General features: G+C 41.3%; 1 protein-coding gene across 1 annotated transcript; it reads right to left on the bottom strand.

Moving 5' to 3' along the window:
- Nucleotides 1-26,571: 26,571 nt before the first annotated feature.
- On the bottom strand, nucleotides 26,572-78,373 carry LOC124778484 (mite allergen Der f 3-like). The gene is made up of 6 exons (XM_047253647.1): nucleotides 78,233-78,373; nucleotides 74,781-74,869; nucleotides 56,017-56,152; nucleotides 47,906-48,022; nucleotides 36,183-36,338; nucleotides 26,572-26,733 (listed from the first exon to the last, which is right to left on the bottom strand). The coding sequence occupies exons 1-6, from the start codon at nucleotides 78,371-78,373 to the stop codon at nucleotides 26,572-26,574; spliced, it is 801 nt and encodes a 266-aa protein (XP_047109603.1).
- Between the last annotated feature and the right edge of the window lie 43,981 nt (nucleotides 78,374-122,354).

Raw genomic sequence — 122,354 nt, 5'->3', positions numbered from 1 at the left:
TGCAATAGCAAGACTGCAGCCATGCCTGACAGTGCGAGGTTCCGTGCATGGTGCAGCAAGTGAGTTGGCCTCCTATTATGGCATTCTTCTTGGTGCAGCAACTGATGCGTCTGCTGATCCTGTGACGTTGAAATTCTCCAGATGAACTCCTCCTGTCACTTATATCAAGACGGAATTGTTGGGGTGGTGATTATGTTCCATACTAACGCCGCATAATGTTGTTCTTGCTGGCTCATGAAAAGTTGGAATTTGGCGGGGTCGCAGGTGATGTTATTGCTCAGGAAAACCACCTTAACTTGACCGACCCACACGGTTGGGTCACAGGGCCAAAATGTTGGCAGCCTAACCAACTCCCATCCTGTGCCTCCCACCACTCCCGTACCCTTTCCCAACCTTTTAAACCACCTTGAAAGGTGGCTACACTGTGCCACTGCGCCAGAGAGTGCGCCAAAGAGTACTATTAAGCCGCCTCCACAGTGCGTGTTTAGCCGAAATGCACTCATTACAATAACATCTGCTATCTCTCCCATCAAATAACTGCATAAAACATGGAACACTCTTTACTACAACATCTTACTCTAACTTCACGACAACCACGAGCTCTTAACACACACTGTCCTCTACGAGCTCTCTGCTAGCACTGACTGCTATGAACTCTCGACAACCACTGACTGCCACGAACTCTAAACACGCACTGTGGAGGCGGCTTAATAGTACTCTTTGGCGCACTCTCTGGCGCAGTGGCACAGTGTAGCCACCTTTCATATGCCCCTCCTCCACAGGCCAGAATTTGATGGTATTTTTGCCAGCATTGGTGGTGAAAATACCACCAAATTCGTCCACAAAAATACAGACAAAAATAAAAGATAATATTAATACCTAAACATCACATAATTAGTTAAAAATTTTGGCTTTGCACTGACCTTTTACTAACCTAATATATAAAATACAGTAAGCAATACAACTTCTTTTCATACATGTGACCTTACATAATAGTTTATACAATATACAAAAAATCAGTTTATACAAATGTTCACATAAAATGCTCTCAATGATTAATTATACAAAAAAAAGATACTAACAGGTGACATCTTTTCAGTAGAAGCAGTCCATCAGTTGCACCCAGTAAAGTTTAGCAGGTACACCCAGCAACAAGTAACATTAGTTCAGTAGAAGCAATCCATCAGAGGTACCCAGCAATGTTAAGCAGGTGCAGACACCAATAAGTGATATCATTTCAGTAGAAGCAGTCCATTAGTTGCACCCAGCAATGTTGAGAGCAGGTGCAGACAGCAACAAGTGACTTCATTTCAGTAGGAGTAGTCCATCAGTTGCACCCAGTAAAGTTTAGTAGGTGCAGACAGCAAAAAGTAACATCATTTCAGTAGAAACAGTTCTAACAGTGGCACTCAGTAAAGTTCAAGAGGTACACACAGCAACAAGTCACATTAGTTCAGTAGAAGCAGTCCATCAGTGGCACCCAGTAAAGTTGAGTAGGTGCAGACACCAACAAGTGACATCATTTCAGTAGAAGCAGTCCATCAGAGGCACCCAGCAATGTTGAGTAGGTGCAGACAGCAACAAGTGACTTCATTTCAGTAAAAACAGTTCAGTTCATCAGTTGCACCCAGCAATGTTGAGCAGGTGCAAACAGCAACAAGTGACTTCATTTCAGTAGAAACAGTTCATCAGTTGCACCCAGCAATGTTGAGTGCAGGTGCAGACACCAACAAGTGACACCATTTCAGTAGGAGTAGTCCATCAGTTGCACCCAGCAATGTTGAGCAGGTGCAGACAGCAACAAGTGACACCATTTCAGTAGAAGCAGTCCATCAGAGGCACCCAGCAATGTTGAGTAGGTGCAGACAGCAACCAGTGACTTCATTTCAGTAAAAACAGTTCATCAGTTGCATCCAGCAATGTTGAGTAGGTGCAAACACCAACAAGTGACATCATTTCAGTAGAAGCAGTCCATCAGTTTCACCCAGTAATGTTGAGTTGGTGCAGACAGCAACCAGTGACTTTATTTCAGTAAAAACAGTTCATCAGTTGCACCCAGCAATGTTGAGAGCAGGTGCAGACACCAACAAGTAATACCATTTCAGTAAAAACAGTCCATCTGTGGCACCCAGTAAAGTTCAAGAGGTACACACAGCAACAAGTCACATTAGTTCAGTAGAAGCAGTCCATCAGAGGCACCCAGCAATGTTGAGTTGGTGCAGACAGCAACCAGTGACTTCATTTCAGTAAAAACAGTTCATCAGTTGCACCCAGCAATGTTGAGAGCAGGTGCAGACACCAAGTAGTAACATCATTTCAGTAGAGGCAGTCCATCAGTTGCACCCAGCAATGTTGAGTAGGTGCAGACAGCAAAAAGTCACATCTCTCAGCAGAAGCAGTTCCATCAAACTCACTAGCACTGTTCACACTGTTCGTCAGAGTTTATGAGCACCAATTAAACATGTCCTAGTGGCACCACTCATGTAGAAAAGGTACCAGTAACAGTTCAGAATATTTATCTTCACTAATCAGACAGTTCAGGCATGAACAATAGTTTGAATACACATACAAATGCTTTTACAGTAACATACAAGTCATAACAAACACACAAATGATATCAGATAATTGTCCTATTAACTATTACAATACACAAATACCAGTAAACCTATAATATTTATGGGTGTCAGTGCAAGCCACTACAAACAAATAAAATAATATTTAGGAGATAGGTGGTTAGGATTAGTAAAGGAAAACACACAGAACACACTCACTCATCCTTCATCCACATTAAGTACTACTGTGTAACTGAATAGTGTTAATTGTGTAAATGTAATTCTGTCAAAATCTGATGTTCATCATGTGTATCAAGTAGTACTGGCAGCAATGTATAACAGTCACTAATAGTTAAGTCAACGTCATAGTCATCATGTCAAGACCAATGTTTGCCAAGCCAGATCAAATGTACTGTTGCTGAACAACTGTCAGTGAGCCACGATATGCAATTACTTCCTCTCTCCAAAAAAAGTATATACTGCTTAGTGATTTAACAAAGTGTGTGTATAGACTGTCTTCCTTCTATTTTAGTGTTCTAGTCTGCTCTCTTCATCCTCTTTGTTCCATAAGACCAACAAAAAAAATATGCTCCTCACTTACTTTACCTCTTATCCACCAAAACTCCAATAATCATATCACCTTACCTCTTGTCCACAAACAACTTCATATACTCTCAATACCTATAATAATACATCGATAAATATAAACCTCAGCACCAATATCATTTCACTTCAATAACAACTCTTTCCTCTAGTCAGTCTCTTCAAACAAGAACAGATAAAATCCTAATGCAACTTCAATTCAGCATCCCATACAATCCGAAGACACAGTGTCCACACACAACCTCTGTGTAATCCATCTGACCCAAATTTTCTACTCATTATAAATTATAAACAAGAAATGCATACCTGACCTCTAACAGACTTAGTTCGAATAACTCTCAGTAATTAAGTACGATTACGGAGTGTGAATGATCATAATATTTCACAGTGTGTACACCACTTCAAGAATCATAGCAGAAGCAAACATGTGGAGTATTTTTTGTGTCAAGTGTCACTTCCTATTTCAATTGCTCACGAAAATGCAGTGTAATAACTGTTAATGGTCTAAACCTAGTTTTGGTCTGTCATGTCGTTAGCCTCCTTCCTATTAGCATAAATTTATACAGCTTCCATAAAACCTCCAGCTCATGTGACTTCTATGACTTTCTTGTACTAATGTCGTTCGTCGAATTATAGCAGTTAATTTTCTTATCTTAAAAATATATGGCACTGAGCGTAAGCTAAACTTGCTATAGCGAGTAAATATACCAGTAGAGAACAAAATGTCAACAAGTGGATGCAGCACAATTCCTACAACGAGGCTCTGCCAACCGAACAATCTATAATTAATACCACAGTGTAACCTAAACTCTATGTTTATACACAGTATATCAGCATTTCTATACACCAAATTAAAGAGCAGTTATGGCAACAAAACAGAAATGTGTAAATATGTAATCCATACGCATAGCAGTAAACATATATCTTACGTAATAAACAGGTCATTAGCATCATATCAGCATAAGCAAATAAATATTCATATGTCATCTTAATAAGCAAACATGAAGGCACAAGCAGATAAATCACAAAGTATAACTTACATAACTAAACTCATCAGCACAATAAATCAGGTTACAATTATAATTCAAATAAATAAGCACAGCAGGCACATAATAAAAAAAATATGACATCAGTGAAAAAGCATAGCACCCAAGCGATGCATAATCTATACAAGTCACAACCCAGTTCATTAATCAATAATTGTCAAAATCAGTCAGTGAAAAAGCATAGCAGCCAAGCGATGCATAATATACACAAGTTACAACCCAGTTCATTAATCAATAATTGTCAAAATCAGTAAATGTACACAAGCACGTCGCTTCACAAGTAAATCCATAGAACATAAAATTAGCACAAAGTATGAATCACGTAATCGCGAGCAGCAAATTACGTCTAAAGTACGTACCTATGTGGAAATATGTTACCTGAAAAATAAACTCAATTAATAGTTACCCTTTTTTAGTTAATTAGTTTCTTCTTGGAAATTACATTCTTCCTGAAAATTTCTCGATAGCAGGTCGTCGTAACGTCGGAGACACACAGAGTTTACCTGAAGTTCTTAAATATTTTATAGAACCGTATCCTGCAAAATACTGAATGTTAATAACAGAATTCATCAAGTCACTATAGCTTTATACTGAATTTAGTCGGAGAAATTAAACTGTGTGTTTGTTTACGGCTGTCAGTGCATTCGCACTGAGCGCTCGATCAGCTGTGGGCGCGTGACGTATTTTATACAACCGTATCCTGCAAAATACTGAATGATAATAACACAATTCAACAAATCCTTATAGCTTTATACAGAATTTAGTCGGAGAAATTAGACTGTGTATTTGTTTACGTCTGTCAGTGCATTCGCACTGAGCGCTCGATCAGCTGTAGGCGCGTGACGTAGGAAGTCATTGTTCGCGGTCAACGACTGCCTGGTGCGGCGCGCAGACTTGACTGTTGCTTTGAGTATGTGCCGCCGCCAAAACACAGCGCGGTATCCTTGTACTCTCTGCGTGTTTACATGTAGCTGTTGGTTCCTCAGAAGTATGTCATTCCACAAAACTTTTTACGTTAGATATGTGATGTATTCCCTTAGAGCGTCGAGATTTAAGAGTTTCTACTTCGATAGTGTTATCATGAATAATTTTGCGAACCCTATATGGACCGTTATAAAGCAGAAAAAATTTGCGACACAAGCCTTTTCCTTTATGAGACAAACGGTGGGACCTAATTAATACCTTTTGACCAACTGAAAAAGTTTTTAAACGACCAGGACGTTTCGCTGATTTCTCTCTTCTCGCAGCCGCAGATGCAATATTTTGTAGAGCCAGGTTAACAACTTCAGAATGCCGCAGTTTCCGTGAAGGCGGAAAAGGAACGATTTCAGAAATGCGATTTGTCGGTGCTTTATTTTTTAATATCAATAGAGGCGGTAAAGAAGTTGAGTCATTAGGAAGTTCATTCAGAATGTTTTGAAAAATATGAAGATACTGATCCCAAGTTCTGTGATTCTGATGACAATAAAGACGACACAATTTATTGATTTCCTTCATCCATCTCTCTGAAGCGTTAGATTGAGGGTGAAAAAGTGAGATGAAGATTGGTTTAATTTTACGACGCTGTAGAGTACGAAGCCAAATTTTAGAACGAAACTGTGATCCATTATCTGATATAACCTTATCAACATGACCAACTTCTTTAAGAAAATGTTTGATGAAAGCATTAGATACTGAACGAGCTGTTGCTTTGCGTAAAGGTGTAAAACACACATATTTTGATGTCAGTTCCACTGCTACGAAAATGTACGCAAAACCATTAGTAGAACGAACCACTGGACCAAACAAATCGACTGCAGCCATCTCCTTTAATTTCGCTGGAATGATGGGAAACAACGGTGCTCTGTGAGAAATCGTTGGAGGCTTAGCCATTTGACATAATTTGCATTTGGCAAGAACAGATCGAATACGTTTTTCCATATTACTGAAGTAACAATTTTCTCGTAATTTATGAAAGCATTTTCGGGGACCAAAGTGTGCATAACTGAGATGCGTATACCAAATCAATTTATTGACCCACTCATCAGGAATACAAACTAGCCAAACAGAGCTGTCGACCGATTTTCGTTTAAAAAGAATGTCATTGCGAACTAAATAATGCTGTCTAATCGCTACGCTTTCCTTTCTCCTCCACTTCTCCTTAATGTCCTTCCAGATTGGATCCTTATTTTGCTCCTTAGCGATGTCATGGAGCGAAGACGAAATAAAGTTCTCAAAAGCAACACCTTGAATATACATCAAACAAAAATTGTTTTCCTTGCAGTCCTCTTCAGCACTTTGTTTCAAACCCATAGGTGCACGTGATAAAGCATCGGCAACAATATTAGAAGAACCCTGTATGTAAACAATACTAAAGTCAAATTCCTGTAGGTACAGCGCCCATCGTGACAATCTGCCATGAGTTAATTTTGTTGACATAAGAAATTCCAAAGCTCGATGATCGGTGTAAACCTTAGTATGTCTGCCAAACAAAAATGTGCGAAATTTTGTAAAAGCCCAAACAACAGCCAAAGCTTCAAGTTCCGTAATCGAATAATTCTTTTCTGATTTAGAAAGAACACGACTTCCAAATGCAATAGTCTTCTGTACTACAACGCCGTTTTCTTCTATCTCTTGAAATAAATGTGCACCTAGGCCTTTGTATGATGAGTCCGTCGCCAAACAAAATTCTTTAGATAAATCCGGATGTGAAAGAAGTGGAGCAGCAACTAAAGCATCACGAAGCTGTTCAAATTCTGACTGAGCTTCCTCATCCCAACACCAATTAGATTTCTTTCCGGATAGTTCACATAAACGAGGTGTGGCCAAATCGTCCAATCTAACAAAGCGTCTAAGAAAATTACAGACACCAAGGAAACTACGAACATCACGTTTTGTAGTAGGAACAGCATAATTACGAATAGCATCTAGTTTCTCTGGATCAGGGAGAATACCTTCTGTAGAAATAATGTGGCCGAGAAATTTCACCTGAGAACGACCAAATTCAGATTTTTCCAAGTTCACTGTCATGCCAACTTCTGCAAAGATACGTAATAATGAGTCCAAAATTTTGTTGTGCTCACTCCAAGAACGTTTAGCGATAAGAATGTCGTCAACATAAGAAGTAATATTGTCACGAAGATAAACAGGTAAAATTTCATTTAAGCTACGAATGAATGCTGCTGAAGATACAGTAAGTCCAAACGGTAATTTCCGAAATTGGTAACAGTTACCAAAAGCTAAAAAGGCAGTATATTTTCTACAATCAGGGTGGAGTTCTATTTGCCAAAAACTTGCGCGCATGTCAATCGTGGACAAAACTTTAATTCCATGAAAATGTTGAAGAAGTTCATCTAAATTTTGTGGGCGGTCAGTTTCAGGAATAATGATATTGTTTATCTGTCTGGAATCCAGAACCAGACGAATTGATCCATCCTTTTTAAGAACAACGTGTAATGGGCTAGTATAAGGACTGACTGCAGGCTCAATAATGCCCTGATCTAACATGTACTGAAGTTCATTCTTAACCTTGTCTCTGTAAGCCAAAGGAATAGCGTACGTTTTCCCGCGAAATGGTGTGTGTTCTTTCACTTTAAATAAATATTGTAGGCCTTGTATAGTTCCTGTGTGATGACTAAACACTGTGGCATGTGAAGTCAAAATGTGGTGCAGCTCTTCTCTTGCAACGTCATCTGGCACTTCAGCTTTCTTAACCTTCTCTTTAATTAACTCTTCGCTATTAATTATCTCATCCATCGCGTCTCTGTATCTATTGTCATTATCATGAATAAACACATTGTCGTCATAATGCTCAACGAAAACATCAGAAGTAAGAAACCTTAAACATTTTGTATCTGACTCAGATCTTGTTAAACACTCGAAGAATTTTAGACATTTCGGCATTCCAGCAACAGTCAAATTTACACTTCCTTCTTTAAAGTTCAAAATTGCCTTATGTGCGTTAAGAAACTCCATACCTAAAATAATTTGTGTACTGAGTAATGGAACAATAATAAAATTAGCAGAAAATTCGTATCCTTGACAAATGAAATTTAAATTGGTCTGTTGTCTGACCTCCACACTTTTTCCAGAAATCGCACCTCGAATTGTAGTTTTAGAAATAGGTAACACAGGACAGGCAACAGTTCTTTCACATATACGAAAAACTGATTCACTAATGACATTCAGTGGGCTCCCAGAATCTAATACTGCAGTGAACTTATTCTTACCCACACATACTTCAATAACAGGGTGTAAAAATGCGTCTACATTATTTTCCTTTTCGTCTAATAAAATGTCTCTCATGTCTTCCAGGCGTACGTAGTGTAAAGTCGTAGTGTCATTACTTTCTGAACCGTCTATATTGCTGCCAGAAGCCGAAGCTGCAAGTCATTGTCGATTGTTTGCGTCACGTCTTTGATTATTCGCGTCATTTCGCGGATCAATTTCAACGATTTGTACTTGTCTCTCAGACGTTCTGTCACGTGGAGGATGCCAATTAGGTCCCTCCTGTCTGCTAGATGCAAATTCTGGGTTGTGTCTGTTATTAAAATTTCTATTTTCCTGTCTGTCTGCATAACTACTTCTTGTATAATTTCGACTGTCACTTCTGAAATTATTATTGTACCTACTACCCTGGTTATTTCTGTAGTAAGAATTTCTATTACTGTATGAATGATTTCTGTCCTGATGATACCGATTACTGTTTCCGTATGATTGATCATTCCGATACGAATTACCGTTGTTATAGTTGTCTGTGTAATTTCTGTTAGAACGTCTGTTATTGTCATAGGGCTGGTATCTATTGTCGTGTCTGTTACGTCTGTCATTCTCAAAATTACCCATATAACGCCCGTTCCGACCACTATCACTTTTCTCTGAAAGTCTATTGTAATTACTGTTACTGAAAAAGTTACAAGAGGTCCCGTCGTCGTTGTCATACTCCAGTTCTTGCAACAAAGTCTTAAAAGTCTCAATGTCATCTTTACATCTTCCGGCCAAAGCAATTTGTCTTATGGATTGTGGCAACTTAGTTAAACAAATGCGAATTAATTCAGTCGGGCTATAAGGGCTGGACAGGAACTGATTCTTTCGAATCATGTCTTCAAAGTACTCTGCCGGCGTGCGGAACTCAGACTGTTTGAAATTACGCTGCATAATAAGACTGTGTTTGACTCTGTCTTGCGTGTTTTCGGACCAATATGCCGATAGAAATGCATGATAAAAATCATTTAGATTATTACAATCTCTAATGAGTGCGCGCATCCGCGTCGCTGGTTCGTTTTCTAAATATCCACACATAAATTCCAGTTTGTGACTTAGTGGCCAATTTGGTGGAAGTGCGTACATAAATTGATCTAACCATGCACATGGATGTATGTCATTCTTAGAATTGCGGAAGATCTTAAATTTCCGGACAGTCAAAAAGTGTTTATAATCAAAGTTTTCGCCTCGTGGCGACAAAGACCCACCGCGTCTGTCCCGGTCCGAATGTCGATTATTGTTAAATTCACGCGCCTCGCGCTCTCTTACTGCATCCCGTAAATGAAATAAATTACTTTCTTCATACCCCTCTGCTACCTGTGATTCCAAATTTCTTCTGCTATCTTTTCCTACAATTTCCCCTTCGATCTGCTTGACTTGCTTTCGTAATGCCTCAAATTCCCTTTTCACGCGTTCATTAAATTTTCCCTGATTCTCAACATGCTTATTTATGTTCTGATACTCTTCGGTTTCTGCAAATGGTAATGGGACTGTATCATCCGAATCTCTGTCCCCATGTAAACTAAGATTTGTCAGTTTATCTGAAATTTCCTCAACTCTTTCCGATAAGTCACCTAATTGTTCTTTCTGTTTATTTACGTCTTCCGTAAGTGTCGCGACTCGGGTTTCAGTATTGTCACATTTGGTAGCTAGCTGTTCATATTGTTGTGTTAGGTTATTTAATCTGTCATTTGGTACGGATTCCTCGATTCTTTCAAATATTTCTTTCTTATCGTTTGCACGTTGTAAATTTAACTCTGAAAATTTTTGTACTATCACGCGATCTCTTTCTTCCTGTTCTCTATCCTGTTCCCTTTGTCTGATTTCTACTGCAATTAATCTATTATTGTGAGAATTCAGAATCGGTTGTACTTCTTCCCTGATTTCTTTCTTTAATTCATCTTTCATATTTTTGAAACATGTCCCTATTCGTGAATCTATCCGTGTTTCCAAAGTTCCCATCTCTGTTTTAAATTCAGATCCTAACCGAGTTTCCATTGTTCCTATCTCTGTTTTAAATTCAGATCGAAACTGCTCCATTGTTCCCCTATCTGTTTTTATTTCAGATCCCAAAGTTTCCATTCGTGTTTCCATTGTCCCTATTCTTGATCCCACTGTTTTCAATTCAGATCCAAACCGTGTTTCCATTTTTAATATAGCACTCATCAACTGCCCCATGGTAACTGATTCGAAACTCCTTTCGCCCCTAACATTTTCCGCAAAACCAGTTTCCCTCGTCATAGCTGTAAAGCTATCTGTGTTCGATACTATTTCAGAATCTTCAATTGTTAATCTCGTATCCTGTGAATTTTCTGATTGAGAAAAATTTTGAAATGGTTCCGGACTATTTTCCCGACTTATTACATTGTTTTCAACTCCATTATTCATCATACTGTTTTCCTGTGTTGGCGAGTTCGCCATGTCAACAATTTCGTTATTCTCACTATTCATCATTTTTGCCTTTTTCATTGATCGCGTAATCATTTACAAAATACACAAAAAATTCGTCACTGTTCGAAAATCACACACAATGACTCCTTATCTCCAACAGTACTATTCACACGAGATGTTTCCCTCAAACACGATTAACGAACAATTGAAATAATTGCACAAAATTGTCAAACGCGTATACAAGGCAATAAAAATTAAATTTTGAAAAATACCATTAGAAGAATGCCAATTACCAAATCTACACACTCAATACAGACTACAATCACTAAACTCAAAATTACTACAACAATACTACAGTCTACAATTTTCACAATCAGAAAAATTCCAAGGGACGATCCGAAGCAGCGGTCGCCACGTGCATGGGGGCTTAATTAAATAAATTTGAAAATATTTTTTAGTTTTAGTATGTCTGTCCGATTACGCAGTGTCTCGTAATCGGTTGGCCCTGACTAGTATATTTACGCTATCTGACTGCAAAGAACAATGTAAGAAAATTTCCGTAAACACAGTTAATTAATTAAGACCCCAGCAACTATAAAAATCTACGAAACCAATGAGCACAAGAGTAACTGTTCTGTATGTGGGAGTGTGACTCAACGCCCACATCTGGCACGGTTCTTTTCCAACAAGACAAGAATTTTGATACCAATTATACTGACGTGACAAAAGAAATTTAGAAAAACTATAATTACGCAAGAAAACCAAAATTCACTCTAATACAAGAACACGAGCCAGATGCTTTGTTGACTGAACCTGTAGTGACACATTATTTCAGATACACAACTAATAAAGGAACATTATAAATTTTACCTTCATATATATTGACGAAATGCACTCATTACAATAACATCTGCTATCTCTCCCATCAAATAACTGCATAAAACATGGAACACTCTTTGCTACAACATCTTACTCTAACTTCACGACAACCACGAGCTCTTAACACACACTGTCCTCTACGAGCTCTCTGCTAGCACTGACTGCTATGAACTCTCGACAACCACTGACTGTCACGAACTCTAAACACGCACTGTGGAGGCGGCTTAATAGTACTCTTTGGCGCACTCTCTGGCGCAGTGGCACAGTGTAGCCACCTTTCAACCTACATCGAAACTTCGCTTATCGTGTAGTTTTCAAATAATTCCAGCTACGGGAAAGCGCTCTATACATCAGAAATGATGCTGGCTTCTGCTAATTAACAAAAACAAACTAAAAATCCTAAATACCTACATTTACAACCTTACTCGTATGTTAAATAAAACATTAAGGGAAGTTATTATTTCACCAAATAGTTACAAAATTAAGATCTTCGTTAATATAATTTCTTTTCTGGTTTCTGTTTCTACTTCATGATTCCACTCTACAGAGATGAGCATAATTTACTTTCTGCGACTACAAAAATCAGATTCGGTGCCACATTTTTACTATACTACTTCCTGTGTTAACACTCATATAGCGGCAACACAGTTATTTGTGGTCATACGAATTCATGTTATAAGACAAAGTATTTAGTAATGCTCATTATATCTATCTTCACACCTTACATTTTCTTGTATAAGGACGTCACTTCTACATTAAAATGAAGTTACCATATGATCCATAAGGCTATAGTTCGCCAGTCACATTACTTCTACTAGACGTAGTTAATTATTTTGTGATCACGAGTTGAGAAGATGGGAAGATTACTTTGCATCACATCATACTACAGGAATTTTGAGGCTGTATAGGACGAGATTTGTAGTTCATGTTGAAGTTCAGTACTCCGTTGTGTTACTTTTGAGTAACTCCCCCAGGCCTCCTTACCCCCAACCCCAAATTTGTGCTTTGTTTAAGCTTTGTCATCTCCTATTCTTATTCCAAAGTCAGATAGTATTACTGATTCATTGTCAATGTCTGGGTGCATATTTCAGAGCAGAATTGTTTTCATAACATTGAATGAACACTCCTGCATAGATTTTGAAAGGAGACTGGCTTACCCTGTCAGGATTTCTTTTTGGTAATTTTCTTATTATTAATTTGTGGTTATGAATTCAGTCTAGCTGCAATTTTTGATTTTTTATGTATAACACTGTCAGAATTTCACTTACAAATGATTGACACCCAACAGGGTTCTTTTCTGGTAGTCTTTTTGTTTGCTTGTTTTTTCAGGTGATTTTTCAGGTGTAATATTGATTTTTTGTGTAAATTCCGTTACATGCAACTTTCCAATGTGTTATGACAACTTTTTTTGTATTTTCTGATCATTTTGCAATTATAAAAGCTTTATTTTTCCAGTTTAATGTTAAGGAACATAGAAATCTTTTATTAAGCCTCATGCCGTATCAGTGATATAAAAAGAGCGAGTAGAAGCAAAGACTGAAAGGACGTTACAACACTGTGTCACTGAGCACACTGTTGGCTTATATAAAAGTCCATTAATTATTAGTGCTTAAGAAAAGTTCATGGTGGTTCATGGTGTGGGTTCCTGTAGTCATGTCCTAGTTCATGAACCACGGGCAACGTATGAGTGGCCAAGTAGGTGGTCCCGACAGTCGGGATACCAGTTACTTTGGAGTAAGGCTGGGCATCTCGGACATATTCTGAGTCGTGGTCACCGTTGTGCTCATACGGCAAAGACTACCAAATCCACCGGTTAGTCCTTCAACCGTTAGGGGTAAAACTCAATGGGACTCAGGGCAAGTAAGGCTAGCAACCTGCTTCCCTGGTACTTTAAATATGATGCTGGCAACAATCAGAGCAAAATGCCTCGGACCTTTGCAGGTGACGGAGTCCCACCTCTAACTGACAAACCAGGGACTCCTAAGATACGACTTGGCAAACAAATGGTAATGAGATGGGGACCTATTAATATCAATGGGGGCTACTCTGGGAAGAAAGTAGAGCTGGCAGAGGCTGCAAGTAAGATGGGGCTGGACGTTTTAGCTGTTAGTGACATTCGGGTAAGGGGTGAGAAAGAAGAGGAAGTGGGAGAATACAAGGTCTACCTGTCAGGAGTCAAAGCAGGAATAGCACAATGGGGTGTAGGGCTTTACATCAGGAAAGAAATGGAACCCAGCTTAGTTGCAGTAAGGTATGTAAACGAACGACTGATGTGGATAGATTTGACAGTCTCTAGCAAGAAAATTAGGATTGTGTCAGTATATTCGCATTGTGAAGGGACAGATCAAGATAAGATGGATAGTTTTTATGAGGCACTCAGTGATGTAGTTGTTAGAGTAAAGGACAAGGACAGTGTTCTGCTCATGGGTGATTTTAATACCAGGATTGGAAATCGAACAGAAGGGTATGAAAAGGTTATGGGTAAATTTGGAGAGGATATTGAGGCCAACAGGAACGGGAAACAACTCTTGGATTTCCGTGCCAGTATGGGCTTAGTAATCACAAACTCCTTTTTTAAACATAAGAATATTCACCGGTATACTTGGGAAGGCAGGGGAACCAGATCTCTCATTGACTATATAATAACAGATCAGGAATTCAGGAAGGCTGTGAGGGACACACGTGTATTCAGGGGATTCTTTGATGACACTGATCATTATTTAATCTGCAGTGAAATTGGGATTGTGAGGCCGAAAGTGCAGGTCCATATGTAGGAGGATAAGAGTGGAGAAACTTCAGGATAAGGAAATCAGGCACAAGTACATAACAGCGATCTCAGAAAGGTACTAGTTAGTTGAATGTAGTCAATTACAGTCATTGGAGAAGGAATGGACAAGGTACAGGGACACAGTACTAGAAGTGGCTAAAGAATGTCTTGGAACAGTATTGTGTAAAAGTAGGATGAAGCAAACAGCTTGGTGGAATGACACAGTCAAGGCAGCCTGTAAAAGGAAAAAGAAGGCGTATCAAAAATGGCTACATACTAGAACGCAGGTAGACAGAGAAAGTTATGTTGAAGAAAGAAACAATGCCAAACAGATAATTGCAGCATCCAAGAAGAAATCTTGGGAAGACTTTGGAAACAGGTTGGAGACTATGGGTCAAGCTGCTGGAAAACCATTCTGGAGTGTAATTAGCAGTCTTCGAAAGGGAGGTAAGAAGGAAATGACAAGTATTTTGGACAGGTCAGGAAAACTGCTGGTGAATCCTGTGGATGCCTTGGGCAGATGGAGGGAATATTTTGAAGAGTTGCTCAATGTAGGTGAAAATACGATCAGCAATGTTTCAGATTTCGAGGTAGAATGGGAAAGGAATGATGATGGAAATAGGATCACATTTGAGGAAGTGGAGAAAATGGTCAATAGATTGCAGTGCAATAAAGCAGCTGGGGTGGATGAAATTAAGTCGGAACTCATCAAATACGGTGGAATGTCAGGTCTTAAATGGCTACACAGGATAATTGAAATGGCCTGGGAGTCGGGACAGGTTCCATCAGACTGGACAAAAGCAGTAATCACACCAATCTTTAAACATGGAAACAGAAAAGATTGTAACAACTACAGAGATATCTCTTTAATCAGCGTTGTGGGTAAAATCTTCTCAGGTATTGTTGAAAGGAAAGTGCGAGTATTAGTTGAGGACCAATTGGATGAAAATCAGTGTGGGTTTAGGCCTCTTAGAGGTTGTCAGGACCAGATCTTTAGCTTACGGTAAATAATGGAGAAGTGTTATGAGTGGAACAGGGAATTGTATCTATGCTTTATAGATCTAGAAAAGGCATATGACCGGGTTCCAAGGAGGAAGTTATTGTCTGTTCTACGAGATTATGGAATAGGAGGCAAACTTTTGCAAGCAATTAAAGGTCTTTACATGGATAGTCAGGCAGCAGTTAGTGTTGACGGTAAATTGAGTTCATGGTTCAGAGTAGTTTCAGGGGTAAGACAAGGCTGCAACCTGTCTCCATTGTTGTTCATATTATTTATGGATCATATGTTGAAAACAATAGGCTGGCTGGGTGAGATTAAGATATGTGAACACAAAATAAGCAGGCTTGCATATGCGGATGACTTAGTTGTAATGGCAGATTCGATTGAAAATTTGCAAAGTAATATTTCAGAGCTAGGTCAGAAATGTAAGGACTATGGTATGAAGATTAGCATCTCCAAAACGAAAGTAATGTCAGTGGGAAAGAAATATAAACGGATTGAGTGCCAAATGGGAGGAACAAAGTTAGAACAGGTGGACGGTTTCAAGTACTTAGGATGCATATTCTCACAGGATGGCAACATAGTGAAAGAACTGGAAGCGAGGTGTAGCAAAGCTAATGCAGTGAGCGCTCAGCTACGATTTACTCTCTTCTGCAAGAAGGAAGTCAGTACCAAGACTAAGTTATCTGTGCACCGTTCAATCTTTCGACCAACTTTGTTGTATGGGAGCGAAAGCTGGGTGGATTCAGGTTACCTTATCAACAAGGTTGAGGTTACGGATATGAAAGTAGCTAGGATGATTGCAGGTACTAGTAGATGGGAACAATGGCAGGAGGGTGTCCACAATGAGGAAATCAAAGAAAAACTGGGAATGAACTCTATAGATGTAGCAGTCAGGGCGAACAGGCTTAGATGGTGGGGTCATGTTACACGCATGGGAGAAGCAAGGTTACCCAAGAGACTCATGGGTGCAGCAGTAGAGGGTAGGAGGAGTCGGTGAAGACCAAGGAGAAGGCACCTGGATTCGGTTAAGAATGATTTTGAAGTAATAGGTTTAACATCAGAAGAGGCACCAGTGTTAGCACTGAACAGGGGATCATGGAGGAATTTTATAAGGGGGCTATGCTCCAGACTGAACGCTGAAAGGCATAATCAGTCTTAAATGATGATGATGATGATGATGATGATGAGAAAAGTGACTCAAGAAGACTTGTATTGGATTCTCGATAAATAAACGTTATTATCCTACTATTATGTTACCATAAACTAATAGACCCTTAACGTTAGATGAGTTATTACAGAAATTTCATGGATTCAATGTTCTGTCGTTCACAGATTTGAAGGAGGTTACTAGCAGATTGAACTGTGGATCTCATGTCGAAAGTACACTGCACTTATGTGTTATTGCACTTGCTACAATTTTGTAAGTTGCTCTTCAGACTATGGCTTCAGTTACCATTGCTAGAGAATTAAATACTGTTATGATTGAGAATAATAATTAATGCTTATGTTGATAAGTATTGATTCTAGGAAGTAATTGGGAAAGTCATAACGAAGTGAAGAATAGATTACTGAATAATTCAGAAAAATCAGAATTCAGAGGAATACAAGCCAAGTTCCTCGGGAATTTTGTTATTGCATTAAGTATCCACCCAGACCCAGATAAAATAGAAACAGTTCGACATTTTTCTGTTCATTGGTCAAAATGGTTCATTCATTCTTAGGTCTTCTCAAATTTCTGTAAACGTTCTATTAATCTCAACATGTTGGCTTCTCGACATCCCTCTGGACTGACGGGTAAAAACGTCCAGAGGAACTTGAACACCAAGCACAAATTGAATCTCAAGGTGTAAAACAGCATTTTCTTACTGCTCGTATCCAGTCACATCCTAATCTAAGCAAGGAATTTTGTCTTGGGAGTGGCGGCTCTAAGACAGGGCTCATAGCAGAAGTCTTCCAGGAATTAGAAGAAGATCGTTTTTCATGTCGCAGCTTTTGGCACCCAGGTGCTCACAAAATGTGAAATTAAGGATTCCGTTATTTAGTTGTAAGCTTTGATTGTTGTGTGGAGAGCCACAAAATTTCGTTAACTGTTGATAAAATACCAATTCAACTTTTGTGGGTATCAGGTGCGTAAAGCCATTTTAGTCATTCGTTTAGAGATTAAATTTCATTAGCAAGACATTACAGATAGAAAATGGTAAAAAAAAATATTTTTCTGATATATATGAATTGAAATTCATGTATTGATTGTTGTCATGTCTCTGTATCACTTGAGGCTCTCTACGTAAATATTATGTACAAAATTCGTATACTTTTCTGATGAAAGTAGATTACTTCAGAGAAATTATATAATAATTGAATGTTAGTAGGCTTTTATGGCATGAGTCAAGTTTCATCAAATGCTTGCCGGTCGCAGTCCTTATCAAGTTGTAAAATGATGTACCCTCATGCAACTGCCCTACATGTGCTATGTAATATTACTGGAGCAATGCAGCTTTGTGTTTGTAGTATCACGCAGATCACTTCCAGCAATAGCTGAAACACTGGTACACCATTTTACAACTTCAGAGAGTACACAAAAACAAAACAGAAGTATTTAATGGAAAGTATATAAATATTTTTGTACCCACATTACAAACTCTTCAGTGTGTGCTACAGATAGCAAATCTCCTAGTAACACGTTTGCATGTTATTAAAAATCTCAGGAGCATCTGTTCTTGTGAGCAGTAAGTTTCAACACTCAGTAAATACAAAACATTTTCATGCAAAGCTGATAATCTCAGTTAAGTAGCCCAGACCAATACTCCTAGTACTAAAGCAGATGGACTGTGGAAGACAATGTAACAGTCAAGATTTCCAACAAAACTTTGTCTTGAAACCTGGCAGGAAATCCAAAGAGATTCTCGTCGTATGTAAAGTATGCTAGCAGCAAGGCGCAGTCAATGTCTTCAGTGAGCGATAGCAATTGAAATACTATCGATGACTCTGCTGCGAAAGCAGAGTTATTAAACACAGTCTTTCTAAATTCCTTCACCAAAGGAGATGAAGTAAACATTCCAGAATTCGACACAAGAAGAGCTGCCAACAAGAGTAGCTTGGAAGTAGATATCTTCGGAGTACTGAAGCAACTTAAATCGCGTAATAAAAGCTTCTGGTCCAGACTCTAGACCAATTAGGTTCCTTTCAAAGTATGCTGCACCATTTCTCCATACTTAACAATCATATACAATCGCTCGCTCGAAAGATTCGTACCCAAAGATGGGAAAGTTGCGCAGGTCACACCAATTTTCAAGAAAGGTAATAGGAGTAACCCACTAAATTACAGGCCCATATCTTTAACGTCGACAAGAAGCAGGAATTTGAAACATATACTGTGTTCGAACATTATAAATTACCTCGAAGAAAACGGTCTATTGACATACAGTCAACATGGTTTTAGAAAACATCGTTCCTGTGAAACACAACTAGCTCTTTATGCACATGAAGTGTTGAGTGCTATTGATAAGGGGTTTCAGATCGATTCCATATTTCTGGATTTCCGGAAGGCTTTTGTCACTGTACCACATAAGCGGTTCGTAGTAAAATTGCGTGCTTATGGAATATCGTCTCAGTTATGTGACTGGATTTGTGATTTCCTGTCAGAAAGATCACAGTTCGTAGTAATTGACGGAAAGTCATCGAGTAAAACAGAAGTGATTTCTGGCGTTCCCCAAGGTAGTGTTATACACCCTTTGCTGTTCCTTACCTATATAGACGATTTGGGAGACAATCTGAGCAGCCGTCTTCGCTTGTTTGCAGATGACGCTGTCGTTTATCGACTAATAAAGTCATCAGAAGATCAAAACAAACTGCAAAACCATTTATAAAAAATGTCTGAATGGTGCGAAAAGTGGCAGTTGACCCTAAGGTGAGGTCATCCGCATGAGTGCTAAAAGGAACTCGTTAAACTTCGGTTACACGATAAATCAGTCGATTATGAAAGCCGTAAATTCAACTAAATACCTAGGTATTACAATTACGAACAACTTAAATTGGAAGTAATACACAGAAAAGGTTTGGGGGGAAGGCTAACCAAAGACTGCGTTTTATTGGCAGGACACCTAGAAAAATGTAACAGACCTACTAAGGAGACTGCCTACACTATACTTGTCCCTCCTCTTTTAGAATATTGTTGCGCGCTGTGGGATCCTTACCAGATAGGACTAACGGAGGACGTCGAAAAATTTCAAAGAAAGACAGCACGTTTTGTATTATCGCGAAATATGCGAGAGAGTGTCACAGAAATGATACAGGATTTGTGCTGGACATTATTAAAAGAAAGGCGCATTTCGTTGCAGTGGAATCTTCTCTCGAAATTCCAATCACCAACTTTCTCCTCCGAATGCGAAAATATTTTGTTGACACCGACCTACATAGGGAGGGACGATCACCACGATAAAATAAGGGAAATCAGAACGGAAAGATATAGGTGGTCGTTCTTTCCGCGCACTATACGAGATTGGAATAATAGTGAATTGTGAAGATGGTTCGATGAACCCTTTGCCAGACACTTAAATGTGATTTGTAGAGTATCCATGTAGATGCAGATGTAGAAATGTTCCATCGGACATGCATGCGTTTACGAAGGAACATTGCATTCTTCTTAAAAACTCAGGCGCTTTATAGGTATATAAGATGGAATCATCGCATAGGTTCAGTCATGAGTAAAGCAGGTGGAAGACTTTGGATTATTAGTAGACTACTGGGCAAGTACAATCGATCTAAAAAGGAAATTGATTATAAATCACTCGGCCGACCGATTCTAGAATACTTCTCAAGTGTGCGGGACCAGTACCTTATAGGATAACGGGGGATATCGAATGTATACACAGAACGGCAGCAAGAATGGTGACAGGTTTTTTTTTTAATCCGTGGGAGAGTGTCACAGAGACATTGTAAGGAATAGAACTGCAAGACTCTTGAAGATAGACGTGAACTACCCAGATAAAATCTGTTAACAAAGTTTCGAGAACTGACTTTAAATGACTACTCTAGGAATATCCTACAACCCCCTACGCACCGCTCACATAGGGATCGTGAAGATAAGATTAGAACAATTACTGCACGCACAGAGGCATTCAAACAACCATTCTTCGTGCACTCTCTACCTGAAAAGAATGGGAAAACATGCTAATAACTGGTAGAATGGGACGTACCCTTTGCCATGCACCTCACAGTCGTTTGCAGAGTATAGATGTAGATGTAGGTGATACGATGGGTTTCTCCGCAACAGAGGCGTAAAAGATCTGTGTACCCCGTCCCTGCTCCAAACGTGAATGGAATGGGAAGAAACCCTAGTAAGTCGCACAATGGGAGGTAGCCTCTGCCATGCACCTCACGGTGGTTTGCAGAGCACACATGTAGATGTATCATCGTATTTATTCGCCGATACGAAGAAGCGACTATCAATTAAAATGTCCTCCCTTGTACGGGAGTTGCATAATATGCATACGATGTGGCGGAGGAACGACGACATATGGAAGTTTGGCTCTGGGCGCGAGTCGTGCATGGATAGCCAAAGCGGAAGCAGGAAATGCGGTTTCGAGTCACTGTTGTCATTACCTTGTACAGCTGATAGTTGCTCTTATTCGCAGCTATGAACACATTTCATGCAACTGGATCAGATTAAATAAATAAAAAAATAACATAAGCAAATCAGAGCAGAGTTGGTCACATCTTGTGTCCTGTGCACAGTTACCATATTGCTCTGCTGACTCGGCTGGCACCAATCAGCTGCGGGCGCCAACTGGAGTCTGAAACACAATTGTCGGAATTTCCTCTTATGCGCTTTATTTATCTGTGAGATATGTTTCTTGTACGCAATGTGTGAAGCTGGATGTGAAATTGATTGAGGAAGTGATAAGACTATTATACTCCTGGAAACAGAACACAATGCTGCATGATGACGGCGCACGTATAAACGCACGTGACAACATTCCCACATTCCATATCCTGTAATGTTAATCATTGTGTTATTCCGATATGGGTAACTGAACCATTACTGAGTTCAGAAATCTGAATCCGTCGTATAAAAAGATCCAAGTACTTTGCCCAAATGTTGACTCATTTTATTCCATTCCATTCTTTTTGCTGCTTAAAGAGTCCTAGTACCGCAATTACTTTTCCGTTCCACTGGATAAATGCACTGTCTTCTTCCAATAAATTGTGGTTCCAGATCGACATTTCTGGGTCTGATATATCCTTGTAATAAACATTGCGTTAATATAGAATATCATTATCATATTAAATGGCTGTAGGAAAGTGCAAAGCCCCAGAGACTAAGTAGTTACGAAAGAAAAGCAGCAATCTGACTGTGAGTGAATAGTGTAATTTTTCAGTTCCTTCAGAATCTTTTGATTTTGTTTATTCATCAAATTCTTCGAGTTTGTAGCAGTATAATGTACGGTTTGTAGATAACTGGTAGTTATGCTACGTATCATATATTATAAGAATGTCTTTCATATAATGGGAATTAAATTGAAAAATCCTTTTCCATTTATTCATTTTTTTCAGAAGGTTAGTTGTAACATTGTTACAGAGATTAAAAGAAATTGTTCATAAGAAAGCGTGAAATTAGTTTTGTCAGTGCGTATGTTGTCAGCACCATTGTGCTACTGATGAACAACGCTGTTGTTCGTTGTAAGTGCCCTTCAGTTTCTGTGAAGTTTGTACCTGCCATGGCATTTGGCAGTTCAGAATCAAGATATGAAACTGTACAAAAACGTGGTTAAATACAACGAAGGCAGCTACATATTTTGGTAATATACAGGGTGCGTCAAAAAAATGTATACACACTTTGAACTGTCATAGACAATTTATTTCCCGTTCTACAAGGTTAAATATCTGTGAGAAAGTAATGTTATGTTTCTTCAACAGGTGGCAGCAGTGGCAAGGAAGTAACTGCAACATGGCGGACGTGCGTTTGAGCTTTGAAGCGCAAAAGCAGATAATTAAATGGTACTGGAACTTTGATTATGTAGCTCCAGTTAGAAGACAGTGGAGAAGTGAGTATGGTACAGAACCACCTTCAAGGTTAACAATTACACGTCTACGAGACAAATTTGAAATTCGTGGAACAGTGTGTGATGTGCATAAAGGTCTATCAGGGCGACCTCGAACAGCTACAAGTGATGATTCCACAACTGCGGTCTTGGAACTGTTTCAGCGTTCGCCTCAAAAATCTTGAAGGCAAGTGGCATGTGAGAGTAATGTAAGTGCTAGTAGTGTGCTACACATTCTTAAGAAAGGCAAGTTTCGTGTGTACATTCCAAGGCTGGTGCTACAGCTAAGCGACGACGATCCAGTTCGAAGGTTAGAATTTTGTGAATGGGTTCAGGAGATGGTGAGACGTGAACCGGGATTTATGGGTAGCGTAATTTGGTCGGATGAAGCCCAATTCAAACTCAATGGAACTGTCAATAGGCACAATTGTGTGTACTGTGCTGAAGATAATCCTCACATTACAGTTGAAAAGGCTGTGAATTTGCCTAGTATATATGCGTGGTGTGGCTTGTCTGTAAGGGGACTCATTCGGCCTTTCCGCCTTGAAGGTACTGTTACTGGAGAAACGTACCTAACAATGCTTGCTGACTGCATATACCCTGCCATTCGTGCATTATTAGGTAATGATGAGTTTTATTTCCAACAAGATGGCGCCCCGCTGCACTATCATAGGGACGTACGAGCATACTTGGATCACAATGTGCCAGGCCAGTGGATAGGATGCAGGGGACCAATCGAGTTTCCTGCACGCTCTCCAGACCTCACGCCGCTGGATTTCTTCTTATGGAGCACAGTAAAAGATGAGGTGTACAAACGTAAACCACGTAACCTGGACACACTTTGGAATGAGATTCAGGTGGTGTGCGCAGAAATCTCATTGGACAATTTGGTACGATGTATGGAATCAGTGGTGACTCGTAGTCAGAAATGTATTCATGCTGAAAGCCACCAGTTTGAACGTTAATCACATTTGCAAAGTACATTTATTTTTCCAATTGGACATTAGGCTTTCCATTTTCAGAAATTTAACATTGTAGAACGGGAAATAAATTTTCTATGACGCTTCAAAGTGTGTATACACATTTTTTTGACGCCCCATATATATATATATATATATATATATATATATATATATATATATATATATAAAGAACAGCAAGTATTTGGAGGACCTAGTAGATAGTGTCGGAAGTTCCATGCGGCTTTTCGCGGATGATGCTGTAGTATACAGAGAAGTTGCAGCATTAGAAAATTGTAGCGAAATGCAGGAAGATCTGCAGCGGATAGGCACTTGGTGCAGGGAGTGGCAACTAAACCTTAACATAGACAAATGTAATGTATTGCGAATACATAGAAAGAAGGATCCTTTATTGTATGATTATATGATAGCGGAACAAACACTGGTAGCAGTTACTTCTGTAAAATATCTGGGAGTATGCGTGCGGAACGATTTGAAGTGGAATGATCATATAAAATTAATTGTTTGTAAGGCGGGTACCAGGTTGAGATTCATTGGGAGAGTCCTTAGAAAATGTAGTCCATCAACAATGGAGGTGGCTTTCAAAACACTCGTTCGACCTATACTCGAGTATTGCTCATCAGTGTGGGATCCGTACCAGATCGGGTTGACGGAGGAGATAGAGAAGATACAAAGAAGAGCGGCGCGTTTCGTCACAGGGTTATTTGGTAAGCGTGATAGCGTTACGGAGATGTTTAACAAACTCAAGTGGCAGACTCTTCAAGAGAGGCGCTCTACATCGCGGTGTAGCTTGCTCGCCAGGTTTCGAGAGGGTGCGTTTCTGGATGAGGTATCGAATATATTGCTTCCCCCTACTTATACCTCCCGAGGAGATCACGAATGTAAAATCAGAGAGATTAGAGCGCGCACGGAGGCTTTCAGACAGTCGTTCTTCCCGCGAACCATACGTGACTGGAATAGGAAAGGGAGGTAATGACAGTGGCACGTAAAGTGCCCTCCGCCACACACCGTTGGGTGGCTTGCGGAGTATAAATGCAGATGTAGATGCTACTTCTTATATGGGGGATGGTCATAAAGTGTAAATTATCATCGTGAAAAAAACGGCACATAATTAAATTTTTCTTTATTTACAGGTACATGCCTGGAGTCCTACTAGACGCTAAAATCACAGCGACGAAGTAGAAGCATTGTGGTGCGTCTCATTGATCTCATTTGATGAAGTAAAGTTTGGTGCAGGAATTAGTGTTTTTAAATTTGAAGGGGAGTAACGCTGATAAAATCGGTGCTGATTTGGTGAAGTGTACGGCAACTGTGCATCATCAAAGACATAGTATTTACGTATTTCACGTTATTACCAGACGAAACTACAATCATCTGGCCATAACTGTGGTTTCTTTGATTGTTCTAGGACATGGCTTATTGAACTACAAATTATGAAATATTAGTTCAATTTATTACATGAATGATAAAAAAATTTACTTACCTTCACACGGTCGTTTGCCACAGAAATGCTAGAATATTTACAACTGTCTTTGAGCATTAAAGCATCCCTTGATGCGTACTAACACAAACTCTTCTTCTGAAGTGCAACGCTGAACTACATTGCCATTTGTTACTTGAATAGCTTTTTAGTCCTATTCGACGAGTTGACTGTTTCAGTGGAAGTCACGAAGTTGGGCAGAGCGCTTCCACGCCTGGCTCTGTGTTGACCTCCGTGTGAGGGTGCCACATTTCAGAGAGAGAGAGAGAGAGAGGCATTGTCTGTAGCCTCTCCCATTTCTCATTGCGAATTGCAGTGACACCTCGCTGATGTTTGTGGCATCGATGAGCGTTGCCGACTTTGGTGTGGCACTGCGATCTCTGGTCGACAACGCGGTGCAGAGGCTTTCGGCGTGTTCAAGCAAGTCTGAATTACCAAGAAGAAATTGACAGGCAATCTCTCTCTGAAGAACCAGCAATTGCATCAGAAATTGACGCCCATGCTACTCGAAGACCGGCTTATCTTAAGTGAGGAACTAGTTAAGTCAGTGAAGGATCAGGTTTCAACACCTTGCAAGATGTTTTTAACATGAAAAAAATTATGGCCACCTGGATCGTTCCGTGACTGCCCGCACTGATTCTAAAATTCTGCCGAACCGAGGCAGCGGCGGAAATTTTGCAGCTGTGTCAGGCCAATCAAGATATTTTGTTCAGTCGCGTAATCACAATGAAAGAGTGCTGCGAGTACCACATGACACCGATCCAAAGCAGCAAAACAAGCAGTGAAACACGTGGATTCATATCTGTCGAGGAAAGAGGAGACCCAACCAACACCAGGCAGGGTTTTTGGACTATCATGGTTCGGAGCTATAACATTATGGTCAAAAACCATCACAGGGCCATTCTATGGAAATCACCCAAACACATCATGGGAGGCTGTCAAGACGAAGCATCAAGGAATGTTGTCTAAGAGCATTGTTTGCTCGTCGACATCTTCGCAGCTCATTGTGCACAGGACACAGAAACACATGCTGATTCTTTGGGCTATCAAACATCGTCTAAGCCTCTGTATTTTGTTGAAGTGGCACCCTGTGAGATCTTCCTGACTCCTCAGATGAAGAAATAGTAGTGTGGCAGGTGTAGCCACAGTGACAGGAGTTGGTTTTCGAGGCGGAATAATTTCCTGTAGAGCCCAAATGCAGACATCTACGCTCAAGGTCTCCGCCACGTCATCCATCGTTACGAAAAACGTGTCGTAGTGAGCGGTGATTATGTTCTGGGTGACTGACCCCTTCACCACTTTTCATGCTAACAGCTTGTTTTTTTTTTCCAGGTCATGCCTGAAATTTGCTGACTGACCCTCAGAACTGCATGTATTCACCTTGCTGTATAAGATTATCATTGAATGACAAGCATTAAAATGTAAAGAATGTCAGACTAATCCATTGCTACTTACGAAGTACAAGATAGCCGATAAACAAATTTTATTGTCACTTGTACATAGTTGTTAACATTCATAAGATATTGTAATAACATTAATTTTGATCAATATTTTTTAAAAAAATGTAGCAAATACAAATCCAACGGCGCTAGTGCGGCACCAGTGTTCCGTTGGTGTTCTCGATGATCCAGTCCACGTAGCTGGAGACACGGGTGCCGACTGAGGGGTACGGAGGGGCAGCGCATTCGTAGCCCCACGACACCATCCCCACAATCTTTCCCTCGTAGAGCAGAGGACCACCTGAATCACCCTGCAAAGATCACTGTATAAAGTCATTTGTGGTATGTGCAGAAAAACAGATCATTGAAAGCTATATTCTGACCATTCGTAACATAATACACGTTTCTTCTAGTGAAAACTATCAGTGATGCGGGTCTACTGCAGTTTGTAACGCCGGAAATGCACTCCTCCTATTTCCATCTATTGTACTATAAATTTTTTCTTATTTTGTTACCTGAAGAAATGACATTTCTGTGTCTTTATATATTGTAATTGTTTTACTATTTGTATATATATATATATATATATATATATATATATATATATATATATATATGTGTGTGTGTGTGTGTGTGTGTGTGTGTGTGTGTGCGTGTGTCTGTGTGTGTGTGTGCATTTATGTCGATGTATAACTGGTTTGTTTTGTAAATATTATTTGTATTTTTACCCTGGGTCTTGCCTTGGGAAAACTATGCTATCGAACGATTACATCGATAGGTCGTGTGGACAACCAAAGTGTTTAGGATCTTTGGTAGTGTTAACTCTGCCGCGTGGAGCGCGGGCAGAGCGGAGTCTGGCTGGAGTAGGGCGGTGGAGCAGGTGTGTTGAGTGACGCTCCCGCGAGTTGCCGCACTTTCGGGGTTTGGCAGCATGTAATTGCGCTCGACTCGCTATGATAGTTTCTGGCACGGCGTCGCGGACGGGAAACATTACCAGGCACACATCAAGAGCCCGTTTCCCCTGGTGACCATGTCGAGAAGAAGGTGCGCCAACATCCAGCTTCTGCAACAGCGACGGCCGACAATGAGTGACTGTCGCCACCTCCACGATCGACGACTTCAAACCTTCAATCAACCAACAAGGAAGACTGAAAGCACGTAAAGTTTTAGAACTGTATGGTAAACCTCAGCTTTTCAAACTATTCCATTAGCATCACTAAAATACAGCAACTTAGCATGAACCTTTGTTGCTCATTGTTCCAATTGCATTACCAAGCAGGGCCCCTTCCGTTTCCGAAATGAACTCGAGTGTCGTTGAAATTCAAACGGCAGCATTAAAGTAATATCATTTGATTTTACTGGTGTAATTTCGAAGTTCAGTTAAGGTTTTCATAGCTGGCTACAATATTTAGATTACACAAGCACAAAGTAAGAGTGCGAGTTTTGTTACCATATTTTAGCTTACCTGCGATTGCAGTTCAGTTTGGTACGCACTAAATTTTACTATTGTTAATTGTTCAGAATCATTTAATTCAAGTTCAAAGTTAAATCTCTCATTTCTAAATTGTGCAGATTCAAGTAGCTTTTGAAATGATTGTTGAGGTAGCCCAAGACTAACCTTATTTTATTGAATTTCGTAGCGCTTCAGAAACAAAGTTCAGTTTTAATTTCAGTCACTAAACTAACTTTCAATTTTCCGAATTTATTAATGCTTTTGCTAAATTAAGTCAGAGTGTAGCGAAATTTATTACTTCTGAGAAACATTCAGTTTTCACACAATGCGTGTCAACCTTCAGTTGCCACGCTTTTAGTGCAAATTATATGTGCAATAATCTTTCTTTTTCAGTTATCATAGTAGTTGTCCATAGGACTGGCGACCGTATTAATTTCCACCAGTTTCACTTGCATTTTTCCTTTGATTTAGATGTAACCATTTCCTCCCTCTTTACCGACAGATTAACTTCGGTGACGATTGCTTTTTCCAAATTTCCATTAGGTACACGCAGTTTAATTTTTACTGTCATTAAGGTCGATAAGTAAGGGAGTGGTTACAAGTCCACATCCTTAAATATGTAATATAAATACGTTAATCAACAGACGGAGTACAATCGTCATTTTAGACTACGGGTCTATGAAAAAAATTGTATAGCATGCGTTCTAGAATGTAGTTTGAGCTTACTTCTGTTAAAATACAATTTTGAAATAAAGTTCATGATATTGTCTCCAACTCATTCTGATACTATTTTATATGCTACGAAATCTTTGTCTGCCATGCAGGAAAGAAAAGTTACAAATCTAACTCTCAAGTAGTTAGCCTTTTAATTACTTTAGTATAAATCAATAATGTTTACTGATATACATTCCTCTGATGAATGAAAATATATAACAAGCAAAAACCTAGTTATGGTTAATGAGCGTTAAGACATTTTAATATAACTTCAGGTCTTTAACATTTTCATACACATCACATGTGTCATTTAAGCTCGATTTCTGTCCAGAGAGACGAAGAAATGCTGAAGACACGGAATGAAATTCACTATCATTATGTATTTTCTGGACCGTACTGCAACCTCATACAGATATTAGTAGAAATATTGGTTTAAGTGTGTAATAGTGTACTGTTACTGAAGAATTTCCTTTTTTTTAACTGAGTTAATCTTTTTATGTTTGACATAATTCGATGATAGATTCTTATCAATTTTCTAATGATTCCATTCACAGTGATATTACAGAAACTTATACAGAAGGAAAGAATGTATTGTGAGGCAAAAATTCAGAGAATTGTAGAAAAATCTCTAATTTATTACTCAGATGTCATCAGTACCAGAAAACAACTTAGAGCTGTGCACCGGTATACAGCATGTTTCAAAAGATTGCCACAAAAGTGAACTATCTAACAGAGGAGTCGAAGTACAACCAGTTTGTAACAGGAACTACACTACCGGTCATTAAAATTCCTACACCACGAGATGACGTGCTACAGACGCGAAATTTAACCGACAGGAAAAATATGCTGTGATATGCAAATGATTAGCTTTTCAGAGCATTCACACAAGGATGGCACTGGTGGCGACACCTACAACGTGCTGACATGAGGAAAGTTTCCAACCGATTTCTCATACACAAACAGCAGTTGACCGGCGTTGCCTGGTGAAACGTTGTTGTGATGCCTCGTGTAAGGAGGAGAAATGCGTACCATCACGTTTCCGACTTTGATAAAGGTCGGATTGTAGCCTATCGCGATTGCGGTTTATCGTATAGCGACATTGCTGCTCGCGTTGGTCGAGATCCAATGACTGTTAGCAGAATATGGAATCAGTGGGTTCAGGAGGGTAACAAGGAACGCCGTGCTGGATCCCAATGGCCTCGTATCATTAGCAGTCGAGATGACAGGCATCTTACCCGCATGGCTGTAACGCATCGTGCAGCCACGTCTCGATCCCTGAGTCAACAGATGGGGACGTTTGTAAGACAACAACCATCTGTACGAACAGTTCGACGACGTTTGTAGCAGCAGGGACTATCAGCTCGGAGACCACGGCTGCGGTTACCCTTGACGCTGCATCACAGACAGGAGCGCCTGCGATGGTGTACTGCCGGTCGGAGTGGCCGTGCGGTTCTAGGCACTACTGTCTGGAACCGAGCGACCGCTACGGTCGCAGGTTCGAATCCTGCCTCGGGCATGGATGTGTGTGATGTCCTTAGGTTAGTTAGGTTTAATTAGTTCTAAGTTCTAAACGACTGATGACCTCAGAAGTTAAGTCGCATAGTGCTCAGAGCCAATTGAACCGATGGTGTACTCAACGACGAACCTGGGAGCACGAATGGCAAAACGTCATTTTTTTCGGATGAATCCAGGTTCTGTTTACAGCATCATGATGGTCGCATCCGTGTTTGGCGACATCGCGGTAAACGCACATTGGAAGCGTGTATTCGTCATCGCCATACTGGCGTATCACCCGGCATAATTTTATGGGGTGCCATTGGTTTAAGTCTCGGTCACCTCTCGTTCGCATTGACGGCACTTTGAACAGTGGACGTTACATTTCAGATGTGTTACGACCCGTAGCTCTACTCTTCATTCGATCCCAGTGAATCCCTACATTTCAGCAGGATAATGCACGACCGCATGTTGCAGGTCCTGTACGGACCTTTCTGGATACGGAAAATATTCGACTACTGCCCTGGCCAGCACATTCTCCAAATCTCTCACCAATTGGAAACGTCTGGTCAATGGTGGCCAAGCAACTGGCTCGTCACAATACGCCAGTCACTACTCTTGATGAACTGTGGTATCGTGTTGAAGCTGCATCGGCAACTGTAGCTGTACACGCCATCCAAGCTCTGTTTGACTCAATGCCCAGGCGTATCAAGGCGGTTATTACGGCCAGAGGTGGTTGTTCTGGGTACTGATTTCTCAGGATCTATGCACCCAAATTGCGTGAAAATGTAATCATATGTCAGTTCTAGTATAATATACTTGGCCAACGAATACCCGTTTATCATCTGCATTTCTTCTTGGTGTAGCAATTTTAATGGCCAGTAGTGTAATCGTACTGAAAGTAATTCGGAACCAGATAAAGCTTTTTAATGCCAAAAACAAAATAACAAGGATAATTGATACACAAGCGCCATGAGTTCATCGAAGTACTGTACTGTTTGTTTAACAGTGTTTTACATTACAGAACGTGTTTAATATGGCTACCACCATATGCAGTACGTCGTAGAAAATTCTGACGGACTGCACAAAGTGCATCAGGCAGCGCACAAAATTTATCATCAGAGGTTGCAAGTGCACTGGAGAGGCGTGTTTGAGTGAGGAACTGGTGTCACGTACAAGAGGCATTGGATTTTCCCCACCAAAAATAAAAAAAAAAGATTAGAACTACTGTTTCAGTCCAACACGAGCAGAGTCAAAAATGCGCATCACATATTACACTATCCAGTCACACAAATGTTATGTCCGACGTCGACGTGCACTAACCACTACAGACGGCATGTGGCAGCACTAGCAGTGGAAGCTGTACAAAGTGTGCCGTTGGGACACGGAAAACAAGGCAGTCGTTGTCTTAATGTGGAAACGGATAAATTTCCCTGAGGTCCAACGAAAGGGTATGATCAAAGGCTTTCGAGCCAAGGTTGGAAGTATTACCGAAACGGCTAAGTGTGTAAACTGCCGGCGCGCCGCCGTGGTTAAAGTGTACAGGGCACGGCAAAATAGCGACATACAAGACCGGCGCCGAATAAACTGTGGCGCACCACGTGCCGTAGATGACAGGGGTGAACGGAGGCTGCGGTGGCGTGTACGGGAAAATAGAAGTGCAGCTGTTGAGCAGCTGACAGCGCATACGAACCAACAGGTACCAACTGTGTCCGCTCAATGACCCACCTGGAGGTCCACTGAGCGGCGATAGGTGGCCTTTCCAGGTGAATCACTTTTCGTGCTCCGTCGGTCAAATAAACCTTGGCGTTTACGGCCTGAAACGTCTGGAACCAAACACATTGCAACAATTATCAGAAGCGTCCATGTCGGAGGAGGGAGACGTTATAGTCTGAGGAACGGTTTCGTTGCATTCCCTGAGCGAGACCGTCGTTCTTGAAGGAACAGTGGATCAAGGCAAGTATGCATCTGTCCTTGGGGCCATGCTCGCCCCTGCATGCAGTTCGTTTTCTCTCGACACGATAGCAACTACCAGCAGGAGAATACAACGTGTCACACAGCTCGCAGTACATGTGCTTGGTTCTAAGAGCACCACAATAAGTTTACCGTACTCCCGTGGCCACCAAACTTCCCGGATTAAAAACCCAGTCCAGAATCTGAGGGCACCTCCATCGGGCTGTTCATGCCATGAACCCTAAACCCAAAAACGTAGCGCAGCTGGCCACGGCGTTGGAATTGGTATGGCTCCACATCCCTGTCGATACTTTCTGCAACCTCATTGACTCTCTTCCTGTACGTAAGCAGTCCCTGCTGCAAAGGTTGGTGGTACAGGCTTTCGACTGGTGGACACATTAATATTACTAGACAGTATATAACGAAATGTATCTATTTAACTGATGAAGATGAGAAATGACCAACTCGTCATTTTATGTTTAATTGTCTGTCTCTACACGCGCCATTCTGCACTTTGTTTTCTGGAAGCAAGAGAATAATCATATAGTATGCAAAGTGTATTTGTTCCTTAAAGCTGGTGGACGTCGTTTCGCAAGAAGAAAGTCGTCTTTCTTCCAAAGGCGACCGTGTAGCACTCTCGTACTGTCTGCATCGATTCGCTACAGAGGCTGTAGCATGCTTCTCGGTCGCTTCTGTTTCCTCATCCAATCCTGCCTGGTGAAGATTTCAAATACTCTAGTAGTCATGTACAACAAGTGATGTGATATTCCACCACAGAATCTTCCTGTCACAACCTCAACTTTTTCCCATACGACGATCAATAAAATCGAATACGAAATGCAGAAGCAAAACCTTCAAAAGTCAGGATCGAAATTTTATGTATGATGACCGTCATCGGATCTGTACGCACATAGACCGAAAATACAAAGGCAATCAGTTCAGATCAATAGGGTAAGGTACGTATTTACACAACATGGATATGTAAAACATACCTCATGCAAGTACACCTCAATAAATCTCCATCATATGTGCAATATATTGTGTCAAACCGAAACACATCATTACAGGTACAGGAAGAAAGTGATACATCGATATGTCACCAATACAACATCATTTACATAAAATATCTTGCATGTTGCACCGACTGCACAAGCTTATATTCACATAGCAGATGAAAGACGAATGAGAGTCACTAGTCAAAAACAAAAATGTTACGAACTACCAGAATGTGGCAATGCAGTAGTAAACATACAGAAAAACAGCCGTACTGTATAAAGCATAAGGAAAAAGTTACAGCCTAGGGGTGCACAAAACAATGCAACATACACAATCTTGTATGTAAGTATATATGCCACTGAATCCAAAACGAGTATAACAAAATTCCACTTATAACTTTTTAATTTTTTAAGAATTTTAGAACTGCAATTCTTATAGAAATGTAAAAGAAATTACTGTATGTCAAATGTACTAACTTACTGCATATAAAGTCAAAATAGTTGTAATGCAAGTACAATGTGAAAAGCATATCGCCACTGAATAACGTTACAAAATATCACCCGAGCTTCATGTGCTAAGAATACAGGAACAATCAATATAGTACATGTCATGATGTACGTAGGTAACCAAAGGGAACAACGAAAATACTGAATTCACAAAACACTGTATAGACTACAAATTACAGTACTGTAGACTAACAACAGGACAACACAAGGTTAAGGCGCTGCAGTAACATTGTGCTCGAAGTCTACGTCTGATGCAATAAGCTACTTGTATAATGCCAGAAACTGAGAATTGAAGAAGTGTATACAAATAATTGGTAATATAGCGCTATGAGTGGAATATGGATGTAACTGTCATTAAATTATTTACATATATGAGCGTATAAGAACATGGTAGCTAAAAGTATAGTTACAGAGTATATATATATATATATATATATATATATATATATATATATAGAGAGAGAGAGAGAGAGAGAGAGAGAGAGAGAGAGAGAGAGTCACTACCACAAAGAACGGTATCAGAAACGTAAAATAGACCAATAACATGAACGACGTTAAAGTGATCAATTGACGTAATATGAAAAGAAATAAACAGGTAACACTGTAATAAGAGATGCATAGTACAACACTACGTCTAGGTGCTAACATGACGATGTGCTTGTGGTCTACGTTAGGCGTATTAAATATGCAATGTGAGACCACGGAATAAGTAATGAATAACTGCAAATAAATAATTTACAGTGGAGTTATATATAAGTACGATGTCACAAAGAATAAAACGTAATTAGATGTGCAATTATGTAATAATGTCGTGTAACCCAGTGTGTACATGACTCCTGGCTGTAACCCTATTTTTACGTGGCTAGTGGTCATACCACAATGTCTAAGTGATAGTAGTGAACATCGCACAAAGAAATATAATTTTAGAAGTAGTTAATTACAGTACTTAAATTAAGAAGTAGTGCAATATTATGTTTATGAAATCACTCTAAACCATCTCCATTCCTTGTCTGTTACGACCATTTTACGGCCACTGTTCACACGCCATGTAACACTGGCTGCAATCGTACACTATTCCTTGTACACACGTTGTACAGTTCCAGTAATATGCCAACAAATCGAGATACTTTATTCACCGTATGGTCGTGGGCATGTCCAAATATGAGGGTTCGATTCTGTCATTCTGTCACATCTCCACTTCATTGACATGAGTAGAGAGCCACACGACCACATAGTACCAGTTGTGGACAGTCCATAACGCAGCATAACAACCAGTGAGCTCTTTTAAGGATGATTTTGTGGCCTCCAGTCCGAAGACTGGTTCAATGCAGCTCTCCATCTTACTCTAAGCCGTGCAAGTCTCTTCATCTCCGAGTAACTAATGAAACCTACATCCTTCTGAATTTGCTTATGAATTCATCTCTTGTTCTCCCTCTACGATTTTACTCCCCACGCTTCTCACCAGTACTAAATTGGTGATTCCTTGGTGTCTCAGAACGTGTCCTATCAACCTATCCCTTCTTTAGACAGGTTGTGCCACAAATTTATCTTCTCTCCAATTCTATTCAGCATCTCCTCATTAGTTACGTGACCTCCTCATCTAATCTTCATCATTCATTTGCATTTCAAAAGCGATATTGCAGTGCCCATGTTATTCTGATTACGATACAAAGTTCCTTTGGACATGTATGCATGCATACATGCACTGCGGCTACCACAGCCGTTACGAAACACATCAAATGAATTCGCAATTGCGAATAAGGGGTACCATCAGCTGTAAAATGGAATGACGACAGTGAAAATTTGTGCCTGAACGGGACTCGAACCCGGATCTCCCACTTATCGCGAGCGATCGCCTTGCCATTTGGCTATCCGAGCACGACTAACAGTGAGACCAGTAGCGCTTGGTTAAAGTCATATGAAGGTTTGGGTCTGGCCGTGAGCCCTACACGGATAGCCATATGGTAAGGCTACCGCTCGGGATACGCAGAACATCGGGGTTCGAGTCCCGTGCGGCACAAATTTTCGTCGTCGTCATTCCATTCTACAGCTGTTGGTAAACCTTATTCACAATTGCGAATTCATTTGATGTGATACTTGTCAAAAGCTGCTGTCCTCTTTTTGTCTAAACTATTAATCGTCCATGTTTCACTTCCACAAATAACTACACACCGTGTAAATACTTCCACGAAATAATTCCTGACACTTAAATCCATACTCCATGTGAACAAACTTCTCTTCTTCAGAAACGCCTTTCTTACCATTGCCAGTCTATATTTTACATCCTCTCTGCTTCGACTATCATCAGTTGTTTTGCTGCCCAAACACAGGACTCACCTACTACTTTAAGTGTCTCATTTTCTAATCTAATTCCCACAGAATCACCTGATTTAGTTCGACTGTATTTCATTATCCTCGTTTTGCTTTTAGTGATGTTCATCTTATATCCTCCTTTCAGGACACTGTCCATTCCTTGTTTGTCTACTGAGTTTATTTAAATGCTATGACTGAATTTAACTGCATAGTAAGAAGTCAATTGTCAGAGCCAAAGTCACGTATTTCTACATCGACCCACGAGCTGCAGTACTTCATGTGTGTTCCTCGCCCGCATATACTTTTCCCTACCGGTCTGCTCTTTACTTACGTTACAGGAGCCGTAGTTTAGATCCTCGAAACGAGCAGCGCAGATCTGCGTAGGGTGGACAGGGTAGCCATAGTCATTCCACACTGCCTCGCATTCCTCTTGGTTTACTATTTGAAGGTCCACTTTGCGCAGCTCAACTGAACTCAGCCCTTGGTACTGTGGAAAAGGAAGAGTCTTTGCTTATACTAGTGCTATGGTAATAAGTTCCAGTTTTCAAAACTTGTGATTTAGCATATGGCAATATATAACGTAAGTCACATTTAATACCTTCGATTATAGAAATGCCCTAAATTTTAAAACAATATAGAATTAAATAATAAAGAACGCTATGACATACTTTCTAACTTAGTTATCATCTGACATGTAAAGTCTGGAGTTGCAGTATTTTTTGACAAGCACAGTCTGCAAACAGCTACCATAGAGCTCCACTCTCCAGTAGTGATAGAGAATAGCTTTAAGGTCTCTGTCATCTAAAGAAAGGATGCACAGACCACAGTCCGCCATTCGCCGATCTTTCTCGCAATGTATTTTTTTTTTTATTTTTTTATTTTTTTACTTATCTTTCAGCCACTCCTGGAGAAAATTCAGCTGTTCAGATAGTAAATCGTTTGTTTCTTTTTCTTTCTTAGCTTTTGCTACGTAAATAAAATTATTTGAAGTCAACTATTAACTTTAAGTGTAGCTTTGTTGATTCACAATTAATTATATGGTTTTTTCTTTTACTTAAACTGTCTCTTTCTTTTAAATTTATGCTGCTGCAGTTTTATGTGTTTTGTGTGCGTTTTGAGGGGATGTATTACAAGAGTGTGTGAAACGTCATCTTCAAAGAGAGTTGGCATATCTTAACGTTTGAAACATGTGCGCGCGCAAATCGCGGCATCCGCCATTAGTTCCTGGGTACCGACCAATAGAATTCCAGCTGTTTGTCCGTTAGTGGTCTAAGCTTTGCGGCGAGGTCAAACTGAATGTGACAGCTGTTATAGCAAGATCGTTGTGTTTACATCGCACTTAGTTACGTTACCACTCTTTCATAAGTAATAACTTGGTTGTTGGTGATCACACGGATACGTGAACAGACGTAAGTGTAATCCTACAGCATTTACTAGGTTATTAGCAGAATTGCGTGTGATTTACATGATTTAGTGACCAGACTGAATCACATTTTCCTCATCCACACAATTCGGAAGTAAAACTAGTTGTTCTGTGGCGAAATTATCAGACAGCAAGTTAGTTAGGTTATTTCTAAGAAACCCTCGTATAAACACACGGTCTATAATCTCACGAAGTATACTCCTGAGAACCGTTTTGTGCACAAGCCACGCCAGTCTAGCTGGCACTGAGGCAACGGCGCGCCATTCCATCTTCCAAGTGATCCTCGGACAGAAAAAGTCGAGCAATGCACGTTCATGCTGTGGCGCGATTGGAAGACGTGCTAGAGGCGTGCATGCCCATGGTTCCACTGCTAATAATCGGTTCGCAACAGTTCGTGTTGACACGTCTAGCCTCACAAGCCCACTTATCTGTGCTGTTGTAGCTGTACGATCTGTCACAGCTGCCCTTACTACATGACGATCATGGTAGGCGTCTGTGCCACGTGGGCGCCAGAGCCTCGTCTGCGGATGTGAGTACGTTCATGTGACCACTGACACCGGTGTCGTCCAATTTGTGAGGCAATTCTTCGAAAGCAGCATCACGCCATTCGGAAGGCCACAATTTGACCACTTTCAAATTCGCTCAGTTTGACGTAGGAAGCACGGGTGCATCTCCGTGGGATGGTCGTCTGAGTGCCTCACACGTCTGCACCACACTAAGCCTTCTGGCTGCCAACATTCCCTATTAAAGGGTAGACACATATGGCGCTCTGCTAGCTAAGCCAATACGCTGTCTGTTGCCTGACGATGTAGAAACCATTATCAGAACAGTCGTGGACAAAACGAGCGAGACCCCTCGCCTTTTCGTTATGCTGATCCGCACAGCTTTAAAGTCTGCTACACAGCATAACAGCCAAGACGACGAAGTGCTACCAATATGCTATGCACAGGCGTGAAATTGAAAAACTATCCGAAATCTGTTAGACTGTTTTCAATCATTTGTAAGACTATATCAATGCTGATTAGTGTCTTAACCACAACACCTAAATATAAGATATAAATGAAAGAAGAAACGCTAATTAGTATAATCTGTACTAATAAAAATTTATTTCAGCTTATCGAGATAACATAACTATTTTAGTGAGACAAAGTATCTTAGATCGTTACGAATTAGCAAAATATTATGCGCATGCGGCCGCGAAATGGTCTGTGTCAACGTTCAGACCAGTCATACTGGATCACCGTTGCTGACCTACCATGAAAGTGTGCAATTTTAGCAGTGCGTGAAGATGCATAACGAAATTCAGTTAAAAATCATTCAGCGCCACACTTAAGTCAATTCAATTATTGACAGAAGCGGAAAAAGTAGGCAGTAACAAGTATGAAATTCTACAAGAGTTTCATATCGACATCCACGGGAGCCGGTACAGAATAAAGGTAGCAATAAAACGTATTGGGGGTGCGAGAATTTCTTAAAATTCCTTTACTGTTAGTCTATCTGCCTCCATCGAGATTAGAACCGAAAACAAACCAGACCTCCCTTGCAGTAGCTAATACCTTTCACTACGCTAGCAGACAACCCAGGCAAACAGCCCTCTATTGTTATCCCAGACATGAATAAACCGGCAATTTCGCAGTGAAAATGGCAAAATTATCTGCAGTTTCTGTTGCACAGAGCCTTCTGGACTCAAAAACATGAATTGTCTACCTTTATATCACCGCTTATGTGACAATCATTCGGGATGTTTATCGAAATAACACTTGTTATTAGCGAGTAAATTTAGTAGGATAATTCTGCACCACCCCAGGAAATAAAACGGCGACGTAGCTGCCAAACGTATTCTACAATGTTTCGAATTCTCCATTAGACGTGCCACAGCCAGAAAACGTTCATTAGCCGAAGTGTTCCATAAGGTAGCTAGCAATGGGAATGCTCGCACATCTAAAACGCGGTGGCATTAATAGTGGGATCTGAATTACCACGTGTATAGGCAAATGGATTTTATTTGCTTTCCTGTAAGCGTGATTTGGATCGAAGGCGTAGCTACGATTAATATTCTGATGTATAGACTGCAACTGGAACATTTCGAATAAAGAGTAAGGGAAACTATTATGCGGCCCTCATCTTCAGTAACTGTGGTAGCTATTTTCGTTGTTAGGATTTCGTCACGTAAATCGGTAAAAATGGAACCCTGCTAGTCTCACTTTCTTGACAGCCTATCTCTGTACCCGACCCCTAAAAACCCGTTTACCTCGAATACGGGTGGACATAATATGCGGAAATGTATCGCACTTCCTGCGGTATACTGTCCCTTGGTGGTGTAAAAAAGTTAGCTGTGTCAACACAATCTAAAGATACGGCCGTTTATGTAAAGAAAATTTACGCGAAAGGTCAAAAAATGACTCTAAGAACTATGCGACCAAACTGCTTAGGTCATCAGTCCCCTAGACCTAGAACTACTTCAACCTACCTAACCCAACACACATCCATGCCCGGGGAAGGATTCGAACTGACGGCGCAAGGAGCCGAGCGGTCCGCGATATGACGCCGTTGAACGCACGGCCAACCCGCGCCGGCAAGCTGTTGATATCATCTGGTTTTACTAAAATGTTATTCACTTCTGGTGAATGATTTTCTGCGCAGTTCATTTAAGAAAGAATAACTAAAATATATTTGATGTTACGGAAGAGGAAGGACGCCTAATTCATTTCCCCTTGTCTTTATTCATGATGTTAGATTCGCAATCTGAGCATACATACTATCCATAGCCACGCTTTAGATCCAAGTCGTAGTCAAATATATGCGAATACAACACATTGGCTTATACTTGAGGTATTTCGTTTTTCACGGAGTGGTGCAGACGATGCTGTGGCGTCTTCGAAGCGCGAGTTTTTCCAGTGCTAGCTATCTCAGCACATCAGCTGAGCGAACTTGCATAGTATGTTGGTAGCACTTCGTCGCCTTGCCTGTTATGCCGTGTAGCAGACTTTAAAGCTGTGCGGATCAGCATAACGAAAAGGCGAGGGGTCTCGCTCGTTTTGTCCACGACTGTACATCTACTATCTGCCAGGTGGCATATGTCGTCGTCGGATCAAAATCGACATTGTCTTCCAGGTGTACTAACTTTCTTTTCCTGCTGTAATGGAAAAAAATCGCAGCACCATAAAATAATTTCGGGAATACTTTTGTCTAGGTAAAATACTTAAGTGATTAACGTTGCAAGATCACAGGTTAATGTAAGCGCGAGATAAGCCGTTGCAAATGTTGCCAGGATGCATTGTTTTGTACGGGTGGCGGATGTCAGTCTGTGGGAGGGAGTTGTTGCACTTGGTTGTTCAATACAGGGACGATTATCACTGTTGGTAAATGACGCTGGTGTTGTTGTCCGTTGATGTCCCACATGTGCTCGATTGCAGACAGATCTGGTGATCGAGCAGGCCAAGACAACATGCTGACACACTGTAGCGCATTTTAGATTATAACAGCAGTGTCAGGGAGAGCGTTATCCTGTTGGAAAACACCCCATGAAATGCTGGTCATGTATGGCAGCACAATAAGTCGATTCGCCAGACTGACGAACAAATTTGCAACAAAGACGCGTTGGCAGGCCACGAGAGTGCTCCTGTTGTAATATGAAATGAAACACCAGACCATAACTGCAGGTGTAGGTGCAGACAGATTGGTTCTATGCCCTCAAGTGGCCTCCTTTTAACTACCAAACGGCCATCACTGGTACCGAGTCAGAACGGGCCTTCATCAGAAGACACTGTTCTCGCTTGATAACGCTAAAGTCGCTAATGGTGGTGACTTGAGATCATTCCTTAATTAATTGTATGAGAATCTAATCTGCAACGACCTCAAACGAGGTTTAAAATGAAATCTATTTCTTTATACACTGACGGAAAAAATTCTCAACACTAAGAAGGAGTTGTGCGACATAAACGAAAGTTGGTAGCGTGCTTCTACATCTGAAAGATGATCTCTATTCAAATTCCGCACCAGTTGCGTATGAGGACACAAGTCAGGTTTCCTTCGAATACATGCTGTAACGGTCGTTAGCGTTAGTTACCTGTGAGATTGGACGTGGTGAGTTGATGCTAGCCAAGAATGGCTTTAAGGCGACAAATACACCATTATCAACACCTCACTGAGTCTGAACGAGGTCTTTTAACAGGGCTACGAGGCTGGATATTCCTTCTGCGATATTGCAGAAAGACGTAGCAGGAGTGTAGCCACTGTGAATGGCGGCTGGCAGTGACGGTCACGGGAATGTACGGTCGCAAAAAGACCGCGCTCTGGACACTGACATGGCGCTACGGAGAGGGAAGACAGTCGTGTTCGGCCTATGGCTCTGGCGCAACATACCGCATCTGCAATAGCAGTTTGAGCAGCAGTTGGCACCAAAGTGACACGAGGAACTGTTAGACATAGGTTACTTTAAGGATAGCTCCGAGCGAAATGCCCTGTAGTGTGCATTCCACTGACACTAGACCAACGCCATTTTTGACTTCAGTGGTGTCAAGTGCTAGCTCAATGTGCGGCGGCGCGGTTCCTTCCGACCCCTTTACGACGGACCTGCACCTACCTGTGAACATTGTCTCAGCAGATCATCAGTAGGAAAGCCGAGTGAAACCTACTGTACTTCGACGTGAACCAGGCTGCAATTTAAGTCACTAATCTACGTTTTTTTTATAAAAGAAATTATTCAGATAGTGAAGGGTGACGAAAATTTAATAGTCATGGGTGACTGGAATTCGGTAGTAGGAAAAGGGAGAGAAGGAAACGTAGTAGGTGAATATGGATTGGGGCTAAGAAATGAAAGAGGAAGCCGCCTGGTAGAATTTTGCACAGAGCATAACTTAATCATAGCTAACGCTTGGTTCAAGAATCATAAAAGAAGGCTGTATACATGGAAGAAGCCTGAAGATACTGACAGGTTTCAGATAGATTATATAATGGTAAGACAGAGATTTAGGAATCAGGTTTTAAATTGTAAGACATTTCCAGGGGCAGATGTGGACTCTGACCACAATCTATTGGTTATGAACTGTAGATTAAAACTGAAGAAACTGCAAAAAGGTGGGAATTTAAGGAGATGGGACCTCGATAAACTGAAAGAACCAGAGGTTGTACAGAGTTTCAGGGAGAGCATAAGGGAACAATTGACAGGAATGGGGGAAAGAAATACGGTAGAAGAAGAATGGGTATCTTTGAGGGATGAAGTAGTGAAGGCAGCAGAGGATCAAGTACGTAAAAAGACGAGGGCTAGTAGAAATCCTTGGGTAACAGAAGAAAAATTGAATTTAATTGATGAAAGGAGAAAATATAAAAATGCAGTAAATGAAGCAGGCAATAAGGAATACAAATGAGATCGACAGGAAGTGCAAAATGGCTAAGCAGGGATGGCTAGAGGACAAATGTAAGGATGTAGAGGCTTACCTCACTAGGGGAAAGATCGATACTGCCTACAGGAAAATTAAAGAGATCTTTGGAGATAAGAGAACTACTTGTATGAACATCAAGAGCTCAGATGGAAACCCAGTTCTAAGCAAAGAAGGGAAAGCAGATAGGTGGAAGGAGTATATAGAGGATTTATACAAGGGCGATGTACTTGACGACAATATTATGGAAATGGAAGAGGATGTGGATGAAGATGAAATGGGAGATACGATACTGCGTGAAGAGTTTGACAGAGCACTGAAAGACCTGAGTCGAAACAAGACACCCGGAGTATACAACATTCCATTGGAACTACTGACGGCCTTGGGAGAGCCAGTCCTGACAAAACTCTACCATCTGGTGAGCAAGATGTATGAAACAGGCGAAATACCCTCAGGCTTCAAGAAGAATATGATAATTCCAATCCCAAAGAAAGCAGGTGTTGACAAATGTGAAAATTACCGATCTATCAGTTTAATAAGTCACAGCTGCAAAATACTAACGCGAATTCTTTACAGACGAATGGAAAAACTAGTAGAAGCCGACCTCGGGGAAGATCAGTTTGGATTCCGTAGAAATGTTGGAACACGTGAGGCAATACTGACCCTACGACTTATCTTAGAAGCTAGATTAAGGAAGGGCAAACTTATGTTTCTAGCATTTGTAGACTTAGAGAAAGCTTTTGACAATGTTGACTGGAATACTCTCTTTCAAATTCTGAATGTGGCAGGGGTAAAATACAGGGAGAGAAAGGCTATTTACAATTTGTACAGAAACCAGATGGCAGTTATAAGAGTCGAGGGACATGAAAGGGAAGCAGTGATTGGGAAGGGAGTGAGACAGGGTTGTAGTCTCTCCCCGATGTTATTCAATCTGTATATTGAGCAAGCAGTGAAGGAAACAAAAGAAAAATTCGGAGCAGGTATTAAAATCCATCGAGAAGAAATGAAAACTTTGAGGTTCGCCGATGACATCGTAATTCTGTCAGAGACAGCAAAGGACTTGGAAGAGCAGTTGAACGGAATGGATAGTGTCTTGAAACAACATCAACAAAAGCAAAACGAGGATAATGGAATGTTGTCGAATTAAGTCAGGTGATGCTGAGGGATTTAGATTAGGAAATGAGACACTTGAAGTAGTAAAGGAGTTTTGCTATTTGGGGAGCAAAATAACTGATGACGGTCGAAGTAGAGAGGATATAAAATGTAGATTGGCAATGGCAAGGAAAGCGTTTCTGAAGAAGTATAGATTTAAGTGTCAGGAAGTCATTTCTGAAAGTATTTGTATGGAGTGTAGCCATGTATGGAAGTGAAACATGGACGATAAATAGTTTGGACAAGAAGAGAATAGAAGCTTTCGAAATGTGGTGCTACAGAAGAATGCTGAAGATTAGATGGGTAGATCACATAACTAATGAGGAAGTATTGAATAGGAGTGGGGAAAAGAGAAGTTTGTGGCACAACTTGACCAGAAGAAGGGATCGGTTGGTAGGACATGTTCCGAGGAATCAAGGGATCACCAATTTAGTATTGGAGGGCAGCGTGGAGGGTAAAATCGTAGAGGGAGACCAAGAGATGAATACACTAAGCAGATTCAGAAGGATGTAGGTTGCAGTGAGTACTGGGAGATGAAGAAGCTTGCACAGGATAGAGTAGCATTGAGAGCTGCATCAAACCAGTGTCAGGACTGAAGACCACAACAACAACAACAATCTACGTTCCGGGAGAAAGTTTTCACACAAATGAAAGTTTGGAAATTTTGTCCTCAATTAATATATTCTGAAACTTAGGTGAACAAGTATCACTGCCAAGCCCGTGATAGTCGTAACACAATCACTCACAATCCGTTTCAATCACGTTAGCAAGTTTATGGTGTAGCATTTCCCGAAAACGTAATAGCTACAAAAATACTGATTGTTTTTGATTGAGAATGCTCGCCAAATATTAAGTTTGTCGGTACCAAATGCAGTCACAGTTTTGAGCCACTGACCTGCTCAATACGCCACGCGGAATATATGTCTTATCTCATCACAAAATTCACTTAAAAATTCCGAAATTTCTACACACACATCGGAATAATTATGCCGTTACTTTACAACACTTTTGATGTATGAAACACTGCTAGATCCGGCAACTTATCGTTTACATCGGAACTACTACTGCACACGTCCGATCTGTTTCATGGCTAGGCTTCGACTCCTTCTCTAGAAGGAGTCTTCTCTAACAGCAGAGAAAGGCGCGCGAAGAGTACTGCCTTACCATTGCTCAGTTTACTCAACAGCCAATAGGAAAACAACACTCTCCCGCGTCAGTCCGCGCTATTCATCAATAACCAATCGCAAAATAGTAAATCTCACGACTGCACTTTTTACCGAGGTAATTATCTAATATGCTGAAGTTTTGCTTATGCATAAAGTTATTTACTATTGTTATTTATGCCTGAATTAACTTTCCCTTTACCATAAACTTACTTTACAAATCTGTTCTATAAAAATCCCCTTTGTCCATGTCCATACTTCTTCGAAATGTTCCCACACTAAATCCCGCTACATAACTCGTTAAACAATTATCTTCATATTAACCTTAAACCACACTCACGTATCATTCATACTGCTAAAACACATTTATAACATTTTACATACACAAAAAGACATAATAACACTTTATGAAAATACTAGAACAGTTTATGAAAAACATTCTATTACTATAGTGCACTCTAGTGGGCACAATCGAAACTAAATCAGTCCCCTATCCAATACTGTCCTCTGTCGGCTGACACATAAACTACGTGCCAGTCCAGTCTCGCGTCACCGTCTGTCACTCTCCAGCTCTGAGACATCTCCCACTTAACCGCCTCCAAGGCAGGATCGGTATACGGCGCCACGCCTCAAATGGAAGGCTGCGTGGAGGTCTGCTGTATGTTCTGACGAACGCCAGTTCTGCCTCGGTGCCAATGATGGCCCTGTGTTTCTTACGAGGAGGGCAGTTGAGGAATTGCAGCCAACCTGTGTGTGTACTAGACACACTGGACTTGCATCTTGAGTTATACTCTGGGGTATGATTTCGTATGACAGCAGGATTCTCTTGATTATCCCACGCACCCTAACAGCAAATTTGTACGTCAATCTGGTGATTAGAGGTGTTGTGCTGCCATTTATTACTAGCATTCGAGGAGGCGTTTTCCAACAGGATAACTCTCGCCCATATACCGCTTTTGTAGCCAAACATGCTCTACAGAACGTCAACATGTTGCCTTGTCCTGCTCGATCAGCGAATCGGTCTCCAAACGAGCATATATGGGATATCATCGGACGAAAACTTCGGCGTCATACACAAACAGCATAAAACGTTCTTGTATTGACGAACCAAGTACAACAGGCATAGAGCTTCATCCCGCAAATTGACATCCGGCACCTGTACGGCACAATGCATGCATCTTTGCATGCTTGCAATTAAAATTCTGGCGGTTACACCGGTTATTAATGTGCCATATTTTCACACTTGCATTTGGGTATCTCGTGCTTACATTAATATGTGATCCTTTAAAGTTAATCGTTTGAATATGTCCCCTAGACAAATGGATCTGGTGCGTGCGGTTCTAGGCGCTACAGTTTGGAACCGCGAGACCGCTACGGTCGCAGGTTCGAATGTCCTTAGGTTAGTTAGGTTTAAGTAGTTCTAAGTTCTAGGGGACTGATGACCTCAGATGTTAAATCCCATAGTGCTCAGAGCCAACAAATGGATCTGCAAAACTTCATTCCTCTACATTAATTACAATTTGGAATTGCGAGCTCTTTCCCTCAGTGTACGTACTTCTCGAACCACAGTATCATGAGTTCCTGACAGTACTTTTTGCTAATATGAGTGTTTTTCTATCCTATTTCATTCGCTCATTGAGGGTGGGGAAAATGACTCTCTCATTCCCAGGTCTCTGCGCGAGAAGTAGGAAAGTGACAGCAAAATGACTGGACAGTCTTCCTCGAATACTGGTTGTTCAAAGTCATGCAGCAGCAGTTTTCGGATGTCGTTGCTTCACTTCTGAAATATTCTCATTAAGTTCCCCAGGCAACTCTGCTACACTTTCGCATGGTCTATACCAAGCTCAAATGTTCAAATTAGTGTGAAATCTTATGGGACTTAACTGCTAAGGTCATAAGTCCCTAAGCTTACACACTACTTAACCTAAATTATCCTAAGGACACACACATCCATGCCCGAGGGAGGACTCGAATCTCCACCGGGACCAGTCGCACAGTCCATGACTGCAGCGGCCTAGACTGCTCGGCTAATCCCGCGCGGCTATACCAAGCTGATTCAGTTGTAGCCACACGCCTCCGACTTCAACCGAAGCCTGCTGGATAAGGACTGCAGACACTCCAGCAGTAGTCTACTTTGGATCCATCTCCAAGGCATCTGCCTCCCAGTCGCCTTTCCTGCTATTGGTTTCTCCTGATCCTCCCAGTTCATACTGCCTCTTACTCTTAGCCATAAATATGTAAATGATGTGATGAACTCCAGAAGTCCATCACTAATCTTGTAATCGAATACCACTAAGTTGCTTTCCTTTCTTACGATCAGTACCTTACGTTCATCTGCATTTAATTAGATCTGTGATTTGTTACACCGTATGGACATCCTGTTCCAGCCTCTCTGCAGTTTCCTACTATTGATGGCTCAAATGGCTCTGAGCACTATGGGACTCAACTGCTGAGGTCATTAGTCCCCTAGAACTTAGAACTAGTTAAACCTAACTAACCTAAGGACATCACAAACATCCATGCCCGAGGCAGGATTCGAACCTGTTGCGGTTCCAGACTGCAGCGCCTTTAACCGCACGGCAACTTCGGCCGGCTACTATTGATGAATTACAATATTATCATCAGTAGAAAATCTGGTATCACTGCTGGCCCTGACTTCTCTCAGTCAAACATATCTCGAACCAAACCGTATCTAAGAAGAACTCAGAGTGATGGTATCTTAATTATTAGCCGAGAATGTGGCACAACGTCGAACAACCTTTATAGATCTAGGAAGGCAGTTACTACCTGATCACCTGCATCTAATGTTTGCAAGAAGAATACCACTGTCTAAGCTGCAGAGCCACACCCAATTAGTGGGAATCCAGGCGTTGAAAGTGGTGTCTTTTAGGAGAAATTCACTGCAGATATTAGAAATTACGCAGACGTTTCTTACCCAGAGATCTCCCCAGCCGATGACTGTGATATTGGCGCCATCTGGAACCTGCTCCCCCTGTTCCGGCAGCTGTATTGGCGCCACTGTGGTGCCATCAATTGGAAAAGCTGGCGACACCTGCAGGAGAATGAACATACCATGTTCTTTATAAACTTATTTTGTAAACATAGATAATGGTATACAATCTAATTAAAGCAGACGATGATGACGGAATTAGTTTAGGAAATGAGACGCTAAAAGTAATAGATGAGTTCTGCTATTTTGGCAGGAAAATAACTAATGGTGGCGGGAATAGGGAGACTAGCAATGACCGAGTTCCTGGAAAATAAAAGTGTTCTGAGACGACTTTTCTCAAAGTACTTGTCTAGGGTGTAGCCCTACATGAAATCGAAACTTGGCCAGTAGCAGTACAGTCAAGAGGAGATCAGGAGTTTTTGACATGTGGTGCTACAGAAGAATGTCGAAAATTAGACGGGTAGAGCGCGTAACTAATGAGGAGATATGGAATCGAGTTGAGAAAAAAATGAATGGCTTAATTTGACTAAAAGGAAGGCTCGGTTGGCACAGTGCATCGTGAAGTATCAAGGAATAATCAGTTTGGCAAATGGAAACAAGTGTGGAGGACAGGTAAAAATTGTAGATGGAGAACCTAGCAGTTTTCCTGTTGTACTGTAGATTGCAGGCAGCCTAAGTAATCGCTTGTGGTCGATTACCGAGATACCACTCGTACGGACAGAGACTGCAGAAAACCTAGATAAATAACAACTCTGAATCACTAACATATCAGCGACAGGCGTTTGAGTAGCGGGATTACTTTTCCAATTCGGCAGAAATAAGCTCACCACCCATGTTACTCACCATAAGGGGACATAATGATAATGCCTTGAAACATTGTCCAATCGAGCCCGATAGAGTCCAACGACCGCCGTGTCATCCTCTGTCAATGGCGTCTTCGGATGCGGTATGAAGGGGAATGTGGTCAGAACATAGCTCCCCCGGTCGCTGTTGGCTTCCTTGACTTTGGAAGCGCTACTAGGTGGTCGATTACCTCCCCTATTAGCCTCACGAAACTGTGTATAACTCGTACTACCACCAAGAAAAAATCCCTACCGGCAATCGAACCCTGGTGCACTGCATGGCAATTAATCGCACTGACAACACAGCTACGGAGGTGGACGATTGCGAGAATACCCACTGGAATAAAAACCTGTGACATTTAGCAATACACCATCTAGTAAGGCTAAAATGATACCAAAGCCAGCTAACAGAGTTGAGACGAGTCTATCACACCTTAGAACGTTTTTGTACGCAGAAAACTACTCAAGTTACAGCCATGTTAATAACTTTCACTAATGCCAATTCCTTAACAAATTAATATTATGAGGACCTAGTCCACTACGAACTCAAAGGAGGTGTCAAATGAAATATACGTGTTTATACACTGAAGAGCCAGAGAAACTGGTACACCTGCATAACATCAGTAGGGCCCCGCGAGCACGCCGAAGTGCCGCAACACGACATGACATGGACTCGAGTAATGTCTGAAGTAGTGCTGGAGGGAACTTACACCATGAATCCTGCAGGGCTGTCCATAAATCCGTAAGAGTACAAGGGATTTGAGATATCTTCTGAACGGCATGTTACAAGCCATCCCAGACATTATCAATAATGTTCATGTCTGGGGAGTTTGGTGGTCAGCGGAAGTGTTTAAACTTAGAAGACTGTTCCTGGAGCTATTCTGCAGCAATTCTGAACGTGTGAGTAGTCACATTGTCCTGTTACAGTTAATCATGTCCGTCGGAATGCACAATCGACATGAATGGATGCAGGTTATCAGACAGGATGCTTAGATAAGTGTCACCTGTCAGAGTCGTATCTAGACGTATCAGGGGTCCCATATCACTCCAACTGCACACGCCCCACACCAATACAGAACCTCCACCAGCTAGAACAGTCGCCTGTCGACATGCAGTGTCCATGGATTCATGAGGTTGTCTCCTTACCCGTACATGTCCACCCGCTAGATACAATTTGAAACGAGAATCGTCCGAACAGGCAACATTTTTCCAGTCATCAACAGTCCAATGTCGGTGTCGACGGGCCCAGGCGAGGCGTAAAATGTTGTGTCGTGCAGTCACCAAGGGTAGATGACTGGACCTTCGAGTCTGAAAGCCCATATCGATGATGTTTCGTTGAATGACTCGCGCGCTGACACTTGTTGATGGCCCAGCATTGAAATCTGCCACAATTTGCAGAAGGGTTGCACTTCTATCAGTTTTAACGATTCTCTTCAGCCGTCATTGGTCCCGTTCTTGCAGGATCTTTTCCCGGCAACAGCGATGTCAGAGATTTGCAGTTTTAGTGGATTTCTGATATTCACGGTACACCCGTGAGATTGTCGTACGGGGAAATACCCATTTCATCGCTAGCTTGGAGGTGCTGTGTCCCATCGCTGTTGCGCCGGTTAGATCACCACGTTGAAACTCACTTAAATCTTGATAACGTGCCACTGTAGCAGCAGTAACCGTTTTAACAACTGCGCCACACACTTGTTGTCTTATATAGGCGTTGCCGACCGCAACGCCGTATTTTTCCTGTTTACATATCTCTGTATTTGATATGCATGCCTATACCAGTTTCTTTGGCGCTTGAGTGTATTATAACCTATGAATGTCCCGATTTGATAGAGTAAATAGTTTTAACGTTGCTAGCAGCGAACAATTCTGCAGTTAAAAATATTAAACCTGAATACGCAACTCCCCACGATACCACGTATGACGAAGTCTGCACAGTGTTGGCGCATCCATAACCTGTTTTCTGGCTCAGATATTTTACAATAGTCAGTGTTTTTGATAGTCATATTAAATTAATTTCTGGCGAACTAGGAGCACTAAAATGAAACTAGATAGATATCATTAGACAGTTTTATTACCGCTTTTCAGTGACTACCGAATTAAATAACGATCTACAATTTCCGATTTTTCCTGAATTTAAGGAACTTCTGGACTTTGAACCTAAACACCCTTGTGTGATGTTCGCTTGGTATGGGGTTCGTCTTTGTCCATATCAGAACTACTGCTAACTTTGCTGTGTACATATATAAACTTTGTTGATGAACTGTTGTTAAAACCGTTTGAATTTATCTTAATTATTGTGAGGCTACCACTCACTACTGACTTCAGTTTAACTCAACAAAATTAGCTTTATTCAGTTTCAGTCACAAATACGTGTTTTCAATTTCTTGAATTTCGTATTGTATTGTTTTAGTTGCAAATGTTTCCGTATTTTGCAATTCTGCACAACTGCTAGGAAACTCAGTTAAATTTAATGATTCTACAACCAAGTGGGTCAAAGGATGATAAATGGAGCGATGTGTAACTACCCATGAGACATCTTAGCGAGAAAAATTCTACTAGGTTGTACATTTATCTGACCCTCTGCTAACTGACCACAATTTTTACCCCTAGTTTTATTAGCCGAAAGAAAGGGGGCAGTTTTCAGTCGGCTCTTGATAATGGCCTCAGTTTTAGCTCATACATTCCTATGAATGAATGTGGATAAGATTTCGAAATTGTATTTCAAAATTGAGAGAAGAGCGATATCTCATTTCATTCTCGAGTTATTGGTTTTTTATCGGGCGGACGGTCATGCATGGGGAGAACCAATTCCAGTAATGTATCAAATTATGAGCCATCAGCAAACAAAAATTGCATCTACCTGTTTTTCTGCAGGCAACAAAGTAGAGTAATTGTCACATCATTAGCGTCTTTATTGCCCAACATTCCCAACCACAGTATTATTGCACAATATTATTTAGAATATAACTGAGACTGTTATTGAGCGGTCTAGAGTGAACTTCAATAATAATGCACAATATTTTTTACCATCTCGGGCCCGATTTAAAGTTCAGAGAGTTACCTATTGACTAACGTCTAGAGAAAACGTATTTTCAGTGAATAGTCTCACAAGCGAAGAATTTTATGATATCGTACGACAAACTAAAACGCTTCATCGGTCCCAAGTTCTCAGAAAATTATTTTGAACAATTAGTTCATGAGCCCACTCGAAGCGTAAATGGTTGCGAAAGCATACTTGACCTCTTATCAACAAATAATCCTGGACAAATAGGGAGTATCGTGACGAATACAGGGATTAGCGACCACAATGCAGTTGCTGCTAGGCGGAATACCGTAACACCTACAACCATCAAGAAGAAACGCAGAGTATATCTATTAAAAAAAGCTGATGAAAATGCTGATAAAAGAGACAGTCTTCACTCTTTCCTATCTGGTCATGGAAGCGTAGAAAAGTTGTGGAATGATTTCAAAGAGATAGTATCGACAGCAGTTGAGAGATACACACAACGTAAGTTAATAAGTGATGGTACTGGCTTCCCATGGTACACAAAACGGGTCGCTTCGCTGTTTCAGACGTAGCGAAAAAAGCATGCCAAATTTAAGAGAACGCAAAATCTCTAAGACTGGCAAAGTTTTGCAGAAATTCGAAGTATAGCGCGTACTTCAGTGCGAGATGCTTTTAATAATTTCCACAACTAAATTCTGTCTTGAAATCTGTCAGAAAACCCAAAGAGATTCTGGTCGTACATAAAGCACACCAGTGGCAAGAGGCAATCAATACCTTCAATGAGCGATAACAGCCGGCCGGAGTGGCCGAGCGGTTCTAGGCTACAACCTGGAACCGCGCTACCGCTACGGTCGCAGATTCGAATCATGCCTCGGCCATTGGTGTGCGTGATGTCCTTAGGTTAGTTAGGTTTAAGTAGTTCTAAGTTCTATGGTACTGATGACCTCAGACGTTAAGTCCCGTAGTGCTCAGAGCCATTTGAACCATTCGATAACAACGGTGAAGTCACTGATGACAGTGCCATTAAAGCAGAGTTATTAATCACAGTTTTCCGAAATCCTTCAGCAAAGAAGACGAAGTAAATATTCCTGAATTTCAATCAAGAACAACTGCCAAGATGAGAAATATACAAGTAGATATCCTCGGTGTCACAAAGCAGCTTAAATATCTTAATTTAGCCAAGGCCTCCGGTCCAGATTCTATACCAGTCAGGTTTCTCTTAGAGTATGCCCCATATTTAGCAATTATATACAGCCGCTCGCTCACAGAAAGATCAGTACGTAAAGACTGAAAAAGTCACACCAATACCCTAAACTGGAAGTAGGAGTAATCCGTTGAATGACAGGCCTATATCACTAATGTCGATTTGCAGTAGGGTTTTGGAACATATACTGTATTCGAACATTATGAAGTACCTCGAAGAAAACGATTTATTGACATAGTCAACATTGATTCAGAAAACACCGTTCTTGTGAAACACAACAAGCTCTTTATACTCATGAAGTAATGAGTGCTATCGGCAGGGGATGTGAAATTGATTTCAAATTTTTAGATTTCCAGAAGGCTTTCGACACCGTTCCTCACAAGTGTCGTCTATCCAAACGGCGTGCCTATAGAATATCGCCTCAGTTCTGCAACTGGATTCGTGATTTCGTGTCAGAAAGGTCACAGTTCGTAATAATAGTCGGAAAGTCATCGTGCAAAACAGAAGCAATATCCGGCGTTCCCCAAGGAAGTGTTATTTGTCCTCTATTGTTCCTGATTCATATTAACGACATAGGAGAAAATGTCAGTAGCTGTCCTAGATTGTTTACAGATGAAGCTGTCATTTACCGTCTTGTAAAGTCATCAGATGACCAATACGAATTGCAAAATGATTTAGATAAGATATCTGTATGGTGCGAAAAGTGGCAATTGACCCTGAATAAAGAAAAGTGCGAAGTTTTTCACACGAGTACTAAAAGAAATCCGCTAAATTTCGATTACGCGATAAGTCACACAAATCTGAAGGCTGTAAATAATACTAAATACTTAGGGGTTACAATTACAAACACCTTAAATTGGAACGATCACATATATAATGTTTTGGGCAGAGCAAACCAAAGACTGCGATTCATTGGCAGAACTCTTAGAAGGTGCAACAGATCTACTATTTAGAGACTGCTTACACTACACTTGTCCGCCCAATTTTGGAGTATTGCTGAGCGGTGCGGGATCAACATCAGATGGGACTGACGATGACATCGAAAGGTACAAAGGAAGGAGGCTCGTTTTGTATTATCGCGAAGTAGGGGATATAGTGTCATAGACATGATACGTGAATTGGAGTGGCAATCATTAAAACCAAGGCGTTTTTCTTTGCGACGGACTCTTTTCATGAAATTTCAATCACCAGTTTTCTGCTCCGTTTGCGAAAACATTCTGTTGGCACCCACCTACATAGGGAGAAATGATCATCACGATAAAATAAGAGGAACCAGGGCTCACACAGAAAAATTAAGTACTCGTTTTCCCCGCGCGCCGTTCAAGAGTGGAACGGTAGAGAGACAGCTCGAAGATGGTTCATTGAACCCTCTGCCAGGCACTTTATTGTGAATAGCAGAGTTAGTCACCTAGATGTAGATGTAGATGAGTGTGTATCTTCTTAACTGATCAACTCATGCAGTATAGTTTTGGCGTGAGATTTCAGTAGAAGATCGTTCCTGCACTGGAAAAGTATATTTGTTTTGATAGGGCAAAAGTTACACCTTCGATTAGAGGTCATTTTTGTTATATTATTTTGTAGGACATCTACATAGGAAAGTTAGTAGGTAGAAGCGGAAATAGAAGTATTTTATCCAACAGTGAGCTAGATCACAAATGTAAATGAAACAAGTAATAAACGTGTTTTTTATTCAAAGTAGCGAAGTTGAATTTATAATAAGTAGCTAGCAACAATGAACATTTTTATCACCTACTTCCTTAGCAACGTGAGTCGGTAGTTAGGACATTTCAATATTAAACAAAAGGAATTTACATTACCGGCCTATGGAGGATTACATATTTAAGAGCTAAATTAAATTTTCCCTTTGTAAAGTGGTTTAATTTAAAAGAAAATAAAAACCTTAAAAACAAAAGTTTGATATCCAAGAACGTGACTTCACACTTAAGATATATTTATTAATGAAATGCAGGCTAACGACTAATAAAAAAAATTAATCGCTGGTATGGAATCCCCCAATGTAGTCAACGTGTTTTACAGTTCTAACAGCAAAATCATTTTGATTGAAACATCGATATCAACCTCTACAGAAAATGAATTATATGTGTTTTTGCCCAGCTGGGTTTAGTTTCAATAAAACTGCTCGTGCGGAAAGGTAAAGAAAGGGTGCGATTGTTGGTGTGGTATTTTAATGACAATTCGGCGCAGTAATATCGCAGGCGTATGTGATGGGAATAAAATTACGTGATGCATCTACACCGATGGCGAAGGAGAAAACTAGCCAGCAGTCTTTAACAATAACCAGAATTTAGCTCGCTTGACTCGTTCCTGTAACATATCAAAGCAAATATGTACAGTGGTAGTGATATGTACCTTTTCTTTAATGTCCAATTGCCGAAAATCGACAAGTTTAGTCTCCGCGGTGTGTTCGGTTAACATTCCGCACTAAAAAAATAAAAATAGTAAGGAGAGAACCCAACTGGATGAATCATCGTTAACAAACCATAGTCAAATCAGCGCACGGAATACTCACTGCTAGTCAGTTGAAAATCCGCGCTGTCTCAGACAAATGGATAAACAATATTCTTGGTCAAAGTGTGGAGTGGGGTGTAGGTCCCCTTGAGTTTCTGTATGCGTGTTATTTTCTCCCTTTAAGGATCTCGGCTTAGTGCTTGACATTCGTGAGTCTCTCGATTTGATCATACTTTGTGGACAGTTTTTCGATGTCGAGTCCTGAACACATGAACTGAGATTTTTGGAAGGAAAATTATAGTAATGGGGATGTCATTACTATTAGCATCAATATTTTGGTACGCTTTCAGCCTTTTTCGTGACAGTCTTCTACGCCTTTCCTGACTTGTGGAACCCTGTCACTGTCCTATTGTCGGTTGTCTCCAGAGGAGGGCCGCAATCGCCTACTTAGGCTCGATTCTTCTCCATCTCATTTGTGTACTGAGTCTTTGAGGCTGTGCAGTTTAAATGTTGTCGAATATTATTGAGTTCTTTCCATTATAAATCCACATTTCAGTATAGTTGGAATACTAACCTTGAGCACGGCGATGTCGTTGATCCAGGAATCACTGGGGTCGTAATCCTGATGAGAAATGATGTCTGTCACATTGTGTTTTGTGCCCCCCTCGGTCACGATGTTGGTACCAGCTAGCACGTCGTATGTGTTGGAACTACAGCGGAAAAAAAAAAAGAGTGCGTCACATCTTTGCAAAAGAGAAGTAGCTGTAACTTTACACGGATCTGTTTGGGGGTGGACAGCGCTAAGGGAGATGCGTTGTCGGATTATACAGGGCGGTGAACCAGAACTCCGCCGACGAGCTTCCATAGGTGATAGTACCGACCAAACCAAGAAAATGTCTATAAAACGGTCACTTTTTTGTTTATCTTGGACACGGTGAAACATATCACTTTTACTGCATGCTCTGTACTTGCTGTGTTTTGGGAGGAGATGGTATGGAGCAAAACAAGAAAGAATATCCGGCAAACATGGGCTCTAAACTACTTATCTTAAGAGCTGTGAGCACTAGTATAGTAGAAGAGATACGTTTCATAGTTGTGAAGACGAACAGTTGCTCATAATTCTTAAGCTATGAGATTTAGGGCCCACGTTTACAGGACATTTTTACTTGATTTGGTCCATACTATCACCACTGACAGTCCTTCGGTGGATTTTTGGTTCGCCCTGTACAATGCGAAATATTTCATGCAAATGTTTTATGCATACAGTAACTGAAACTGTACTTAACTCAGAGGTTCGTTTGGATTCCACAGACGTTTACTACGTATGGCCACACTGACTATGCTACGCTGCTACCTTAATGCGATTACTGCCACTTACCTTGCCATTTGTAAGGGTGACTAACAGTTCAACTTGGACCCCGAACGAAGCTGTAAGATAGCAGTTTTCATTACTGGAGTTGGGGCTATATTATGCTCAGTCAGAAAGGCATCCCTGCGCTCTTGGAAGGAGCGATTTTTATTTAAAACTTCCATGGTGCACATACGAGAAAATGGATAAGACATCAGTAGAACAATATTTTGCACGGTTAAACACTAGTACGACAACATTCTTGTCTCTGATGTTCCTTGAGAACTCTACATCTGCAGCAACATCACATGGATCTGCGAAAATCCAGTTCTTATACCTACCAGACCATTCTCGTCTCAGACAAGCTTAGACACAAATATATACTCTATAATTTTTTAAAACCATTCTAGGTGCTCCTAATTTATTTTAATTCCAAGTTCAGAAGAGAAAGGGGCTTCTCCCTAACGAGAAAAGGTTTCTCTACAAAGTGAGGATGAAGATCCAGGAAATTCATACAAAATGCATACATCCAAAAAATGTTTTCCTAAAGACGTGGTAAAAGAAGGCATTCGTTCGATGCGCGCGCCACAAATTCCTCTCCTGTGCCAACTTCTTCATCTCAGAGTTGCACTTGCAACCTACATCCTAAATTATATGCTGGATGTATTCCAATCTCTGTCTTCCTCTACAGTCTCTACCCTTTACAGTTTCCGCTAGTGCCACCGAAATTATTCTGTTATTTTTACAGGTGACGTATCATACTTTCCTTCTTCTTGTTAGTGTTTTCCATACGTTCCGTTCCTCATTCCTCACCTTTTATCAGCGCACGCAATTTTCAACATTCTTCTGTAGCAACACATATCAAAGGCTTCGACTCTGTATGTTCCGGTTTTTCCACAATCCGTTTCTCACTACCATACAATGCTGTCCCGAAAACGCGTATTCTCAGAAATTTACTCCTCAAATGAAGGCTTATGTTTGAAATTAGCAAACTTCTCTTGGCCAGTGCTCTTCTGCTTTTCGTGTCCTCCTTGGTCCATCCGTCATGAGTTATTTTTTTGGCTAGGTAGGAGAATTCCTTAACTTTGTCTACTTCATGATCCATAATTCTGATGTTAAGTTTTGTTAAGTTTCTCGCTGTTCTTATTTGGATGAAAGTAAATACAAGGACTTGTAAGTGAAATGTGAGTCCAATTGTATATTTAAATTTTAGTTCCGTTATGTATGAAAGTATGGCGAATGTTATGCGGTGGATGATAGAGAGAATGTCGAAATACTAAACTCCTTTTTCCAAAACTGTTCACTGAACAACATCATACTGAAATAGTCTTGCGAACTTCGAAATGATAGATTTCGAATTAGTCTCTACGTCAATCTTTGTACAACGTGGTTGAGGGACTTCGGGTGCTCAATATAAAATGTAACGTTAAAAACACCTTCTACGGTCTGTATTTTGAATGTAATTTATTTATGTGATCAGTTCCGCGGTTTCACTGCGCTGCCTTCAGGCCCAATGACCAACGTGTAGGAGGAATCCAAGCTCATGTGCAGAAGAAATAGGAGCGAGCATTAAGTAACTGATATCTGTAGACTACTATTTTCAACAAAGTGATCCCTTCGTTCATCAATTGAAGACTCTTGAGTAACTGGTACCTGTAGACTTCTAGTTTCAACAACACGTTCACTTCGTTCATCAACTGAAGACTGTTGAATTTTCTTCAGTTGGCAACGAAGTGATAGTGCTGTGGAAACTAGACGTGTACAAGTACCAGTTGCTTAAATTTGGCCCCTGTTCCGACTGCACATGAGGTTAGATTCCTTATACATGTTGGTCAGGAGGCCTGAAGATGGCGTAGTGAAACGGCGAAACTACTCGCATAAATATATGACATTCAGAATAGAGAGCAGCTGAAGGTGTTTTTAATTTTACATTTGATGTCGGAATAAGGTGAGTATGCGATGGAAAAGCCACTGAAATCGTTCAATAGGAGGGAAGCCACTGGAATGATGGGATACCACTACGATTCTACTTACATTATGGGAAAGGCCCTACTCCCCCTCTAGCAGCAGTCTACAGCAGCCCACTGCAGGAGTGAAACGATCCTAGTGAATGGAATAAAGCTTAGGTCATTCCTGTTTTTGAGAACACACACCCAAAACTATAGTTCTCTATCGCTGACGTCGATCCGTTTTTGGTTTGGAATACGTTTTATGCTCACGTATTATGACAGTTCTGGAAACTGAAAACCTCCTGTGTAGGAATCAATGCGCATCGCACAAGCAACGATCATGTTAAATACAGCCAGGTCGTTCTATTCGTCCACGACTACCAGAAATCACTAGACCGGTGTCCATGTTGATGCTGTGTCCGTTGACTTCCAGAACACCTTCTATACAGTTCTGCCCTGACACCTAATGGATAAAATTGTAGCGCACGAAATATGAGACCTGCTGTGCGACTGAAGAGCTCCTAGCAAACAGAACACAGCATGACATTTTTAACGGAGAGAAAGCTTCAGACAAGGACGTAGTTTTGGGCGTACGTAAGAGTTACACGATTATTACATTTGACAGAAAGTATGTAAATGACCTGCTCGATAATGTCGGAACATCCACGAGGTTTTTAGCGGATGATGCTGATGTAGTATTCATAGAAGTCGTAAAGCTAGGAAATTGTAGCGATATGCCGCAAAGGACCGACAGCTCATGAATGGATTGGTATTTGGTCGTCATTGTTGTATTCACCAAATAAGTTTGGCTTAGAACATAACGGTGGCAGGAAGAGTAGCCCCTACAGCAGAACATAATTTCTGTTTTGAGGTGGCTTGCTAAGTATGCAGCAACTAAACAGCTTCGTCACAGCGCCCAACAGGTTTACCTGTTCCATAGCGCATTTGGATGATATCTTTCAGGTAAATGGTGTGGAACGAGCCAGTTAACAGGATGGGTATATGTGATTGCTGTTTACGTTAATGAATATATTTTTAATCCTATTCACAAATTACATTTCAAAATAAATTTTTTTTAAATACGAGTACTACCAAATTTTAAAAATAATCTCGTCCCTGAACGGAATGGGTTGCCTATGAGAAATGGTTTTACGTTAGATTTAATACTTGTTTTGCTAGATGTCATATATTTTATGTTATTGAGCAACTGATCAAAAAATTTAGTTTCTGAACCAGTGACAGCTTCGGTTCCTGGTAATAAAGGTCGTTTTTATCTAGTGTTGTAAATATGGACTTCACTATTCTTCTCAAATTGTGATGGATTATTTATGACGCCGGCCGGTGTGGCCGTGCGGTTCTAGGCGCTTCAGTCTGGAGCCGCGTGACCACTACGGTCGCAGGTTCGAACCCTGCCTCGGGCATGAATGTGTGTGTTGTCCTTAGGTTAGTTAGGTTTAAGTAGTTCTAAGTTCTAGGGGACTGACGACCACAGATGTTAAGTCCCATAGTGCTCAGAGACATTTCAACTATTTGATTATTTGTGACGTATTTGATTAGTGAATATATACAGGGTGATTTTTTCCACCGTGTACGAACTATAGAGATTTATCGATGAGAGGTTACGGGAAAAAAAGTCTGATTAACTTATGCCCGGAAATGCACGGTCTCCATGCTAGAGGCCATTTATTCAATCACACTTTATTACAGAGAATGCAGTCTAAGATACTCTGTACCATGCAGCGACAGTTACATTATGCATGGTTTCCTCCTAAAGGGTGGTAACGTTCCTCATACGACATGCCCTAGCACCCTCTCCTGCCGTAGTAGTTGGTAATGTATTGACCGATTCACTTCCCTTGCTGACTCACCTTGTAGTGGATGTGATACATCGTTGTACACAATGTTTCCTTATTCGAATCGAGAGCTTGCCTACATGGTGTTTACTTATGGAAAGGCAAATGGCAACGGGCAGCGGGCAGCAAGGTTGTATCAGGAGACCTATATCCGCCGACAACAACCTCAGCATTCAATGTTTGCAGCAGTCTGAGACAGGGTCGTTTCAGGAAGCAGGAAATCCTGAAGGGCGTACCCAAAATGTTCGGACACGACTTAGTGCATAATGTGATTAACACTGTGGAAGGCGACCGCCGTGTCAGTACCAGGCAGTTGGCCCGCAGTAGGGGATAAGCCAACCGCGTGAAACATTCTCCATGATAATTGTTACTACTCTTATCAGTTAAAGCGTGTGCAGGGCTCACTAGCGACAGACTTTCCACATTGGGACCAGTTTTGTTACTGGTTTCTTCACCAGGCAACTACGATTCCGGGATTTGTGCATCCATCCTATTCACAGATGAGGCCACCTTTACACAGAGTGGTATCTTCAAAACAGTCATCTGTGGGATAGTGTGCAGAACCCCCATGGTATGGAGACAGCGAATCATCAGCATCGGTGCAGCCGGAACGTCAGGGTCGAGATAAGTGGCGGCCGTATTTTGGGACCAGCCTTCCTTCCGCGTCGCCTAACAGGCCGAACTACCGGTGTTTCATGCTGGTGAGTTTGTAACAACAACGACTCTGTACTACTGTACATATAAGTAATTCTTTTCATTTGATTTTACGATAAACTTATGCAGTTGATGTTCTGATTTAATTTCTTTTTGTTTCGTGCCATTATGCTAAGAAAACTGTAAATAAGTTTCATTGTGAATAGTAATGTTTATGTCAAATGTCAAGTAATATTGTAATAGAATTGAAATGTAACAAACGTTGAAACTGGTGTAAGATGTTTAAAATTGTAACTTTGCGTCTGGTCCGTACGTAGGCAATGTGTTAGGATATGTAGAATGCAAAACCTCGGGTGTATACCCTGTCTGTCAAGGAGTAGTAAAAGGTGGATGGCAGGCGAGCGCGGGAAAATGCACGCGGGCACTGCACGGCACAACGGCCTCAGGAGTAGTTGGAGTTTGGCACTGGTTTGAGCAACACCTTCTGGAGCTAGGAGGCTCTCCTGGAAGACATAGCTTCCATGAGCCTCGGGTATGCCGTTCCAACGCCCACACAGCATGGAAAAATTCCATAGGCACTAAATGGAAAAGTATTGCGACGCTAAGAAGAATTAAAGCGCCGAACGTCAAGAGCCATACCTGTGGTTGTATGTGTGCTCTGTGCCTCGCCATCTTGCCGCCCACCAACACTTCAGCTGAATCACCCTGTATAATAATCTTATCGCCGGCCGCTGTGGCCGAGCTGTTCTAGGCGCTTCAGTCCGGAAGCACGCGGTTGCTACGGTCTCAGGTTCGAATCCTGCCTCGGGTATGGATGTTTGTGATGTCCTTAGGTTAGTTAGGTTTACGTAGTTCTAAGTATAGGGAACTGATGACCTCAGATGTTAAGTTCCATAGTGGTTAGAGCCATTTGAACCATTTGAATAATCTTATACCACTTGCTAGGGGTGGCGGTTTTGCCAGTAAACAAGGTTTCCCTTGCGGGATTTATATATGAACTACTTCAACAGCCTCGCAGGGGCGGTAGCGAGACAAAACAATCAGGTTAGTACTACCTGTGACAACAGATATTTCTGGTTGTATAAAGTTTGATGTAATTGTGTAAGTAGGCTGTTTAGGTTTTTTTATTGGTAACGCCACCTCTGTATAAAAATCACTGGCTGTGCTGTGTGCAGTCTGTGTCTAGTTTGCATTGTTGTCTGCCATTGTAGTGTTGGGCAGCGGCAGCTGGATGTGAACAGCGCGTAGCGTTGCGCAGTTGGAGGTGAGCCGCCAGCAGTGGTGGATGTGGGGAGAGAGATGGCGGGGTTTTGTAATTTGTCGTGAACTGCTATATATATTATGACTATTATGGTAAATACATTGTTTCTTCTCTATCAAAATATTTCATTTGATAACTATGCCTATCAGTAGTTAGTGCCTTCCGTAGTTTGAATCTTTTATTTAGCTGGCAGTAGTGGTGCTCGCTGTATTGCAGTAGTTCGAGTAACCAAGATTTTTGTGAGGTAAGCGATTTGTGAAATGCATAGGTTAATGTTAGTCAGGGCCATTCTTTTGTAGGGATTTCTGAAAGTCAGATTGCGTTGCGCTAAAAATATTGTATGTCAGTTTAAGCACAGTCATGTATAAATTGTTCAAAGGGGACGTTTCATATGGCGACCCTGCCAGGATACCTCACTGGAATCTTCTGATTTTTTCTTGTAGTTTGTGTAATTAGTGTAGCTATTGTTTATTGCTAGCGCATAATCATACAGAGAATTTCCTTTGTAGTTGTAGTTTTTCATTGTTGTACAGTAAAACAGTTGTGGCATGCATGTAGATTTGCACCAAGTATTTCGCAGCTGCAATTAACTAGATATTATTTTCAGTGCTATGTTAATGTGTTCTCTTATTTTTGCTCTTCAAATTGTGCTTTTCTGTGTTATCGTGTGAAATATTGTGACAATAATGGCGTGTGAAAAACGTAACACTAGGCTCCAAAGTAAACTGAGAAATAATAGTGACGACGAGTGTAGCTTACCAGCACCGCTGTGTAATGAATTAACAGGCATTCAAAGTAGTAATTTGGTAACTGTGCATAGGGAAATGGAGCGGGCGTCAAATAATGGTGTAGACAGTGAAACAGGTAGTGAACAGGGAAGCATTATCGATCGATCGGTCGGCAACAGCTCGCCTCAGGAATCAGGAATGACAGAACACAATATTGCAAATACTGTAGACTCAGGTTTTGGGTTCTCACCGTTTTCTCAAATGAGTCAAGAAACATTTTCTGCTTGTCAAAATGTGAATGTTGCCGGTGCAACTTCACTGCCGAAAAGCACTGAGGAACATGTTTCAGACACCAGTGCATTGTTATTACAGTTAATGCAACAAATGGGACAAAGGCTACAAAAATTAGACACAATGGAACAAAATCTTCAAAAGTTAGACACAATGGAACAAAATCAGAGACAAACACAGCAAAAGGTAGACACAATGGAACAAAATCTTTAAAAGTTAGACACGATGGAACAGAATCAGAAACAAACACAGCATAAGCTACAAAAGTTAAACACAGTGGAACAAAATCTTAAAAAGTTAGACACAGTGGAACAAAATCTTAAAAAATTAGACGCAATGGAACAAAATCTTCACACCACGCTTGAACAAACACGTGAAGATTTGACTACTGAGTTACATAAAATCGAATCGAAATGTCAAAAAGTCTGTAACGACCTAAAAACACAAATTTGTGAGCATTTACAACCTATTTCTTCGCAGCATGAAAATGCATTACAGTATCATGAAGCAGCCATAAAAGAACTGCAAATTATTGTTCATGAAAATCATGAGACCTTGCAAGCTAAATTGACTCAGTTGCATCTACAGATTCGGTTACACAACTTGCAAAAACTCAGGAAAACTTAAAGGACACAGTAGAAAGACACATGGAGGAAATTAGTACATTATCAGAGAAAGTAGTTGAACTTTCGGATCAGGTCACTAACTTATCTACAAAGGTAGATGATGATCTGAATGACACAAGATGTGTAGCCTTCACTGACACAGAAGAGTATGAACAAATTAGGAAATTCAAACAAAATCAGAATCAAATTAATACGCAACACCAAAGAGAAATCCGGGAAGTACAAGATCAGCTGACACAGGTAATACAAGAATTACGTATTTCAGGGGACACTCGCGCCCCAATACAGGAAGAGGGACATAGAAATACGGAACAGCCACAAAATAATAGCACAGCGCATTTCGGAAATTATGAAAGAAATTGGCAAGGTGCACCGAATTTTGAAATGGAACCGCCGAAACGACGTAACAATTACCGATATGCGACTCGCCGACATGATGACTTTGACTATAAGCTGTTCATTACTACACGTAAATTCTGGCAACGACATTCATCCACAAACGTGGCTCCATCAATTCTCTCATTGTTTTCCTCCCAACTGGTCATTAGAGCACAGATTAGAATTTATGTGTGGCTACTTAGAGAATGAACCAGCTGTAAGAATGCGATCGGTCATTCACGATTGCCACAGTGAAGGAGAATTTTACCATGCCTTCCTCTCAGCATATTGGTCTCAAGCCACACAAGACCGAGTAAAACATGGCATCATAACGATGAAACATTTCGAACAATCTGAATTTTCCAGTCTTGTGAAATATTTTGAAGACATGTTGCACAAGAATCAGTACCTGTCAAACCCATACAGCCCCTCAGAACTCATCCGCATTTGCTTAATCAAATTACCTGAACATTTACAGCATATTATTTTAGCAGGACGTTGCAAAGAAGACATTGAGGCTTTTCAGGGACTGTTACAAGAACTGGAAATTGACACTGACAATCGGGGAACGCGGAAACGGTAGCACAACAATTACAGGTCACATCTGTCACAATTCCGCAATGAAAGAAATAATAACTGGACACGACAAGGCTATTCTCACAACACATATCGTGACCAAAACACACACCACCCGTATGACAACCGTTGGCAGAGTAGTAATAATTACAGGGAAAGATCACCTCTCCGCAGTAGTGACTATCACAGAGACAATCAGAGAAACAGACAATTTGGGAACCAAAATAATTATTATCAAGGGAGACAGAATAACTTTAGACGCAACGGTCCAGCGCGCAGTTACGATTCAGGGAGAAATTCTCCACCACTTAACCGACAAGAAAGAAACTACAGGAACTACCGACATGACGACAGACGATGTGATCGTAACGACAGACCTGAATTGCATCAGAACTGGCGGGATTTAAACAGGGCAGGGCCCTCTCGTCACGGTGAATTTGTAGAAGTTAGGTCTCCAAATCCCAATAACGACGTGCGCCAACAAAGGAACAGACAATGACTCGCACCACAGACAGCCGCGTGCGCCGGCTGGCTCAGAGAAAAATAACATAGACGCTAACCTTGAGAAAAATTTTAGCATTCCTTACCGACGTATAAAACATGACAATTGCTTTTCAGTTGAAAGTCTGCGTACTAGGAAGAGTAAAGGGTTACACCACATTTCACATGTAAAACCGTTTATTGAAAGATAATCTGCTTTTTAACTTAGTCTTTGCCATAAAATTTTTCGCTTCACATTTCTAGTATGCTTTGTCAGACTTAGAATCTGTTACCATGCAACAATGTTTGAAGTTAAATATCCAGTCAAGAACCAAGAGAACTTATTTAAACAGAAATTACGAATGCATTGTTATTGCGAACAGACGACACAGTGTTATTGTGTGTGTACATTCTTGCTTGTTAGTTGCACGATTACGTAACGACTATAAGGCTCACATACTTAGAACATTTACCAGTACTGCTAATGAGATTTTAATGCAACGTTTTGGTTTACCTGAAAATACATTCTGGATTTAAAGTACTTTCTGTGAGATACCAGGTGACACAGTGGTTAGTTTATGTGACAGCTACACGATTTTATCACGACGCTACTAATGAGTGACAATTTACAATGTTGCTTTTGCGGTGTTTCTGTTTTATATCTGCACAGTTTTTCTGAATTATTCTGGAAAGTAAAACATGTTTTAGTAGTAACTTTTGTGGTATAGCTACAATGAGACAGCCTTTTCCGTAGCACAACAATACGTTACAGCACAGTACTTTCTTCATCACGGCAATAAGCGTAATAACTAAGATATCTATACGCAAAGCATTTCACTTTTGTTTATCATGAGGTAAGTACATTGGCTTCTGCAGAACTTGGCTTTCGGAGGACAATAACTACGACACTTCCACATAGATTATCATACAGCAAGACGCACATTTAGCGCTACAGGACATGTATTTGAGTGATTAATTTTGTACTTAAATCATTTATTTTTAAAGATATTTGAAGTACAATAATACAAAGGTGTTCCGTAATACATTTCATTCCATTGTTGTAATCTGTAACACCTGAGGGTATAATTACATTAATCCTCAGTGGGGTACACGCCTACTTTGTGTACCATGTGTTTGGCAAGCACAAGGAGCCCTAGCTAATATGATATTTGCTTATACAACTTTACACATTGGTACCACATTTTTCTAACACTCAAATTACACAGCTATCTGATCATTTAACTGAGAGATAAACATTTTTTTACTACATCAGTGACAGATGTTTACGTAATTACACAGTTGGATAACTTCACACTTATGAAATTGTATTTTGTCTGTACTTTGTGAACTGTTCATATTTTTTCGGACCCATTGTAATATTATGAGAGCTTTGAATGATGTATTTGGTATGGGATAATGATTTTTAAAGTACGTTTGAAGTAGATGACACTTTTGACATGAGCAGAGAATTTTTTTTAGGTTTTGAAATTACTGAAGGAAGCTACGACGATTTTGAGATTTGGCTAAGGTTTCATGATGTTATGATGACGATGTGTATTACGCTGTTGCGGTTTGTTTATGATCAATAAGCTGATGCTATATGAGGAATTTGATTATGCTACGTATTTATTATGACGAAATATTGAAGAAGTGTCGACGAATATGTATATGTGTAATAAGGTAAGGAATAATGAGTAGTGGTTAGGGACTCTGGTTTGTGAAAAAGGTTGTTGGAAACCAAGAATCGCACTTTAAGAGTTATGAAATGTATGTAAATGCGTGAATGTATTACAATGCCGCCGAAAATTTTTTGGACACTGTTATATCAATAGGATTTTGTTTCTACAGATTTGTAACGCAAATTCTTGACCTGTGAAATATTTTTATATGAGACTATCACTGTGGCAGAAACTGCCATCGTAAATATTTCAGCAAGAAAGGTAAGTGACCTTGGTGTAATGCGTTTTGGGCGCCCAGCTGAGAGGTAGACGTCTGACAAAAGAAAGCCATTAGGTGCAAAAAAAAAGAGGCCATTATCCTCGCTATTGACATTCCATTGTAGAAAGCATCGCAAATACGACACCCTCGAACTTGAAAACATATGATTACACTGTGGAGTTCTTAATTTATGATATTTACTGAAATGAAATGATGAGAAACATTTTATGTCTATTGTCTTGTTAGTTGAAAGATTGTTTACTGCATTATGAAATGCCATATGGCTAGTGAATGACGTTTGATGCCTTGCTTTGCCTATTTTTTTTTAATATCTAGTTTCTAGCTGCACTGCAGCATTGGTTAAAATAAAATTTAATATATGTACTAATATAGTTATTTTATGCCTACAGATCCAGTCAATAAGAAATTAATGATCTACTTCCAAGAAAACGAGGGCACATAAATAGACATTTCCCTTCACAGGAATTGCATAAATAATTTCTTTACGATTTGGTAACTTATCTGCTAGTGTAAGTTCTCGTGATGCATCACTCTAGTGTTAAGATGTGACATAGGTATTAGACATGGCCATTTTAGTGTACTATTTTTTCTGCTTGAGCTTTGTCATGTTTAGGTATAAGTTATTTCATTTTCTGCTATTGCCTGCCAGGCATAGTGCTACTAAATATCACTATACATTACTCTGTTAAGCCAGTTTTACTACTGATTTATTTTTCTTGTTTGCTGCTCATTGCCTTATATTAGTTCTAATATTGCTGCTTGCTTTGACAATTTCCATTTTTTTTTTCATTGCTATTTGTATTAATTGTTTTGTGCTGCTGCATTGCCTCGTCCCTTAGTTTAGCATCTGAGCTCAGTAGATTTAAGTTAGCTTAAGAGGGGGTAGACTATATAAGAAACTAACTATGATGAATTGGAAGAAATGCATTTAGAAGCTATAAGAAAATGGTTTGGCAAAAAAAAGTATTTTGAAAGAGGTTATGAACCAAAAAAGTAGGGTTTAGGGACAACAGGTTTAGGTAGGATTTTCTTGGAAATAAATGATGAGGTAAGATAATGGAAAATAAATAATGAGGTAAGAAATGTGTGAACATATAAATACAGAAAGCATGCTTGGGTAGAATTTTTTTGGTGGAAACAAATATTGAAATAAGATGAAAGATATGTGGAATGAAGTTCTGGGTTGGACTGCAGTACCAAATGTTACACTGAAAACAAACCCTGTCCTTTCCGTTTGTGTTATCCCACTATATGTTTGTGTACCCTTGTGTATTTGTTTTTTCCCTGTCTCTGTGTACTGTTTCATAGAAATTTTTTTTCTTCTAATACTAAGCTACATTCACTATGATGAGGAATATTGTTATCCTCAAACATAATTTGCATTAATAATATGTTACTTAGTTCGTAAAGATGTTTAGACATTATTTATTCCATTTTGTCTTAATGTTCATGTGTGAAGTTGATGTTTCAAAAATTATTCTGATCTTTTATGTATATAGTATGTACTCATGTCATAATTCCTGTAACACTGAGGTATATATTATTTCGATTCTTTTGTAAAGCCTGTGTTACTACAAATGTTATCTGTATTGTTATGTTCTTTAATGATGTATTTTGTACCTTTGTTATTGTATTCTCATGTTATAAAATTGTAATTGACACCAGTTCATCATATTATTACCTTGTAAGTTACATTTCACTGCACACGTTTCTGTTGGTCATAGTATATGGACAATATGTGAGAAGTAGGGACTGTTAGTGTTTACACGTGTGTTAATAATTCAGCAAGGGACTGGATAACAGCATTGCTGGTTCTAAGGACAATTCCAAAAACTTTGTGAATGCACAAGTGGTGGTTATGGACTTGCTATATTATCCGCAAGACTCTTCAATAGTGATTGTGCACCTCCACAGTCACAACAGATGGCTGCTGGCCATCTCTACAAGGACTACAGTGGGTCTGCACCTCTGATGGCCCACCAATACTGTAATCTCTACCAAGACTATAGTGGGTCTGCTCTGTGATGACCTACCTACCAATATTCTTCAAAACTTCGAATGACTCTGCTGTAGGTTTGCTCTGTTGTGACCCATTACTTGTCTGGATGTCGAGAGTCAGCACTGTCTTTCCGTTGGAAGGACAACGCTACTTCTTCAAGACTGCATGGAAATCCACTACTTCTGTGTGCATTCTCTTTTACTGTTCAGACTTTGAAAAAAAAGAAAAACACTGTAATTTTACTGTGATGAATCAGGACTGTCTTTATAGACTGTGAGAAAATTTTAGCTTTTGACCAACATTGTATCAATAAGTGTGTGCATTTGATATCTTTGTTATTGCAGTTATGAAAAATTTTATCAAATCATTATTGGCCACTGCCCAAAACAATTTGTAAAATTTTTTGTGGGGAGCTTGGGGGCTATGTAAGTAAGCTGTTTAGGTTTTTTTATTTAGCTGGCAGTAGCGGCGCTCGCTGTATTGCAGTAGTTCGAGTAACCAAGATTTTTGTGAGGTAAGCGATTTGTGAAACGCATAGGTTAATGTTAGTCAGGGCCATTCTTTTGTAGGGATTTCTGAAAGTCAGATTGCGTTGCGCTAAAAATATTGTATGTCAGTTTAAGCACAGTCATTTATAAATTGTTCAAAGGGGACGTTTCAATTGTAGTACACATTTCTAACAAATAATACAAAAAAAAGTGACTACAGTACTACTCTTACTTGATCTCTGAACAAATTCTCCAATCTACTTCCGAACACTGTGTCTTACGCTTTGCCGGCCGGTGTGGCCGAGCGGTTCTAGGCGCTTCAGTGTGGAACCGCGCGACCGCTACGGTCGCAGGTTCGAATCCTGCCTCGGGCATGGATGTGTGTGATGTTCTTAGGTTAGTTTGGTTTAATTAGTTCTAAGTTCTAGGGGACTGATGACTTCAGATGTTAAGTCCCATAGTGCTCAGAGCCATTTGAACCATTCTTACGTTTTGATCTTAATACTCATCACTGGCTACGTCAAAAGTACACGGAAACGCGAATACAATTTCCACTAGTTTTTCGTCTTCTCTAACTATAAACGACACTCTTGCGGCAGTCATTGTCAGTGAGTAGCTCGGTATTGACGGTATGTACTGTGAGCTGCCGCGCGGGGTAGCCGCGCTGTCAGAGGCGCCTTGTCATGGTCCGCGCGGCTACCCCCGTCGGGGATTCGAGTTCTCCCTCCGGGGCATGGGTGTGTTTGTCGTCCTTAGCGTAAGTTAGTTTAAGTTAGTAGTGTGTAAGCTTAGGGGTCGATGAGCTCAGCAGTTTGGTCCCATACGACCTTACCACAAATTTCCAAATTTTAATGTGAGCTGAGGCTGCGGCTCGATTTCTCCCCGAGCGGTGTAGCCTCACAGCTCATGCGGTCCATCTGTCGCCCCAGACACTCCTAAAGCCGTCGGCACACGGACCGCGCTTTTGAACGTCAACGTTGAGCGTGTCGAGTTCAACGAGCTGCTGAACGCTCAGGTACGGTGCGACTTGTGCATACGGTACGTGGGCCCCAACGTGGTATACGCGATCACAACGCCCTCCAGCGGCAGTTGTCGGTGGTGTCTGGTTTGTAAATCACACTGTTTACGAAATGGAAGGACATGAAATTCCTATATTAGCTCCATTAAAACGTACATTTCCTCCCTTGTCCATATCAGGTTGTTCTGTATGTAGTACACACAGATAAAAACTTCAATATATGTGCACATGTAATAAGGCAAAAATGAAAGTACCATGCCCAGTCAATAAGGAGATCGGCTTACAGAAGTTCCATTATTTGCTGATGGGCCGCCTTCAGCTGATTTACAATACCTCTTAAATTAATGTTGTTGTCTTGTCCTTTTGCATGAAATGTTTTAAGATAGGGCCTTCTGCCTTTTGATTGTAACTCTCCCTGTTGCTTAATATGCGACCTCCAGCCAAGTTCCATTTAAATTAAATTGCTAAGGCCTTCAGCCTGTTTAGACTGAAGATTTAGAAAATATTTTTGGTTGAAACCTCCAGAAGAACCTTGTAATTCAATTTCATGCTTAAGCCTTGTGTCTTGGATTTTGAGTGTGGCCTACAGCCAATATAAAGTTGATAAATGGAGGTCGATTAAAGTATTAAGTGTTTTGCATTCTTGTTGTAATACTGTGTGTTGATAAATAAAGTTTGTATGTTGAATTCCCCCCCCCCCTTCCCAATGAACCATGGACCTTGCCGTTGGTGGGGAGGCTTTCGTGCCTCAGCGATACAGATAGCCGTACCGTAGGTGCAACCACAACGGAGGGGTATCTGTTGAGAGGCCAGACAAACTTGTGGTTCCTGAAGAGGGGAAGCAGCCTTTTCAGTAGTTGCAGGGGCAACAGTCTGGATGATTGACTGATCTGGCCTTCTAGCACTAACCAAAACGGCCTTGCTGTGCTGGGACTGCGAACGACTGAAAGCAAGAGGAAACTACAGCCATGATTTTTCCCGAGGACATGTAGCTTTACTTTATGGTTAAATGATGATGGCCTCCTCTTGGGTAAAATATTCCGGAGGTAAAATAGTCCCCCATTCGGATCTCCAGCGCGGACTACTCAAGAAGGCATCGTTATCAGGAGAAAGAAAACTGGCGTTCTACGGATCGGAACGTGGAATGTCAGATCCTTTAATCGGGCAGGTAGGTTAGAAAACTTAAAAAAGGAAATGCATAGGTTAAAGTTAGATGTAGTGGGAATTAGTGAAGTCGGTGGCAGGAGGAACAATACTTCTGGTCAGGTGAATACAGGGTTATACCTTGGGTAACAGAAGAAATATTAAATTTAATTGATGAAAGGAGAAAATATAAAAATGCAGTAAATGAAGCAGGCAAAAAGGAATACAAACAACAAATGTAAGGATGGAGAGGCATATATCACTAGGGGTAAGATAGATACTGCCTACAGGAAAATTAAAGAGACCTTCGGAGAAAAGAGAACCACTTGTATGAATATCAAGAGCTCAGATGGAAACCCAGTTGTAAGCAAAGAAGGGAAATCAGAAAGGTGGAAGGATTATATAGAGGGTCTATACAAGGGCGATGTACTTGAGGACAATATTATGGAAATGGAAGAGAATGTAGATGAAGATGAAATGGGAGATATGATACTGCGTGAAGAGTTTGACAGAGCACTGAAATACCTAAGTCGGAACAAGGCCCCGGGAATAGACAACATTTCACTAGAAATACTGATAGCCTTGGAAGAGCCAGTACTGACAAAACTCTACCATCTGGTGAGCAAGTTGTATGAGACAGGCGAAATACCCTCAGACTTCAAGAAGAATATAATACTTCCAATGCCAAAGAAAGCAGGTGTTGACAGACGTGAAAATTACAGAACTATCAGATTAATAAGTCACGGCTGCAAAATACTAACGCGAATTCTTTGCAGACGAATGGAAAAACTGGTAGAAGCCGACCTCAGGGAAGATCAGTTTGGAATCCGTAGAAATGTTGGAATACGTGAGGCAATACTGACCCTACGACTTATCTTAGAAGATAGATTTAGGAAACGCAAACCTACGATTCTAGCGTTTGTAGACTTAAAGAAAACTTTTGACTATGTTGACTAGAATACTCTCTTTCAAATTCTGAAGGTGGCAGGGGTAAAATGCATGGAGCGAAAGGCTATTTACAGTTTGTACAGAAACCAGAAGGCTGTTATAAGAGTCGAGGGGCATGAAAGGGAAGCAGTGGTTGGGAAGGGAGTGAGACAGGGTTGTAGCCCATCCCCGATGTTGTTCAATCTGTATATTGAGCAAGCAGTAAAGGAAACAAAAGAAAAATTTGGATTAGGAATTAAAATCCATGGAGAAGAAATAAGAACTTTGAGGTTCACCGATGACATTGTAATTCTGTCAGAGACAGCAAAGGACCTGGAAGAGCAATTGAACGGAATGGGCAGTATCTTGAGAGGAGGATATAAGATGAACATCAACAAAAGCAAAACAAGGATAATGGAATGTAGTCGAATTAAGTCGGGCGATGCTGAGGGAATTAGATTAGGAAATGAGACATATAAGTAGTAAAGTAGGTTTGCTATTTAGGGAGCAAAATAACTGATGATGGTCGAAGTAGAGAAGATATAAAATGTAGACTGACAAATTTAAAGCAAGCGTTTCTGAAGAAGAGAAATTGGTTAACATATAGTATAGATTTTAGTGTCAGGAAGTCGTTTCTGAAAGTATTTGTATGGAGTGTAGCCATGTATAGAAGTGAAGCATGGACGATAGTTTGGACAAGAAGAGAATAGAAGCTTTCGAAATGTGGCGCTACAGAAGAATGCTGAAGATTAGATGGGTAGATCACATAACTAATGTATTTCTTAAATTAATGTTTTTGTCTGGCCCTTTTGCATGAAATGTTTAAGATAAGGCCTTCTGCCTTTTAAATTGAAACTCTTTACTAGGCCTTAAGCCGTTGAACGTATTTGATTGATATGTGGCTTTCAGCAGAGTATTAATATCTCTTAAATTATGTTCTTGCCTTACCCTTAAGGCATAGGATTGTTATTTTTTTATAGGGGCCTTCAGCCGAATTTTGTATGGAAATTTTTAAGATATGGCCTTCTGCCTTTTAAAATTCAAACTCTTCTTTCCAGGGCTTAAGCCATTAAATTATTTGCTGATGTGCGGCCTTCAGCTGAGTTTTAATATCTCTTAAATTAATGTTGTTGTCTTGCCCTTTTGCATGAAATGTTGTAAGATAGGGCCTCCTGCTTTTTGATTGTAACTCTCCCTATTGCTTAATATGCAGCCTCCAGCCAAGTTCCATTTAAATTAAATTCCTAAGGCTTTCAGCCTGTTTAGACAGAAGATTTAGAAAATATTTTTGGGCGAAACCTCCAGAAGAACCTTATAATTCAATTTCTTGCTTAGGTCTTGTGTCCTGGATTTTGAGTGTGGTCTACAGCTGATCTAAAGTTAATCAAGGGTGGTCGATTAAAGTTTTAAGTGTTTTATATCCTTGTTGTAATACTGTGTGTTGATGAGTAAAGTTTGTATGTTGAGTGCAACTGACAGGAACTCATTTTGGCCCCTTTCCACAACCTAATCCGCTCTGTCCTGCTAGTGCAGGCGTTTCAAATAATAATGTTGAAAAAACAGAGAATGTGGTGCGAACAACGTCCTGCGTTTAATGGACGATACTCTCTGGGAATATGCCACTAATCGGTGTATTTTACATACTTGAGTAGCTACTCACACTTCGACGCAGTGGGCTGCTGTGACCACCCAGTTCTCGTTCAGGATGGAGGCGCCACACTGGTGATATCCTTTGGCCCGCAGCGACACCTGAAACACAAAGTATTACATCCTCCCAGCTGCTACAAACAGCAAAAAAGACATCGAACAAATAAAAAAGTCCCATAATCCAAATTTTCACTTCTTTCTCGCACTGAGCATGTTTCATGCGCAGGTAGTTTTGAAGGCTCAACATCTACAGTAAGCCACGTTACGGTATGTGGCGGAGGGTAATTCATGTGTAACCATCAGTTGGGCTCTTCCCGGTTCACTATCGAATGTCGCGTGGGAGGAACGACTGCCAATGAACTTCCGCGTGAGGACTTAACTGCCGAATTTACCTTTGCGTCCGTCGATTTCGTCTCGTTAACAACAATGTGTTGGGTTAAAGCTGGCAGGGAATTCTGAATTGAATCACAATATTATCTGATACTCGGTAAGCTCTTCTTTTGTTCACTATAGAACAGCACTGAACTGCAAAGAATGCTTTCCGGAAGCCAACAAACAAGGCGTCAACTTGGCTGCATATGACTACTGTACCATTGATTTCGTGGACGAACAACGGTGTGTTTCGCAGCATCTCTTCTTATGGAACACGTGTTGATTTTTGTATAGGAGATCTTTATTCTCCAAAAATGTCATAATACGGAAGTATAGCACATGTTTCATAATTCTGCTACAAAGTGGCATCAGCGATTTAGGACTATAATTATGTGCATCTGCCTGACAACGCTTCTCGCAAGTGGGAATGATTTTTTCAGATCTAGAATGAAATTTTCATTCTGCAACGGAGTGTGCGCTGATATGAAACTTCCTGGCAGATTAAAACTGTGTGTTGCACTGAGACTCGAGCTCAGGACCTTTGCCTTTCAGGGGCAAGTGCTCTACCGTCTGAGCTACCCAAGCACGACTCACGATCCGTCCTCAAAGCTTCAATTATGCAAGTACCTCGTCTCCCACCTTCCAAACTTCACAGAAGCTCTTCTGCGAACCTTGCAGAACTAGCACTCCTGGAAGATAGGATACTGCGGAGACATAGCTTAGCCACAGCCAGGGGGATGTTTCCAGACTGAGATTTTCACTCTGCAGCGGAGTGTGCGCTGATATGAAACTTCCTGGCACATTAAAACTGTATGCCGGAACGAGACTCGAACTTGGGATCTTTGCCCTTCGCGGGCAAGTGCTCTACCGTCTGAGGCAAAGGTCCCGAGTTCTAGTCTCGGTCTGGCACACAGTTTTAATGTGCCAGAAAGTTTTTGCAGATCTGTTGGCAAAATTTTATCTTATATTTCATTGAATGCTTCTTGCATTGCTCTCCTTGTGCTCATTTTGGCTTCGTTCAGCTTCTGTTTGTCAACTGAAACTATGGCAAATGAGCCTTTACGGGTCTTTCCTATGCATCACACGCTTGCTCAGCACATACTGGGAGAAGGCGGATTGTACAATTCTGTCGAATTTAATCTAGTTTTGCTCCACATCATCGTTCTCGCAGCTGAATATCTCGAAATGGTTCAAATGGCTCTAAGCACTATGGGACTTAACATCTGAGGTCATCTGTCCCCTAGACTTAGAACTATTTACACCTAAATAACCTAAGGATATCACACATATCCATATCCGAGGCAAAATTCGAACCTGTGACCGTAGCCGCAGCGCAGTTCGGGACTGAAGTGCCTAGAACCGCTCGGCTACAGCGGCCGGCTGAATATCTCATGTATGACGCCCAAATACTGTGCAATTATGCCGGCCGGTGTGGCCGAGCAGTTCTAGGCGCTTCAGTCTGAAACCGCGTGACCGCTACGGTCGCAGGTTCGAATCCTGCCTCGGGCATGGATGTGTGTGATGTCCTTAGGTTAGTTAGGTTTAAGTAGTTCTAAGGTCTAGGGGACTGATGACCTAAGATGTTAAGTCCCATAGTGGTCAGAGCCATTTTTTTGGTGCAATTATTGCTCTTGCTAAGTTACGTTTTTCCAACTTTCTTATCTTTATAACGCCTGTAGTCATTGATACAATCACTGCCTTCCAATCTCTAATGCCCTCCCCCACGTTAACCGATTCGAAAACTTGTATTCGCGAACTAGTTCTCTAGCTGCTCGAAGCAATTTTCGATGAAGTACTCAGAACACTCTCACAAAAATCCCTGTCTCTGGTATTATATATAATCGCAGAACACTCCATTCTATACCTGCCAAATTGTCTCCCAAGCGCTCTGCCACTGTAGCTCCTGAGATAGGTCTTCCACCAACCTGTTATGCAGAATAAGGCGTGTTTCTGTGTGGTTTGTGTCACTGTGGTGCGCCCCTGTTACTTGTTGCTTAAATGTGTGCTAATTATGGAAAGGAAATACGGGGGAGACTTAAACCCGGTGCCAGTTTATAACCTACACCTCTCGAATAATACTAACGGCGTTCCTGTGCTTAACATATCCATCCGATGGACGGTTCGTCGTCAATACTTCCACATGTCCTAGTTCCATCAGATTCTGACATACGCTGGACAGCGTAAGAGTGCATTATTTGACACAGTTTCTTAATTCGTTCCACTTCCTTTCCGTGCTTCTTCTCTTCTTAACTGTTCCCATGAGATACACAGCTACTAGACCTACGTTAAGAAAAAACCTCTGAAGATAACAGAAGCTCTCTCTATGTTGCTTTATGTGAGGAAGCTCTAAAGCAGGGAAAAATATCTGCTCACTTGAATTCTCGCTCACCAGCGTTCTACTGTTTTGGACATCAGACTTTACTAGTGGTTTCTGGTTATTTTACTACAAACATTCGGTTGCAATCTACAGAGCGTACCAACATTGCCACCAATATTGAAGTTCCAAAGAGTTTTGCTGTACGGGATGTATACCTACAGGTAGCTGAGAAATTTTCTTTCTCCTTTCTGAGTAACAGAGAGATTCCCCCCAAAAAAATGGCTCTGAGCACTATGGGACTCAACATCTATGGTCATAAGTCCCCTAGAACTTAGAACTACTTAAACCTAACTAACCTAAGGACAGCACACAACACCCAGCCATCACGAGGCAGAGAAAATCCCTGACCCCGCCGGGAATCGAACCCGGGAACCCGGGCGTGGGGAGCGAGAACGCTACTGCACGACCACGAGCTGCGAGATTCCCCAATGGGTGGGAGTGCTACTGGCGATGTTTATGAATAACTTTTCTGTTACCAGTCACGATTTTCGTGATAACAGAAAAGTTATTTATAGACAAACCAAGTGTTTTCGCAGTCGCAGGCTTTCAAAGAAATCATTTATGATGGACAAAAACAGATTGTTACTGGGAAGTTGAACTGTAGAAAAGTAACTAGCAAGAAGCAACCCAATCTGCGCCCTATGAATTTCCTCTTTTTAGCGGTTATAAGTTACACAGTCAGGCATTTGGCCAGCTTCTTTGGTATCAATACTCACCTGATGAGGGAACTCCCCAGGTGCGGCTTCGACGCCGTTGACTATGCGACCATGTAGTACCGACACACTCCGCTGCACTGAGCCACCTGCAACGGAACTTACATTTGCCATGTGTTCTTCATGCAATGAAGGTACGGACATTGTTGACAATAACAGGTCCACGAATGCGTATTTACTCTGTATTACATGAATTTCCATTTGTGCTCTGTTAATATGTCATGTTAGTGTAACTGCTTTTTAAAAACCGTATCCGAAAAACTTTTGTCAGTGCTGCACTCTGTACGATATCTAATATAACTTCGACCATGTATTCCTCCAAATCACTGAAGTGGTATGTCTGAATGTCTTTGGCATAAAAGATATATACGAACCTTACTCATTCTTTAACTGCATCACTGGAACCTGTCTCTCACAAGCCCGATGACACTAGCATTTTATTGTATCTGGTAACACTCGCTGTTATTTATGACATTATAAACGTTATTCTTATTTTATTGCTTTGACTATAGTGGTTTATAAACAGTACTGCAATCGATTATTTTTATGACTGTTATGTGCTATGCCGCCCATCGCTACTTTTACAGTCCGGCCGTACTTCGTCTTGTATTTCTTTTAACCCGTCACAGTGTGTGGTTTTTTTGTGTACAGTTATTAGCTTTTTATCCCAATTTTACAGTTTTTGCAATCAACACGATCAAACGCCTTAGTTAAAACAGAAAGTTGCACTGTAGAAAAACCTTTCGAGAGTGGAACGGTGAAGACACAGCTTGAAGGTGGTTCATTGAACAGTCTCCCAGGCACTTTATTGTGAATAGCAGAGTAATCACGTAGACGTAGATGTTTAATTTTACCAGTACCTCACAGAGAAAAGAGACTATAGCGTTTTAATTGTTAAACTACTTCTAAAGCCGAACTGTACATTTGATAGCAAATTATGTGGTATAAAATGATCAATTACCCTTACATACACAGCCTTTTCAATAACTTTAGCAAACACTGATGGCACAGAAATAGCTCTAAAACTGTCTGCATTATCTCTTTCTTCCTTTTTATAAAGCGACTTTACTATAGAGTACTTTAATCGTTGAGGAAACTGACTGTTCTTAAAGGAAAAATTACAAATACGGTTAAATACAGGGCTAACATGTGCAGCACGGTACTATAATATTCTGCTAGGCACTCCATCATATCCGTGAGAGCCGTCAGTCTTCAATGATTTAATTACTGACTCAATCTCCCCATTCTCAGTATCACAGAAGAGTATTTCAGACATCAACCTCAAAAGGCATTTTCTAAGAGAGTTATACGATTCCCCGTAGAAACTAAGTTTTTATATCATTCACCGGCAATGCTCAGAAAATGATTGTTAAATACTGTACATATATCTGACTTACCAATAACAGATATATTTCTGTTACAAACTGACTTCATATCGTCGACCTCGTGCTGCTGACCAGACGCTTCCTTCACAGCGGATCACATGGTTTTAATTTTATCCTGTGAATTAGCTATTCTATTTGCGTACCACATACTCTTTGCCTTCCTAATAACATTTTTTTTCACTTTAAAATACTGTTCGTAATGGGCTACTGAAGCTTGATTGTGACTTTCTACCAAATTTGATATAATTCCTGCATTGTTCTACATGATATCCTTGTCCTACTAGTCAGACACCCACACTGGTTTTCATTACAAGTACCCCGTTTAGAATTTTCTAATGGAAAGCAACTCTCAAAGAGCATGAGAAATGTGTTAAGGAAAGCATTATATTTGTCATGTATGTTATCGGGACTATAAACATCCTGTCACTCTTGTTCCTTAACGAGGTTTAAAAAACTCTCTATTGCCGTTGGATTAGCTTTTCTACATAGTTTGTAATTATAAGTAACATTTGTTTGAGTAAAAAAGCCCTTTGATGTCAAAATTTGTGCGTCATGATCTGAAAGGCCATTCACCCTTTTACTAATAGAATGCCCGTCTAGTAATGCAGAATGATTAAAAATATTGTCGATGGCTGCGCCTCTGTTCCCCTGCACCCTAGTTGGAAAAAACACAACCTGCATCAGAATATATTAGTTTAGGAGATCTAGCAACATCCTTTTTCTTGCACAATCGTATACAAAATTAATATTGATCACCATATATAACTAATTTTTAGAACTTCCTATAAAATGAATCAAAAACCCTCTCTAGCTTGATGTAGGGGACCGACAAACAACAACAATTAGAAGATTAGTGAAACTAAACTCGGTTTCCCTTGCACAACATTCAAATACCTGTTCAGTGCAGTGCCGTGATGCGTCTATGGACACAAATGGATTACAGTTTTTTTTTTTTTTTACGTACATGGCCACTCCCCAAAGCCACAAAGAACTCCTTGAAAAACAGCGAGCTAATCTGTATACTGGTATAGGAAGCCTCTGAATTGTCAGATTATTCAACTGGTGCTCCGATACACCAATAATGTCAGAGTCAACGTTTCACTAACTTCATCTCTAATACCTCTTATATTTTGATGAAATATGGAAATTCCTTCTCTACTTGGATACCTGCCCTCCTCTGAAGGCGATTCCTTTGCTAGAGGGACTTTCTTTAAGCAGGTATACCTATCAGCTACCTTCAATCTATAAAAGGTGCAGCTCTAACACCAACTACTATAGGAAATAGTGATACCATCACTATCCACTACACTGTCACCTGTAAGATTTGCCAGCCTCTGCTTCCCGTACCAACTGAGGTGCAGGCCATGTCCAGTGAAACCCGATCTGCTGATGGCCTCCACTGGTACGACAGCAATGAGACCCATGCCATCCGCGATCAGCGCCTTCTTCAGCCCCACGTTAACACACCTTACAGTAACATTAATATGAAGCCAATCATGACGCTGATGCAGTTACACGAAGTGAACATTAGTGCCACCAGTTTGAGAATCCCTCTTTAACAGGTCACCATCTACATCATATTCCCCGTCCCTAGGCGCTACAGTCCGGAACAGCGCGACCGCTACGGTCCTTAGGTTAGTTAGGTTTAAGTAGTTCTAAGTCCTAGGGGACTGGTGACCTCAGATGTTCAGTCCCATAGTGCTCAGAGCCATTTGAACCATTTTGACATCTATTGAAAGAACTAACAATAGTGGTGTCGAAACGCTGTCCCCATTACGAAAGCAACAACTTTTATTAATACAACTAAACAACGACCAACACCAGTACCACCAAAACTTCATACAACTTCTTAACTAAAACCAAAAATTCAAGCGAACACTGGAAAGCTCAAAGAAATTAAAACAGTTAATGAAAATTTTACTGAAATACTTCACTAGAAACAATTAAGAAACGTCAGCTGAAAACTACCACACGAAATTTGCTAACCGACTTCAACGCACAGTCAACTCTAAAGAACACAGTGAGAGAACGTTTCCAAAAGTTCATTTAACCGTTATTTCGCTACAAACAGCACTAGACACCGTTGAAAGCTACTAAAATTAATAATTGTATAACAGTGCACCAAACACTTTGAAATCAGCATCTGGGGTACCCATCGCGCACAGACCTTCCGGTAGCCAAGCAAAGCAATAATGTGACCCACAAGTCCTTGTGAAAAGCAGATTGTGCTTGCAATTGTATGACGATCATCCTGAATCAATCTGTCAACATTTTGCTTGTGAAACTCTCTGGTTGCTGTCGCAGGACGTCCAACTCTTTGTTTGTCACGCAGGTCAGTTGTTCCCGCCTCAACATCTTTAAACTTACTCGCCCAACGACGCACAGTACTCACATCAACACAATCACCATAAACTGTTTTCATTCTCTGATGAATCTCCTTTGGGGTGACATTCTGCTGTCAAGAATTCAATGACTGCACGTTGCTTAAATCGCATTGACCGACCGTCTGTACAGTGTTCCGTACTTTACACTGTAACAACACAACCGTTCAAGGCTAAGGCTTCCGGCCAACTGGAGCTGTAGGGAAGAGGCTGCGGCAGAAGCTTGTACCTGCCGCATACCAATGCTGCCAACTGTTGAAGAGTTACGAAGGTGGAGGCATTACTTTTCAGTCAACCCTCGTATGTTGGCGGCGGTACACTCGTTTGCGTTCAGCTTCAAATGGTATTTCTCTAAATTTTCTCAACAGCAGTTCTCGAAAAGAGCGTCGCTTTCCCTCCAGGGATACCCATTTCAGTTTCCGAAACATCTCCGTAACACTAACGTGTTGTTCAGACCTACCGGTTAAAAATCTAGCAGCCCGCCCCTGAATTGCTTCGATGTCTTTCTTCAATCTGACCTGGTGCGGATCCCAAACACTTGAGCAGTACTCAAGAACAGTTCGCACCAGCGTCCTATATGCGGCCTCCTTTACAGGTGAAACATTCTTCCCTACCACAGTTCTCACATTTCACATCGCTTTCCAGCGTTAGGCCCAGGTATTTAGAAGACTTGACTGTGTCAATGAGGACATTAGTAATAATAAACCCGAGCATTACAGGATTCTTCTTCCTGCTCATCCATATTAACTAACATTTTTCCACATTTAGTGCTAGCTGCCATTCATCATACCAACTAGAAATTTTGTCTAAGGTGTCTTGTATCCGCCTCAACTTCGACACCTTACCGTACACTACAGCATCCTCAGCAAACATCCCCAGACTGCTGCCCACCCTGTCCGCCAAATCATTTATGTTAATAGAGTACAACAGCGGTCCTATCACACTTCCCTGGGACTCTCCTGACGGTATCCTGGTCCCTGATCAACATTCGCCGTCGAGGACAACATTACTTACGATGTCTTCGAGCCATTTTCATGTCTAAGAACTTATCCCATATGCTCATACCTTCGTTAACACCGTCGTGCCAAATGCTTTCAGGAAATCTAGAAATATGGAATCAGCCCATTGCCCTTCATCCGTAGTTCGCAGTATATCATGTGAAAAAAGAGCAACCTGAGTTTCACACGAGCGATGCTTTCTAAAGGCACGCTGATTCAAGGACATAAGCTTCTCAGTCTCAAGAAAGTCTAATACATTCGAACTAAGAATATGTTAGAGTATTCTACAGCAAAGCGAAGTCCGGGATATTGGTCTGTAATTTTGCAGGTCCGTCCTTCTACCCTTCTTATGTACTGGAGTCACCTGCGTTTTTTTCCAGTCAGTTGGGACTTTGTGCTGGGCGAGAGATTAACGGTAAATGCAGGCTAGGTAAGGGGCCAATACCGTAGAGTACGCTCTGTAAAACCGAACTGGGATTCCATCCGGACCTGGTGAATTATTTGCTTTCAAATCTTTCAGTTCTTTCTCTACGCCAGAGATGCTTATTACTATATCGTCCATACGGGAGTCCGTCCGACGGCCAAATAACGGTATGTCTGCACGATTCTCCTGTGTGAACCATTTCTTGAACGTGGAATTTAAAACTTCAGCTTTCGTTTTGCAATTTTCAGCTGTCTCACTAGACCGGTCAACAAGGGACTGAATGGAAGCCTCAGACCCGCTTAGCGATGTTACGTAGAACCAAAATTTTCTCCGGTTCTCTGCCAGATCCTTTCCTAAAGTATAACGGTAGTTGTCGTATGCTTCGCTCATAGATTTGACAGATGCGCTAATCTCTACTAACCTTCGCTTGTCGTCATTTGTGCGTTCTTATTTGAACCGAGAGTGCAACAGCCCCTACTTTGGCGGGTTCGTGATATCTACTGGGAAATTTTGCATTAAATACGGCTGTCTGGGTGCTTTTGATCAGATAACGTATGTACAAACATAAATGCCCGTAGTAAAATTTCTTTTTTGAGGGTGGAGGGGGGAGGGGGGGAGGTAGGAGAATGAAACAGATCAAGACACCTGACACTCCACCTCTTGGATCCACGCCCGAGTCTTCTAATCATAGCATGAATTAAAGAAACCTTAATATATGGTATAATGAAGAAATGATTCATTTCCTCTCACATTAAGAGTGAAACACAGCATGTAGATGATTCAAATGGCTCTGAGCACTGTGCGACTTAACATCTGAGGTCAGTAGTCCCCTAGAACTTAGAACTACTTAAACCTAACTAACGTAAGGACATCACACACATGCATGCCCGAGGCAGGATTCGAACCTGCGACCGTAGCAGTCGCGCGGTTCTGGACTGAAGCGCCTAGAACCGCTCGGCCACACCGGCAGGCACAGCATGTAGACACACAAGTAAAGAGATGCAGTTCTCACCTGGGGCGCACCGCACGGACGCTGCTAGGAGCAACAGAAGCAACGCAATCGGCGGCATGCTGTTCTTTACGCGCCTAGAAACCCGCACACAACGTCTTTATGACAATCGTCGCAGCTAGATATCAGCCAATGACGATAATGCGTCGATTACGGCTCTTATCACTGTTAAGTGCCTGTTACAAGAGCGTGACAACATTCCCGTCGATCAAGCTAACATCTAGTCATATCCTCTAAAAGGCCATTTACAACTTGTACTGAAACTAGAAGGCAATTTCAAGAGTCGAGGCAGTGGTTGAGAAGCGAGTGAGACAGGGTTTAAGCCTGTCCTCAATGTTATTCAATGTGTGCACTGAGTAAAGGAAATCAAAGAAAAATTTAGAGCAGGAATTAATGTTCAGGGAGAAGAAAAACTTAGAGGTTTACCGCTCACGTTGTTATTGTCCTTGACAGCAAAGAACTCGTAGGAGTAGTTGAACGGAGTCGATAGCCTCTCGAAAGGACGATATAAGATGAACATCAACAAAAGCAAAAGAAGGGTGATGGGATGTAGTAGGATTGAAGGACATGATGCTGAGTGAATTAGTTTAGGTAATGGGACACTAGAGGTAGTAGATGAGTTTCGTTAGTTGGGCAGAAAAATGAGTGATGACGGCCGCAGCAGATAGGATATAAAATGCAGACTGGCAGTGGCAAGGAAAGCGTTTCTGAAGAAGAGAAATTTGTTAACATCGAATATAGCTCTGTTAAGAAGTTTCTTCTGAAGGTATTTGTCTGGATTGTAGCCATGTATGGAACTGAAACATGGACGATAAAGAGTTGAGACAAGAAGAAAATAAAGGCTAGTGCTACAGAATGAAACCTTCCCGTCTCCTCTATATCTCTTTTGTTACGCAACCATCCCTTTTACAATAACCTATGAAACCTTCCCTTAGGATTTCTATCTCTTGCTTAATAATAACAAATTAATTCTCTTTCTCAATCTTCACATACAAATTTAAATGCTGCTTATTAAAAGTTATTTTCTGATTATTTCGACGAAAATAGAATGTGTCGTCGTCGCGGCCCTCAGTCGTTACCTCCAATAACCCAAAACTGTTCCTTACCTTTTTTACTGTTACTGGATCGCCATCTGACTGCTACATCGAACTGCGACATGAATATACTTACTCTGCTTTACTATACTCTATTAGCTGCTGGTGGGCTGTCATAATAAGTGGCTTTATTTATTATCAAAGCTGACGTTATTCTTTAACAGCAAAGCTGACGTTATTCTTTAATTAATTTGACTGAAGTTTCGTAATTCATAGTCAAACTTTTTCTTGACAACAATAAAATTTTGCGAAGTTTCACGTTGATGGTTTTTGAGATGGATTATAGTCAGTAATGCAGTATTGCTGGCAAAAATTAATTATATTCTGAATGAAATGATTTTAGAAACGTTCAAACGGTACTTACTTTTTACAATAATCTTACAACTAGCAATGCGCAAACATACCTTCAGTAGTCTTGAGTTTCTCAAAAAAATTAATTCAATAATATTAGTTCCTCTTATAATAATAGTTAGCTGATGTCTCTGTACATCCGTTTGTAATCTTTTGTAAATCATAGCTGGTGGCTGGCAGACACACCGCTCCTCTCAACCTCTCGCTTCAGACCTGCTACCGACTCGCTTCACATCTCGCTTACTACTGACTTCCTGCGAACGCTAAAGTGCAGTCTCTCCTGCCAACAATGCTTTCTGGTGCAGACAATCCCTGCTGCCATTACAAAATGTATCAATGCGCGGTCTTTCCCGTTCTTTTCTTAAAATGTATCCATACGCTGTCTCTCCCGCCCTTTTTGAAATTATATCAATGTGCGGTCTCTCTTGCCAACAATACTTTGGTGCAGACATTCCCTGCTAGCACAATTATTTCCAACATGACAAATATTAATTATTCCTACTTAATCCTATTAATAAAATATAAAAATCTTTCATAAATTGTGGTTTGACAATAGAAATATACACGTCTTACAAGAAGAATGCTGAAGATTAGGTAGGTAGATTCAGTAACTGATGAAGAGATACTGGATAGAATTGGGGAGACATTCGCTGCACAGCTTGCCTAAAGAAGGGATCGGTCGACAGGACTCATTATGAGACATCAAGGGATCACCAATTTAATATTAGAGGGAAGTGCGGGGGGGGGGGGGGGGGTACAAATAAGAGAGCTAGACCAAGAGATGATTACAGGAAGAAGATTCAGAAGGCTGTAGGTTGCAGCACTTACTTGAAGTTGAAGAGGCTTGCACCTTAGACGTCGGGGCACATGAAGTATTAGTTTCGTGAGGACATCCATTTACTGTTTTCTTTGTCCGATAGGTTATGTTGACTATTAGCGGTTTTAATTGCGTAGTTTCATTCGATATGCAGATATTTTTAATCATTTGATTGTCTATCACATTATGTAGGAAACATCTGTTAGTCACAAAAATCAGTCGATATTCTTCGAATGGCATAGGGCCTGAAGAATTTTCCTCTAAATTTAATAGGTGTAGCTTTCGAATATGAACTTCTTGTGCTAAACATAACCGTTTGCTATCATGAATCCTATAATGTGATTTGCGGCGTCTCAGTGAGTGTATGTGTTGATGCGCTTTAGATATGGTTCTTCCTTTCAATTTGTTTGCTCTTGTGTTATGTTTTCCTCTGGTCTCTACATGTGTTCCCTGTAGTGGCCAACACCTTTTTAAGAGTAATAGGACGTTTTTTAGTGATGCCATGCGACGCGAAGAAGTCTGGTTGACATACCTCAACATCCTGTATTTTTCCATCTCCGTCAATACGCACTTCATATTCACAGGAAACAAAATGATGTGTGTGTTCCTTCAAGTGGACATTCCTGTGTTCATCTCCGTATGACAGCATTTACACTGATGAGTCCAGTCAGTTGAGTTTTCTGTATCATAGGAAGCCATTTGAATTAATTATTTCCCTAACCTATTCCTCACCGAGCGGGGTAGCGCAGTGGTTATCACACTGGACTCGCATTCGGAACGACGACGCTTCAAGCCCGCGTCCGGCCATCCTGATTTAGGTTTCCCGCGATTTCCCTAAGTTGCTGTAGGCAAACGTCGGGATGGTTCCTTTGAAAGGGCACGGCCGACTTCCTACCCTAATCCGATGGGACTGATAACTCGCTGTTTGGTTCCCTCTCCCATATCAACCGACCAATCTATTTTTTTCTATAAATGGAACATTTTGAAAACATCTCAATCGTAAGGACTTACAGTCATCACGTGTAGCGTTGAGTCATGGCCCGTAATCTTTATGAAGAATCAGAAATGCGTCCAGCACTTTTCTGTTCTTTGTATTCTGCACAGCACCTGGCCTGCGCTTAAACGTCGCCACGTTGGCACTGCTGTTCGGCCCAGCGTCGAACCTGACTTACCTGGTCCAGCCGAAGCACGTCCACCTGCCGACCACAAAATGCTCAACGAGATACTCAGCGCACACACACAGCTTCTAGCCACTCGTAATGTCGCAGGTTTCCACAGAAAATGTAGTTCATTCTTTTGTGTGTGAGGCGCTATCAGGGACAGACGATAGGTAAAGGCCAGTAGGTACCTTTTTTGATTTAAGAGGGACATTCGATTGTGTGTTTCGTGCAATACTTTCAAATAAGTTTGGAACATTATGAGATTATGGAAAAAGGTCAACAATGGTTCACTTAATACCTGGAAAATAAGGAGCAGAAGATTGTTCTCCTGTGTGAACAGAGTCGAGTTCTGGGTCCACTGCCTGTCTTGACTTATGTAGATGACTTGCAACTAACCACGACAGATGACAAATGACTAAAAATTTTCCCTTTACGGTACTTAAATGTTAATTGTTAGTGCGCAGGTTTTTATATAATCAAAAAAACCAAAATATGTAGATATTTATGTAATGGAATGGGGTAAAATATTTAAGAAAATATGTAACCCCATGAAAATATTTAATTAAATATTTTACCTAAAACAGAAATTTCAACTGAAGTCGACTACTGAATTACGAACGCTCAAATGGCTCTGAGCACTATGGGACTTAACTGCTGAGATCATCAGTCCCCTAGAACTTAGAACTACTTAAACCTAAGTAACCTAAGGACGTCACACACAGCCATACCCGAGGCAGGCTTCGAACCTGCGACCGTAGCGGTCGCGCGGTTCCAGACTGTAGCGCCTAGAACCGCTCGGCCACTCCGGCCGGCACTGAATTACGCTACAGCCTACTTTATTAACTTCATGTATACTTAAGTGTACCAGAAATACGAAAAGTACGTTAAGAAGATAATTTTATGTTAATCAATCTATTTTACACTGATGAGACAAAACATTCTGACCACCTGTCCGACAGCATATTTGTCCGGCTTCGGAAGGAAATACACCACTGACTCTGCGTATTATGGGTCCGACAGTTTGTTGGTAAGTTTGTGGAGGTATGCAGCATTAGACGTCTACGCACAGGTCGTGTAATTCGCGTAAATGACGGACCGCTGATCTGCGTACGCTGATGGCGCCCGATAGCAACCCAGATGGGTTCCACAGGATTTACATCAGGTGAATATGGCCGCCGAGACATCAACATGATCACTATAATGCTCCTCAAACAACTGTAGCACGGTTCTGGTTCCGAGGCCCGTACAGTTGTACTGCTGAAAGATGACATCGTAGTTGGGGAAGACATCAAGCAAGAAGGGATGTCGGTGGTTCGCAGCTGTCAGCGTGTCTTCGATTATTAGTACAGGTCACATGCAAGTGCAGAAGAACGTCTCCCGTCCCTTAATACTGCTCCCACCAGCCCGCGCCCGTGGCGCGCTGCACGTTTCGAGCCGCCGTTCACTTCGATGACGGCGTTTGTGGAGACGACCATCGTCCGAGTGCAGCAAAAATGTGATTCACCTAAAGAGCTGACACGTTTCCATTGAGTGACGGTCGAAAACCGATGGTCCCGTGCCCACTGCGATTGTAACGAACGATTTTGGTGGGTGAACATGTCAACACGTAGGGATGGTCTGCTGCGGAGCTCCGTGTTCAACAATGTGCTATGAACGGTGTGCTCCGGAACACTTGCGCGTGCACAAGCCATGTGCTCTTTGGGCAGAGATGCCACAGATCCCCATCTATCCTACTTTACAGGGCAGACAAGCCTCCGAACCCCACGGTCTGTGAAGAGTCAAGGACGTCCAACCATTTAGCGCCTAGTGGTAGTTTCACTCTCCTTCAACCTCCTTCCGTAGATGCTTACGATGGTAGCACGTGACCATTCGACCAACTTCGCGGTTTTCGAGATACTCGTTCACAGGCTTTGCGTAATAACAATGTGCCCTTTGTCAGTGCCGCTTATATCAATGGATTTCCCACATCTTCGTTAGGATGATTCCTCACCCGTGTCTGCTTCGCTAGCATACTTTTGCTACCGCGTCACGTGCCCGCAGCGTCACCTCGCTGCATCCAACGTCGCGGTAGGCAGTGGTCATAGCGTTTTGTCTTATCAATGTATTTTGAAAGTCTCTACTGTGATAATGAAAGTAAATTGTTTTCTTTTGTTGGGTATTGTAGCAAGTTTAGGTCAGGAAAAGGATAAGCAGTTACTACAACACACACATAAATTACTAGTAATTTATTAAAATTTGAACATGGTAAATATTAACGTTGGAAACCAGTAGTGTCCACTCAGATGACATGAAATAGGTCCTACTCTGACACTACAGTACAGACTGACAGTTTTACACGAAAGCAGGGGAAGAGAGGGGAAGATGACGAGGAGTCTAAGTGACGGGTTGTTACTGTAATGGGATTACCGGGTGAGAGGAGCACTTAAAAGACTTGCCTTGCTAAATGGTAGCGCTTCACGTGTGCTACAATAGGACCTAAACCTAACCGCCACCATTTAGCCGGAAGACACCATCATATGTGTTTAAACGCATGTTCGTTGTAATATTTCAGTGCATCGAAATGTCCGCCCCCGGTAGCTGAATGGTCAACGTGACGGATTGTCAGTTCTCAGGGCCCGGGTTCGATTCCCTGCTGGGTCGGGGAATTTTCTCCGCCCATGGAGTGGGTGTTGTGCTGTCCTCATCCTATCCTCATCGACTGCGGGTCGCCGAAGTGGCGTCAAATTGGAAGACTGGCACCCGGCGAACGGCCTGCCCGACGCGAGGGTTCTAGCCATACGATTAAATTAGAAAGAAGTGCAGCGAAATAACTTGTGAACTACATGTGGTAGGTTTTCCAACCTTGTTTCAGCTTTTTCGTAAACTATAAACTATGCCATTTCTTAAATGAATATAGTAATCTCCAAAGAGAATTTAGTGAACTCTTGTATTTAGGTTTAGATTATAAGTGGTCGATTCGGGTAGTCTGACTAATGTACTTGATGCACGTCCGCCCCCGTTAGCTGAGTGGTAGTGGACCAGATTTTTTTTGTTACAGGATGAAAAGTGGCGGTGGTATTTAGGTGTTTTTTCTAAGGGGCTTTCAAAAAAAAGATAAAAACACAACCGGAGACCACCCCCAGGTGCTTCGTAATTTTTTTTCTGTTTTTTCTTATTGTTATTTTACTTAGTTTCTTCAGATAAAAAAAGAAAAAAAGGAAATTAAAAAATTTAAAAAAGTGGTCAGCGCGACAGAATGTCCATCCTAAAGGCTCGGGTTCGATTCCCGGCTGGGTCGGAGATTTTCCCCGCTCGGGGACGGGGTGTTGTGTTGTCCTAATCATTATCATTTCATTCCCATCGATGCGCAAGACGCCGAAGTGGTGTCAAATCGAAAGACTTGCAACCGGCGAACGGTCACACGACATTTACATGGTGGACAAGATGACGAATTCGTCATCTTATCTGAACATTTCGTAAATTATTTTAATTATCTTTTCAATTTCATTTGCATTATTCAATATGGGTAAGAAATATCAAAGAAAGATCAATTAACAGCAATGGCCACAGGAATCTATGACCCTAGCCGTGGAGGTGGTAAACAATGATGCGGCAGTGTACGCAGCTGCGAAAAGTACAATGTTCCAGAAGCTACACTGCGGCGTTACGCCAAGGAACACAAAAGAAGTAAGTAGTTTTAAATGTAATATGTCAGTTTTAAGTTGCAGGGACCATAGAAGCTAAATATAGTGCCCTTTAATTACCGTATTACGTTCGAAAAAAATTAAAATTTATGCATTTTTCAGAAAATGCCGAACCGGACTGTTTCGATAGACATTCACTGATGAACAGCTGCAAAACCTCAAGGAATATACCCAGGACTTGGACAGAAGAGCTTTCGGCTTAAAACTTGCAAAACTCGCCTTTGACTGCGCAGAAACACTGCAAATTCCACACTGCTTCGATAAAGAAAACAAGAAAATGGGTAAAGACTTCATCCAGAGCTTTAAGGATAAATTCAGCTTTTCTCTCAGAAAACCAGAAGCTACATCTGCAGCCAGACTGGCAGCCTTTAACAAAACTAGCGTTGGAGCGTTCCTTAATTTGTATTCACAGATTCTAGCTAAGAAAACATATGGGCCTCATCAAATTTAGGAGACTGGTTGCCCAACTGTTCTCACTAAAAATTTGAGTGTCTTAAGCCCAAAAGGAAATAATATCAAATTATGTTCTTCTGAAAGCGGCGTGAACTTTAGTGCAGCATGCAGTTTCAGTGCTGTTGGTCATTTTGTCCCACCTTCTTCACATTCCGCAGGTTGCGAAACAATTCGACGCCAGGTTCTGTAGGTGCGTGTAATGAATCGGGGTGGATGGACGCTGAAACCTTTATCCTGTGGTTACAACAGTTCATGAACAGTGTAAGACCAAGCAAGAAAAACACAGTTCTGTTACTAATGTATAACCACACATCACATGTCACATTGAATATTGATAAATTATGTCGAAAAAACCGTATTAGTTTACTGGGTTTTCCCTTCTGTACCAGCCACCGTATGCAACCGCTGTATGCGGCTTTCAGTGGCCCATTTAAAACTGCCTACAGCCGGGCTTGTGATGATTACTTAATGAGAAATCCGGGACAAGTGATAACTATTAAAGACGTTGCGTGGTTATTTGATGTAGCATACAACGAGGCTGCTACAATAAGTAACGCCGTAAACTGCTTTCAAGCAACTGAATTAGTTCCACTGAATTCCCAAATATTCAGTGAGTCTGACTGAGCCATCGATGACAGCAGAGATACCACACAATGCCTCAATGGTTACCCTGGATGATGAAGAAGTAGCTGGACCATTTGGCGCCTCTGCAGATGACACCGCAATAGGCCTAGCTGGACCGTCTTGTGCTCCTGAAGTTAACACTGATGAAACTGCAAAGCCTGGACCGTCTAAGAAGAAAGACAAAGAAAAGAAGAAAACCAAAAGAAAAGAGATGAAAAATCAGAATACCAAAAAGGTGTCTAAGAGAAAAAGAAAAAAAATGTTATAAGGAACATTTTTTGGAAGATTCCTCAAATTCGTCGATAACAGTCAATTGCAGTGATGATGACGACGATATTGATTTCGTCGGAGAAGAAGTTTGTACAGTCTGCAGTGACCATTGAAAATCAAAGACATGGTATGCTTGTTCTCGCTGTCACAAATGGGTCCACGCTGCTTGAAATTGACTCACTGTTGCAGAAGCTAAGCGTAAAGCACATGTATGCGACTAACGTGCTTAAAGTAAAATGATTTTTATTCATTTGTGATTTCCTTAGCAATCTTATCCACCTTCTCCCATCATCTTACCCACAAACGAGGGTAAGATGACGAATTTGCATCATTTACAAAATAATAATAAATCACCATAATTGGTAGATTTAGAAAGATGATAGTCACTAGTTGAAAATAAAACTGTAATGGTTGGTTTAAATTATTAATGTACGCAATTGGTTCAAAAACATGAGGGTAAAAAAAAATCGAAAGCTTAGTATCATCATCTTACCCTCCCTTATCCCTTTCCCTACGATAGTCTTGAATTGATTATAAGCTCAGAAATATAGTTGCTCACTAATTACATAGAGAATGGGCTGATGGGCACTGCGCTCGGACATGCATACACTATGTAATCAAAAGTATTTGGATATCCCCCAAAAAATACGTTTTTCATATTAGGTGCATTGTGCTGCCACCTACTGTCAGGTACTCCATATCAGCGACCTCAGGCAGTCATTAGACATTGTGAGAGACCAGAATGGGTCGCTCCGCGGAACTCACGGACTTCGAACGTGGTCAGGTGATTGGGTGTAACTTGTGTCATACCTCTGTACGCCAGCTTTCCACACTCCTAAACATCCATAGGTGTACTGTTTCCGATGTGATAATGGAGTGGAAACGTGAAGGGACACGTACAGCACAAAAGCGTACAGGCCGACCTCGTCTGTTGACTGGGAGACCGCCAATAGTTGAAGAGGGTCCTAATGTGTAATAGGCAGACATCTGTCCACACCATCACACAGGAATTCCAAACTGCATCAGGATCCACTGCAAGTACTATGACACTTAGGCAGGAGGTTGGAAAACTTGGATTTCATGATCGAGCGGCTGCTCATAAGCCACAGATCACGCCAGTAAATGCTAAACAACGCCTTCCTTGGTGTAACGGGTGTAAACATTGGACGATTGAAAAGTGGATAAACGTTGTGTGGAGTGACGAATCACGGTACACAATGTGGCGATCCGATGGCAGGTTGTGGGTATGGCGAATGCCCAGTGAACGTCATCTGCCAGTAAGTGTAGTGCCAACAGTAAAATTCGTAGGCAGTGGTGTTATGGTGTGGTCGTGTTTTTATGGAGGCGGCTTGCGCCCCTTGTTATTTTGCGTGGCACTATCACAGCACAGGCCTACATTGATGTTTTAGGCATCTTCTTGTTTCCCACTGTTGAAAAGCAATTCGGGGATGGCGATTGCATCTTTCAACACGATCGAGCACCTGTTCATAACGCACGGCCTGTGGCGGAGTGGTTACTTGACATCCCTGTAAAGGACTGACCTGCACAGAGTCCTGATCTGAATCCTATTGAACACCTTTGCGATGTTTTGGAACGCCGACTTCGTGCCAGGCCTCACCGACCGACATCTATACCCCTCCTCAGTGCAGCACTCCGTGAAGAATGGGCTGCCGTTCCCCAAGAAACCTTCCAGCACCTGACTGAACGTATGCCTGCGAGAGTATAAGGCTAAGTGTATCACAAATTCACCATCTTTTAGTCCATTATGGAGGAAAACTTTAGGAGTTGAGTGTGCATGAGGGAGAAGTGCACAGAGACCAGCCATGTGTCGCTTAACTTGTGAGACCAGGTCGGGCAGATCTGGGGCGTAATTGAAGATTTTTGGAGCACAAACTCCGCCAGCAGGGACAGTCCTGCACAGTATCGAATTGCAGAAAGCGACGCTCCAAGATCGTGCTTGTGGGCCTTACAGACTCCCACGAGTACTCATGGTAATCCCTCTCTCCAGAGTCCATCAAGGCACATGAGAGCGGTCTTTAAGGTGTGCTGCCACCACTTGATGATCCCGTTTCTCTGTTGGTGACATGCTTTCGTTCTGAATTGCCAGGTGCCAAGGAAGAGAGCAGATTGGAAATGCTGATGCTGGTTCATTGTAATGGGTACAGGACAGTCAAAACATGAAATAAAGGTTTTGGCCCTGGACATAGCCGTTACATCCTTGAGTGGTACAGCTTCTACCCGTCGAGTGACATGGTCTGCCACTCACAGGGTGTACTGGTAGCCATCAGAGATGGGTAGTGGAATCGCAATTTCTAAATACACATGCTGAAAGCGTCCCTTTGGAACTACAAAGCAACTCAGGGGTGGTTAAGTGTGATGTGAAACATTGCTGTTTTGTCACAAGGTCGCACACACAGTATGAACCTTGCAATCCTTCTTCACATTAAGTCATATGAAATGGTCTGTCACCAGACACGTAGACTGGCTCACACTGCGGTGACGAAGTTCTGTAACTGGTCGATGATGATGTGGCGGTACGGATGGATGGAGTTCAAGAGGGTTTGCACGTATTTGAGAAACGTCTTAGAGTATCGAACGCGGTTGAGGGTACGTGGGTGGAAGGGTCATGGAGAAGAGCATGTAACTGTAGATATTAATCTTGTGCTTCAGCAAACTGTTCGTAGTCGACCTGGGATGATACGGCGTTGATGTTTGAGAAGTAATCTGCCACGACATTTTTCTCATCGTTCAGATGACTTAAGTGGGTGGTGAACTGTGCAACCAAATCCCAGCGCCGAACCTGTTATGGGCAAGTGACCTTTGGGTGGTTTCAGATAGTCAGCAAGTGGATAGTCGTCATATAAATAATCAGTGGATGCCCTTCAGTATCTTGCTAGAAGTAATGTGTTACTTCATAAATTGCTAGTAGCTCTCGATAGTATGTTGACCAGTTGCATTGTAAAGCCGAGAGCTTGCGTGAGAAAAAATGGAGTGGCTGTTGAACACCCACTATATATTTCAGGGTACCACCAATAGCGGAGTCACTCGCGTCTGCAGGTATGATGAACTGGAATTCAGGGAAGGGGTGCGCAAAAGCAATGGCTTGGACAGTGCAGTCATTAATACGTTTGAAAGTGTTCTGAATGTTTGCTGTCCACGTGAGATTGTGTTTGTCAGCAGTATTCTTGCCGGTGTTGGTTTGAGTGAGTGACCCTTAAGAAAAGCTGCCTGCGGAATGTGGCTTTGATAAAAATTTATCTTGCCTAAAAATCGAATATTTATATAGCCACTGGTAGTCCTCCAGTGTTGGCAGCTGGGTATATTTTTTATGTGATGGTGTAGGGTGAATGCCACAGATGTCTACAACATGACCGAGGCAAACGATTTACTTCTGTCAGAGTTGGAAGTTCTCTTCTTGGACCACAACTGTGATGTCAGAGAGTGTGTTGAAAACTTGTCTGAGATGCGAGTTATGGGGGTCATCATTCGATGAGAAAACATTGGGCTGTCATCGAGATAGGTAACTTGTGAAGTACGCTGACACTGAAGTGGCATTCTTAAGACTATATGGCATAAATAAGCCAAAAGCCGTGATAGTAACTGTTTTGTGAATATTGTCCGAGCACACATGGATTTGCAGACATGCAGTCAATGCCACTAAACACAGAGGCTTCGCCAAATTATAATAGTAATCCTGGATGTGTGGAAATGGGTAACTGTCCAGCGTTGTGCGAGCGTTGAGAACTATGTAGTCACTACTCAACCTATTACATCTATCGTTTTTGGGAACCAATTTGATGGGTGAAGCCCAGAAATTGTCAGAGGAATGTGTGATGCCTGTTTGAAGGAGTTCGTCTACCGCTACCTTAGTGAGCTCGAGTAAATCCGTAAGTAGTCTACGCAATGTCGATGTACCGAGAGACTGGGCGTAGTGATGATATTATGGACCATTCCATCTCTAATTGCGCACTGCACAAATTGATCTTGCGGGGAAGAACACGGAGACGGGTTAGAGGAGGGGCGAGAGAAAATCGCAGTACTGATCTTTGTGTGAGCAGGTGAAGATGGTGCCTTAGGCTCATCCGCAGAACGCGGATGAGCTTCGGGGACGAGTCGGTGCAGAGAGCCGGAGGGGGCGTCGGAAATGAGTGGAGGCGGTCGACTTAGCTCGTCGAGATGGTGCCTTGCCACGTGGAGCTTTTCCTCGACTTCATGAGTTCTGTGCTGGATAGCATCGTTTTCATGTTGGAGGTGGATGTTCGTCACGTACTTGTCGCACTAGAGCTGTTGTACTTTCTGAATAAGGGCAATGGTGTGAAGGCAGTCCTGAAGTACCGGAGACTGTCGGGCATTGCCGTGACTGGTGGAAGCTACTGCGTAAAGTGGGCGGCGCCGTTGTGCCGGGCCATCAATGGAGCGTGGCCGACGATACCTGTGACATAGCGGTTACTAGCCGTATGAGAACACGACGCCAGACAGGTCGGGAACCAAAAGGGAGTTCTGGAGGAAGCCTGCACTAAAGACTGACGGAAACTTATTAACCTATTAGATAATTAGTATTGAAGTCTGGATACAATCAAAAGTACTGTTGCCTTTTGTGATACTATATCAGTTTAATTCCTAAGGTTCCCACTATACTTTTGTTATCCCAATTTTTCTGGAGGAAATGACACGCACTATTGATCGCTTAAGCCACTAATAAAGAATTTCCATCCTTTACCATAATTTCCGAATATGCCAGCTGTACTCGCAAATAGTTCTCTGCACTTTTTTACATTGTTAAGTAACCGTTTAAAATGTAAACCTAATTACTGCCCGGACGTATAACTCATCAATTCTAGAAAAGTTCATTTTCATAAAAAAATATGTTGTTTCGAAAATTCCTAAATATCCTTACGCCAGTTGATAAATCCCCTTCCTTCTCTAAAATCCTCAGTCTACTGCCAGGACCCATAACACCTCTCCGTGTCTGTATACGCAATCAGTAGTAAAGTCGGTGTCTAGAAATTGTTCTTTTAACAGTTTGAAGTTAGTGTGCTTATTTGGACAAAGTTATACATTGAAGGACATAAAAATCTGTTGGAATCAGTTATTATTTCCGCTTCGCTCCTCGCGTTGACAACATGTCTGTATGAAACAACTGTACAAACTTCTTTGGTCGTTGTTAGCACAGACTTTCTTTACCAGATTGCACTTCGTAAACGTTTTTGTTCTGTGCCACAATTAATGTTCATGACTACTTTAATGAAGAAGTGTGTTCAGCTGTCTGTTTATATAAACTGTGAATTATGAGACGAATTTCACGATAAATGTCGCCACTGAAGCTGTTACTGAATATACACTAGCCGGGTTGATGTGTTCTGTAAATTGCAGAGTTAAAGAACCTGGTCATAGTGCAGCAGGTCAATATAACGTTGGTAAATGTGTGACCCAGTGAAACTAAAGAAGAGTGGTGTTGGAGCCATTGCTGTCCAACATCCTTCAGTACTCCAAACGTTTTCTGTGTGGAGACGACGAACTTAGGCTCTATCGACAAGAGCAAGAAGATTTAGCTCTTGAATAGCACGTAAGGAAAATGAACATCTAAATATTTCTGTTCTTTTACTAGGATGGTCAATTCTCCCTGTTTAGACGAGCGTCAGCAAAATATTTTTGCATTCGGAGGAGGAAGATGGTGAGTAACGAAGGTCTAGCCACAACGAAAATTCCTTTTTTTTAATTACGCCACTCCCAGGTTGTAGCATATCCGTGACACACCGTTTTGCGATAATACAAAATGAACTGCCTTTCGTTGTACTTTATGAATGTCCGCCATCAATCCTATCCCTATCATGAAGCAACACTCTAGCAAAAGGACGGAGAAGCAAAGTCTTGGACGTCTCTTTAGTAGATCTGTTGCGTCTTCTACGCGTTCTGCCATTAAAATTCAGCTTTTGGTTCGCTTTCCCCACACCATTATCTCTTTGATCGCTCGAATTAAGGTGTTGACAATTGTAATTCCAAAGCATGTAGTTGAACCGAAAACGTTTCGTTTGTGTTATTAATCATGCAACCAAAACTGAGCAGGTTCCTTTAAGTACTAATACGGATGACCTCACACTTTTCATAGTTCTGTGTCAACTACCACTTTTCACGCTATACAGGCGTCTTGTCTAAATCTTTTGTACTTCGTGTTGATCTGATGACTTTACTAGATGCTGAACGACAGCGTCACCTGCAAACGATGTGAGAGGGCTCTTCACATTGTCTCCCAAATCGTTCATATAGATTAACAACAGCAGTGAGCCTATAACACTTACTTTGGGAACACGAGACATTACTTCTGTTTTAACCGATGACTTTCCATCAGTTACTACGAACTGTGACATTTCTGACTGGAAATCACGAATCACATTGCACAACTGGTGTCGGGGAATGAAGACTCCTACGCCATCTGTTGGTGTTCTGTTAAATCTGTACATTGTGCTGCGCTCTGCAGCGGATATATTTCAACAGTAACTGTAAAATGGACGTGTGAGAATAAAGGTGTGTGTGAGTAGAAGTTTTACTGTGTCCTTTATTTCACTAGTGTGTAGCAACATTTTGGTGCCGAAACCCGGGAGAACATGAGGAGATAGAGTGCTACTACACATTAAAGAGGACTCGACGCCGGTGGAGAAGCTTTTGAGCGACTTCAGTCTCAAAATCCGGTCACGTCACGCCACGTCCAGCTCACACAGATAAGTTGCTGCATTGCTCTGAAACTGTAGCAAAGGACACTGCGGGGCGATTGATTTGTATGTGACGTTACTTGGTGCATGTTTGTTGGTGGCAGAGCAATAGAGGGCAGTTGGCGTATTATTTGCAAAGCACAAATAGAACTTGCTAAAGTATTGGTAGACTGCAGCGCAATCTGTTAGCAACAGCGACCACTACTAAAGGTCGCGGAAGTTGAAAACTGCACGGTCGCGTCATCTCTTGAGAACTACAAACACCACTAGGGGGTTGCTAACAGTTCACGCTCCACGACAGCGCCATCCCTTAGCGATAGCATCCAACTGACCTTGAACGCACTCCCGCGATATAAAGCAAAACCACCAACTCACCATGGCAGAAGCAGTAGCTACGAACTTGGGGAGGCTGCGCCGGAAGCGGACGACCTTGCGATAGAATGTGACGCGTTTCGTCAGCCAAATAAACGCCCTCGATGGTTCTACAGCTGCAGAAGAAGTAGAACACTTCCAGGAACGCCTTCAGGAAACAGTAGAAGAGTTGACCCGACTCAACGATACAATTCAGGACTTGCTGGATGACTCTGAATACGAAGCCGACAAGGAAGCTTGTGAGGAATATACTGATAAATGCAAACGGGCCCTCCGAAAGGCGAAAGGCCTTCTAGGAGGAGCGCGCTCAGGAGACAGAAACGCGACGTCAGCGGCTCAACAACACGCCTGTATGGACATAAAATTGCCTACTATCAAACTGCACCCATTTTCAGGGGACATAGAAGCTTGGCCTCGATTTTGGGAGCAGTTCACAGCCTCCATAGACGAGAATCCGATGGTGTCAACAATGAACAAGCATGTATTCCTCCGTGGTTACCTTGATGGGGAACCTAAGGACTTGGTCGATGGCATTGCTGTTACAGCTGATACATATGAGCAGACTAAGCAAATTTTGAAATCCAAATATGGGGATAAGAACAGAATTATCCAAAGTCACCTGGATTTCTTGGAGAATCTTAACACTTCGACTTCAGGCAGTCCAGAGGCTCTCAATTCCACCTACATTGAGTGCCATAAGCGCATCCAAGCACTACGAGCTCTAGGAGAAAATGTGGACTCTTATGGGAGAGTGCTTGCACCCAAACTTCTTCGAGCCTTTCCTGAAGAAATTTGCAAAAATTGGCTTGTTCATGCCCGAAGGCAAAAGATTGAAGAAGGGAACCTCACCCACCTTATGGAGTTCATAAATGAAGAGGTGGAAGGAGCTATCAACACACGCAAATTTCGTGGAGATACTGTACCACGCGAAAATTACGTACCAACAGCATCTGCCTTCCATGTAAAGGTTAAAACGAAGAGGGACAAGAAGAAACAACAGAATTCAGAGCCCTTCTGTGTGTATTGCAGCGAAAGAGGGCACTGGGGCCAAGACTGCCAAAAGATTGCAAGCTTGCAGGCAAGAATCGACGCCCTCAAGACAATGAACCGTTGCTTTCTATGCCTGAGACGTGGCCACAACAGAAATCAGTGTTTCAAACGGGGAAAGGCGTCCTGTGCGAAATGTAAGGGGGAGCATCACATTTCTATCTGTAGTAGCCATACCACAGCAGTAAATAAAATTGAAACTATGACTTGTAACTTCACATACCTGCAGACTGCTCGTGTGAGTATCACAGGACCCACTGGTAAGAGCAAACAGACACGTACCATCCTGGACACAGGGAGTCAATCGAGTTTCATTCACCATTCACTGATCGAATCTCTCCAACTAAGTGTCATTGGAAGCACTACTCTCGAGATAACTGCTTTCGAATCCAGTTACAGTTCATCACTCTCAAGGAAGAAGTGCAGTTTAATATGATGGGATGCTCCACTAATTCCCACATATCAGTAACAGCCTTTGAAAGCACAAATAATTTTTCTCAGCAACCAACAGTGCCACAAGATGTAGGAGATATGGCCTTGAGGGGTGGTACACCACTCGCAGATCCTAAAGGAGACACTGAAGATCTACCTATTGAGATCCTGATTGGAGCTGATTATTACTGGAGAATCGTGATTTTGGAACAACCAATCAAGGTATCACCATCATTGGTTCTTCTCCCAACAATCTTTGGATATGTTCTCAGTGGAAACAGATCTAGCACCACCGTCAACAGAGCAACTGTCAACTTTATTCAGGGCGGCTGCAGTGACATATCTGATGAGTCAGTGCGCCGATTTTGGGACCTGGAGACAATGGGGATAACAGAACATCAAGAGCGAGCATTAAAACCCATGGACCACCCCATTTATCAGGAATTCCGAGAATCATACTGTATGGAATATGGCCGCAGAGTTGTATCTCTGCCTCGAAAGAAGGATATGCCTCTCTCCTGCAACCGCACAACTGCTGAAGCGCGTCTTCCCTCCTTACAAAACAAGCTGCGAGGGAATGAAGAGCTGAAGGTCATTTACCACGAGACCATGTCGAAATATATTGAGAAGAACCAGGTAGAGGTAGCACCTGAGGACTGTACTGCTGGAAACACATTCTACCTGTCACACCACATTGTGAAGAAATGCATAGTGGAAGTGTGAAGTACAGAATAGTCTTCGATGCATCCTCACATGAGCCAGAGTCTCTATCCCTGAATGATGCCCTCGAAAAGGGACCAAATTTACTTCCGGATATTCTATCAATCTTACTATGATTCCACACACTTCCGGTGGGTTTAGTGTGTGATGTGGACCAAGCTTTCCTGCAGTTAACGTCGAAAGAAGAAGACAGAGACCTCACGAGGTTCCTTTGGTATCATGTTGAGCAAGCTGGAAGTGGTGCCTACATGACCACAAATGACGTGATTACATATCGCTTCAAACGTTTGCCATTTGGACTTGCACCAAGCCCATTCCTGTTGTCAGCTGCCATAAGGGAGCTAGCAGCACTAAATAGTGAAAAATATCCACAATCTTCAAGACTTGTAAACAAGTCAGTGTTCATGGACGATTTCATAGCCAGTGTTAGAGTCAGCGACACCGCTGCAACTGTTTACCATGAACTGACAGAACTTTTCCAGCAGATAAGTCTTCCATTGTCCAAATGGGAGACTAATTCGAATGATCTGAAGGCAATATGGGATGTCAAAGGCCTTGAAACAAAGACCACAACCCAAGTTTTAGGAATTAATTGGAACACAGAAGATGACTCCATCTGCAGTGACTACGAGAAGATAGCTGAAAATCTAATGGACAAACTGGCTACCAATAGAAATGTTCTTCGAGCAGCTGCTCAGTTTTATGACCCCCCTGGGTGTGTTCACTCCTGTTGGGATCGTTTCAAAGATAATTTTGCAAGACACACAGCTGAAGGGTCTTACATGGGAGGAAGTTTTGCCCACAGATCTTGCATGTCGTTGGCACTCATGGGTCTCAAAGCTTCATCACTTGTCATCACTACATATTCCTAGATGGATAGGGACGCTGGGCACAGGTGGCTCTGCGGAGGTGCATGTATTCTGTGATGCATCTGAAAGAGCCTACGGCGCTGTTTTGTATATAAGGACATCTACTGAAACTGGATACACTGTGCACCTTGTCTGTAGCAAGAACAGACTGGCCCCTATCAAGAAGGTAACTCTACCCAGGTTGAAATTACTTGCTGCATTGGTCAGATCACGACTCCTTCATTACTTTTGCCAGGAAACAGGGTTTGATGCCAACAGAGCTACCTTGTGGAGCGACTCGACAGTCACTTTGGAATGGGTACGGAGTGATCCAAACAAATGGAAAACATTTATCTGTAATCGCGTGACAGAGATATTGACATACACCACACCCAGCCAATGGAGGCATTGTCCGGGAAGCCGAAATCCTGCAGATCATCTCACGTGGGGACTAGAAGCAAATCTGCTAGCCACTCTTGATATCTGGTGGGGTGGTCCACCACGGCTTTCAGAAGACAAGCAGTTGTGGCCACTGGAAATCTCAGCCCCACCTCCATAAATGCCAGAAGCCAAAACGAGAGCAAATATCACTCTGATCACCATCACTGAACCACTACTGGACATTGCAAGGTTTAGTTCATATTGGCGAGTACTGCACATAACTGCCTATGTATTTCGATTTATCAGCACAACAAGAAACAAAAATAGAATCTCCGGCAGTTTTAGTGCTTTAGAATTACAAAATGCCCGCAGCTACTGGATCAGAAGAGTTCAAGAGGAACTATTCACTAGTGAAATGTCAGCATTGCGTAAGGGAGAACAATTGCCCAAGGAATCAAAGATTGCTCGATACAATCCCTTTATATCGGATGGCATCCTTCGTCTTGGTGGTAGGCTGCAATGTGCTGCACTATCACACTCAGAGAAGCATCCAGTTATATTGGATGGACGTCACCATTTCACTGAGCTTCTCATCAGACACACACATGTAAGACTGCATCATCTCAGTGTGCGGATTGTGTTAGGGGAACTGCGAGAAGAATTTTGGATTCTGCGAGGACGATAAGCTGTTAGGAGAGTTCTTCACTCTTGTCTACCATGCAAGATAATACACAGTCGCCGGTATGAAGAGATGCAGGCCCCACTACCACAGACCATTTGCAGTAACAGGCATCGATTTTGCCGGGCCATTATATGTCAAATCTGGACATCAAACAAAAAAGTCCTACATGGTCCTATTCACATGTGCAACAACACGGGCCATTCATATTGAACTTGCAACTGACATGTCCACTGACAGATTTTTGATGGCCATGCAACGCTTTGCAGGACGTAGGAGCCTACCAGTCACTGTCTACTCAGACAATGCTACAACATTCCATGCAGCCAACTCAGAACTGGCAGCGCTTTTCAAAACCATGCAACAAACTGACGTACAGCTCTACTGTGCCCACCATGGAATCACTTGGAAATTCATACCACCACGTGTGGCTTGGTGGGGAGGCTGGTGGGAACGCATGATAGGCTCAGTCAAGCGCTGCCTGACGAAAGTTCTTGGTCGCTCCCAGGTGGATGAAGAGAGCTTAAACACCACCTTGATCAGCATAGAAGCCGCAATAAACTCACGACCCATCACTCAAGGAGAGAGAGACACTGCATTGACGCCAGCTCACTTTATAAATGGTGGGAAATTAGTAACAATCCCATGTGGGCCAGAGCCAGCAACTAGAAAGGACCTTGCCAAGGAGTTCCGACTCAGACAAAAGGTCAACGACGACATCTGGCGCAGGTGGAAGACAGAATACCTCCTGCTGCTAAGACAATATCATGAGATGAAGGGATACCCTTCGCAAAGGAAACCAAGAATTGGAGAGGTGGTTCTGCTCCAAGAAGACAGCAAACCACGGCACTTGTGGAAGAGGGCTGTGGTAGAAGAAGTGCGGCATGGCAGAGACAGTAAAATACGGTGCATCATCCTCCGCCAGCCAGATGGTATGAAGATCTGTCGACCGGTCCAGCTGGTCATCCCCCTCGAGATGGACCAGGGTGGGGAGGATGTCGGGGAATGAAGACTCCTACGCCATCTGTTGGTGTTCTGTTAAGTCTGTACATTGTGCTGCCCTCTGCAGCGGATGTATTTCAACAGTAACGGTAAAATGGACGTGTGAGAATAAAGGTGTGTGTGAGCAGAAGTTTTACTGTGTCCTTGATTTCACTAGCGTGTAGCAACAACTGGGACGATACTCCATACGCTTTGAATTCGATTACAAGCCGCTTGTGAGGAATGGTGTCAAAAACCTTGTAATCTAGAAATATGGAAACAACTTGAGATCCCCTGTCATTAGAACTCATCACCTGCAGCGAATATACAGCCAGTTGTGTTTCACAAGAACGATATTTTCTGAATCAATGCTGCTATGTGTCAACAGATTGTTTTCTGCGAGGTATCTCATAATGTTCAAGCGCAGTACACGTTCCAAAATCTTACTACAAATTGATATTAGTGATATGAGCCTATAATTCAGCAGATTACTTCCATTTCCTGTCTTGTATCTTGGTGTAACCTGTGCAACTTTCCAGTCCTTGCGTGTATATTTCGGCGAGCGAGAGGTTCTGTATAATTGTTAAATATGGAGCCATTTCATCAGCATAATCCGAAGGGAACCTAATTTGTAAACAGTCTAGACCGGAAGTTATTTAGTGACTTAAGTTACTTCGCTCCACAGGGGCTATCCACTTCTATGCAACTCATGCTCACAGATGTTCTTGATTTAAATTCTGGAATATTTACTGCATCTTCTTTGATCAAGGAATTTAGGAAAACCGTGTTTAGTAACTCCACTTTAGTGGAGATGCCATCGGTAACATTATCATTGCTATTGCACAGTGAATGTATTGATTGTGAACTGCTGCTGGTGCACTTTACATAGAGTGGGGTCTCTTTGGATTTCTGCCAGATTTCGTGACAGTTCATTGTGGAAACAATGGAAAAAATAAAGCATTGAAGTCCGTACTACATCTCTAAAACACTGCCAATCTTGAAGATTTTGCGTTCTTATAAATCTGACATCTTTTTTTCGTTACTTCTGCAACTATGTCCTGAACTGTTTTGTGTACCATATGGGATCTTTCCGTCTTTTATTAATTTTCTTGGTATGACTCAACTCCTTTCAGTGCTATTTCTCTGAATTTAAGCCACATCTGGTCTACGATTTGTAAACTCCCCCTTACTAATCGGCCTATTCTGCTTGAAAATATGACCGTGGATCGCGTGTATACCTAATGGAATTTTTCTTATTGGATAAGGCCATCTTTCCCGAAGAAGTAATACCGATAAGTAGGGGGAAAGTGTACAACCGAGCTTTCTGACAGAAAAGTCAACTAAAAATAAAAAAGTAATTAAACCGAACAGGGTTACAATTTGGAAAAATGAAAGTAATTTTGTGCATTCACTCACGAACAACACTGGACAGAAAAGGTGTACCACTGGTCGTGAATCCAAAAGTTACACTAATGAACGAAAAGGAAATAATTACAGTCGCTAGCCCACTAGGGCGATTTACATCCAATGTCCTGTACAAGATGATGTGAAAGAAAATCATTTATTATTAAACACTGACGTGGCAACTGAAGGTTGTCACGTTTTTTGACACTAATTTTAAGTGAGTACGTAATGATAAAGAAAACTGAGAAGTCACTTTTACGTTAAGTTTGTCATTAAATGTTGAAAAAAGTAATCGAGTAATGATTTGAAAATATGCACTTAAACTGTATGTTAGTATTGAACTTCGTTACGTGAACAATGACTTTCAGAGACCTCAACATAACATCATCAAAGAAATTTAGAGAAAGGCAAGCACTTTTTACTTTGCAGCTACTTAGTTTTCAAATTAGATTTCATATTATTGTCTGAACAACTGAGCCTTTTTTTTTTACTGACTTGAACAGAATTAAATGCTAGAATACGTACCAAACCAAACAGCCATGTGCTCCAAGCTATATGTAAAATAAATAAAACTTCCGCACTCTTAATTTGTGTATTTTCTTTAGATATGGATTTTTTCCAGTGATAGATTCTCAAACTTCGGTTAGCATATAAGGAAGAAAGGTAACAAGGACCCTGATTGGTAACAATGTCTGGAGGCAATGAGGACACGATCGCCCTGAATTTACCTGATTATTATTTAAATAAAGTTCATTAATCAAATCACATTCAGTTGTGCTGCTGGATTAGTCGTTAATACTTTCTAGCAATGAACAGTCTTACTTCAGTGCTGTGTGTGCGACGAAACTCGGAGCCGACGACGAATCCGTGTTGCTGGAACTGCTGCTGTTGTTGAAATGGTAGCATCTTGTGGGGCCACGGCTAATTACAGGAACTAGCAATCGTAATTAATACGGCCTCTTCCGCCTGTCCACTATCCTTCCTTCTGCTACTAGTCATCTGGCCGACGCGCGTACATGTTGCCGCCGAAATGGTACACTACTGCGAGAACATTAACACCACACTTCCGCACACTACAAGCGTTGGAACCCGTCTCCCGCTCTCTCCGCTCGCTCTGCGCAACAACCCCCTACCCAAAGATTTTACAACGCACAAGCACTGCTATTATCGTTGCTAGTCGATGCAAATAACAATTCATTTGGCTTTTTCCCAGAGCTTATAAGTTTCACAGTAAAACTCAGATAAATACAATAAAACGTCAACAGACTTCTACCTATACAGTGAAGCAATGTCCTTACTTATTAAAAGAAAGCATTAAATTACAAATATTTACATACTATTTTAAAAAATTATATATTGGTAGCAGGTGCCATGCATCCTGCATTTTCGGTGTTACACGTGCCCCCACATTTCATGACTTTTTTTCCGGAGGGAAACAAATTCAGGGAAGTCCTAAAATGTAAACAAACGTAAGTGCAGGTTCATACAGTTACACAATTTTGTCTGCATAAAATCCAATAATCGCCGGGTTATCAATTCACAAAATTATTGCAGTTATGTAGGGTCACGTTATTTACATGACGACCCTGTGTCATTATTACTTAAAACATTATAGTATAACAACACATCTTAAAAACAAACACTTCCTTCAAGAAATCAGTAAGTTTAAAATTGCTACAAATATTATGGAAAACTTAATATTGGCACAGAAAAATTCAAGCATTATTTAAAGGTACATAAAGAATAGTAAAAAAACTTTCAGAACAGGATAAGAAATAGTAATTACATAATTCATTACGTAAATGAGTATAATGAACATGAAAAAAAAATATTTTTTTCAAGTGTCCTCTCGCATTGCGCGAGTTCGTATTTAAATAACGTCGATATCAAACATAAACATTTACATCAAAACCTTTAACAGCTGGCGCTGAAAGAAAACCAATTCGCGTTGCACACGCACATTCACAAAGAACGCCGAAGCGCTACAAGAGCCAGCAACGACTCAGTTCAAGCGGAGCATTGTTGCGTGCGGTATAGCGGCACGCTAGATCTCCGTGTTTGTGTATGCAGTGGCATTCCGGAACGTCCACCTGCCTCAAATTGAGTAATCTCAAGGAGTCCTCTTTTTAATTCCATCACAGTGGATAACTCAACACTGTCCGTTAATACACATGTGTACACAGACCTGAAACTTACAGTTCGTCTAAGTACATCGGTAATAACTCACATCGTACAGATTACAATAAAATTTTAACATAATACATACATATACAAAGTTCACAAACTCAATAATACTAGAATAGCACGTAATGGCTTGGTTTCTCTTTTCTCATTTCGGACTAATTAGACCTTGACTGGTACAATTTTAAATAGACAATATTACGCACACCTAACAGCTTGCCTGATTTAGGAAAAGCTAAACAGTAAGCGTTAGTATGAGGCACACTGATAATCTCAAAAGGTCCACTGTAAATGAATTTAAATTTTGAAATTTCATGGTCCATCTCGCTTGACTTTTCGTGTGCTTTAACAACTACAAGATCGCTAACAGCAAATTTGGCAAACCGCGCTTTAGCGTCATAACGCCGCATTCGCGCTTCAGATTTCCTTTTCATCATTTCTCTTAGGTGTTCTTTCTTTACTTCAAGGCTAATATCAACTCTCGGAGGGAAATCAATCATTTCATCCACTAAATTTTAGACTTATAGTCTAAAAGTGTTTCTTCCGGAGTGTAGCCCGTGGATTCATGCGTTAAGGCGTTCATTATTTTCTCAAAATCACCGACTTCATTGCCCCACAATCTGTGATTGTGATGACGATACGTGCGGCAAAGCCGACCTAATTCACGCATGTACCGTTTCGCGGGATTCCCGCTTGGGCAATAGGCCGAAATGTGTATTACTTCAATTCCATTACTTTTCATTCCTTCATTCCATAATTTGGAAGTAAATTGCGCTCCGATATCGGACAAAACCGCTTTTGGTTTGCCGACGTGCACAAAGTAATCATTAACAAAGCTGCTATAAACCGCTCTAGCTGTTGCGTTTCTTTTCGGATGTAACTTGATGAACTTAGAAAATGTTTCTAGCACCACTAATATGTACGCGAAACTCCCTGAAGTCTTGGGCAGTGGAGCATAGAGGTCGGTAGGAACCAAATCCAGCACATCGTTAGGTCTTATGCTCTGCATAGGGCCACGGTTCGTACCATTCGTTACCTTGACCCTCTGACACTTATTACATGTCTTTATTCTTTTAGCAACTCTTTTTTGCATATTATTAAAATTTACAACTTCCGCTAGCTTCTCAGCGCACTTCTTTGGTCCGCAATGACCATAAGCTAAATGATAGTAGTCAATTATCTCAGTGACGTACTTGGCTGGCCAACACACTAGCCAGTTATTATTGTCTTCACCTTTACGTATGTACAAGATATGTTTATATATTTTGTAATACTTTCTCAGTTTCTCCCCTTCTCTACTCCTTTCGTCATACTTCTTCTTAACGATTATTAGACAGTCGTCCTTGTTTTGATGACGACGCACGTTTTTACAGATGCTCTCTACTCTTTTACGACCTACATCTTGAAAGCAGTACAATTTCAGTACGCCTTCAGACTCGTCCTCCACAAGCCGATGATCTGTTTCACGCAAACGTGACAGCGCGTCCGCTATATAGTTGTCTGATTCTCTCACGTAACAAATGTCATAATAAAACTGCTGCAAGAAAAGAGACCACCGTGTCAATCTTTCATGCAGTAAACGACAATCCTTCAGGTAAGTGAACGCCTTGTGATCCGTGTGAATTATCACCTTTCGGTCCCACAAATAACCTTTAAATTTTCTGAAACCTAATACGATAGCTAGACATTCTTTCTCAGAAATCGTATAGTTTCGCTCACATTTCGTCAACTTCCGGCTTGCGAATGTGACTGTTCAGTGTTATTTTTTTTTCTCCTTCTCCCACCTCTTGAAACAATTCAACTCCTAAGCCATAATTAGATGAGTCCGTTCCCATATGAAATGGCAACGCAAGATCAGGATGGTACAGTAAGTTATTCTGTATTAATTCATTTTTCAGTCTTTCAAATGCGGCCTGACACTCGTCAGTCCACACAAATGGCGTATTTTTTCGCAACGAGTTGTTCAGATTTGGATCGTTGAAGGCAAGCTCCTGCACGAACTTGTGACAGAATCCTGAGAGCCCTAGGAAACTCTTTAACTGTTTTCGGCGGAGTACAGTTCTTCATTGCCTCCACTTTCTGTGGATCTCTGTTGTCACAATGTGACCAAGAAAATTCAGTTCTTTCTTCACAAACTCACACTTCTTCAGTTTCAGCGTCATTCCACCTTTGCGTAACGCACTGAAAACTTCATCTAACAATTCGCAATGTTCTAGCCACGACGAATTCGCCATCAGCAAATCGTCCACGTACACTGTTAATTTTGAGCTCAGGGCAGCACCTAACACCTTATCCAGGGCCCTGATAAAGACAGAAACAGATATATTCAGGCCGTATGGCACTACAATGTACTGGTAACATCGGCCTGCATATAAAACGCCGTATATTTCCTACACTCTTCTTCTAAGGCTATTTGCCAGTACCCAGCTGAGAGGTCAAGGCTAGTCATAAACTGTCCATTGTGAAATCTTTGCAGTATCTCTTCCATACTTTCTGGCCTATCTGTCTCACGTTGAACGACCTTGTTCAACGTGTGTGCGTCTATCACAATCCTGACACTACCATCTCTCTTACCTACTATTATTAAGGGATTGTTATAGGGGCTGGTACTCCTCTCTATAACATTCCATTCTAACTTCCGATCTATCTCTTGTTGGACAGTCTCCTTCTTGGATAGCGGCACCGCATATGGTCTTACAAAGAATGGTTCATGGGGTATTACATTTAACTTGCACTGATACCCAGTAACAAGCCCCGGTTTATTTGAAAACACGTTCTTGTTTCTCATTATTACGTCATATAGGTCTCGTTTTTGTTCAGGTGGGGCGTTTGGCAATCTGTCTACAATGCTCTCTAATTCGTCTTCCAAACAATTGTCGACGTTCATATTGTGGATAAAGTAGTATTCCATTTTTCTGCCTAAACCAATCCCATTAGGACAAGTAACAAGATGAATAGGTTTGTATTCACTACTCACATCGTCACTCGTTTCATCAAAACTCATATTTACTTCGGTTTTGTCTTTGGAAATGCATTTCATGGTCTTATTATTGCAGTTAATAATTGCACTATATTTTAACAACCAGTCTAAAACCACAATAATATCGATGCACAGATCTGGCACAACGACAAATTCCTATTCGAATGATTCTCCTTGAATCTCAAAACATACAAATATTTGGTTTGTTATCGGTTTACTATTCCTTCCGGTAACACTGATTATTTTGACTCCCATTACTGGCATTACTACTACTTCTGGTTTATCTTTCAGTAATTCAGAAGTTTTTCCCGACATAGCACTTAGCTCTGCCCCTGTATCAATTAAAATTTACATTCGTAGACTGTGCATATTAACGGGCGCTACACTCTGTCTACACCTGTCACCATCAGTGGTTTGGTCTTCCCACAACAAATCCTCATCTATCTCCAGGTCGTCCCAGAAAAACCCGTCCGGTTCCGATGCCGACAACGGTTTATTCGGCGGTTTTCTAATTCTTTGTGTTTGTACGTTTTTTATCTCTATTTGTCTGTCCTGCGTTAGTTGAACTTGTTTCGATCTCAACACCATAATCTTACTATCAATTTCATCGATTAATGAACTTTGTTTAACCAATAGTTCGCTTATTGTCACGCCAGGTAGGTATTCATCGGAAAGATGGCTGTCATCTTCCGAGAGTTTTGGAGAAAAGTGATCTGTTTTCTTTTATGTCTCATCTCCCGAGCTCACGCAACCCTCATCACTCTCGTCTGACAGTATAACGTCAGGTTTGACCTCGTAGATATTGTAATCTACGTGGCTTTCAATTAGTTGTACCTGGTCATTATCGCCAAATTCATCTCGCCCCTCCTCGTAACATCCGCCTCAGTTTTCAATAGGACTAGCGTCGCTGGGGTTGGCTACTTCAAAAACTTCATTTGGACAAGCCTGCCGTTCAGGTACAGAGCTCTCCGTTTTCCCAGAGCTTATAAGTTTCACAGTAAACACAGATAAATACAATAAAACGTCAACAGACTTCTACCTAAATCTACACATACAGTGAAGTAATGTCCTTACTTATTAAAAGAAAGCATTTAAACTACAAATATTTACATACAAATTAAAAAAAATATTATGTATCGGTAGCAGGTGCCATGCATCCTGAATTTTCGGTGTTACGGGTTATACAGTTCGGAAAGAACAGAGACGGTCTCTTAGGGAGCTGTCAAGCGAATTAATATCAGTTTTTTTAATATATGTATTTTGCTTCAGTTTTGGTTGTTGTGGATATTACGGCATTCAGTCTCGTTACAATAACCTCGTGGTCGTTAGCTCCTGTATTCATCATGACGCTGTCTGTTTGCTCACGATTCTTTGCTGCCAAGAGGTCTAGTATGTTATCGCAACCATTTACACTTCATGTGGGCACCTGAACTGAATAACTTTCGGAGAATGCGTTTAGCACAATTCCGTACAAAGTTTTATGCCTACCACCGACATCTGTTTTCGCCGACATACCGAGGGTAGATTGAAATCACCTCCATATGTAAATGTTTGTGTCGGGTACACCTTCGAAATGAAACTGAAATTTTCATGGAACACTGCAGTAACTATATCATATGCGTGAAGGGGTCTGTGAAAGCAACCAATTATTAATTTATTCCAGTTGTCGAGTATATACATACTACGTTGCAGCAATTATCTACTTCAATTTCGCTTCGAAGTAAACTACTTCTAACACCAAAAAATTTAATTTCATCCTTCCTTTCTGAACAACTTGGTAAAAGCTTCGGCTGATCGTATCTCCGGCTTTAGCTAACTCTCAGTACCTATAGCAATGCATCAGTGCTTTCTAATCGCGTGAGCGTTTGGTACTCTGATTTTTTTCCCAACATAGCTACGACAGTTTACAACTATAATACAAATATTTCCTGGAGGTCTACCTCCGTCTTGCGTTTGACCTGCAACCTTTGAGATAGAACTGCTATTTCTACACTTTCGAAACCCTCTAACCTATCAATTTCTTGATTACAACTGTTGAGCTCTATTCAAGATAACGAAGTTGTAGTGCGCAAATATATTCGAAGAATGATAACACGTACCCGTGATGACAGCGGCATGCTGAAGAGGGACATTGACGTCATCAGTAACCTCCATTAATGTTGTTATCTGACTTACCACTACCGTGATAATAGTTACGCTGTAGACGAATGCATAGTTGCCCAGCAAGATGACCCACACTCAGCGTCTGGATGAAATACGCAGTCGTCATTGTGGAACAGTGGTTCCGATCCTGCGCATAATTACCTTCTGAGATGAAAAATGAAATCTTATGAGCAGTAATAAGAAAAGGGTTAAACTGTGTTTCGGTCACGAAACTATATTACTTTTAAAATATCAGACACATTTGCTGACCAAGAAAGCAATATGAGTTCACTAAAATGCTCCTCAAACCTCTGTAACATCATTCAGACCTTGCAACACGGACACTTATCCCGCTGGAAGATGTCATCGCAGGAGGGGGAAATTTCCAGCATGAAGAGATGCAGGTGGTCCGCGATAAAGTTCACGTAATCATCTTGTGATGTTGCAGTTCTTCTTATTTCCGTGCTTGCTAAGAAACCCATGACAATTTGCAGATTGTGTAGCAGACTCACAGTTACAAACATAAACATGTAATAGCTTCTTGCAAGATAGGAAATAAAGAGTTATAAAGATGGCACTAAAAGTGCTGAAACATATCTGGGTGAAACAAAACTCCATAGGTGTCTTGCGTAATGTAACACCTACAGCGCCTCTCGGTGTTGAAAAAAACAAAAATAGCTCCCAAATTAGCTCCCATGTCCTTAAAATATCAATTCACAAAATGACCCAAGTCCCTCCACAAGTAGTAATTACGAAAAATAAATAAAAAACAAATAGAGGGAAATATCTAGTATAGAAAGCAAAAGAAAAGGAAAAGAAAATTTAATTATAAATTTTAGAAACATGGGAAGGGGGAAAAACAGTAGAAAATATTAAAATATTAGTAATTCCAATACGTAAGAAAATCAATATTATAGTCATAGAACGTAGGTCTGCGACACCAAAGATAGTGTTTATTAAAGTATAAATAGCCATACGTTGTAATTACGATACTCCAGTCTCTAGTCTGTTCTAATTCGGAAGTTATTTAGGACGTACAGCTTTAGAGAACAACAATTGGGACTTTATTAAACGGGGATCAAGAATAGATCGTGACGAGATTGTTTTTGAGGATTGTCAATTCAAGACTTTAATTTGAACATTTATCAGATTAGATAAACGGGAAGGTGAATAGTAATCTTTTTGGCTTTAATGTCAATTCGTGTGAATATTTAAACGCTTTACTGAATTGAGAATTTTAGCCAGATTCGGACTTTGAACTGTGATAGTGGGAAACTTTAACTTCACCCAACTAGTGATCATAGTTAATGACAGTTTGTGGATATTAAACAGAAATAACTTATTTACCGAAAGTGACAGGATGTTATCTAACATCTCTGATGCTAGCGGGAATCCTACTTAGACATCTAATTAAAGAACTTCTTTGAATGACATCGTATGAGTGAACCTATTTATTAATAATTCTTGTCAATAAACTGACGTTGTTAATTTGAAACGTAATACAAGTCTTGAACATTAATTTCACCTAGATTAATGAACGTTAAGGTTACGTGATCTATGCCAAGAACAAACTAGCCCATCGGGAAAGACGGCCTGTGGCGCGTTCGTCACGGCACGTGACACTGCAGGTGTTACGAGTGCCAGCAGCCATCTACAGTGGAAAGCGAGTGATAAATTCAGATGAGTTTAATAATTCTTAACTATGTGTTGAAATGGATGTACGTTTTCGATAGCACACGACAAAATTGAGAGCTTTAGTGGGTAGCTTTTCAATTAAATACTGATTTCCCGTGGGCCCTGCACAGAGCAGAACATTCGCGAAGTGTGGCGGACAAGCCTACTAGTGTGACGTCACAAGTTAATTGCACGGCCTGTATATCTAATGGGTCCCACTCCCAGCAACAGCAGCACTACCAGGAGGCATTCAAGCATGTGGTGGGCGGTGGTCATAATGTTTTGGTTCATCAGTGTACATATAGAAAGATTATGCTTAATTATCTCTCCAAGTTGTGGGTAATACCAGATATTGCTTCATTACCCACTTTGCAACAAAAAACGAATAATTGACAGCATAAGACAACAGTAACAATGTAATGGTTACTACACCGCTGTTCTCTATCGCTTGGGCCTTATCCCGCAGTTACACAGGGTCAGCCATCGTTAATCGGATGTGGCATGATAATGGTTAAGGGGTGGCCGGATGCCCTTCCTGCCGCCACCCCATACTCCCCCGGGATGGAATTAGTGTACCCCAACTGTCTGCGTCGAGTGTAATCCATGGAATAGTGCGAAAGTGTTCAGATGTCTGCGAGCCGTGTAACTGAGGTGGAACATGGGGACCAGCCCAGTATTCACCTAGTGGGATGTGGAAAACCGCCTAAAAACCACATACAGGCTGGCCGGCACATCAGTCCTCGTCGTTAATCCGCCGGGCGGATTTGATCCGGGGCCGGCAAGCCTACCTGAGTCCAGGAAGCAGCGCGTTAGCGCGCTCGGCTACCCTGGCGGGTGGTTACTACGCCACTCTATGGATTCCAAAGTGTTATTATGTTATTATTATTATTATTATTATTATTATTATGACAGAAAAAAATTAGACACATTGGCTACGAGCGCGCATTGATTTAAATCAATGGGGAAAGTTGAAAATTTGTGCTGAACTGGGATTCGAACCGGGTCTCCTGTTTACTAGGCAGATGCACTGAGCACTGCATCATCCGGACACAGTGGTTATCACAACCGCATGGACTACGCTAGCATGACTCCTGTCAGACCAAAATTCTCAACCTATCCACACATCTGCCCATTATTTTCATTGTTCGTGGAATTTCACCGATCCCCATGAAAACATTAATAATGTGCGGATAAGCTGAGAATTTTGCATTGACAGGCTCAAATGGCTCTGAGCACTATGGGACTTAACATCTATGGTCATCAGTCCCCTAGAACTTAGAACTACTTAAACCTAACTAACCTAAGGACAGCACACAACACCCAGCCATCATGAGGCAGAGAAAATCCCTGACCCCGCCGGGAATCGAACCCGGGAACCCGGGCGTGGGAAGCGAGAACGCTACCGCACGACCATGAGATGCGGGCTGCATTGACGGGAGGCTTGCTAGAGTAGTCTGTTCAACTGCGCTGACCACTCTGTCTGGATGGATTGGTGGTCAGAGCTTCTGCGTAGTTAGCAGGAGACCCGGCCCCGAATCCTACTCTGTTACTAATTTTCAACTCTTCCCACTGATTTAAATCAATACCCACTCGCAGCCAATGTCTGTAATTCCTTTGTGTCTTAATTCATAGTGGCTGGTGGATCAAAACATTGCCTGTTCTTTTGGGCATGCCCAGAAGAACAGACACCACATGTATTATTATTATTACTACTGCTGTTATTGCTGAAAGTGGACTGACACATAACGTTGGCGGCCTGAAGTCTCCCAATTTCTGCCATTTCTGGAGTATGGAGCCCAATAATCGTGAAATTTACATACAACAAGACATTTTAACTTGTTTGATTTTAAATTGGAGTGCAGGATGTGGAAGAAGACACAGTCGGTAAGAGAGATGACTAGTGTAGAGGAAGCATATTTTGTAACAAGTGTGTACCCTCAGTGTGGATAGTTAGCTCAATCTCTGAGGATGAGTTATAGATAGCACTCGCAAAACACTGAGAACTGCGTCATCATTCTGTAAAAGAAGATTACTAGAAATAATATTATAATAATGTCTTTTGAATCAATGCAAGTATTTGAACTGGACGCCACTTAGGCGTTGTGTGTCGCTAATCTACCACTGTGGCATTATTCCGACACAGCCTCACCACAATCTACTTTCAATACAATAATAACTTTTATGAACAGATAGACGGGGTGGCTATGGGCAGTCCTCTCAGTCCTGCTGTGGCTAACTTAATTATGGAGACTTTTGAACAACGGGCGTTGCAGACTGCCAGTAAGAGACCAGCCAGATGGTACCACTATGTCGATGACACGTTAGTAGTATGGGAACACGTAGCAGAGGAGTTGGATGCCTTCCTGACACATCTAAACAGCATTAATCCGAAAATCCAATTCACTATGGAGACAGAAAGGAATGGGCAATTGAATTTCCTGGATGTGTCTGTGATTAAACGACGGGTCGGAATGTTGGGCCATGAGGTGTATAGAAAGCTCACACTGTAAGTAGGCTGTTTAGGTTTTTTTATTGATAACGCCACCTCTGTATGAAAATCACTGGCTGTGCTGTGGGCAGTCTGTGTCTGCTTTGCATTGTTGTAATACTCGCCATTGTAGTGTTGGGCAGCGGCAGCTGGATGTGAACAGCGCGTAGCGTTGCGCAGTTGGAGGTGAGCCGCCAGCAGTGGTGGATGTGGGGAGAGAGATGGCGGAGTTTTGAAATTTGTCATGAACTGCTATATTTATATATGATGATATCAAGGTAAATACATTGTTTGTTCTCTATTAATATCTTTCATTTGCTAACTATCCCTATCAGTAGTTAGTGCCTTCCATAGTTTGAATCTTTTATTTAGCTGGCAGTAGTGGCGCTCGCTGTATTGCAGTAGCTTGAGCAGCGAAGATTTTTGTGAGGTAAGTGATTTGTGAAAGGTATAGTTTAATGTTAGTCAGGGCCATTCTTTTGTAGGGAATTTTGAAAGTCAGATTGCGTTGCGCTAACAAAATATTGTGTGTCAGTTTAAGCACAGTCATGTATAATTGTTCAAAGGGGACGTTTCATATGTCGACCCTTAGCCGAGGATACCTCACTGGAATCTTCTGATTTTTTTCTTGTAGTTTGTGTATTTAGTGTAGCTTTTGTTTATTGCTAGCGCGTAATTGTAGAGAGAATCCCTTTTGTAGTTGTAGCCTTTCATTGTTGTACAGTAAATCAGTTGTGGCATGCATATAGATTTGCACCAAGTATTTCGCAGCTACGCTTGCAATTAACTAGATATTATTTTCAGTGCTATGTTAATGTGTTCTCTTATTTTTGCTCTTCAAATTGTGTTTTTCTGTGTTGTCGTGTGAAATACTGTGACAATAATGGCGTGTGAAAAACGTAATACTAGGCTCCAAAGTAAACTGAGAAATGACAGTGAAGACGAAAGCAGTGTGTTAGCGCCGCAGAGTAATGAATTAACTAATGTTCAAAGTAGTAATTTGGTAACTGCGCATAGGGAAATGGAGCGGGTGGCAAACAATGGTGTAGACAGTGAAACAGGTAGTGAACAGGGAAGCGTTATCGATCGATTGGTCGGCAACAGCTCGCCTCAGGAATCGGGAATGACAGAACACAATATTGCAAATACTGCAGACTCAGGTTTTGGGTTCTCACCGTTTTCTCAAATGAGTCAAGACACATTTTCCGCGTGTCAAAATGTGAATGTTGCCGCTGCAACTTCACTGCCGAAAAGCACTGAGGAACATGTTTCAGACACCAGTGCATTGTTATTACAATTAATGCAACAAATGGGACAAAAGCTTGAAAAGTTAGACACAATGGAACAACACCAGAGACAAACACAGCAACAGTTAGACACAGTGGAACAAAATCTTAAAAAGTTAGACACAGTGGAACAAAATCTTAAAAAGTTAGACACAATGGAACAACACCAGAGACAAACACAGCAACAGTTAGACGCAATGGAACAAAATCTTCAAAAGTTAGACACCACACTTGAACAAACACGCGAAGATTTAACTACTGAGTTACATAACATTGAATCGAAATGTCAAAAAGTCTGTAATGACGTAAAAACTCAAATTTGTGAGCATTTTCAACCTATTTTTTCGCGGCATGAAAAGGCATTACAGAATCACGAAGCAGCCATAAAAGAACTGCAAATTATTGGTCATGAAAATCATGAGACCTTGCAAGCTAAATTTGACTCAGTTGCATCTACCGATTCGGTTACGCAACTTGCAAAAACTCAGGAAAACTTAAAGGTCACAGTAGACACGATTTCAACACAAATGGACACTCTGAAACTTGGTTCAGAACAATTTCAAAAACTTTGTGAGTGCACAAGTGGTGGTTTATGGACTTGCTATATTGTCCGCAAGACTCTTCAGTGGTGATTGTGCACCTGCACAGTCACAACAGATGGCTGCTGGTCATCTCTACCAGGACTACAGTGGGCCTGTCCACACTTTCTACAAGGACTGCAGTGGGTCTGCACCTCTGGTGGCCCAACAATACCGTAATCTCTACCAGGACTACAGTGTGTCTGCTCTGTGATGACCTACCTACCAATATTCTTCCAAACTACGACTGACTCTGCTGTGGGTTTGCTCTGTTGTGGCCCATTACCTGTATGTATGTCAAGAGTCAGCACTGTCTTTCCGTTGGAAGGACAACACTACTTCTTCAAGACTGCATGGAAATCCACTACTTCTATGTGCATTTTCTTTAACTGCTCAGACTTTGAGAAAAACTCTGCATTTTTACTGTGATGAACAATGTGGACTGTCTTTATGGACTGTGAGAAATTTTTAGCTTTTGACCAACATTGTATCAATAAGTGTGTGCATTTGATTTCTTTGTTATTGTAATTATGAAAAAAATTTTTCAAATCTGTATTGGCCACTGCCCAAACCAATTTGTAAAATTTTTTGTGGGGAGCATGGGGCCTATGTAAGTAGGCTGTTTAGGTTTTTTTATTGGTAACGCCACCTCTGTATGAAAATCACTGGCTGTGCTGTGGGCAGTCTGTGTCTGCTTTGCATTGTTGTAATACTCGCCATTGTAGTGTTGGGCAGCGGCAGCTGGATGTGAACAGCGCGTAGCGTTGTGCAGTTGGAGGTGAGCCGCCAGCAGTGGTGGATGTGGGGAGAGAGATGGCGGAGTTTTGAAATTTGTCATGAACTGCTATATTTATATATGATGATATCAAGGTAAATACATTGTTTGTTCTCTATTAATATCTTTCATTTGCTAACTATCCCTATCAGTAGTTAGTGCCTTCCATAGTTTGAATCTTTTATTTAGCTGGCAGTAGTGGCGCTCGCTGTATTGCAGTAGCTTGAGCAGCGAAGATTTTTGTGAGGTAAGTGATTTGTGAAAGGTATAGTTTAATGTTAGTCAGGGCCATTCTTTTGTAGGGAATTTTGAGAGTCAGATTGCGTTGCGCTAACAAAATATTGTGTGTCAGTTTAAGCACAGTCATGTATAATTCTTCAAAGGGGACGTTTCAACACATACTGATCGTTATCTACACAAAGATTCAAACCACCACCCTAGACAAAAAAGAGGTGTGATGAAAACTTTGGTAGACAGGGCGTACAAACTTTGTGAACCTGTTTATTTAAAAGATGAGATTGAACATCTACGGTCAACTTTCGTGAAGAATGGCTGTTCTAGCAAGGATATAGATCGAGCACTTCGCTCTAGGCAGAGAATCAGGAGTAACGACGAACAACAGTCACCCAAGGGCAAAGTTTTTCTTCCGTTCATTAGTAAGGTCACAGATCGCATTGGGAAAGTTTTAGGCAAGTATGAGGTGGAAACTATTTTCACACCCACCAGGAAAAAGAAAGAATTTTTAAGGTCGGCAAAAGATGCACGACACCCTTTGGCTACACCGAGGGTATATAAAATTCCTTGTAGTTGTGGACAGGTTTACATCGGTACCACAAAGAGAAGTGTGAACACCCGTCTTGTTGAACATAAGAGGAATTTCCGCCTGGGTCACACGGATAAATCGGCCGTAGCGGAACATGTTTACCAGGAAGGTGATCATGAAATAAAATTCAGCGAGACGAGCGTCATATCAAAAACCTCACATTATTATGCACGCTTGTATAGAGAGGCTATCGAGATTGATAAACATCGTAATAATTTTAACAGGAAAGACGAAGGTGTTAAACTGGATAAAATTTGGATGTCAGCGTTGCACCGTAAGCGTGACGATCGATTACTTTCAATCGAGTATGTTGGCATTACCAGAGACAATCTCATAGCCGACGCCACGTGATCGACAGTGGCGCCCTCTGTACTGCCTATATAATCAGGGCTTCCTCGAGTTCTCTTCGTAGTTCGCCGCTTTACCTCCGAGGATGTCTCCCGCAGTCGGAGACGAAACGTCAAGAGAGAATTTTATACTTCGACCACGGCCTATCAGCCCAGAAGTTTTAAGTGAAGAAAACTAGAATGAATAGAAAATATTCCACATTCGATTCAGGGACTTGGACCAGATTTCTCTGATATCGATCTGTAGTTTCCATTTAAGGATAATTAACATATGGTTCAAATGGCTCTGAGCACTATGGAACTTAAAATCTGAGGTCGTCAGTCCCCTAGAACTTAGAACTACTTAAACCTAACTAACCTAAGGACATCACACACATCCATGCCCGAGGCAGGATTCGAACCTGCGACCGTAGCAGTCGCGCGGTTCCGGACTGTAGCGCCTAGAACCGCTTGGCCACTGTGGCCGGCGCTTAACATATCCCTGTGGGATGTAGTTTAATCGCAGAAACGAGTTTCATTTAAATGTCTCATAAGGTATTTTCTTTGATTCCCTTGTTTGACATTATAACGTTCAGAATAAAAAATTTCCTTATCTAATCTCCCCTGTGCACACTTGGACCAATACTTC

The sequence above is a fragment of the Schistocerca piceifrons genome, chromosome 1 (assembly GCF_021461385.2).
Source record: "Schistocerca piceifrons isolate TAMUIC-IGC-003096 chromosome 1, iqSchPice1.1, whole genome shotgun sequence".
NCBI classification, from domain to species: domain Eukaryota; kingdom Metazoa; phylum Arthropoda; class Insecta; order Orthoptera; family Acrididae; genus Schistocerca; species Schistocerca piceifrons.
This window is presented reverse-complemented; position numbering and strand designations above follow the sequence as displayed.

What these genes read in the sequence shown, in the direction of transcription:
- LOC124778484 (XM_047253647.1), bottom strand. Translation starts at nt 78,373, where the DNA reads ATGTCCGTACCTTCATTGCATGAAGAACACATGGCAAATGTAAGTTCC. An exon ending in ACGACATCGCCGTGCTCAAG is followed by an intron (nt 48,023 to 56,016) that starts GTTAGTATTCCA and finishes ATTCTCCTGCAG; the next exon opens with GTGTCGCCAGCTTTTCCAAT. An exon ending in TAAACTACGGCTCCTGTAAC is followed by an intron (nt 26,734 to 36,182) that starts GTAAGTAAAGAG and finishes TGATCTTTGCAG; the next exon opens with GGTGATTCAGGTGGTCCTCT.